Raw genomic sequence first — 116,199 nt, 5'->3', positions numbered from 1 at the left:
AACATGAGGCAGGAAATTGTCCGATTCTGCTGCCTTTTTACGTATTCTGAAGTTGCTAATATCCACTTTGGAACGAGGCTGACGTCCATGCAGCAAAAAAGCTGGAGAAAGACCTGTCACTGAATGTGGTGTGACCCTATACGACCCAAGAAATTGTGTAATGCTTTTCGAAGCATCCTTGCCTTCCAGTCTGGCTACCTATAAATGTTCTTTGAGAACTCTGTTAAACCGTTCAATCTGGCCGTTAGCCTGAGGGTAATAATTCGACGAGAACACGTGGCGGATACCTTTTTCCTTTAGATACTCTTGCATTTGTTTGGAGACAAACTGGGGTCCATTATCCGTCACTAAAACCTCAGGGAGCCCTTCCCGACTGAAAGAAGAGTCCAACAACTTAATGACATCCTCAGTTGAAATGGAATTTGTGCCCAGAACCTCAGGCCACTTAGAGTAGTAATCGACTAGTGTAACAAGAAATCGGGGGTACGACACATCTAACGGACCGACGATGTCCATTCCCAACTTTTGCCAAGGCCCTTCAGGCCATTCCACTGGCTGCAACGGAGCTACATGAGGCTTAGCAGACTTGTCTGCCAGCTGACAAACGTGACAATGCTTTACATGTTCTTCAACATCGCGATCCATTTGAGGCCACCAGTAACGTTCCCGGAGAAGTTGCTTCGTTCGTACTATTCCTTGATGATTTTCATGTGCTAACTCGAGAAATGTAGGTACCAGTACACAAGGAATGACTACACGGTCATCACGCATGAGTAATCCGTCCACAACAGAAAGTTCATCCCTTACATGAAAGTAATCAGTTAAATCACTGTGTACCTTTTTCTTACCAGGCCAACCCTTTGACACATACTCTGCTACCTTCTGCAACGTCACATCGGCCTTCGTTGCCAGCTGCACGGTTTCTTTATCGACTACTGATGTTACCAGCGACACTATCTCTTCTTCCTGAAGTTCCTGACCGGTCTGAATGGGTAATCTTGACAGAGCATCAGCCACCAGATTTTCTGACCCTTTGCAATACTCGATGTCAAAATTGTAGTACAGCAGACGCGCTGACCACCGTGAAATTCTTAAAGGTCTCCGACCTGAGTCTCCTGCGGCTAACAAAGCAACTACAGCCTGATGGTCAGTTCTAAGTGTGAACCGTCTGCCCCAAAGAAAAATGTGCCACTTTTCGCACGCGAACAAACAAGCCAGCGCTTCGCGCTCTCCCACAGAGTATTTTCTCTCAGTCTCCGACAAAGTTCTAGATGCAAAGGCTATGGTTTCAAGCCGAGAACCATACCGCTGCTGTAGTACCGCGCCAATTCCCACATCAGATGCGTCGGTAGTTACTACTACAGGCAAGTCAGGATTAAAGACCTTCACGACAGGAGAACAAGTGAGGTACGCTTTCAACTGATCAAAACTGCGCTGAGCATCATCAGACCAACAAAACGTCTGACCCTTCCTGAGCATGAGGCGAAGCGGTTCAACTATCTCTGCATAGTTCTTTATGAACTTAGCATAGTATCCTGCAAGACCTAAAAATGATTGCAGTGACTTTATGTCCGTAGGAGCGGGAGCATGAACTATAGCTTTTACTTTGCTCTCCAAAGGTGAGATGCCCTCAGCCGAAATCTTGTGACCCAAAAAATCAAGTTCCTTGACCGAAAAAAGACATTTGTCGTTCAACTTCATGCCACTGTTTGCTATACATGTTAAGACTTCAACCAGGCTCGCGTCATGCTCAGCTTGAGTCTTTCCCCACACAAGAATATCATCAAGATAGCAAACAACATTTTTGCAATTTTTTAAGATCTGAGACATCATTTTTTGAAAAACCGCAGGCGCCGACGCCAGACCAAAACACACCCTCTTAAACCTGAATGAACCTTCATGAGTCACGAAAGTAGTTAAGTCCCTACTGCCCTCTTCCAGCAACAACTGATGATAAGCCGACGCCAAGTCAAGCTTAGAAAAACAAACAGCACCATGAAACATCTGCAACAGCTCTTCAACATGCGGTAAAGGATACCCATCAATGATAATTGCCTTATTCGGTTCCCGGAGGTCCACACACAGCCGAATGTCCCCGTTCTTTTTCCGGACGACGACGAGTGGCGAAACCCACTCCGAGGCGTCGACACGCTCAATGACATCATTGTCCTCGAGGCGTCGCAGCTCGCTGGACACTGGATCACGGAGAGCAAGAGGCAATCTTCGTAGCTTAGATGCAACTGGAGTCACACCTGGCCGCCGTTGGATCTTATGCGAGACGTCCTTGACAAGACCCAACTCGCCGTTGAAGAGATGTTCGAAACCCGGGGGCACGTTCACGGGACACTGCACTGCACACACCGATGCTAGTCGACACGTAAGAGACGCACCGTCGATCTGAATGCCCAGTTGCTGGATGGCGTCGAGCCCCAAAAGAGATGTCCCTTTGTCGGTGACGTAGAATGTGACGGAGCAAGACCGTTGCAAGACTTGAACAGGAGCTTGGAATGAGCCGCGGATGCCGATATGTTGTTTGGAAAAATTCCACAAGTTGACGGAAGCCTTGGACAGCGCATGCTGTTTACTGAAGTGACGCTTGAAATCTTCGACAGTCATCAACGACACGGATGCTCCGGTATCGACTAAGAGTTGCATGGTCACTCCGCTGACTTCGGCTTGAACGACTAAGTCCTTTCTTGGAGGATTGTTGACGCTGACTTCAGCTTGGACGACTAAGTCCTTTCTAGAAGAAGTGCTGACTGTTAAGACGGAAGATCTTGCGGGTGCGTTGATCTCCGTGGATGCTGGATGCTCTACAGGTTCCGGTGTCGAAGCGGATCCCGTAGCTTCCTTCGAAGAAACTCGATGCACTGGTGCCGGCTTACGGCACATCGATGCGAAATGTCCCCACTTATTACAAGAGTTGCAGCGCCGATTTCGGGCTGGACAATTTTGAAATGCTGAATTATGCCATTTATTTCCGCATCGTTCGCACAACTGAAGCTTGCCTGCCAACTTCTGCTGAACTGTACCGCGGAACTCTACAGCTGACTGCGGATGGAAACGTCCATCTTGGAGGCCACCATCTTGCCTTCCCGAACCCGGTGGAATGACGTCACGGCCTCCCCGGCTGGCCAGGCCATCTTGAATTCCTGTGCCGCCATCTTGAGCGCGCCGGCCTCCCCGGCGGCCCATGCCATCTTGATTCTCCACGCCGCCATCTTGAGCGCGGCGGCTTCCCCGACTGTCATCTTCCGCGACGCCACCTTCTCCTCGTCGACCTACTGCTTGTACTTGATGCGAACCGAAGGCTTGGTTCGCCAACGACAAAGATTCAAAACTCCGACCAATCTCTTCAGCTTTCTCCAAAGACAACCTTTCGCCATGTGCGAGCAGCTTTTCTCTAACCTGGGGGTTAGACGTTCCATGTATGATTTGATCTCGGACGCGCTCCGCGTACGTCAGCCCGAACTTGCAACGTACGGCTTTCTCCTTTAGAGCGGTCACGTATTCTAAAAAACTTTCCCCCCGAAATTGACGACGGCTTGTGAACTCATGACGTTCAACAAGCGTATTTGTGGACGCAGCGAAGAGCCGGTCCAGCTGCTCCAAAAGTTGGTCGAATTTCGAAATGGCCGGAGCCGAGGATGCGGTCACACTATAGTCGGTCGCGGAGTCGGTCACGATAGGGCTGGTTACATTAGCGTCGGTCACGTTACTGGCGGCGTCCCTCCTTGCTTCGTCCTGCTCCGCCTCAGCAAAATACCTTCGTTGCCCCTCCCTACCCAAAACACTGACGAGCGCCGACGCGCGTCGTCCGTCATTCCAGTCGCTGCCGCCAGCCGCCTCGAGATGGGCCTGAAACAATTTTTTCCAGTTATGCCACGGAATCGGAGGCGGCCCCGGCAATTCGAGGAAAACGGGCAGGTTATCGAAGAGGCCCATGCTGCCAAGCAGGAAGGAGAGAGATGCAGGAGCAGAAGCAGAAGAACGAAGTAGGGCGAGGCCTAAACGACGGTTCGACAAGCGTCAGCACAAAGAACGCTAGGCCTCGCGACGCCAGACGCGCCGGACAGTCACACTCGAGCGAGGTCAAACGCACTCACGTTTTCATTCTGCCGGACCCGTCGACGACGTCGTCGCAGCAGAAGACGCTCGGCGGCGACGGGAGCGAAGGCTCAGCGCGCCGGGCCCACGCACAAGCCCACGACACAACACTATTGTCTTCGTTAAGTAAACGATTCTATTCTATTCTAACTATACGAGGGTCCGAGTATCGCCCAGAGATCTTGTGTAGCAGCCCAGTTTCCGCGAGAAACACTAGCATTTAGTGAGGCGAAAGCTCTTGGAGGAGTGCTGGCACGGCAAAATGACGCAGTATAGATGGAACGACAGGTGTAAGATGGAACGACAGTTTTTCCCGTGTCTTCCTGTTAGGGCACACGCACATCCCCGTTTTGACTTCTTAAAGAGACCTGGCAGTGTGTACATGTCAGGGCTTTCGCCTTCGCTCTGTAAGGCGATAGATAAGGACACCTGGCTATTCTTGGCTTTTGCTACCCAACGTCACCAAAGCGACAATTTTATTTCAGGATTTGCGTCTAAAGATTACTCGTACGAATTTAGAGAAACAACTTTCAGGACGTTTAACACCAAGACCCTTCACGAGGTTAATGAACATCACGTGGCTATATCTCTTGTGTGCATAAAGTTATACAAGAGCATGTAAAGGCTACTAATACAAATGCACATAAACAAATTACAGCATTTTTAGAAATTTGGCTATTCTAAATGGGAAATCATTGGACGTGACAGCTGACTACTTTTCTTCTACCACGACCCATTTAGTACGAGCCTCGTCGTCCAGTAGAGCCCCGCAGCGGACAGACAGACAGACAAATAACTTTGTTAAAGTTCCTGAGGGACTATCCTGATTGGCCTCTAAGGGTCTTCATCAGGTAGTCGATGGCCACACCCACGCAGGAGGTGAGAAACCTGAACCAAGAACATTCCACCGATTTGAAGACGCGTTTTTTGGTGTTATCAGTAATTCCGTCCAGCCATATTTTGGTTACACTGAGTTAATTGAGTGGCTTGTACGTATAAGCTCATAACGTTTTTCTTTTAACCTGTCAGGTGGCTCAGTGGTTATAAGGCGTGCTTCTGAGCGCAAGAACGCGTGCTTGATCCCGACCTTCATGTTTCAGATGTTCACGTGGCCTTCTCCCAGTATGCCAATGGGGAGGCGTCGTCTTTGACTTAAAGCGGCACGGGAGCTTGCTTGTAGTCTCTTTTTCGGTATGTCGATTTCTGCTCTCTTCCACCTCCTTTTTCCACCTGTACGGAACGAAAAATCCGACCAACGAGAGCCAAACAGCTTCTCTCTACTCGCTGTTACGGCAATAACGGAACTGCTTGAAAAAATTATTGCGACAGAACGACTGACTTAAGTGCACTCAAACTTTGCGCGAAGGTCGCATTTTGTGGTCTTTCCTTTTCTGTGAGAATACACTCAGCCATATATGTATTGCTGCCACATATTTTGGGGGGATTCTAAGAAAAAAAGTTTTCATCTATGGGCTCAAAATAACCATTTTCTCGAGCTTTTTTACAACTACCTGCACGGGGCAAATATCTGTCGCGCTAGCTTTTTTTCTTTAGGTGGAAATTGTTTTTATGCCATGCTAAGAAACGGAGGCACTGTTGCCAAATTGAAACAAAATAGACCATACATCCAGGTCTTTTTAAAAGATTTCAGTGCCAGGGATTCACTAGTTTAGAAAATGAAAAAAAAGCGTAAAGGCAGTGGGAATTCGGGAAACACGCGATCCCGACTCGGTGCGCGGCGAGCGCTACGAGACCCGCGCGGCTCTTCGACGAGGGCACGGAAACCTTGCGTAATAGTATGGAAACTACAGGAAGGTTCGCTTGCGCCTCGTGAGGTGGTGCCACCGCCTCGGCGTGCTTGGAAACCCGGAGCTCGAGAGTCGCTTCGGCGGCGAGGCGGTGTGGCGAGTATAGTGAACTAGAGTTCAACTTCACTATAGTGGCGAGCGGAGACTTCAGCACAGTGTTGCCAACTGTAGGGTTTTCGCCCTACATGTAGGGCGTTTTTGGAATTTTTTCTCGTTGTAGGGCCATATGGGCGTTCAGCCATGCTTCAGCCCGGCGTAGGGCGTTTTGCGTTTTCTTGTTGGTCTTTCAATTCTAAGCCAAAAGCCGCGAAAGTATGAAAAATTATGCCGGGTTGTCATAGAAACTTTGGTCGCTGTATAGAGTTTCTGCAGCTCGATCCGCAGACAAGGAGCTATAAAAATTTGCACTTATCACTGAACGACAGAGCGTAAGCGGCATGTGTACGGGGAGGGAAGACGTTTGTAACTTTCACAGAAGGCATTTTTTTTTCACCTGAACTGCTGAAGATTAGTGCAGTGTATTGCAGATTAGTACAGAGGGTTACTGGAGTTGCCAGTTAGTAAAGAAATGAAGATATGCCACACTGCTTGCACAAGTGCAGCCAGTACAAGTGCAAAAAATACCAGTAATACTATTTGTAGCAAGCAGTAGAGTTTCAGCATAGTGGAACGAGTGACTATCGGCACAGAGCTGCCGACTGGTATAGACCCTTTGCAAAATGGCCAAATTGTTGGCAGAAAAGCAGCAAGCCACTCTGGCAACACTGTGCACCCGCTGCGCCGCCATTAGAAAGGAAGCAAAAAGGCTGCGAGCACAGCGTTTCAATGGAGTAGCTACCGTTCACCGTCCACGTAATTGCATACGCGTTCCGCGAAGTGGTGTTTCCCACTGCAGGATGGGAAAATAACTTTGCCGCCCTTCCTTCGATAGAAGAGCGGCATATTCAGGATTTTTATTCTTCGATGTCGACCACTGAAAGGTCCTACGAGTACGAGCGATCATACGTCAGCGTTACGTTACGTCCTACGTTGCGCCATCGTCAGTGTTGACAAACAGCAGCAAGCAAAGGTAGGATTTGTTGCTAATAAAGAATAGCCTTAGTGCTGCCTCCTTGTTTGGTTGTCGAGTTTTAATTGTGTTTAATCGATGCGCCCTTGCCCCGTGGTAGCGGTGGCTAGCCGCTAGGAACGGGCCATGAAGGGTCCGTCTCTGCTGAGCGCTCACTTTGCGTATGTTCAAACTTTCAAAACTATTCGCGAAAATGACCAAAGCATGCATAATGAGACTGATTTTGATGTCTCTTTTAGAGGTCATGTTTGCGATTCACCGCCTCTGTACTTGCGGCGCTTAATTTTTCCGTCGGTGAATGCGGTGCTAATGCGGGAGTGATAGGTCGCACGCGTGCGTTAGCAGCGAGCAGAGGCAGTCGACCTTGAGAGGAACTCAGAGGAAGGAACAAACACAGAAGAAATAGGAGAAAAGATGGGCACGTCTCGCCTCGCCCCAGACGAGCCGTTGTGCAGCGGGTAGGTAAGCGGAAGCGATTTGACCAGCGTTAATCATCGAAAGGTAGCGCAAAACACCACTCTAGGAGAAAAATATGACTACGGCGATGGGGCAACAGACTCATGCGGCAACAGACTCGTGAAGCCGTGGGCGAAACCGTGCAACCGCAACGGCGTTGCTACGACCTGCTTCCTTTCTAATGGCGGCGTCGCGTTCACCACCAGTGTTACCACCGCTGAATTCTCAGTGTTGACCGCCTTTTTGCAAAGGGTCTATACATTGTATAATAATACGGAACTCTACATACTTGTTGCTTGTATGGCTGCAACGATGGCGTCAAGCAATTCGTGACTGCCTGTCGTTAGCGTGAGATAGAGGTCACGAAAGATTCGGAAGCCGATGGCGAACAGATAAAAAATTCAGAGCGCTTCCATTCTGCGAAGAAAGAATGCCAACAAAGCTGGGGGCAGTTCAAAAAGCGGGAAAAGCAAAACACGCGTGTTTGTATTTTGCGATTGCGTATACCTCCTAGTTAACTATCTGAATGAAACATGGAAAGGCTCCAGTTTTATTGAGCGGAAAAACTCGGGTATATATGTCTGTTTTTCTTCCGAGGGAGCGTTTGTAGTGAAAGCAGATGGGCATTTCCAAATATTTAGAACTTTGTGTTCATGAAACTCCGAAATCATAAACTACGTGAGTACAAAAATTATTTACAAGTTGGAGCATTCTGAGGGTTGCCTGAACGGCTGATTGACACATAATTTGTTTCTGGAGGTATACAGTTGTAATGAAACCATGGTTACAGCAGTTTTCTGTAACCATTCTAACAGAACGGTTCTGGATCGGTGAGCGCCGGAGTAGAACGACTGCAACCGCTCAAGCAAAGTGGGACCCGTCGAAGACGAAGACGGGAGCGCTAGAGGGGTTTTGGGAATAAACCCAAAGAGTTGGCGTCGATTGCCTTTGGCTCTTGCCTGGCTCCCACGCCGGCGCCGTTGACACGGCAGCCGCGTGTAGAGGATCGTCTGAGTCAGACCTACACCACGAGGCTTGTAGCAGCACCTTGTACGTATAACAACAACAAAAAAATAAACGCATTTTTCATCACCACCAGGAAACGTGTGGTTGGTGAAACGGAAGATCGCCGTAAGAATGCTCGCGATTATCAGAATTTCTGTACAATTTTTCAAGCGCGAGAAATAGACACGCTGTGCGGCGGGCATTGGCCATGCTTGTGAATGACCGCCAGGGCTTGCTATAACTGTCATCATTGACCAGCACGGTCGTTAGACATAAGATATAAGCAGCATTTGCACACGCTTAAATTGCGTAAGCAGCTGCTTGCTTTGGGTAATTCCTTTCGGGGCATAGATTTAATTTCCGGAGCTTCCTCCCCGTTCCTAGGTCAGGCTACCATAGCCACGGCCTCCTTTACTAATCAAGGGTATATAGCGGTTTCTGGGAGGTTTAATACGTGCTGTTCTCAATATTTTACGAATATATACGTTAAGGCCTACCTTGATTAATGTTCAAATATCCACAGTCGAACCTCGTTATAAAATGGTAGTATCGGGCGGGTAAATTATTCCGTTATGTCCGATATTCGTTGTAAGAGTACAGGCAGAAATCGGCTCGAACGAATCTGGAATCTGGCTTGCGCAAAAATCCTAGATCCGGAAAAGCCTTATTCGAAGCTTCCAACCCACTATGAACGAGGTAATTCTAACCTGTCTTCTTGCGGCATTTCAAACTAAATGACCTGGAACACGAGTACTTGAAATGACAGAGAACAAAGTTAGTTTGATCAAACTGGCCTGCGTTATTATTTGTTTCAAGAAGGCTATGATCTTCATCCGGTGGCTTTTCTACAGTGTCCACGCAGAAAAGGGCATTTTCTATTCCTGCAGTTTCGGACGTCGGGAGTTTTTCCTACAGTAGCCCCTCAGCCTCCTGGACACGGCGTCCGCACTATTATCGGTGGTTCACTTTTACTGTCGTCATCGCTCTCGCTGCTGCTGTTTTTTCTTGGGGAGATCCACAATTTAAAGAAAATGGTTGTGTTATCTTTCAAATTTATGGTTTTTCTTTTTTAATGCAAGTTTTCGAGTTTTGAACCTCGCGCGATTCGTTACGGCCAATATTGCGCACGGCTCTTGTGGTTTCGGTTTCGGCTTCGTTATAAAAATAATGATGGACACTGAAATGAAGCACAACCAACCAAAGTTTGTATGTATTTCATAATAACTGATGATAATAATGTTAAACTGTATAACGGAGTCAACGCTAGAACGCACAAGGGCGCCCACCAAGGCATGGTAGTGCTTCTCGGTAGAGTGAACTAGAATACTCTAGTTCACTCTACTCTCAGTAGTATTAACTCTATGACTCTCGGTGTGCTAGGCATCGCTGACGCTGGTCGCGCCAATGACTCTGGTGTATATTTTGAGAACATCGAAGGAATCGTTTCTGTTGCCGTGCATAGAGGGCAACACGTTACTAGGGTGTCTCTAGCCCATGCTCTAGCCATACCTACAGAAGAACGGAATATTGCCGTTATTCCTTCCAAGCCGTTTCCTGCAACATTTCCTTTCAGGAAATAAAAAGGGTGAAACGGGTGTGAGAGGAGGTTGGGCCATAATCAGCTTAGCCTGAAAACTAGTTATAAGCACTGCGTATCTAAAAAAAGGAGACTATCTTTGCTTTGGCTGTGGCAATTTAATGGCCAAGAATTAAATTGCTACTGTTTGATCAGTCCAGTGATGTGAGTTGTGCGTTTTGGGGAACTGTATGATCTCGGGTTATAACCGGCAATAAAACGAGGGGTTATGGGACAAAGATTCGAAACGCGTATTTCCAGCTGATATCCAGACGCAAGGTGCACACATAGACTATGGGTGCACAGACTGCGTCTACAAGCCGAAACCGAAACCTACAGGCTTAGCTCTCGTGAGATCTCGTTTTCTCTCGTTGTATTCGAGATTAGCGGCGAGGAGGACCCGCCCATGGGAGCAAGAGCAGGCAAGAGCACTTTCCTCTGCAATGGCTTGGCCGTGTTAGGGTTACGCAGAAACAGGTTCATTCCGGGATAATCCAGCAATAGCGTACCGCCGCGCAATTAAATTCCATTCATATCGCCGCCGCGTTTTCCTGGAGCCGTGCCAGGTGTTTCCGATGGCACAGACGCTGGGGAGGACTGCGATGAAGATGTGACTACACCGCTAGCTCGGGTGAGTGTTTTTGTTTAGTTTGTGATATCGTCGGCCTTCAAGAACAAATTCCCGGTGCGATTTGGAAGCCGAAATGAATGGGGCGACCTTTTCCGCGTCGTTGGGGAACGCAGTGAGTCATCATGCGGTGGCGCCTGCGGGCCAGACTCCGATGCGTTTGTGTGTGTTATAACGCGAGCGCCTGTGCGGCTTCCGCGCGTAGCTAGAGAAGTTGGTTCGATGCTGTGTCCTATCGATTTTCGCGTGGGTCTCCGTTCCTCTTGACCCTCGTTTTCTTCTCGCAATTATTGACGACATCCAGCTTTTGTTGGTGAGATGCGATCACTTCCACCTTCCAGCCAATGTCAGTACTTATCGGAGTCATTTCCTGTGCAGCAGCACAAATGTCGTTTTTAAGACAGCTGTAGGCGTTCACGAACACGAACACAGTTGGATTGCGCGTACGCGGCGGTAACAATTGTCAGTTGTGTTCTTTCAAACGTGTTTTAGCCTATAATTCGTGTGATTTAATACCGCGTAGCTTCTCTATCGATCGCTGCAGGTTGAATGCTGGCTGACTCAGTCGCCAGACAATTTTCCTGATCGCCGTCTTTCCTCCATTTGTCCCTGTCTTGCCTGTGTCGTCTCAGGCGGCTGCCTGCTGTGCTGGCTTCGACCGCAAAACAATCATAAGCAAATGTTCTGCCAGATTGTTTACACGGCTTGCGAAGCGTATGGGCGATGCGACTGTTATTGCCGATGTTAAGTCTGCACGATGAATTCTTGCGAAGCATGTTTCCTTTTGCTATCACTGCGGCTGATTCCAGCTGTATCGGTCTATTGTTATCCCTGGGGCGTAGCGAAACGAGACCCCTGTTTTAGATTTGGTCTTAGTGCTTTCATTGTCCATAGCAAGAGTGTGCGACTAGCTTTGACAGCGCATGAATGCCACAAGGTACTCAGTGCGAGCATACTGTACTGCAAGTGTCTTAACAGCGTTTTTTAAACGGTATTTGGAGGCTTTTGTAGTGCCACTCTCCTTAGGTATGCTGTACGGTGTGTTTATATCATGACATGTCAGGTACTTTGTTACTTTTCGCAAACTAACCTGGATTTTTTTCTTAATTGTAAGGAATCGTTTTCAGCTGTGTATCACACGGTCCTCTTTATTGTCCTATGTTTTTGAAGGCTATCAACAGTATAAAAGTTGTATTGCTGCAGTATTGCTTTACGCTGGATGTTTCATAAAGGTGATGTTTTATCTCAGGGGGCTTTATCCTGACACAGTTGGAGCATTAAGAAAGCCATAACTAGCCAATTACACCCTGCTAACGTCGTCGGACAGGAAAAACACGGGAAGAAAATTTGTTTAGCATTAATGTCCTCTAGCACCACATAAACTTGCGTTCAGCAAAGAAAGATTAAATAGTCTCTGCAATTCCATCATTGTTTATCTAATCATTTTCTTATTGCCCGCCTTTTTTGTCTAATTATTTCTTTTGTTTCACTAAGGTAAATGTGAATGGTAGAGCTCAAGCGGGGAAAGTGCCGTTTGGTTAGCACGGTAGCAGACAACGCGCTTCAAACTTTTTCATCTGCAGCGCCGCACACTGACATATTCCAGCAACACTTTTCATGGCTGTGGGGCATCCTTTTCTCGGTAAACTCGATCGAGGTGCTTCACACTCTGACAGACCATCATTGCTCGGCAATGCTCTTTTATGGCTTTTGTCGCCGAGCGCCCCTGACCTCAGCAAGCCTCGTACTCCCGTAAAGCGAATCTTCAAGGTTAAGGCATATAGTACGCTTGCGTAGGAAGTCATAATCGTGCACAGAGGAGGAGGTAGATGTTCACGTTTTTTTGCCTAATAATCTGAAGCAATAAAAACATTGCAAAAGCAATTCCATCAGTGACCATGTCAACGCTGTGTTTGTGCTGTATTCAGCATTTGACTTCTTTGGCTGTTACCACAGAGCTTAAACTTATTACTCTGAATAACAGTTACCATATTTAGTCAAGTCTGCCATTGAGCTGACACCACTGCATGATGGTGATGATTATAGGCAGCTATACAGCAGCTTAGGTTTGTACCCGATGGAAGCAAAATGTAGAAACACGTGTTCACAGTGTTTGGATGACATAGTTTAACCGAGAATGCCCTTTTATGGTGCAGCACAGGCCAGATATCTTGGACATGTTATATGGTAGTTGCTTGTAGACCACATTACTCAGTGCTCTCAGTACCCACTAGGGCCTTCTAAATGATGATAATCGATAGGCTCGCCACTTGTCTCATGCAGTGTGTAGGAGTCTCAATAGGAGTCTCATGCAGTGTGTAACAGAGCTTGTAACAAGTGGGCATCACCAGTGTTTCCACTCCTATGGACTTATATGAAAATCAGCAAAATGTTTTTACAGTATATTGAAATCTGTAAATAACTTCACAGCTGTGTGTATTTTAATGCTTTCAGAGAAACAATTAATGTGTTGGTTTTCTTCTACAAAGCCAGATTCCTTTCACATCGTAAACAGTTACAGTTCTGGTGATGCTGCTTCAGACCAATTTTTTTTTTCTTTAGTTGCTTCCAATTGCAGAGGTTCAATTGTTTCTTGTGTACATGAAGGAGTGGCTCCCGCAGGATTTCTCCTACTGCAAAATCTCGAACCTCAGGCCAACGTTGGCAACTAAAAACGAAGAGTTCCTCCACAACATGCAAACAAAAGTTGAACCACGGCATTTTTCCCTTGATTGTTTGTTAAAAACTTGGGGAAGGCACGGATTGGTGTGCCCCCTCCCCCAGAGGGACGTTCACAAATGAATGGTTGGGGGGTGCCTCTTTGACAGATGAATCTCTTGGATGCATGGGGGGTTTGCTCTCAGGCGTGGTTTGTTCCATGTCTGCCACCTGTGCACCTTCCTTCTGGAACACGTGCTTTGTTCCAGGAAACATCCACAGTGCCACACTCCGTTCACCAGTTTAGAGGCATGAGGGTCAGCATCCATTATCACATCAAGTGCATGCCATGCTTGCTTTGGGGAGGTGACTTTTGTGTCGCCAAAGGCTTGATCTAAATAGAACAAAACAGGCGGCAACTGTCTGGATGATGAATGATGCATTTTGTCGGAACTCGCGTTACTGGTTCAAAAGTCAATGGGGCTTGCTTGAACATTCATCATGTAGTTTTCTGTTCTTGCCGTTAGTAGAGCTTTATCATTTGTTGCTCCTTGTGGAAGAGGGAATATGAGCCTCCTTTCCCTGGAGAACTTATCTATGGTGTGAAATGTCTCATGTCTGAAAGTGCTTGCAGGTGAACCCCAGGTGCACTCAGCATGTGCTGTTTAAGGTAAATGTCAAAATTGCTGCATTGGGCCATTCGGAGTGTGAAAACGTTTATTTCTCTTTGAGGCATGATTTGGCTAGAGGCGTCATGTGGGTGTCGAATTTATCGATTTCGGAAGAGTGGTGCTTCATAAATGCATCATCTCGTGTTCTGCCATGGTAGAATATTGTTGCATAAGTGCTTTGTGCTGAACCCATTGCACTGAGTGGATTTGAATGCTTAGAAACACTTTGTGATCCTGCATACAGCTGTAAAATTAGGGATAGTACTATGTGCACTTGCAAGAAGCTCAGCAACTCTGCTCTACTGGAGAGGATAAAATTGCCTATTACTTAATTACATTTAACATTTAAAGTAACATGAGACCACAGTTTTGAATAAGTGGAGTTCCTTTTTTACTGAAGGTTGAAATTCATCACCCTGTTACACACCCTGTTAGCACACTCTGTGCCGGCGAATGCAAATCAGTGAACATTGGAGAAACGGGCAATCTGCAAAGAAGATTAACGCAGCACCGGAATGACGTAAACAAGCTATGCAAAAACAATTGCACTGGCGGAGCACTGTGAGAAAACGGGAGATGTGGTCTACTGGGATGAGGCGAAAGTTCTGACAACTGAGCACAATGTCTTCTCGATTGCTGCTCGAATCCCTCATCATTCATTCAGATGACGCCCGACACTATCAACAGAACGGACGGCAATCTGCACCATATCTATGCGAACTCATTGCGACGTCTAATGCCCAATATATAGCTTTGTTTTCCACGGCACGTGCTCATTGTGAACAAGGGGCACCGAAATGTCAAATGGCTTTTTTTTTTTTTAACACTTGGTCAGTCTCATGGTAAGGCATCATACTATGTGCATAGTAAAGTTTTTTTTCATCGTCACAGTAATGCTTTTCCACGACCAGACGGTATTCCGCCAAACACTGGACAATGCATACCCAGTTCTGACTGATAACTTTCACCAAGCTTTCCTGGCCCCCAAAAGACATGCTCTTGAGGTGCATGCAATGCAAAGAAAAGAGTAAAATTTTGTTGTGCCCAAAATCTGTGTGGCCAAGGAACAAGAATTAAGCCGAAAAGTAACTTTTTTTTATGTCATCGTCGTCGTCATCCTCATCATCATCAGCCTGCTCAGGTCCACTGCAGGACGAATGCCTCTCCCCTTGAGCTCCAACTGCTTCTGTCCTGTGCTGCTCGGCTCCACAGTTTACCCCCAAATTTCCTCATTTTGTCCCTCCGTCAGATTGCTGGCCTTCCCCTTCTTCTAGACCGATCTCTTGGTATCCACTCTGTTACCCCAATTGTCCACCGGTTGTCGGTTTGTCTCACCACATAACCAGCCCAACTCCAGCCCGTTGAGCCGACCTAAGTTTGCTTGCTAGTTGTTTAGTACGGCGCCAAGTCTCGGCTCCATACGTCATAACTGGCAGTGTGCACTAGGTGTAGATTTTTTTTTGAGTGACAGAGGTAGCTTACTTTTTATTATTTGGGAGTGCTTGCCAAGTGCACCCAACCCATACCTATTCTGCACCGGATTTCTCTCTCGTGGTTGAGGCCAGCACTACAGAGATTAGAGATAATGTACAGAGGTTAATTGCAATCTACAGATTTTTCTGGCTGGAAGGCTTGAGATATTCAACTATTTGGAAACTGCCTAATATGCAAATTTTTGCAGTGAAAATGTTATTCCTGGGCTCAGGCTTATATTCACCCATACACATGGTATGGACTCAAAATGACCCGGAAGTGCTGTTTGTAAGGACAAGAATTCATTTCTAAAGTAATTTCTCGCCCAGTGCCTGCTACAAGGAAGCAAATTTTATCGCAATGTAGGGAGTTAAGTGTGTATGTGCATATGCATGTGGTGGAAAAGCTAACCAACATATAATTGCCCTGAGCTTACTTTCGCGAGTATGTACACTAGCACATTTCAGTGAGCGTAAAAGGATTCGATAGTCAAGGTAGGAGCAGATGGGAGTCTGGGGAGAAGCCTTGGTCCTGCAGTGGACGTAAGTAGGCTCATTGCGATGATGATTTTTTACAAAAGGAGCATAAAATGAAGAAAGAAAAGAACAGCAGGAGGAAAGTACATTGCCGGCAGCTGGATATAAGTAACTGGCTTGTCGTTTTCCTTGGTTATCTTTGATCTTGTGCAATGTGTTCTTCCAGGCTGGTTCTTACTCTAGTCCTACGTGAAGTATTATAGTGAAGGAGACAAGGCCCTGAAATAGGTAGACACACACACATGTGCCACTTCCAGCAATTTACATCGAGAAATCCATTAGTGATCCCTGTGCTGGCTAATAAATGTCTCAGCATTGTTCCATAACCAGCTCGCCCAAACTACCACTTTGATCGCATAACCTGAACAGGCGTCACTGATTTTCAAAGCTAATGGCCTTGCAAGCCACTACGCCACTATTGCTGTTTTGTCCATTAAACATATGGTAGATAAGGAATCGCTGTTGTCTCCTAATAAGCAGTGCTTGGCTGAGTCGTATTATGAAGTGTGGCAGTGATAGTTGAAAACCTCTCGTGGGCTTAAAGGGGCCATGCAGACAAAATACAAGTTTGTTTTGTTCTAAAGATTTCGTCTTTTATAGCGCCCCCAGCGCTTGTCCAGCAGGAAACGATGCTCTATTCACTAAAAAATTAATCAATGTAAGTTCAAGTTTTGATTCTCCCGCCGAATCGTGTTTTGTGACATCTGCAATGATGTAACCAGGGCAGGCCTTAAAATGAACGTTAATGCGCTGTTCAGTCTGCAGCGTACTGCGGAGCGCCTTGTTTACCGTCAGTCCTCCTAGGTGGAGCCACCATACTGCATAGGACCACTGTGCGCTTTTGCTTTGTTTCTGACCACACCTGGCTTGTTTTTGTTACGGTAGGTAGTAAAATACCGATCAAGCGCCCCCACCCATGCAAGCGCCCCCCAAGCATTTTCCCGGAATTTAGAATTTCTGTACACGACCAAGCAAGCGCCCCCTCCCAGGCTTTTGGATGCCACAGTGTTCAAAGCCGATGCCGAATCCAATACAATCCAAGTCGTTGCTGCTACGAGAACGCGTTATTCTAGTTCACTATAGCGCATGGACGAAAGAAAAGGTTAGGAGAGGCCCTGACGTCACATTTCTGAAGCCGAGTCCCGCCATGACTTGAGCCCACGGAGCCCAGCACTCTATCCCATCATCCTTTGCTGTCTCCGGTTTGATTTGACTAACATGGCGTCGCCCTGCCCTCCCGCTTCGAAGCGAAAACAGTTTCGTCGCTAATTCCTCGGTGCGATGTCATCTTCTAAGCTGTTGATTTGGCCTTCAATTTGCCCATTCTAACCCTAACCCAAAGTTTCAATCGAAAGACGGCCTTCGTTTTTGAGATAGAAGGACGATTTTTCAGCTATTAAGCCTGGAAAAGTAGCGTTTGTCGTCGTCATAGCAACAGGCTGGCGGGATGGCGAACGCAGACGCCTCCGACGGCGACTGCGATGGTTTGCAAGCGTAACGAGGCAGCCACATACCAAGCGCCTTAAAAATTTGTCCGTTCTATTCGCCCAAATTTGGCCGCCGCAGTTGTAAACAAGTAAGCAACATTGTCCATGGGTTCAAGAAGACTTCCTCCACACTTTTTGCAATGCATTGGGATGCTAGGGGCCTCTCCTGAGTATTCTTTCCTTCATGCTATAGCGTTACCAGTCATCGCCGCCATTTTTTCGGGAGCGGTTGTCTTTGCTCACTATGCATTCGTACACGGTAAAAAGGAAGCTCGAAGTAGTGGACTGGCATCGGAAAAATGGCAGAAACGTGCACCTCACTTCTCGCGTGTTCAAATAGGACGGTAAAAGGATACGTGAGTGGGATAAGAACTACGAAGTTTTGCTGCAACAAAACTTCGTTGTCGCCGAGGACCCTCACGAGCTGCAGACCGAGGGCCTGAACCTTATTTTTGGATCGAATTCTGAAGAATCGTTTTGCGGATTGAACAGTGATTGAAGTGAATGTGAAAATTTACGTTTTTAGCATTGCCTAGAAGTGTCATGACTCATAAATAAACATTTTTCATAATGAAGGCTACAGTGCCTTTCTCGCGATCGCCGCCATTTTGTGCCGCCATCTTGAATTTGGGGCCCGATCCGAATAAGGGCCCCCTCCCTATCTCTAAGCCAATTATCTACAAGTTTTTTTTTTTGGGGGGGGGGGGCGCTTGCTCGGTATTTTACGGTATACTCGGTTACAACTCAAGAACGGCACCACCTCATGTAGTGTATCACTCCGCGATAGCGCCGGACCCGTGACGTTGTAGCGCGCACATTTTGAAAGGAGTTTGCTATGAATGCGTGATATCGTCTGTCTTTCTCACGCAGTTTGTTTGTCGTCACTGGAGTCGTTTATAAGCATATTAAGTCCCAAAAAACACGGGAACGGCTCACGCCATGTTCAAAATATTCCCAGTAACGCCCTACTTGCGCCGCGCGGAGAAACATCCGGTCACGGTGATAAGGCACAGCGGCAACTTCTGGTGCCGTTCTTAAGTTGTCACCGAGTATAGTAATTGTTCGTGAAACAGGTGTATGCCCGACAAACAGGTTCACGTAACAATGTTGCTTACGCCAATCGCCCAGTGTCGTGTGATAAAACCCCAAGGCGCCGGCTGCTGTGCAGCTAGAACAAGCATAGTGTGCACAGTACCTAACAGTATGCACTGGTACTTCCATGCTTACGTTGGTAACTTGCATTGTTTACCCCAACATTCTTACTGCTATAAAATGAGTATGCATTACATTTCAGTGAAAATAGCTCGTTCTTCAATCGTATAAGCCCTGCCTAACACCTAGGTATTGCCAGCCTCAGCCAATCACACAGCTGTGCATATTACGTCATAGGTTCTAGTGCAGGAAATGAGCTAGTGAGTCATGTGGCTGTTCCCTTTTTCCTAATTATATAGCTTATTTGGGTTAATTTTACATTAAAAGGGGTGTCAGTATGATTCTAACGAGGTAACCTTTCGAATGAACCAAACTTGAGTTTTGTCTTCGTGGCCCTTTAACATTTACTTGGCACAAATAAATTTGCCCGAGGATCAGGAGCGAGTGGGCTGGTTGATGCGTAATCAGAGCTTGAGGATAAAAGCAATTAGTCGGTGCAGTGGTTGCCACCTCGCTCTATGTCCTGTTTTTAGAGCCGTTTCCTTGTGTGCGAACTATTTGCTTGTATATCAACATCCAGGACTTCTCCACAAACGTGCATTCCGGTGCGCGTTCTTCCTTTCTTGAATTTATGCTGAGAGGAAAATTTAAAAAAGTTCAGTTGCAGCAATGAATTCGTCCTGCTTTTGAAGATGGCTAGCTCTCCAATGCTTATCATGAGGCAGGTACTAAACGCAGTTCAAGGTACTGTCACAATTTGGTGACGCGGATATTACTGCTACTTTGTGGCCACTGTCATAGTGGTGGCGTTAGGCACGGGTCTTTCAACGCCATAGAGCACCGTATTGGGGAAAAAAAGATCATTCTGTGAACAAGTTTTCTTATAATTCGTGCGCAGAAAGCTGTCTCGACTCAACTTGTTCCACAAAATTTATCACTTCAATCCACAACTAAAAAATGAACTCCTTTCCAGCCCGTCGTACTTATCATCGCGCGTTGATCACCCTTTCAAAGTAAACGTCCCTCACTGTAGTACTAATCTGTGCTTCCATTCCTTCATACCAAAAACATCAGATGAGTGGAACCGCCTGCCAACTTCAATAGCTACAATCACAGATGCGCGCGCATTTCGTTCGGCAGTTGAACGTCACTTGTGCATTGTATAATCAAGTTTTTTGAATTTTCTTACATAGTCTTTTTTTTCACAACTGTCTTTGTATAACTCCCCAGCTTTTGAGTTATATTTCCCTCCGCACCAAGTGTTTTTTTTTTTCTCGGTGTGTATGTACGTGTATGTGTATATGAATGTATATATATGCATATGTGTGTATGTATGTATATATATATATGTATATGTATAGTTTTTACCTCCTGTGATTTGTTTACTTTTTCGCTCTTGCCTTTAAGGCATCGCATCTATTCTTGCTTTGTATATTTTCCCCTTATTGTATATATATTTTTTCAATACCTTGTAAAAAAGAAACCCACTCCCTTCTGTAACGCCCCCTGGGCATTGAAGGTACCGAAATAAATAAATAAATAAATATCACAGCAGTAATAGTTGAAGCTAAGCAGTAACCATAATTTTATCGGTATCATTCAAATAGTTTTTTTTTGTGTGTGTGAACTCTGTAGAAACGAACTATATGTACAGGGAAATATATATTTGCTGAACTTTTGGTTTATAGAACAAATTTCCACGGAGAGAGCTCGCTCTGAAGGAACGTGTGCGCCACATCTCGTAGATTTTTCGTTTCTTCATAGCATAAAGAAGGAGGCTTCTGTTCCTTCTTTCGCCCGCTTTCGCCCATTCTCTATCTCTACCAATCTCTCTGGAATAGATCTAAAGCCGGAAATATGGGACCGAGCAGATTGGGGTGATCATGCCTCCGTATGTATACTTGCGCCATCCATTTTTCTGTCTCGGCGCTCCTGCGCGATATTCTAATTCGGCGCCACCGGTGGATAGTGCGGTCGGTTTTCGCTGGCTGCGGCGGGTTCGCGCTTGAGCGGTTACGTGCGCCGTGTCAAGGAGAATCTGGCCACTCGTCTATTCTGGTTGGAGGAAACGACACGCCGCTGTTATATTACGGGCCTCGCCGGCGCAACAGAAAGCGCTTCTTGTTCCTTCGCGTCAGCCGAGCGGCTGCTGCTGCATGCGGGCAAATTGCTACTCTGCTGCGACGCCCCGTGCACCGGGCCTGCCGGTGTCCCCTCGTGTTCGGATGGGCGAGACAAGTTGTACGCGCTGGCGGGACAGCTGGCCGGGACTCTGCGTGGCTTGCACTGTGGCCGCAAGAGTTTCGGCGGCGCCTGGGCGACGGCTGGTGTACGTCGGAATGGTTTTTGTCACCGGTCAGTCGTGAAGCCTACCTCCTTCGTTTATGCGCTACAACCTCGTTCTTATTCGCCTAGCCCTAGCTTGACGTGTCCACAAGGATGCACTTGGGCCTTGCTGTAGTCTTTGTTGATCCGCCGTATACTTGTGCGCGCTTTTATTTTTATTTTTTGTTCTTCCAGCTAGGTAGCGTCTGACAGCAGACTCCAGAATAACGCTTAGGTTTGACTTAAGTTGGCATATATGAGCGCGCCTGAGTGTGAGGGGTATTGACGTCTGGGGCAGCGCCTTATCTCCCTGGTGGCCGTACGAGGTAAGAGCTGGCGTTGTCCCCTATTCTAAATCTGTCTTCTGACGCGAGGAGCGCGATCGTGCTCATTGCCGTAGCAATTATTCACGCTTATAGCACATGTTCATTATTCATGCCGTGGCAGAGACGGCGAACAAGGATTTCCCTTCAGCCTCTGCAGCGCACAGAGACGCGTGGTGTCAGCCGATGTCACTCCCTCGTCACTCGGACGCCGTGAAGATTACTCCCCAACACTCTGCCCAGGTTCGGTTCTCTACCATCTGGGGGCTGCTGACCTGTGCAGCTTCTTACTTGGTTCACTTTTGCACCATAGGTGTAATCAGTTGGCCTAGGTTTGCGCTCTCTTTCGGCGAGAAGACGGCTTAGCGAGCATATTTGTTATGTGCGAAACGTATAGATGGTATTCACTGGAACGTTTAGCTCTCAATTTCTTCGCTTGGCAACACTGGAAACGGCCACGGACATGGCCGAAGCGCCACGGTCATGCGCGGGTTGTGCCACTGCGCCCGCACACCGCAGGAAAAAAAAAAAAACAAGAAAAAACGGCGTGCATCGTTTTCCCCGTTTCAACCCGACTCTCAGCGGTGGTGTCAACAGAGATGTTATTAATCGCACTGACATTGGAGTCGAGGCATCACTTTGCGGTCTGTGGGGTAGAGTTTGGAACGTCCAGCACACATCATGTGCTTAGCACGAACAAGTACTGCCATCCCGTGGAGCCCGACGTAACCAGTGACGGCGTACTCACATGGTTGCCTGCATGCGTGCCTCTCCAGTGAATACAACCCATCCCTTCAAAACATCGGAGGGATATTTCTTGTCGCTGTTTTTGAGCCTATTTCAAGTCTTTTGGTACGTTCAACGGCAAGAAACACCGCTGCGACAACAGTGCGTGGGAACTAGCGGGGCGTAGTTAAGGCACATCGATTTTCTTACTGCGGCGGCAAGTGTCTTGCGTGTCCGCAGTATATAATACAAAGGAAATTTCGCACCCATTTTCTTAATAGCCAATACATTAGCGCTTCGGGTATATTGCCTATGTTCTGTCGGAAGTGCGCACTTCATCTCGAGAGAACGCTTCATTATCAGAAGCCGTGACCGCTTCCGGCTTTCTCCATGGGATCGGCGTACGAAAAGTGCGTCGCGCGACATCAAAAACAAGCTGGCCACGCGCTCAAATTGCGTGGCGCGGTGGCTAGTCTGTTGAGCCACCTTTAACTTACACAGAGGAAACTTCCCAAAATCAAGACGCAGAAACAAGGCGCAGAAAGCTGCCCATATGTATACGCGCGATGGATAGCGGGGGAGGACCACAGTCTCATATAGACGCGTGTGTGGTCGGTTGTCCTGCAGCCATAAAAATTGTAGCGGTGCGTTCGCTTTTGCTGGGATGATCGTAACTATCGTTCTAGCTTAGCGGATCAAGTCATATCGCCATACGTATTGTCATAGGGCGGAAGGAAGGCAAATACCATATATTTACGCTACAATTCCACCCTAAACCAGGTCAAGAACTTCCGTAATGGAGGCGAGCCGAGATTGTCATCGTCGTCTTTTAGGAAGCAGCCCCACGATACATAGCCAGGGGTCTTCAAGTCACCTGACCGCCTTGTTACAATATTTCGTAAGCATGCGAAATTTCGCCAGACCTGAAAGTTGGAGATGTTTTTTAGTCACAGCTATTGATAGCGACGTTTGCCTTCGCATGCTTTAGAAGACCGTGCCGATCGCCCATGTCGTCCCAAGGACGCCGGTTCGATCCCGGACGCCGTGGCTGCTTTTGTGGTGCATGGAGGCGAAACGCGAAAACGCCCGCGTGTCGAGATTTCGGCGCACGTCGAAGATCCCCAGGTGGTCAGAATAAATCCGCAGCCCTCCATCCACCACGGCGCGCCTCATAAATAGCCCAGGTTTAATAATGAAGCCTCGGCGCATTAAACGCCCAAAGTTCTAATTTTTGGAAGAAATTGGCGAGCCTTTGCTTTTTCGAGTGCGTGCATTGGAAATCCCGTCCGCAGTCTCAGTCGGCTATCGGCTTCTGTGGAGGCAGTGTTGCAGCAGCATGGGTAGTGACTCTGCCGCTAGTAGTTGCAGCAGCATGGGTAGTGACTTCGCCGCTAGTAGCTGCTGTAGGTGTGGGCTCGTCAACGGCCGTAGCCAAACTTCCGCGTTCTTACCTAGTAACACTATCGGCAGCTCCTTTTATTTCTGAACGGTCACAAGGGTGGTAAACAAATGGACGCGACGCGCCTCATTGATCACAAACAAATTCAAGATCGTCGTGAATAGAATGCACAGTGGACGCTGCGTGTTTTTCACATGTCTCTCCCCCCCCCCCCCCCCCGGGCCGCAACTGGCGTGGCCGTTCATCCTCGCCTTGCGACGCGCGCATAAAGATTCAAGGCCGCCTCACAAAATGCGCGGCCTTTTGCACTTGTGATGTGAGGTCGTCGTAAAGTATTCGCCGATCAAGGAATACTTGAGGACTACGCGCATTAAGATCTCTCAGTGTAGGTGGACTTCTGTCTCGCGACTGTTTCCCAGTAGTGTCCCACTAGAAAGATTGACCCGATCACGTGAAACGGCTGTCCGATGTTCCCGTTTGTATGGGCTCGCGATGGCTGGGATTTCTGAGGACCAAACCTTCGCGCGTGTGTCGCGGGGATGGCCTTGCACTTGAAAAGGAAGCTTTCCTGATTTCGTCGTGCTGCACACAACTGAGGAGAAGCGCGACCTGGTGGCTTCTCAGCCGGCCTTATGGGACCGCGGCTGTCCCCGCGCCGGCTTTTGGCTGGTCGCCACACGAGCGACCTTTGAGGGCGCCACTCTTGGCCTGCCTACCTTCTCACGGAGGCGAAATCGGCCTTCGTTCCCCTGTGATGCTTGCGGATGGTGGCGGCAGTCCGTGGCGACGCCATTTTTTTTTTTTTTTACGTCGCCCATTACTGACCTTGTACCGTAGCACTTACGGTGAACAGCTCGCGCAGCCAGTTAGGAATCCAGGTGAGCGCGAGCTCACGCGACCTGTTAGCCAATCAGCGTGGAGGGTTTTGGTCACGCCGTTTTACTAGCTTCAGTCTCACAAGTACCCGAAAAACGCTTCCCGCTAAACTATAACGGTGGGTAGGAACGTAGGATCGCGGGCGGATGAACAGTGTCCAAAGGATTTTCCGAGCTTTTATATATATCTGTTCCGGAGTCCGCACAAAACGGCATGGCTAGGTGTCGCCCCAGGGCAGTGTATGTGTGTCGATGCGGCGCATCCCTGAGCCCGAATTCCGCGTTGGCTCCCACCGGTCGTGGACTACTTTCGAGCTCGCGTTAAGCCCGAGAGGAATCCCGGAGATATCCAAGCTTGCACGTGCAGGGCGCGGTGGCCAGCTGGGAAAAGGCCGCATGTATTTCTGCCTCGCGAAGCCTCCTTGTAACGTTTCCACGGGAACAAGGCTGAGCCTTATTGGCTGGAAGTCCGAGTCGCGGGAACTTTTTTTGTCGCATTTCTGCGACGAGCGGTGATGCGGCGGTGTTTGCAGCGACGTTCCGAAGTCGCTAAGTCGACTGCCGCGTCCGCCGGCGGCTCTGAGCGGCCATCCCAAATGTGGGGCGGCCTCCTCCTAGGAGTCCGCGCCATACGCGATGCAACAACAGGAGCGTGCACGTCCCCGACGACCCCGGAGAGCTGAGCCACAAGCAAAAGGGCAGGCGGGGACTTAATTGACTCCGGTGCACGCTAATGCATGGGAGCGTCGTGCAGGTGCGGCGCTTGTCTATCGTTGTGCGCAGCATTGGTTTGGCCTGCAGCCGTGGCTCCGCATTGTGCGCCTGCAGGTCCGACCGGGTCGCCGCGGCCGCTCCGGGGGATAAGCTGATTTGCGGCCAGCACAGCCGTAATAGGAGAGGCACCCAGGGAGCACCGGGAAGGCGGTGGCTTTCAGATGGCCAAGTACTTAATAGACGGGCCGCCGGAATCCGGCCAATCTCGTATATCTGGGATTGAGCCGCTGTTCGGCGAGCCCTGCGAAATTAGGTAGCTTTGCATTCATTTCACGAGCTTGTTTGCATGGTATAGGCATGTTTGGTGGTAAGATACTACCCGAACATTTTCCGGCCGTTTGATCGCTCCGCTGCTCAAAGTGTTTCTGGCTAGCGTTCCGTGCATTCTTTGTAAGTGCATGAACTCAGGTTTTGAATTTGGTGCAAAATCGTTGGGTTCTGTGCAAACGCTTGTGCGTCTCATCACTGCGATATACATTTTGAGTAGATTAGTTATGAATACGGACCATTTTCGAGATCTGCAAACCCGTTCGCCCCTGTGCGATCCGCGTCGGCCGATACGTTCCCCCCGCCCTCTCTCTGTCAGCGTCCCAGGAGCTTGCGTGTCTAGTTTCCTCCGGCTCGTCAGGGCGTCAAGACAAGTTGCCGTTCTGCACTTCAAACTTCACTATTCTTCTGTCGTCGTAATGGGGAGTCCCCGTACGTATAGTCCGGACACAAGCTTCGCATGGTCACCCACCTTTACAGAGGGGCACGGCTCGCGAATTGTTGTATTGATTTTTCTTGCTTCGTGGCCGAGTTTAAATAGAAGGAAGAAATAGCATAGAACTGCACTAGAGTGCGCACAACTCGAGGAAGGGGGGGATAATTTTCTTGCCAACGCGTAAGGTTGATCGAAAACGAACACGGTCGCTTGGAAAACGAACGGCTCAGGTGCCAAATGCGTGATGAGTTTCTTGACCCACTTGCGGTGGTGGCCCATCCGAGTCGATGGGCGATAGAAGTTGTCGGCCTTGGTTCCAAATAAGCGGGTGTTCGCGTGCATGGAACAAAATTGAGCCTTGTCTAGGATGGCGTGTACGCCTTGGTAAATACGCGCGTGTCACTCCGCAGAAGCCACCTGCCTCGCGTTCTGCCGTCCGAGGCACGCCCGGCTTTGTATCATAGCCGCGCTTCTGCAGGCGGCGTGTGTCACTTGCGAACGACGTGCCGCGACCTTGTGTCGCTACTCGTTGTTCAATAAGCGTTTCCTCCGACGCCCGATCGGGGCCGTCTGGGCGCATCAGTGGGCGGCGGTGGATAACGCCTGGTAGCCGTAATGCTGGCAGTCGTTGTCGCGAGCCAGGAACTGCGCTGGGCCGATCATCTGGAGCACGTCGGCCGGCATGCAGGCCGAATGTGTATGCGCGCCTACTTCGCGCGAAGGTCGACTCGTGGGAATCGCGTCGCTGTTCCGACCGGTCCTACTCTATATGCTAAGCGTATCCGGCGAACCCCCGGCGGGTGTTTCGTCGTCACTTTTTTAAGCCGATTACAACTCGTGAGCTGCAAAACAAAGAGAAAGAAACACCTCAGCAGCAGCAGTACTAACGAACCGGACATGTGTGCTATTGACATCTGTTCGCAAGTTCATACGTGTCGACTTTCAACGCAAAACTAGCGTGGCCACATTCCAAGCGAGAAATTTACTGCTGAGTATTGATTACAAATACGCCTTCGCAGTACCAGGTTTGACTCGTGCCAGCTGCCCGCCGGGCGTTTGGTTCCGCTCGGCGTTTCATGCTGTGGGGCGATAACTGGCAGCCAAGCGCGTCACGCGCCCATACGTGGAGTGTGAACAGTCCGTTGGCGCCACTTTTAAAACTCTTAACTGTTACGCTCAGAGACTCCCTAAAAGGGACGCGCAGAAATCGAGGCCCAAAAGATGCGAGCACGCTTTGAGGTGTTCAGGGTATACCCTGTGCTCAAACGGCGCTGCAGTAGTATAGGCAGCCTTGCAATTCGTAAAAATGGCGACGATACGTACTGTTGATTAGAATAGTCCTAACTCAATCTAGTGCGGCATATCTGGTTTCTTTTCTGCAGTTGCAAAATAGACGCGCTAATAATCCCTGCGTTCCCCAAATTTAAAAATGGAATTTTAAAGTTGTCGCCGCATTTGACTGTACAGTGCACATTTGGGTATGTTTTAGCCGGTTGGGTGATCAACATTGAGCAGGCTAGGTTGAGCAGGCTGTGTATGATTTTTTGATTGTGGGGTTTAACGCCCCAGCGCTACACGGGCGATGAAGCGCGCCGTTGTGGAGAGCTCCTGATCAACTTTGACCACCTGGGGATCTTGTTCGCTTTTCGCCTCCATCGGAAAAGCTGCCTCCGAGGGCGGGAATCGAACCCGCGTCCTTCGGCTCAGCAGCACAACGCCTTAGCCACAGAGCCACCGCGGTGGGTCAGGCCGGGGTTGGGAAAGATAAATTACAATAAATCACGTTCATGTGTCATCAATCAAGTAATAGAAAAATCCGCCGAGTACAGTAAACCCCTTTACTTGGAATTTATGAAAATGCTTTTGATTCAGTAAACACTGCTGCCGGGCTGAAAGCATTAAAAGACAAGGGAATAGAGGAAACCTACATAAGACTTCCAGACGACGTATATCAAGGATGTGCGGGCAGGATAATTCTTCACAAGCAAAGCGACAACTTCCCGATCCGAAACGGCGCTAGACAGGGAGATACCATCTCGCCAAAACTATTCACAGTATGTCTGGAGGGGGTATTGAATCAGGAAGCTTGACTGGAGAAAGCATAGGTTTACGGGTAAACTGGGACTACTGGAGCAAATTGAGTCCTGCTAAGTGGGTCTGCGGAATACCTCCAAAAAATGCTTCAGCTAGAACTACAATCAGAGAGCAAAGCAGCGGGGCAAAAGATAAATATGAATAAATCTAAATTCATGATGAATAAATATACCGAAAGCGCCCTCTTCGGGCTGTGCAGCGAAACGCTGGAACAGGTAGAAGAGTGCTTATCTCGGCCAGGTTATCAGAGCTGACCCCAATCACGAGGGAGAAATTAGGCGTGTTCTGGAGCGCTTTCGCCAAGCACTGGAAAAGTAAGGTATACCTCTATCACCCAGAAAGAGAACATACAAGCAATGCGTCCTGCCGGTGATGACATATGGAGTGGAAACTTGGCGCCTTACTAAACAACTAGAATGCAATTCTTGGATGTGCTCGACGGACCATGGAACGAAGGATGATCGGAGTAACACTTAGGGAGAGAAAACGAGCTTCCTGGATCAGGTAGAAAACTAGAGTAGATGATATCATAGTTCAGATAAAGAAAAAGAACGTTAAAGATTAAAGATCCCCAGGTGGTCAAAACTAATCCGGAACCCTCCACCGCGGCGCGCCTCATCGCCTGAGTAGCGTCGGCGCGTTAGACCCCATAATCAATCAATCAAATAAATAAAAGGAAATGGACTTGGGCAGACCATGTGGGGAGGCGAAAATGACAACCGGTGGGACCACCAGGCTAACAGAGTGGGACGGATCTAGAAGAAGGGGAAGGCTAATAACTCGACGGAGGGACGAAATAAGGAAATTCGGGGGCAAGGAATGGACTGGATCGCGAACAGCGCAGGACAGGAGTGGTTGGAGGTCAATGTCTCCCGGAGAGGCCTTCGTCCTGCATGGATTTTAGTAGGCTGCTGCTGCTGACAATGCTGCTGATGGTGATGGTGATCATGATATTCATAGTCAGCGCAAAGATGCTGAAAACAGCAGAATACTCGGACAACAGGGGAACTTCGTGTGCAGCGCCGAGAATGTACTGGTGCTGCCGTGATAACATCGAAGAAACGGTAGGCGTGCCTCAAAACGGCCCCTCTCATTAATTATAACCAAAATTCACGCCTTTTTTCGAAGGCTGACCCCTGGTATTCTGAATCCCTCCTCCACTCGAGGACCAACGGAGGAGATCCTTGAAATCGATTTCCCCATAAGCATTGCGGAATCCTCCCCTCAGCTGAGTGGAGAGAGCGGATGGAGTGGAGGAGGGACCCAGAGTACGGCGGCCCTTAATCACGTGGAGGTATGTTGCAAGCTGACAGGTTCGTGTTTGCATTCAGAGAGATCAGCTAGTTCCGTTCGTTTTTTCTTGTAAATATCCTGGCTTGCTTCGAGGCCGCTGGACCAGCGGCGTCGTCCCTGCTTTGTATGGGTCCGTGCCGTGGCCGCTGTTGCATTGACAACGGCTAATAAAACCACCGCGCTATGTCGACGTCCAGGTAAATTAGCGCACAGTGTCGCTGAGCGCAGTGTGTCGGGCACATGGCCGTTCGGCATACTGGCAAAGCGCGAGGCTTGGTAACCGGCTGTAGGTGGTGGGCTGTCCGCGTGTCGGCGGATGCACGTGCGGCAACGCGCGCGATCAAGCCGTCAGCGCGTCGTCGTCCCTGCCGCCGTGTCATGCGAGCCGGCCGGGGGCCCAAATTTAGATGCGGTCCTCTCGGGTGTATACATAGAGGAGGCGACGTTTTATTTTCGGGAGCTGGCCCTCCGGTAAACAAACCCCGCCTGTTTGGCGAACGTGCACACGTGTACGCATCGCCCCATTCACGGGCTTCCGGCACATTCGTCGCGTGGTACTTCTGCCAAATTCGGGCGCGGAGCCGTTGCTCCTTTCAGGCGCTGCAGAACCCCTGCGGTTCTGTAACTTGGCTTTGGACATCCGTGAAGCCGCTGGCGTCGTTTCTTGCTGCCTCTCTTACCAAAAATGAGCCGTCGTGAAAAAGTGTGTGGAAACAACACTTGGGCTATCGTAGATGGCTCGGGATCAGTCGGTTGTGGGCTGTTTGTGTTCGCTGCGGTCTGAGAGTGACTGGTAGTTTGCCTGCTATTGAACCTGCATAGCCTGATCCTGAGCAGTGCAACTCCAGGCGAGTGCGGTCTGAGAGTGACTGGTAGTTTGCCTGCTATTGAACCTGCATAGCCTGATCCTGAGCAGTGCAACTCCAGGCGAGAACACTGCAACCTAGGATGATCTACAAAGAGCACTTATCGCAGGTAGCATTCGAGACGACCGGAGCGTGCGAGGCGGGTTGGGTTGGAAATGGAAGGAAGCAGGCTGAGGGAAAAATCCGGCAATTTCTGTCCTCAGGACGTTGGCTTCAGTCGCGCGGCTTTCTACAAATTAACGAATAAAACGCCTCTGCTCACATCCTTGGGTTGTGGCGCCGGTTAGCGATGACCTACTCTTGGCAGTGAAGCTTACTTCGGGTGAACAGAACTCGGTCGTCGGGTTGGTTGGTGAGAAAAGCGACGGCGAAGCAGCGCTGGTATGTATACAGTCGAGATGAAAGCAAACGCTGACACAAAAGTGGGAACGCGACCACACATATTCCAACTTGCTACGTTGAAGAGTTACTTGCACATAAGGGGGCTGCACTTGTATAAGCGAGTCTTTCCATTGTGTCTGCTGTGCACACCTGGTCTATGCAATTTGTTCCTGTTTACGTGTAACCCTTCATTCTCCCACCCCACCCAGGCCGCTTGTGCCCTCTTTGGATTTTTTCTTGTTTTTACTACTACTACTAGTCTCGTTCGCGTCTTCATTTTGTGCTTCCTGCAGACAGACAAGGCGTACTGTTGGACGTGATTGTTTGCGGGCTTAAACACCACTTTATGGGTGTGCTAGATGGGTTTAGTATACAGTGGAACCCCGCCAATACGTTCCCCGGACTTACGGCGACCCGATTCTTACGACGGATCACCACGGTCCCGGCAAACTCCCCATAGAAACAATGCATTAAAAACCCCGATGATATGACACTCGAGTGCGCGCGTCCGCTTCATACGACGGACCCTGGCGCGGACAAACAGGCGCTTGTCCCATATTTTACGCCGCTTCGCCGCCTTGTCCTGGCATTCTTTATTCTTAACCCCCGTTTGGCGCTGCTTGATGTGCAAACGTCCGCATGCGCGTCAGACCACTTACTGAACAGACGCAAGCAAGCAGGCAGGTACTCGGGAGCAGGAGTTAACCTGCGATGGCCCCACGCGACAGCAGTACGCCATCGCGCCAGCCGCGAGAAGTCGAAGAATGTGGCAGGTGGACCGTGAGTTTGAAGCTGCCGTTGAGCCGCCGACGAACGCAAAAACACATACGACGCACTCCACGGCGATGACCGAACAGCCGCTTTCCCCGCCCGCTCGATCTAAGTTCCTTCTTTTCACTATGCTCGAAAACCCTATATCTTTGCTCTCTGCTTATCAGTGTCTTTCAAGGCCACGTTGTCCCTCGCTCTTTTCTTTGGTAGAGTGCCTCAATCCAGGCGCGTCCGCCGCGAAAGTGGAGCAAAATACAGGAGGCGATGGGTGGAAACATGTACCCGTTGGCACCGTTATTTTGGGTCTCTCGCTGGCCGCCGCAGCAAGTCACTCTACCAAGACCGCGCTATAATTTTCGCCGCAACACGGTTTACCCGCGAAGGTCGGATTATCTTATCTATTTCGCGTTGCTGGGTCTTGTGGGAAACGAAAACAGCTGTGTTGAGCACTATGACCCAATAGCGACGGCGCGGGGCCGTTCGAAGGGTGTCTCACCATGTACGGCAGTGCCGTTTTTTGTTCATCTCCGCCTTAGACTATTGTTCGTTTCGCTTGGCGTTGGCAGTTTCACACTTGTCTTTTCCCCTCTCAGTTTACTCGACCACGTCGGCCTTATATCGCTTAGCGCGCGGCGCTTGGCTGTCGGGCTAGCTGGACGCCGTAAAGGGGAGGGGGCACAACGTAGGCGTTGTTTTCTTTTAGACTTGGGATTCCAGCTAAAAGTACGCAAATATCGCGAGAACGCGCTAAATATAGTAGTTTAAAAAAGTTCTTAGCCTATCTGTTGCGTGAGGCCGTCTGCTAGGCGGGCATTTACACGCACCCCGGTCGTACGACACCCCGGTCATACGTCGCTTTCTCGCGGTACCTTGAAAGTCGTATTATCGGGGTTCCACTGTATTAGGTGGGCGTAGACTCTAGAACAGTGAACTTAAAGGGACACTGAAGTGATTTGTAAACATTGCGGGATTACTAGCGCAAATTGTAGTCCGGAGTCCACAGGCCACGTTTCGACTACTCTGAGTGCGTTTACGCGAATTTATTTAGTAGAAAAATCCATTCGAAAATGCTGTCTTCTCTGAATCCTCGCCCATTTTTTGTGGCGTTTTCGTGTGATGTCAGGAGATGACTTGTCTTGACCGCGCTACTGCACGGCTCGCGGACCTTCCGACAGAGTCGGGATTGATTGACTGATTGTAGTGTTTAACGCGCCGACGCAGTGCAGGCGATAAGGTGCGCCGTATGGAGGGCTCCGGATTAATTTCGACCACCTGGGGATCTTTAACGTGCGCCGAAATCTCGTACACACGGGCGTTTTTGCTTTTCGCCTCCATCAGAAAAGCGGCCGGGAATCGAACCTGCAACCTCGTGCTCAGCAGCGCAACGCCTTAGCCACTGAGCCACCGAGGCGGGTAGTGTCATGATCGGCCCCGCGTTTATGGTAAAGCGTTTAGTCCGCCGGCCGCCGACGGGTCGTCGCAATTCGTTCGCCCAGTTGAAACTAAGCAACGACACGTTTGTGAATGTAAGAATTTGCCTTTCTTTACTTTGTTAGTTTGTACACTGTATCAAGCTCCAAGTCCAGGTCGCTCCATACAAGCGCTGCACATGCGACGCTTCGCTGACTGGTACGCTAGTAGGAAAATCTAAGGCCACTTGAAGGCGGGTGAAATCAGCGAAGCCAATGTAGGTACTACGGAAATAAAATCAACTAAAACTTTTACCGTGCAGCGTAAAACTAGGGAGCAGGAAGCACTTTTTTTTGCGCTGGGTGAAAAGCACAGCGGTCAGCATCACGACTACGCATCTGCGAACGCTTTTCCGTGTAAGAAATTCAATTGCTAGGCGTGAGATATTGTGGAAATTTGGGGGACGCTTACTGTACGAGCGCTATACAACAAATAGTCACCTAAGGTGCTTAAAACGCTAAAACTAAATAAAAGTATAAACTGGTTATACATTATATACCTATATTGCCGTCGTTGACAGCGCTGGCCCGTGGCCGAGTGGTCTCGAGCGCTAGGTATGATATTTTGCAGGTCGCAAGTTCGAATCCCCGAGGGTTTTTTTTTTTTTTTTGTAAGCTGATTTTTTTCCGTTTTCAGCCGATGTTTTCTATTGTGAGTTTGCCATTTTTTGGCCGTAACATTCACTTCTCCACGAGCGAGTTCGCAGAACGCGCGCAGACTGACACTGACGCGCTAGCGAGCTCTCGTTGGCGTGTTGTTGACATAAGCACCGACTGCTTGCGGGCAGTGGGCACAGGCCAGAATCAGCAGACCCTTGGCCTGGTGCGAACACGCTTTTTACGATACAGGCATGAGTGAGGCAAGCTCCAAATAGGGGGGAAAAGCCCATGGCATTTGAGCGTCTGCGGGGACGCGGAGGGCGTTCATCCACTGCGTAGGCCTTGGCTATAGTGATTGCTACGATTCCAAGCCGTCCTGGGAGGCTTATCTTGGGTATTTTACAGCCGACAACATGGCAGAAGCGCGGTATGATGGTTACTGAGATATCAAGAATGCCCATCAGATAACATGGGATGTCAAGCATGTTGTTTTACAGAACCGAAACCGAAACTTGTTTGAATGCTAATCTTGGGCATCGTCCAATCACGGTGCACCTCCTCCTGTCCTCCCGTCGTCAGCGTTTAGTTGGTGCGGCCGCCGCAGTCCGCGCATGGTAGTTTTTCTTCTTTCGAGCTTTATAAAATAATTACCGGCTTGTCAACCGGATAAACGATAAGTGTGTTAATTTGAGCCAGTCTACGCAGTGCAAGCAAAAACGGGAGCTTGACAAATTCACTTCAGTGTCCCTTTAAGCATGATTGCCCAGGACCGACTGCAACTTTGCAACGATCACATCAACCACAACATCAACATCAATCACAAGCTACTTTGGTGAAGCCTCGTTTACAACTGTTCAGGTGAGGCCTGTTGTTCTGCAGCCTTACGATTAATGCGTTGCTCAGTTCAGGTGCTGTTAGCTGTTGCGTTACTCCTATAGGGGAGGTACTGCTTGGCCGGGTAGCGTGAAATAAATTGCCCGGACGCTCAGACGCGAAAGAGAGAAAAGGAGGAGTGCGAGTGGGAAAGGCGAAGGGCGCTTGGCTTTTCCGCCGTTGTGCACACTCCCTGCGTTCTGGGACCTGCCGGAGCCGCCGGAGCTGTGCCCTCTGCGCTAGCCTGTGCTCATTAGAGCCACTAGATCAAGCGTAGCTTATTTAGTGGCTCTAGTGCTCATGTTACGTGAAGTGTTTCAATCGGCATGTTGTATTTCGCTTTCTGCGACGGCCGCGCTGTGGATTGAACGCCTAATCATTCATATTCTAACGAAGTTACGAGTGCTTCAACCGTGCCTGTGTTGGATTTCGCGTTCTCAACAGGTGTTTCCCGCCGCTTATGCACTTACGTGAAGCACGCAAGCGTAGCTTATTTAGTGGCTCTAGTGCTCATGTTACGTGAAGTGTTTCAATCGGCATGTTGTATTTTGCTTTCTGCGACGGCCGCGCTGTGGATTGAACGCCTAATCATTCATATTCTAACGAAGTTAATTACGAGTGCTTCAACCGTGCCTGTGTTGGATTTCGCGTTCTCAACAGGTGTTTCCCGCCGCTTATGCACTTACGTGAAGCGGCAAGTGTTTGAATCAAGCCGGTCGTGGTTTGGGTCACGACAGCCGGTCGTGGTTTGGATACACAGTGTGCGCTACCGCATCCGCTCCTCATGCTCTTACGTGAAGTGCTTCAACCGTGCCTCTGTGCGTGATTACGCGTTCTCAGGCGTTGCCCGCTGCTGTAGATTTCGAAGTGCCTCAACCGTTCGCCAATCGCCGTGTATATGAACCGGTTGTTTCTCGAGCGTGTATCTAGATCTACACCATTCACCCTGTGGTGATCGACCGCCGCTGTAAAAGTTATAAAGTCAACCTTTAATTGTCAGGTGTTGCCCGCCGCTGTGGATTTCGAAGTGCCTCCTCAGCCGTTCGCAAATCGCCGCGTGGTTGGAACGGCTGTTTGTCAAACGTGGATCTGCACTGTTTACCCTACATGGAATCAGCTTAACCTTTGGCCCGAAAATTGCATTTTGTGCCCTGATTGTTTCTACGATAGTGCAGACCACGGGTGCAGACAACCGTGTTGCTTCAGATATATTTTTTTTCTAGCGTTCCGTGCTGACGAGACGGCAATTGGAACTCTCTAAAGTTTCGTCAGGCGGAGTGATAACTGGCCAGAGTCCTTCAGTGATTTACTATTGCTCTATTTCACGCCCTCGGCGGTTCGCGAATCGCCGCGTGGTTGGAACGGCTGTTTGTCAAACGTGGATCTGCACCGTTTACCCTACATCCCTACATGGAATCAGCCTAACCTTTGGCCCGAAAATTGCCCTGATTGTTTCTGCGATAGTGCAGACAACCGTGTTGCTTCAGATATATTTTTTTTCTAGCGTTCCGTGGTGACGAGACGGCAATTGGAACTCCCTAAAATTTCGTCAGGCGGAATGATATCTGGCCAGAGTCCTTCAGTGATTTACTATTGCTCACATGCGTTGCCTCCATCAGGCAGGATGACCTTTAATTGTGTTATTCAGTAAAGCTTGGGTGTTGGGCTAGTTGGTATGAAGACATGAGGAAAAGCAGAGCGCTGAAGTTTAAAAGACGACCACAGAATAAAGGAGCAAACGAATCACACCAAGCGTTTCGTTTGTCCCTTTATTCTCTGGTCGTCTTGTAAACTTCAGCGCTCTACGTTTCCTCATGTCTTCATTGTGGCCTTTGGTGTGTGCTTCCGTTGCTAAATGTGTTGTCCGGTGCTTAATCAAATTTCGCCCCCCGTTTTCTTTGGCTACAGCCACGGTAGCCATTGTTTTCACCTGTCGTGCAGTTCACATGGTGAGAGCAGAATTGCTTAAAAATGCTCACTTCTGGAAGCATATTTGGGAAACTGGTCATTATAATGCAATAGTCATCAAATCAAAGGCTATGTGACAAACTTGCTAACACCCACGCTTTGCAATCGGTCTGCTGTACGCTGAATTTGCGCACGAGACACTCTTTTAAGAGTGAAGTGTACATGCATGTGTTGCTGCAGGCCAGCTAACAGTGCTGAACTGGCTGTAAAAGTTGGTCTGCCAGAAAAACCACAATTTTTCAAAGCCTTTTCTTTTATTCATCGAACTGGCTTTTTCTCTTTCGCTTTTTGGAAACATATCAGGGTACGTCACAAAGCGCCCAGAGCAAGCCAAGCCCGACTATTCAGTTGTTACCGCCTTCTTAAAAACTTTTCTGATTGCCCTTTACTTTTCAAAGTTACATTCTGTCATTCTGTTACATTCTGTTACATTCTACCTAATGCTACCTTGGTGTGGCGGCGTACAGCAAAATAGGCCACCCAGCCCCATCTCTTTGCTGGCAGGGCATTATGACATCGGCAAAGCTTCCCTAGGAACGCCCGCAGTGGCACCACCTAGGAAAAGCTGCTACGCGAACATGCCTGCGCCATTGATCAAAGCATTTTACAGCCGTCTTGTTTCCTGCTGATTGTGCTCATAATCCCCTGCTGTCACTAGCTGCTTTATCTGTATGCGCTAAGTCACTAGCTAGGCACAGTACTGCAGTCTCTAGTGCACCCACATGCATGCATTTTTGTGGCTGTGCTTGTAGGCAAGGCAAAACATTCTGATGAAATCGACACTGCAACAAAGTGTGGGATGAGGCATCATATTTTATGTTTGCTAGATGAGGTTTTTGTCTTTTAAGAAGCACAAGACCAGGAAAAGTTCTTGCACACATTCATATCCCTGCATCAGTGTTTGCTTCTGAAGAACGCTTCGACTAGTTCCACCAGTCGTGTCTTGACATCCGCAATTAGTAATGTCACAAGTTGTCGTGCAGAACAATATATGGGGCAGCCGTGCCTGTTTTCACGCCACTTTGGGAATTTTCATGCACTAATAAAGTACTGCTGCTGCAAGTGGCATATTATTTGTATTCACAACACTGTAATTACTGATGCTGGCCAACTTGCTTTTGCACTTTAGTGTCTCTTTAGGCGTCTGTATTGTACCGTAAATCCATTAGGTCACTCCTGGGCAGATGTGCTGAACTATGCTCCTGTGCTATGTCGCTTTTGCATCCCAATATATTTACTTCCTCTTTCTCTCTTTTTAAGCATAGCAGCAACCCTTGAGGTGCAAAAAGTGTCGAAACATGAAAAAGTTCAGTGTAGTTCTTCGTGCTTGAAATGAGTGAGCTACATTCTGCGCATATTACACCTTGTGGCATTTCTGCTGCCCACAGGCCTGAAAGAAGGACACGACAAGTGCTTGACTTGCAACAAAGTTTATTTGTTTGCACCACAAAGATATGCAAGTACAAAACATCAAAAGCAAGAATCACAAGCAGGAGCCTGCGTCCTAGCCTTAAAAAGGTGGCACTATGCGAACCATAAAAAAAACTTCAGTCATATGCATACTCCTATCACTCAGTACATTCACATTAACAACTTCAGCAATTGTAGCAGCACCCACACAAACAAAGCACAGCAACATCTCTCACTAAGTGCATTGGCAAAAAAATTCACCTACAGAGTCTGTACAGATGATTAACAAGCAAAGCTGTGACATACAGTTGCTGTTTTATGTGTGATGCGTGGCCTACCCATTGAGCTGTGCTTCACAGAGTAGCTTGCTGCATGTGCGCTCTGCTGCGAGAGACGCCTTAATGTTCCCTTTGATGTGGCATTCCCAAGTAGCACTGTCGGTAGGTGTGAGAGTGTAACTGCGTCATCTATAAACCTATAAGCCAATCTCTGTCTTTGTCGAGAGTTCGACGGAATGCCATCTGGTCAGGTAAAGGCATTTGTATAAATGTTGCAACAAAATTGACGTTTCGGGATCCGTATGGATCCCTTGTTCATAATGGATTGATGGCTTAGCAGCAGGCTCCTAAGTAGCGTTGAGCGCATGACGTAATGTACGGGAGTACACATGGTTTAGAGTGCCAGATGATCTGTTGATTGTGTTGCTTGTTGTCTGAATTATTAGCGATTCAAGATTGAGCCTCGTTGCGAAATTCTTTCCCGGCGACCACTACATAATTCAGTCACAAATCTCCCATCAAAGAGCGAGCAGCCAAAAAATTGGCACTGCGTGCATAACAAATTGGAAGAACTTCCGAGAAACCACCCCCGCTGATCGGATAACAGTCTCGAGGAATGGACTACCAAGCTCATTCAAGAGGCAAGAAAACACGCCAAGGAACTTTCCCTTACGCAGGATAACCCAGCCATCGATGCCCATCTCCTCCACCTCTGGGACGCCCGTAGAGGGCTAATCAGGCGGTGGAAAAAGAACAAGACGAACCGCAAGCTGAAGATCCGCATTGCGGAAATTACGGCAGAAGCTGAAGTGTACGCCCGTGAGCTGAGCCAGCACAACTGGACGCAGTTCTGCAACAAGCTGCAAGGAACGCTGGGAACCCGCCGCACATGGTACCTGCTCCGTTCCCTTATGGGCCCCGGTGAATATAAGGCGGTCGCAGCAGACCAGCTTCGCCGATTAATCCACAATTACCCGGGCACAGAAGACTTGTTGGACGAACTTATTAAGCAAGCCTTGGCGCCCCCACCTCACGTCCAACCCACCCAGGCACCTGACTACACAGGCGATCCGAATCCCAAAATGGACGAGCCGTTCTCCATTGCTGAAATCGAGGCGGCAGCGTACAACCTCACCCGAAACACCACTCCGGGTCGAGACAAAATCCCTAACAAATTATTGCGAAACCTCGACCATGCCGTCCTAGAAAATCTTCCAGTCTACATCAATGAGTGCTGGCTGGCGGGTTTCTTGCCCCCACAGTGGAAACACGCAGACGTCACTTTCATCCCCAAGCCCGGCAAACCCTTGAACTCCAAGAATCTGAGGCCTATTTCTCTGACCTCATGTGTCGGCAAATTGTTTGAACACCTGGTTTACAACCGGCTCTCGCCCCACGTTGAAGACAACGGCTACTTCCCTGACACGATGTACGGCTTCCGCCCACATCTGTCAACCCAAGACATACTACTTCAGCTTAAGGAGGAAGTGCTGGACGACTTTAATAGCCACAGCAAGCGGTCCATCTTGGCCCTTGACATTAAGGGGGCATTCGACAACGTTTCTCACCAAGCCATCCTTCAAGGCCTCGCATCTACAAACTGTGGCGAGCGCACATTCCAATACTTTGTCTCCTTTCTAACCCAGCACACAGCAACAGTGGGCATCGGGCACCGTCGATCCGACGCATTTAAAACCCTGCCAAAGGGCACTCCGCAGGGGTTGGTAGTATTATTCAACCTCATAATGAAAGACTTGCCACCCCTACTAAAAGCCATCCCGAATCTTCGCCACGCAATATACGCGGACGACCTAACGCTCTGGGTCCCCACTGGATCTCTGGGCGACCAGCAAGATGCACTTCAAGCAGCCATTCAGGTCACCCAACAATACCTGAAAGCCCGAGGACTCGATTGTGCCCCCGAAAAATCTGCCCTTCTAACCCTGTGCAAAAGAACATATAAGAAGCGTCCAGATCCCATACCAGATCCAGAACTTACCATTAATGAGCAACGCGTCCCCAATGTCCCACTCCTACGCATATTAGGCCTCACCATACCAAAAGATGGCTCAGGCGCTCAGACTATCCTTCCCTTGCAACGGACTCTTGACCAGCTCATTCACCTCATCCGCAGGATCTCCCATCAGCGACTTGGGCTACAAGAAGCTGACACCCTGCGCATCATTCACGCCCTCCTTATTAGCCAGGTTACGCCACCGTATTTGGCCCTGAAACCCGCAGAGAAAGAAAAGCTAAACATCGCCATACGCCAGGCCCACGAGGCCGCCCTTGGACTGCCTCCAAAAATAGCAACAGGAAAACTTCTACAGCTCGCATCCATAATACATGGGAGGAACTGGAAGAAGCTCATCGCATCTCCCAATTCACGCGACTTAAGCTCACGCCAACCGGCAGGGCTACACTTACCCGGCTCGGCTACAGGCCTCCCCCAATATGCGAACAGAGGCAACGCATCCCTCTAACCATCCGACAGTACATCACAATCGCACCCATTCCCAGAAATATGCACCCCATCTATAACAAGGCACGCCGAGAAGCCCGGATACGAGCCCTTAGAAAACGCTTCCCCAACTCTCCCTGTACTCGTTACACGGATGCCTCTCCATACCACCAACAACCGGAACATGCCGTGAGTGTCACCGGAGCCAACAGTGCAGAACTGACGGCCGCTACAGTACACACGACATCTATTGAGGCAGCAGAAGGACTTGCCATCGCTCTAGCCGCCACCACTGGAAACGACTACTTCACTATAATCCGCCTGCCGCAACTTCCTGCTAGGTCGAATAACACCCACGGCCTTAAAAATTCTGCAAAGTGTGCACCAGCTCCCGGAAATGCACATCATCTGGACCCCCGGACATGAGTCCTTCGAGGGGAACGAGGCGGCACACGCCGCTGCCCGCGTTCATACACACCGGGCCGTTTCTCAAGAAGGCGAAGTCACGCAGCCCCTTCGCTCTCCCAAGCCCGCTACTCTGAATTCATACGCGGACATCCTCGCCCATTACCGCCACGAACGACGACGCTTCCCGCCACCACATCCCCATTTATCCAGAGCACAGGCGACTGCCTTTCCTCTGTGCCATGTACCCCACCCTCTACTACTCAACGTGTAATTTCTGTCACCAACCAGGCACCCTGTACCACATGGTATGGGAGTGTCAGAAAACCCCATCTCTTACCCCAAATCCTCACCCAACGTACGAGCAGTGGGCGGACCAGCTGGCCAGCTCCGACCTCTCAGTCCAGCGTATCCTGGTGGAGAGGGCTAGGGCAGCCAGCGCGGACCAGGGCTTCCCGGACTACAGGAGGCCCCCCACCTGGCGGGCACCTGAAGCTCGTCTTAATAAAGTTTATCCACTCCACTCCGTGGCTATGATGCGCGCGTGGTCCCACTCTATCTTGTGGCCTATCTTCTCGGCATGCTCTGCAAGTGCATTCGTCACGGTGTGGCCCTTGGTGACGTCATTTTTGTGCTGTTTAAGACGCCGGCAAAAATTTCCGCTTTCACCAATGTATACCGATTCGCAGTCGGCGCATGGGATTTTGTAGACCACACCAGGGAAACGTTGCCGAGGGAGGATCCTTTATGTTAAGCAAGTCACCCTTGAGCTTGCTTGCTTGCACATGCGCGATCTGCACACCACGTTTTCTGAAGACACGAGCAAGGGCTCCACTTCCAGGCAGTTCCTCTACAAGGACATGACATTAGTGTATCGCACGCCGTTCAATGTCACTGAGCTCTGCACCTTGCTACGGTTTTGCCTGTCTAACACTTGCTTCTCGCACAAAAGCGAATTCTACAGGCAAGTTTTCAGTACTGCTATGGGAGCATCTATTTCAGTCACGACTGCAAATATTACAATGGAAGCAATTTAAAACAAGCCATTGGAATTATTTTAGCCGATACCCAAGGTGTTCCTGAGATACTTCGATGACTGCTTCTGCGGTAAGGTGTACACCAGACAAACCAGCCGATGCGTAAATGACCGCCTCAGGGAACATGATCTTTCCATAAAGAATGGCACCGGGTCGCATTTGCCTCATCACTGCCGCGAGTGTGGCAAAGGATGCCTTCCGAGACCGACAAAGACAATCATTATCGGAAAGAGTCGTGACACCGTGGCGCAAGAACTGCGCGAAGCGTATTTTATCCAAAAAAAAAAAACAGCGCAGGCTGTATCAGTGAAGCATCGCTATCCCTGTTTTCGAAGGAGTACCGGATCCTAGACAACATGCGATAAAAAGGTGTGATTGTTGTCTTCAGCTGTGGCTATTTTGTTTTTATAGTATCTTTTTCAGATCTATTATCCTTTGTGTATGTTTGTGCATTTGTAGACAAGCTACTTATATCGCTGTCTTTCCTTGGAATAAATCAGTTGTTAGTAGCGCATCTGTCTCGTCGTTCTTCGTTTTTTCTGTCCTCGTTTGTAGCGCTCGATTTTCCTTAAGCAATGAACCAACTAGCCCAACAGCATATTTTACTAAAAAAGCGGACCCTGATTTACAACGCTACTTGCCCGTACGATTTCGAAAAGGAGCTTTTGTTATAGCCGACGCTTCAGCTATCACGTCTCTTTGAAGGGAACAAACCGCACGCGGGCTGCGATCGATCACTATTTTTACCATACATTATGTGCAAACAGCTTCGTGAATATCAACCCAGTATTTTTTGCCTTGCTGCCCATCGGGAAACGAATTATAAAACGGATCTAAAACGATAAGCCAGCTTCCACAGCTAAATGATGCACTAAAGCACGAAAACATTTCCTATCTGCCCCTGTTTTCTACTTTAACCAGAGACAGGTGCTGCTGAAAACATTTTACTTTCAAATAAACTAAATCTAACACTCAAAGTAAATACTTCACTTGGGAATTGAACTTTTAAAAATCTAGTCTATTATTTAGGAAAGGAGAAGTTTCGTTAGTTTTCGCACTTGACGAAGACGACGGCCGATATTTGTGCTGATGTATTTGTTACTTAGAGAAAGGCTGATTTTGGCTCACTTAGCGAGTGAGTCAAAAGTCACACAAGCGTTTATAGCCGCGTGTACAACAACTCTATTTAGGTCGTCAAACTTTTGAAAAGGTCTAAAGGATAGAGGTGGCGTTGGGCCAGCCCAAATATGGCCCATATTGGACGCGGGATGCAAGCGGCCAAAAAGTTATAAAATATCTTTTTTTTTCTGTGGTAAATGCAATAGGAATGACAACTGTAAGGCATGTGCTCATTTCGCGCTATTTTTATCTTTGAGTAAAAATTTTATTTTTAAGTAAAAAGAGGTTTGCTAACACCAAGACATTCGCAAGCGCGTGAATAGTTTGTAGGCTTCTCATCTTTCTTTCTTTTTTTTTTACATTGAAAAAAAAAAAATGGTGGATACGCCTGCCTATGCGGTTAGTTTAAACATGTGATGGCGACGGCGGTACAGCGCGCTGGTGTAGCAGAGAAACCCCGGGCGAGCACATCCCTGCACCTGGCGGAGCGCCCTGCAAGTCGCCGGAGAAATGCGAGCTTCACGGGACAGGTTCCCCAACCTCCGTCACAGGCAGCTCGAAACTTGTTTCGGCAACTCTCCACCAGGTGCAAACGTCGTCTGCATGGAGCTACTTTGAACGATGGTACCTAGTGTGCAGTGTGCTTGCGAAGCTCAGGATTTTGCCAAGGTGATTTTAAGAGCTTAGACTGCTTATTTGGACAAAGAAAAATTTGAGTGCAGTTGGCCTTTACTGCCGAGACATGTGCATTTAAAAATATTGGAGTTGATTTCCCGTGAGTTTTCACTATTCATTTACGACTTGTAGTGCCATTCACACACCTCCGGAGAAAACATAACCCTAAATGAAGAGGCCCACACAAGGGGCACCCTATTAGGTGCCTTCTGTCCCTTCTGTAGTCCGAGAGCTTTGGCGTGCGGCACCCCATCTCTGACGCTGAGGTTCAGGGCGTGAGGACCGCTTGACCTTCTTGCTAGCCGAGCTCTTGGCCAGCAGGCACTCTACCTGGTCCCCGGTTGACCCCAGGGCGACGCCTGGCAATGCTTGTGGGCTGGACCTTGACGGTACAGCCGCACCTCCGGGCGCTGGTGAAGCCTGCCTTCATGGGCAGGCTCCTTCCTGGGGCCCCTTTCTGATCTTGTGCATCTGCCGCAGCAGCTGCTGAAGGGCAGTGGCATAATATGGGTTGCCAGCAGCTAGGGAAGGCTGGCGCCACCACTCCTCGTAGATCTTCTGCAGCTCCGCAGTGTCCTACGAAAAATTTGTTCAGGATATACCACAGATTTACTCAAAATTTGTTGCATCTCCTATCTTTACTATTGTCTTCTTTGCACTGCTGAAGTAATAAGGGTGTTCCGTAGGTATTCAACTATGGGCCTACCGGGAAACCCATTAGGGCAGAAAAATGTTCACAGAACTCACCTTCCCCTGCCAAGCTTAGATAACCAGTTTGGACCAGAGAATACTACGCAGGTATTTACAGATTAGTTTCACAAACATTAATGCATTCATTGAACTAAAATAAAACACAAGAAAAAGCTTTGTTTAGTGCCATGTTCAGTTACATAATAATGACTGATTGATTGATTGACTGCGAGGTTTAAAGGGGCCCTGAAAGGCATTTTGAGCACACTAAATGAACTAGCGCAACCGTTAGATTGGGTCGTCAACGTCCTCTGTGCCAAGTATTACTCTTTTACGCGCAGCGGAAAGCTCACACTTTTGTTGCAAAGTTTGTGGTTTTTTTTTCACCCTTCCCTTCGTGTTTTTGGACGCCGCCATCTTCACATGTCTACATCATCGATTCCCATATGTTCGTCATGAGCTAGACATCCTGCTATTGGGCGGCTTTTTCACGCACTTCCGGCAAAGAGATGAGTCGTCTGCTCAGCGTCGGCTCGCCGGCTGATCTGCCAGCGGAGTGCCGGAGTGCTTGGGCATTTTACGACAAACGAAACAAGTGTAAAACAAACGCTTAACCGTTTGTATTGAATGCAACACGGCCATAACACGACGTGGATATTCTGTTACCTGAGTACGTTCCATAAAGAAAGCGTTGAAGCCCCGTGGCGCTTCTTTCGTGCAATCGCAGAGAACGCCCTGAGCCGAATGCCCGGGTTTGACGCATACATTTTATTCAACTTCAAAACAATCCAGAGATGTGTTTCTAACGAACACAACGTCACAACATGCGTTCCAAGTCTGAACCACGATTGACAGAGGATGGGTTGCCTCCTGCCCGTCGTAAATTCGGTACTCACCTCGCGCGCGCTTTGCGGGGACGAACAGCAAGTCACTTAACTCTGGCGCACAAGCCGATGGCTTTTAGCCACGCACACTGCACATACCCCATGCGAGGTTGAGTCGTACGTCGCTCGAGAAAGATAATCCAGACCATGGGAAGCACTATCCACCCGCAGAAGCACAACGTCGCATTTCATCGCGAAACAAAGGCGTCCGTGACACACACCACCGCCTCCTGTAATGCCAAACGCATCTCGCACTTCCCAATGGGAGTGAGTGGTACGCCTGCAGTGCCCACATGTCGCGAAGTGGGGCCCCAAGCTGAACCGGGATCACGCAACCGTAACTGACTTCTGGAGCGGTTTGTGCCTTGTTGCCAAGGCAACCGATGTTTGAGATTGTCAAAGAAATGGCGCTCGCTCCAGCGCTAGAAAGCTCAGAGCCGCGGCGAAGCATGTTTTGCCAACGTTGCCACTCTCCACCACGCGTCGCCCCAAGCTGAACTGGTCACATGATTGAAGCGTTTTGTGCACGCGTTCTGTATCGGTTTAATATGACTTTTTCACATGCCGCCGGCAGGAATTACCACCGCCGCAAAATAAGACCCGGCACCAGCGGGGCCACATCTGATACGGCAACTTTTTCTTCCTCCATGGATACGGTGCTTTTTGGATAAACAGTGCGCGGTGCATCAAGGGAACGAGCGCACGACCCTCCCCGTGCGACTGCAAGTTCGCCGCCGATAAAAAGTCATGTGCCGCCAGCAACGTACACCGCGAAAGGGCAAGGCCAGGCCGCCGCATACATGCGGCCAGATTTTTCGTTCGCTTTTCCAGCCTTGAGCGGCGTGCGGGATTCATGGTGTCAACAAAGCTTGCCCATAGCAGACGACAGTCTGAGCTGCGCAACAGCGGAAGTACGTCACCGCTGCGGAGCGCAGCATCATGGGAGGCAAGGCTCGCGCGGCGTCAACAGCGGAGAGTAGTCGAAAGGAGGAGGAAACGCGGAGCGACGATAATGCGCGGTTTTTTATTTACGATTTCTCAGCTAATACTAATCGCTTTAACAAAATTCTTGCGGGAGGAGATTGCAAATACATTGCTTTATTTGGGTACATGTACATCCATGCATCGGCGGAAGGTATTTCAGGACCCCTTTAAAGTACCGAAACTACACCTTGCTTATGAGGCGCGCTGTAGTGGAGACAGCTGGGGTTTAATTTTGGTCACCTAGGAACAGCTAGGAAGAGTTAACGTGCGCCGAAATCTCGACACACAGACGCTTTCACTTTTCACTTCTATCAGGAAAATTGCTACCGCAGCCGGTATCGAACCCATGTCCTTGGGCTCAGCAGCACAACACCATAGCCACGTTAGTCTCACAGAACCCAAGCAACGCCTCTTCAAAATCCCAGGGTTCCTCAAAGCCTTACTTGAGAGCCCCTGACCTAGCGCTTTCGCAAGGCACCTTTTTATTCACAGGGCCTTAGTGGCATACAAGGACTATTCAGCGAAACACACAGAAAAAGATTAAGACCAGAATGTAAAATTTTACATCTCAAAAACTTGCACTGTGCAACTGACTATGTATCTAATGGTATGAGATTGGATCCTGGCAGAGTCTGTTTAACACTTCTTCTTTTAAGCTGGGCTGAAGACTGTCCCACCTGGTGGGGGCCCCTAACACCAGCACAGTGCTGTTTAATGAAAGTTTATTCCTCCTCCTCTTAGCACCCTCCCTATGTCAGAAAGGGCCTCAGAAGACATACGACAGCCAGCATACAAAATTTCACACTAGCTGTGACATATGAATACTACTTCATTCTTGCTCCCCTTTACATGCATTGGAAAAACTTGTTCGTCTTGCTTCTGCTATGATGCTACACAGTCATGTTGGATTGCCTTAATTTTTGGAGTGTCTTTTTTGGCATCCTGTAGCCTTCTTCTACTTAGCTCCTGCAATTGTACCTGTGTAAAAATAAATTTTACTACAGGAGACCCCTGAAAAAATGCATGCACGTGGTTATAAAATAGGTAGCTCTTTCCAAAAGTGGAGTGTGTTGCTGAGAAACAGATCTTGTTCAGGTGTCTAGTTGCTACCTAGGTGTCCAGTAACTGGAGTAAGGGTCACAATTATTAGGCTTTGCTAAAATAAATGCACGAGCACAAGCCACACCTCAACACCTCACGTTGGTGACTGCTTCCAGTTGAGCCCTGGGCCTCCAGCTGTGGCTCGGTATCCATAGGCAGCTGCTGCTGTTCAGGCTCTGCTGCCACCGGTTGGCCTTGCCCTGTGGGTGTGCTGGTGCTGGCTTCTTGGGAGTTGTCCTGTGTTTGCTTTCCCAGTCAAGCTTCCTGAATGTCCCCTCCAGACATGCTGTAAACAGTTAGGAATAGTGAAAACTGACTGTGAATCAGATCGAATATTCTCAAATACGAATAGTAGAAACCAACTGCGAATTACATATATTCGAATGTAAATGGCAAAAGATTACTGCAAATGAATTATTTTCAAATGTGAATAGTGAAAATTCACTTCACATTGAATTTGATTCAAATTGCGCATTGCTCCCACGCCAGGCTGCTGTTAGCTGTGCCACGTATAAAGATGTATTATGAGCTGCACTGTTGTGGCGAATACCACACGCCCATTTATTCCTTCTAAGTGGAACAAAAATAGTAGAGCGAAGGTATGTACTGAGACATATGAACGTCTGGGCCATAATTTAAAAGTAGTTTTACAAGCACAGGCTTTCAGTCAGGCTGTGCCATCTTCATTAGGACAGGTGCATCAGACAAGTCTAGTTAAGTGCGCCGTGGCTGTGCATGTGCTCATCGCTGCCTTTCTCCCGAATTAGAGAATTCAACACTGCAGAACAGAGTTTCTGCGATACCTTTCCGTCTACACTGCATGATAGCTTGCTTGAAGCTGAAAATTAAACTGAGAGAGATACCATGTTTGCATAAACGTTGGCACAGGTCACATAAAAGTAGCAATATATGGAGTGTGCTGGGGTACATAGCTACTTACAATGTTCAACGTGATTTGGTGCTCTTCTGTCCAGCTTAGTGAGGGGGCTCACTCCTTCGTCGCCATACTGCCCTCTCCGCCACCCGCAGAACCAGTGGTAGACGGTGCTGACTGGGGGATTTACAGCGCTGCTAGCGAGCAGGCCCTCACCGTCCTCCTGCCTTGCCAGCTTCGTTTTATGAGGAGCTAGTGCGGCTGCTGGGGTCGTATCATCTTGAAAGTAGCGGAAGAATGCGGCACTTTTGTCCGATGTGGGTTTTAGAAGGCGAAGCCCATCGGCGCAGTCGAGCCCGTGGTTGAGCACCTCATGCAGCTTGATGACAGCAGTCGGCGAGACTGGCCAGTTGAGGAATGGGTCGTTCTGCTGAGTTGCTTTTGTGACTTCCTAATTTTGACATCTACAAATGCTTAGCAGTAGTAGAATGCTTTCCGGCAGTTTCGTTCAAGCTTCTGTGCTGACACCTTCACTCCTTGTGGAACACAAACCTGTAAAAAGAGAATATCACAAATTATCTCAATTCTCAAAATATTATTTAAAGCTTGATATACAATGACTAACCTGCAATATATTTTTTTACTTAAATTACAATTTTATGAAACACAAACGTGTTAAACGGTAATATTATGAATTATTTTAGTTGTGAGAATATTATTGAGAACCAGATATGCAATCTGTAACCTGCAAATGTTTTTTTTACTTCAATTACCCACTTCATCTGACAATTTTCACAATCAGACAACTAAGAAATGCTGAAGTTCCAAGGTGATGCGCATACTGTATTAAAGATGTGCCTCCAAGTCATGTTCTGATCTACTTCGCGGAATAAGAAATTGTACAGGTTTAGCACTCGCCTCTCACTTAATTTTCCCATGTATGAAAAATGGCGTTTTTAGAAAATTTGTGTTGGTACCAAGCAAAAAAAAAAAAAAAAATCTTGCTCACTCGCTCACGAAATCGAAGCGGAACAGTTGCATGTTATGCTCTTGCATATAACACAATTCTCTCCAAAATAGGACAGTTATATGCTTCCCACATTTCGGTTACGTTTAAATCCACTGAACACGTAATAACACGACACGTTTAAAGCCTCTTTTAAAGCATTTTCAGTTGGTCTTTTTTTTTCCTCCTCAGCAAGGGGTGCCCCTTTATAGACCGAAGGGGGCAGGAGATAATTGGCTAAAAATCATTCATCTGTGAAAATGTTAAAAGCATGACACACATGCTTGACTCTTTTTGCTCGGACCATACTATGAAGCGTTATTTGTTTGTGAATTAGAATTACATCACATCTGATATTGTTTAATCTTACGTAAGGAAAAATAAATGAATTTGAACATGAAGTGAAATGCGGATTGTTTTTGCACGGGTGCTTCAAATCGTGGTCAAAAAATCCCAGCCCAACTCAATGTAATGTAATTTAAGCTATATGTTCTTTCACCTCGGCCAAGAGAACATAAAACGACGAAGTTCAGCTGTTCTTCCCTTTGAAATTGAGCGTGAAAGACGGCGGCATCGATGATTGACCCGTGGCGTTGTTCAGCGTGACGGAAGCAAGTGTGATCAGTAGTAACCAAATTTTTAAGCCACCGCTACTGTAATAAATGCGTAGCAAAAAAAAAAAAAAAAAAAAAAAAACTCGCTGGTGTAGCTTCGCAACTGCAACTGATCAGTCTGTCTTGATTTTACCAGGTCGGGTAGGGGGGTGATTTGGCAACGCCTCCGAGGACCTTGCCACAATAAATAAAGACACTGCCGAAGAGCATCTATGGTACCTCGTTGGGTTGGGGGCTCCCAGTCGACGATCCACGACGCACGGTTGCCTCGCCGTAGTAGTCAGCCATGCGTACGCATCCCCGCACGAAGCACGTCCACGTTATCGACGCTGGCTTTGCAGTCTAACTCGAAAGGTTGGTCGCGCCCGCGCATGTCACAACGGCTGAAGAAATTAACTGCTACTTCGCCGTCGAACTAGAAAAAACCGTAAAATTGCAGCAAACTCTACGCCACTGAAGCTGCTGGTGCCGTGAACGTAAGGTCCCAGGGTGAACGAGCCCTAAACAAGAGCAGAGGAGTGCGGAGTACGTTTACTGCTTTGTTCGCACGCCGGCAGAACCAGCCTAAACATCAAATAGCAGGGAAGGAGTGCGGAGTACGTTTGGTGCTTTGTTCGAACTTCGCACACCGCAACGTTTTTATGGCGCAAGGTTTGTTTTGCATTCAACAGGTGGCGCACCGCAAACGCGCAATTTTTAAATTGTAAGCCGCGGCATTCGCGCTCACGTCTCCGGCTACGGATGAGATTTCTTTTTCTTGGAATGCATTTTTAGCATTTCTGCGCGATATCACGTTACTGTGATCGCCTACAGCATCAGCAACCATGCTTAAAATAAGACATATTCCCGCTGCATTTTTTATTCAGTGACAAAAAAGTAAATTCTCAACAAGAAAAGTGGGGGGAGGGTTCATTATGAGAGTAAATACAGTAGCTCTCATTTTAAGCACAAAAAACTACACTGAACTTTTTCATGTTTCGACACTTTTTGCACCTCAAAAATTGCTGCTATGCTTAAAAAGAGAATGAGGAAGTACATCTACTGGGATAGATAGATAGAACTTTATTCGAGCCCTTGAGGTCACTGGATGAAGAAGCGACATAGCACAGGAGCATAGTTCAGTACATCTGCCCAGGAGGGACCTAATGGTTTTACGGTACACTATAGACGCCTAAAGAGACACTAAAGTGCAAAAGCAAGTTGACCAGCATCGGTAATTGCAGTGTTGTGAATACAAATAATATGCGACTTGCAGCAGCAGTACTTTATTAGTGCATGAAAATTCGCAAAGCGTCCTGAAAACAGGCACGGCTGCCCTGTACATTGTTCTGCAGACAACTTGTGGCATCACAGCAAGACAAGACTGGTGGAACTAGTCGAAGTGTTCTTCTGAAGCAAACACTGATGCAGGGTTATGCAAGTTTAAAATGAGTGTGTGCAAGAACTTTTCCTGGTTATGAGCATTTTAAAAGACACAAACATCAGCCAGTAAACATAAAATATGATGCCTCATCCCAGGCTTTCTTGCAATGTCGATTTCGTGGGAATGTTTTGCCTCGCCTAGAAACACAGCCAAAAATAAATGCATGTGGGTGCACTAGAGGCTGTAGTACTGTACCTAGCTAGTGACATATAGATAAAGCAGCCAGTGGAAACAGGAAAATTAGCACAATCAACACGAAGCAGGACGGCTTTCAAATGCTTTGATCAATGGTGCATGCATATTCAGCAGCTTTTCCTAGGTGAGTAGCGCCTGCAGGCGTTTCTGGGGAAACATGGTCAAGTAGCGCGGTAAAGATGGGACAAAAGTAGAGACCACACTGGACTAGCGCTAGACATCAACTGAAATTTTTACTACACACATCTAAAGATATACAGGAAGGGCGCATGCGTGAACATGCTCAAAGCACAAAGAAAAAAGACAAGGTCAAGTGGTGCATTTTGTTACGCACGTGGCAAGTTCGCATCCAGATAATCTATTTCTTTTTTTGATGAACTAATAGATGCCGTGCTTACACACTTTTCACCGGCTTTCATGATGCACCACGCTTCAAAGAATTCACGGCTGGCTTGGTCCTTAAAACAGCACAATGTTACTGTCTTCTCGTAAATTGGAACACATTGTGGAACGCACCGGCAGCGGCGGCAATGGTCAGCTAAATGGCCCCCCGCGCGAGCGCTTGAACAGCTGTACGGTGCTCCCACAGCCTGTCATTTATGCACCTACCATGCAGTCTGCCCAATATAGCATTTTCCACCAGATAGAGGCACTTCGTATACAACACCTTGTTTGCAACCAACAAACAGCGTGGCATGCCTCTTCTTCGGTTACCCTTCTTCTCGCCATTCACAGCAGAGCACATTCGTGCTAGTTTTTCTGGAGAACACAACGTCGGCACCACATTTCCCCGCCACCTTTTTAAGGCGGTTGGAGAAATTGTGCACGTAAGGGACGACTACAGGCCTCATTTCTTTGCGAGGTTCATCTCGCCCTTGACGCCGTGCCCCTGACTTGACGTCACGCAATAGGCTTTCAACCACTGCTGCTATTACTTCCCGAGGGAAGCCGGCATCTTTCAAACGTGCAACTTGGTGCTGAACACTATCGGCGACTTGGTGCTGACAAGACTTCTCGAGGGCACCGCGAAGACAGCTAACGCCAATACCCCTTTTCACTATCTTCGAATGCGCTGAACGATAATCCAAAATTGCCTTTTTTGACCGTGGCTGATACGCCCAACACGCGTGTTCCACAGAAATTAAAACACACATCGAGGAACTGCAAGGACCCATCATTTGGTAATTCATGAGTGAATTCCAAGCCGTCAGAGCACTCCAGAAATGTTTTCTTAACTGTCTTGACTAAAAGGTTTACTTCTTCTGGCTTCACCGACCTAGTAACAATCATGTAATCATCGACATATCTAAATATCTTTGCTGTCTTAGCCGTGTCAATATATGCCTCAATGCTGCAGCGCCAGACAAACGTCTTCAAATTTTCCTTCTTCCCACACACCATATCCGACTGGAATAATCTGCCTGTATCTGTTGTCTGCAGCATTGATGGGATTGAACATATTGAAAATTGAGGCAGTATGTTTTTACAAGTTACTGTATTTTACCCTGTGTTGTCGGTTTGTTTATATTTGAGTGATTCCTGCTTGGGTCCTGTGTGGGGCCTGCAGTATGTCATAAATAAATAAGCTGGTCCGCAGCAACACATGCAATGTACACTTAACTCTTAAGCCAAATACAGCCACCATAGCACATTGTTTTCACCTGTTTTGCAATTCACACAGTGAGAGCAGAACTGCTTAAATATGCTCCTTCTGGAAGCGTCTTTTGGGAAACTGGTCATTAGGAATGCAATAGTCATCACTTCAAAGGCTCTGTGACAAGCTTAATAACACCCACGCTTTGCAATTGGTCAGCTGTACACTGAATTTGCACACCAGACACTTTCCTAAGCGGTCGCCAGCGACAAAGAAAAAGGGGGGTGGGGGGTCACAAGAGATTTGAACCCTGGAACAACACATTTAGCAACGGAAGCGCACACCAAAGGGTCATCCTGTCTGGAGGAAATCGTCCGAGCAGTAGTAAATCATTGAAGGACTCAGGCCAGTTATCATTGCGCCTGCCGAAACTTTAGCGAGTTACAACTGCCGTTTCGTTAGTGCACGGAACGCTAGTGAAGAAAAAAAAAAGTACGAAAGCAACATGGTCGTTTGCGCTATCACAGAAAAACATCCGGGCACAAAATGCAATTTCCGGGCCAAAGGTTGAGCCGATCACATGTAGGGTGAACGGTAGATCTACGTTTGAGAAACAGCCGCTCCAACTAGGCGGCGACTGGCGAACGGTTGAGGCACTTCGAAATCTACAGCGCCGGCCAACACCCGAGAACGCGAAATCACGCACAGAGGCACGGTTGAAGCACTTCACGTAAGAGCATGAGGAGAGGATACAGTAGAGCGCACACTGCGTATCCAAACAGTTGCCGCTTCGCGTAAGAGAACGCGAAATATCCAACACAGGCACGGTTGAAGCACTCGTAACTTCGCTAGAATACGAAGGATTAAGCGTTAAATCCAAAGCGCGGCCGTCGCAGAGAGCGAAATAAAACACGCCGATTGATACACTTGTCGCTTCACGAAAGTGCCCGAGCAGAGGCTAGCGCAGAGCGCACACTTCTCCGGCGATATTCAACGCCGGCAGGGCGGTCCCAGAGCGCGGGGAGTGTGCACAACGGCGGAAAAGCCAAGCGCCCTTCGCCTTTCCCACTCGCACTCCTCCTTTTCTCTCTTTCGCGTCTGAGCGTCCGGGCAATTTATTTCACGCGGCCGGGTAATGGTACAAAGTAAATTTCTGGAGCTGTCTATGTAGATTTCCTTTCGGGAAAATTTTCAAATTTGAAATAGACATTTTCTCTTTCCTGATAAATGTAGTTAACAAAGCCAGACGAGTTATAAGTGAGCGATACTAGTGAATTTTACTCGTTCGATCGTAGCGAAAGACTTCATTGCAAAGAGAACCAGAGGCAAACTTCAGTCAATTCGTGTTAAAAGTGGCTATTTTCCTGTTTACAACACTCATAAACTAATCCTTTTGTGCCTATAGTCGCTGCGCGCTGTTCTGTTTAGGTCACTCGATTTCGTCGCGCTCACCTGGGCGCTTAAAGCAGGCACCCATTGTTGTACCACTTGTGTGTCCGCGGCTTGTAAGAGCAACCTAATTCTGAAAAACGTTTCCTAATGAGTGGCACGGCTGCTTATACGTGCGGCTGGTCGATCGTCCGTGCACCGTTCAGATATCCCCCGATTCTAGTCTAGCTAACGCGGAGAGAACTCCATCGCGCTCTCGGTGAGCTGTCGCTCGTCTTCGGAAGTGGTATAAGAGCAGTGTCCCTCGTGGTGGTCCCGTTGCAAACGTCGCTCCTCACACCAGTGGAGAAGAGACGACGCCACTGTCTCGCCGCACGTAATCTCAAATGGCGCCACTTCCTTCGCCACCGAAACCCGGTCTGTTGTTAGCCACGTATACCTAAGGTCAGTGCTCACAAGGACGCCAAGGGCTTCCGTCCTGGCGGTCATCGTCCGCCGCTTCGGTGCACGGCTTTGAACGTGGCTATTGACATGGTTCAGCATCGCATATATGGGAATCGGAGTTAAGAAAGATAGAGGGAACAGGATGGAAGGTGGTTTGCGCGCACTCGTACGCACGGAAACGCACGCAGTTTTCCCCCAGTCGCTGCCGTGAAGAGCAGATGGCACACGAAGTTATCCATATGTACTATGAGGAGCTGGATTGACTGGTCATCCCGTTGAATAGCACATATGTCTCCTCATAGAGCGCCTACTCGGGAGGAGTGGTGTCGCTGCTAGATCCGCGCCTTTCGTAAGGGATGAGGGATAGTGGTGACCATGATAACGGCGGCACTGACGTGAAGTTGGCGTACCCTGATAAATTCCTGCATGGGGTGACCAGGCACGCGTCGTATTCCGTGATGAAGATTCCCGCTGGCCCAATCATAGCATTCGGCACGGAGGCGCAGAATCATATCGAGCAGTTGAGCATTGGAAGGTTCTCGTCGTCCGAGCCAGAAAGGGCAAATGGATAATAGCCTCGGAGTTTTCTCACTTCCTGGAGCGCGTACACTTATACCCTTCTACGGCGCAAATGAGTCCAAGTGGAACACAAACGGAGCGACAGGAGCACGCCGTTGTTGTCTGTGGGCGCCCGCTGTTCTTCCTTTTTTCTGGCCAGGTGCACCGTCTTCCTGTTTCGCCCTCTCCGCCCCTAAAGGGCCGCTTTCTCGCATGCGCGGGCGAGCGTTGTTGCTGCACAGATCGCGCCTAACTCGAAAGAATCGCCAGCCGGTGTGCGTGTGCATAGCGCTGCTGTGGCGCTGTCCTAAAACGCGGGCCCACGCTTGCCCCAGTTTGCCGCGGCGGCGGCGGCGGGCCGGACTTAGTTGCTGCGAAAGCCTGTTCCTCTCAGCCGCCGCTGCAGCAGGATGTGCGTCGCTTCTTCGGCGGCAAATCGGACGTCCCACGCCGTCGTGCCCGTTCCGCCTGTGCGCTGCGTGTGGCGGCTCGTATTTGCTGCGAGTCGAGGTGCGCGCTTGCTCCCTGCGGCTGGGCTTTTATCGTTGTGGCCTGTCGGCCGTCGATGGACGATGGCTGATTTGTCAAAGCTGACTTGTCAACGGCGCGTGAGCGGATAATTTTGCGGGGCGTCGCCCGACTGGGAGCTTTCGGTTGCGTTGGCGCCTTGCGGCAGCGGCGGTGGGTGACAGCTCGGGATTAGATCGCGGGACGGTGCTGTGTGCGGGTCACGTACGTAATTTTAACCGCGGGAAATGCATTTGTTTCATGCTGTGAATGGGTATACATAGGTGAAATTTTTCCAATTATATATATATATAACACAGAAATAAGGGTTGGCAGTCAAGAAAACCTCGGAAAGCAAAGGGGAGGTTGTGGTAGGTCATTGAAACAGATAAAGAATTTGGAAAGAAAGAAAGAAAGCGGAGAAAAAATGCCCGCCAGGTGGGATCCGAACCCACGACCTCCAGAATACCGGTCTGGTGCGATAACCACTACGTTACCGGCGGGGTGATTTCCCCCCACCGCTTTCTGGTGTATTTATGTCAATGTAATTTTTTCCTGTGCTTGGGGGTGGTAGCCAGCGCCACTCCGACTTCTCGGGGGGAAGGCGACCTTCTTTTTAATCCCCGCGCCGTGACTTAAATACCCCATAAATACCCCAGAAAGCGAGGGGGGGGGGGGGGAATCGCCCCACCGGTAGCGTAGTGGTTATCGCACCAGACCGGTATTCTGGAGGTCATGGGTTCGGATCCCACCTGGCGGGCATTTTTTCTCCGCTTTCTTTTTTTCTTTCCAAATTCTTTATCTGTTTCAATGACCTACCACAACCTCCCATTTGCTTTCCGAGGTTTTCTTGACTGCCAACCCTTATCTCTTTCCGCCGAATGCCGTCCACCGCAGTAATTCTACGCCTGTTGCCAACGGAAGCCTTAACCAAGGCTACTCAGTTTAATAATTTTTTCCAAACAGTATTTACCGTCGACAATAACATTATCCCAGATAATGTGACCACACAGTGCATAGGTGAGGTACCAGGTGAACTTTCCATAACGGAAGCAGGAATTCTGTCTCTATTACTCAGTCTCGATACAAAAACATCCAGTGGTCCTGACAATATTCCAAACGCCTTTCTCAGAAGGTATGCTGAATGTGTTTCTAGATACTTACTCTTGATTTTTACAAAATCGTTACAAACATGCGAAGTCCCACAAGAGTGAAAAATTGCTAAAATAATTCCAATACACAAGTCTGGTGATGCTTCAAATCCTTCTAACTTTCGTCCGATTTCGCTGACTTGTTCAGCAGGCAAAATCTTAGAGCATTTAATACTAAAACACATCGTAACTTCCGTTGAAAACCATTCACTAATTGACCCTAACCAACACGGATTTAGGAGCGGATTGTCGACAGTAACTCAGTTAGTAGAGACTGTACATGACCTAGCCCTAACGATTGATAAGCGTGGTCAGGTCGACATTGTATTCTTGGATCTATCGAAAGCCTTCGACCGCGTTTCGCACCAAAAACTAGTTTATAAGTTGCAAAGCATTTTCGGGCACGGCGTTCTAACCAAATGGCTAAAAGACTATTTGTCCGGACGTAAGCAGTTCGTTCACTTCGAAGGCCAATCATCACAATGTGTTGACGTCTTATCTGGTGTGCCTCAGGGCACAGTTCTGGCTCCTATTCTTTTCTTTCTTTTCATCAACGACATAGCAAAAAATATAGAAGCAACAGTGCGCATGTTCGCAGACGATTGTATCATCTACAAAGAAATACACACCGTGAATGATCAGTTAGTTTTGAACAATGCTCTCAAAAAAATTGACAAGTGATGTTAGGACTGGTAGATGACGATAAATGTAGAAAAAACTGTTTGCATGACTGTCACGAGAAAGAAAAACCCTTTATTTTTTCCGTACCAAATTCACCAAAGTGTACTACAAAGGGTCAATGAACACAAACACTTAGGTATCATTCTTTCTTCTGATCTCAAATGGAACAAGCATGTGTCATACATTTCAACTAAATCCCTCTCAGCGCTTCTTTCCCTCAAACGGTCCCTCCGATACGCTTCGGCAAAAACCAAGCTACTTGCATACACGTCACTCGTTCGATCTATCATCGAATATGGCGTCATATGCTGGTTCCCACATACCAAGTGTGCAATAGCAAAGTTAGAGGGTGTGCAAAGAAGAGCAGCCAGATTCATCTATAACAAATACCGCCGTCGTGATTCACCAACTGAACTGTTAAGATTAGCTGGGCTCCCAACAATCAGCGACCGCGCAAGGTACCTTCGAATGAAATTCCTGTTTCTTCTCCAGAGCAATTCTCTAAAAATAGACAAAAACCGGTTCCTAACACGTTCCGATACACGGAATTTTAGAACAAAACACAATAAACAATTACTCGAATACAGATTTCACAACGACACCTTCAGGTATTCCTTTTTTCCGCAGGCCATCAGAGAATGGAATATGTTACCCCAAGAACTTGTTGATTGTACGTCCCGTGACTCTTTTCTGTCCGGATTGTCTAATTATTACTTTGTTACTACGTAATATTGTACGCTTGTTTTTCGCTTTTGAATTTGCTTCGCGAGAAAATGTCGCATTGTGTATGTCGCAGCATGGGCCTTATCGTTATGATTGCTTCAATCAAGGCAAATGCCTCTTGCTACTCTTGTTGAAAAATGTCTGAATGTTCATGCACGTTTTTGATCTTTCACTACTGTACCCTTTCCTGCCAAAGCCTTTGTTAGGCTAGCAGTATGTACAAAATAAATAAATAAATAATTTTCTTCTGGTGAGTTTCATAGGCAGTCACAGCCTGCCCAAATAAACTCCGTTCACTACTATCCTTCGGTCCTCTCAAACAAGCAAGAGATAAGATATACGACACTGTTGTTTCCGTGTTATTTTGACAAGTGAACGTTCAGTGAGAAAATACTTTGTCCCGATAACAGTGACGTCGATTTTGTCGTAACATCGAACAATTAATCTAGACATTAGGGAGAACGGACGAAGCAGTGGCGACTCCCTTGCAACTTTCCGAAAACTTTTCTATGACGTCACAGAATGTCGTTTGTGCGACCAAAGCCACCGCTGGGAAACATGATTGCGCGATTGCAGTGGGGCCTGTGGTTCCGTTTGATCGTATCACTTGAATGCTAACGTGTAGTTAACACAGTGGTGGCCACGTCTTTAGCGTCGCTGCTGGCGTTGTGTAGCGGGAAATTCAGAATTTTGTCGAGAATACTTGAATTTTTTGGCATAAGAAACTTGTTTCGCCCCTGGAATGGAGCTGAGTGAGTTATTACCAAAGGCGGGTACTTCAAAATTGAACGAAGTCGTTGTAAGGGCTCCAGGCGCCAGCGACGCTGCAAAGTCGAACGCGTGGGAAGCGGCGGTTTCCTGAAGGGCGCATGAAGGGCTTTATGGCAGCCAGTTTGCTAAGAGCGAACGGCCTTTGGATCATACCGCCTGCGTGGAGACGAATTGTCTTGAGCCGCAGTTGGGCTGTGACGTTGTTTTGAACGGCGTGTTGCAAAGCACAGTACGAGCGTGGGAAAGCGTGGGTCGGATGCTCGATTCACTTTCCGTGGACGCGGCGGCGGTTGCTTCGGGGGCTGCCTGCGCGCGCGTTTAGCCAGAGGGACGGTTGTAAAACCAAGTGGCCCGACGCGCTTCTGATCAACGTTACTAGAATAAACTTATTCTAGTAACGTTGCTTCTAATAACGGGATAGCAAGGGGCTGTCAACTGTGCTTTGACGGCGGCCGGTTTGGGGCGGTATTTCGGTCTTTGTTGGCCCGCGCGCACAGTAAGGAAGTGCGAAGATGTTTTGTTGGGAATGCGACGCCGCGGGGTCCGCGCGTCCCATATGTTTTCTGCCGAGGATCGCCTGTCAATGGCGGGGAGCCTCGAGGGCGCGCTGCGTTCGTTAAGAGGAATGGATACGGGTCACCCCGGGTTTGTAGTGTGGGTTCAGCTTTGGACAAGGCGTTATACGCGCAAAGTGCGGGCGTGGGAACGGGCAACGCAGACCCCGTGCGTAAAAGCTTGCCCCGGGCGCTCACGTGTTTTCGTGGGGTTCTCAGTGTGTGTTATACTCGATTTGGTCGCCTTTGATCTTCTCTTTTTTTATCTTGGGAGAGAAAAGAGAGAGAGAGAGAGAGAGAGAGAGAGAGAGAGAGAGAGAGAGAGAGAGAGAGAGAGAGAGAGAGAGAGAGAGAGAGAGAGAGAGAGAGAGAGAGAAGCGTTTGAGGGTTACGGGGGCGTTGCCCACCACGGTTTAGGCCCGGATTTGGTAATCCGTCCAATCAGGGCGCTAAGTGATACCGATTGGCCTGTTTATCGGGGGTGTAGCTAAGTAACCCATTAAAACCACGGGACGAGGTCTTGGGGTCGAATCCTCAGGGTTTTAATGTGCTATGCGCGGCCGGCGTATTGCCGGGATAGCCAGGTTCGGCTAGGGAGGATCTCACCACTTGGGTAGTCTTATGTCAGGGTCCGTCGCTGACGGGGGGTGCCGCGTGCACAAAGTTTTAGCTGACTGAAGACTCTCAGTTTATTTCTTACTTCGTTAGCTCTACCTTCAGTCTGTAAATATTCTGTATATGTCTTCCGTGTAAATATACAGTTTTAAAAACCCTCACCAACTATCGTCGTCGTGTCAACAGTGCCGCAACCATCAGGCACCAACGCAGATCATCATCATCTTCAACAACAACGAAAAAACCATCATTTACTGTCGTGTTTTGTCTGCATGGCTCCTTTAACGACGTATGCACCTGTCGAGGTTTCAGAACCATTCGTCACAGCACACACGTGCACGCACGCAAGCTAACAAGCGTTTCCGTAGAGGGTTCTGGCGCTGACCGTGGGTGGGTTGTTGCGAAGCAATTGACGGCGGTGTATAATTAAGTGGGTGATGCTCCGGTGCCTACGGTAACAGAGCCAACTCTCGGCGTGAGCTTTGCCGCATCTTTTTCGAGAACACGTGGATTTGTTCCTGTAGGCACGTGGCTTCACGTGCGTGTTTTGCAGCGCGCCGGCCGTTATTGTACACGCTGCAGCAGCTGCTTGTTTTCCGTAGTGACGGACGTCGAGGTTGCCGCGATCTGCTTGTCTAGCTGCGACGTTCGTTGCGTGCGTCACTGGGCGCAGCCGCTGTCTCGTCCCGTATTGTTCGTCAGAGCAAGACGGACGTTGCATTATAGTAGTTGGTTAGGGCATGTGGCACCATTTTCAGTGCCCTGTCCTGTGCGCCGCTTGCTAGGAGTGGTGGTGATTATCAATTGAAACCAAACTTGCAAGAAATTTTCAGTTGACATGCAAAGTGTTTTACTTGTATAATCATGTATAGTTTTCTGTGGTGGCGTAATTCGTATATTTTGCTTTTCTGCGGTTTTCCTTGTTTTCCAATCCAGTAATGCATTTCTGTAGTGGATCCGACCGGACACTAGCCGTTGGCTGTCGGTCCAAATACTTGTTAATTCCCAGAACCGTTCTGCCTCATGAAGATGATCGTCATGACCAGTCGTTTCACTAGCTGTCCAGGATGAATGTTAGCTTAGAACAATATAAGTTCTCTTGGGTGTTTTCACAAGTACACCCTTTAGTCATTAAGCTTCAGAACGGCCTCACGCCTATCGTAGACCTGAAGAAATGCGGAAATGTTTTGCAAATTCGAAAAAAACAAAAACAAATAGGACGAATTTGGTAGAAAATTGGGGCTGTCGGGCTAAGGAACTGGAGCGAACCCTACTTTATAACGAAGTACTTGTTCGGGACAGGAAGCTGGCTGTTTTGGAGCGATACTTCGATGAAACCGGGAATGATTTTTTTTCAGTGCACTGCCGGGGAGACGACGACACACTTCGAATAAAGCGAGCTTTCGATTAAAGGGATTTCGTTACAACGAGCGTCTACTGTACTTTGACCCGCGGTGGCTAAGGCGTTGTGATGCCGAGTCCAAGGCCGTGAGTTCGGTCCCGGCCACGATGGCTGCTTTTCTGATGGAGAACAACGAAGGCGCCCGTGCGTCGAGATTTCGGCGCGCGTTAAGATCCCCCCGGTGGTCGAAATTAATACGGAGTTCCCCAGTACGGCGCGCTTCATAGCCCAGGAGTAGCTTCGGAGCGTTAAGCCTCCAAAATCAATTATTCTGTGACGACGTCAGCGGTGGTTTTGCTTGTGTTTTTCGTTTGCAATAGTCCCTCTGCGTTAACCCACATAGCATACGTGTAGTTGACCAGTTGTCCTTCTGGTGTGATTGCCGAGACATTTGCATCCGAGTCCATCCGGGAATGCCGTCGTGGAAATGCAGATGGGCGTAATAGAAGCGGCAGTGTAGGTGTGTGTGCGCGCGCGCGCACAGACGCACGAGGGGGGAAGCCTGTGGCGCCATCTCAGGGCCGAGCTCCGCGGACGAGGTTCAACCCAGTAACGTTGGTTCAACCCGTGGAGCCGGCCGAGCGTCGCCGGGGTGGGCGGAAGACGGGGCTCCGGCCTGCTGACGTCACGCTGCCGTCAAGGGGAGCGGTCGGCTCGCGGTACGCAGCGGAGCCTCCTGGCCCCGTCCTCCTCCGGCAAAACAAGAGCGCCGGATGATGCGCCGGGAGGAGCGAAGGAGGAGAAGCAAACACAGCTGAAAGAGCACCGCAACGGTGGAGAGGGGGGAGAGGATCGCCCCCGTTTTCTCAGCCTCCCCGCCCCCTCCTCCTCCTCCTCCTCCGAAGGAGCAGCAGAGGCGCCGCACATTCGCGAATATCAGGGCCGGCGCTCGATGCGCGGTTTCTCCGGAGTGTCTTCACGTTTTGTCGACGTTTAGACATCTTTCTGTCATTATTTCCTCTCATCATAACCGTCCGGACTCCGTACGCCCACGCATCGCTGCCGGTTTCGGCGAAGAGGAGCCGACGCAGGAGCCGTTCGTTGCCGCATCTAGAGCGGCCGCCGCGCCAGCGTGGAATATGTGTGGCCCGGATGGTGCGTCTCGCGGGATTTGACGAGTGGTGCATGCGCGTGTCGCCGGCGACGACGGCGTGGTTTCCTCGCGGCTTTGTCGGCTCGTGCTTGCCTTGACGAGTGGTGTGGTGTTCGTCGTCGCCCGCGGTGATGCCGCCGCCGGGAGAAAAGGCCTAGCGCCACCATGAAAGGCGAGCGCTGCTGCGGCGCAGTGGAGAAGCCGCGGCTCGCGCCAACTGTCAGGCCGAACGACAACGCCGGCGTCGCTGTCGCTGCTGACAGTCTGTTCTTCGGTGAGTTAAATTAGGGCCGCTTGTCCGCCGGGTCACTGTTTGGCCGCCCTGCCTGGCGCAGCGCGCGTGGAAAGCGACTGACCTACCCCCGCGGTAATTTCATGTTGACGTCGTGCGCGGTCGAAGGAGCGGCCTGACCGCGACCTTCGTCTCTACCCTGTGCTAAATATTCGCTCGACTCGGTCGCGTTCCCGGCACCGCAGAACGGTTCCAAAAGTGCATCGCGTGTGTTTACCTGCATACCGCGCTGACAGACATCGTGACGTCACCTCATTTGCAGTGGTAGGGCACACCCGCCAGGAAGGCTACTGCCTTCCAGCAGATCTTTTTCCCGTGACGCAAGCATCGACGCTGAGCACGCTTCTGTAGGCCTCGCGGCGTCCGGAAAGGAAGCAGCTGAGGGAGAAATCGTTTATAGGCGCGGCATTGTTGGTCTGCGCGGGATGTCAGCGAACCCATTGCGATGACGGAGCGGCGCCCACAAGCACGATTGTGCGATTCCAGGCTTCCGCCGAGCCTTCGCCCGACCGCTGCAATCCTTTCATGCGTTGCGGATATGGTCATCCTTCGCGCGCCACGGGACTGCGCGGTCGTTCTCCGTACAAGGAATCCAAATGGTGTGATTGTGCCGGTATAGATCGACGCACAAAGCAAAGCAACAAGAGGCTCACGTGGAGGGAAGTGTTGGCCATAGGCTGCGTGCTTGGCGACAGACTCGGCCTCAATTTTTTTTTCCCATGAATTAGACAGACCTCACCAAGGCATTGTTCTTTTTTAAAGGGCGAAGGCCTTTAGAGGGCTTACCAAACGCGAGAAGTGGCGGTGATCGTCGTCGTCATCGCGAATTGTGCCGAAATGGCCGCCGCTGTAAAGAGAAAATCGGGAAACGAAAGAACATGGTGGGTTTGCGTGGATTTGAACCCGGGCCGCAAGAGCAGAGACAGCGGGTGTGCCAACCACAGCGTCATGGTTTGGCGTCCTGGCAGAATAAAACAAAAATTAGCCTGAAGCGTGGAAGGTGCACGTGACGGCACGTGAGTAGAACAGGTGCCCACGGAGGAGACTGTGGGGAGGGAAGCTGCCGTGTCGGCCAGTCTGCCTGTTGAGGTAATTCTCGTCAAAAGGCGAAGAAACGGAAGCAGGGAGAGCGAGACACAAACACGATGTAGCAGTAAACAACTCTTTGATCATCCCTGGCCTTCGCCTTCAAAGCACGTATTTCGTGGAACTCTTTTGTCGTAAGCGCTATCACAAGTTATCGTTTCTTCGAGTAAGTTATCTTTTGAGCGAAATAACTGGATATTTGCGCCGGCGGCCTCTTCCCGCACGAACTGTGAGGTTCTCCCGGAGTGTCAGCCTCCTGGCTACCTCTGCAGTGAGAATATCAACTTATAAGTTACAATTGTCTGGCTTCGCGTGGCCAAGGGCCGTGAAAGAATTCTGGCGTCAGTAGAAACCACAGAGTGCGCGTCTACCCAACTATCTACCCATTCACTTCCACGCCCTCTGCATGCGTTTCCTGTAGACGAGTTGAGTTACTGTTTTGTAGCCGAGTTCCACTCCGAGTTGACGATGTGAACTTTTTTGCTGCGCACGTGGGCACTGCTCGTTCCGCCCACTCATAACTTTCCAGCGAAGTTGCTCTTCTCTTGCCTTCCTTCCGTTTCGCTCTCGCCCTTTCTTAATCTCGCCGAGAGGAAGGGAAGCCTGACGAGGCTAGAGAGAGTAAAAGGGAAATAGAAAATGGCGCCCCCGGTGCGGTGCACTCGTTTCCAAAATTGCTAGGGTTCCGGCGTTTTGGTCACCCTTGCGCGTACGGGGCGGGCTTGTATCGAGCGGCACACAGCAGCGGCAGCTCTTCCGTTTGTTTTCCTTCGCTTTTGTCGTCCCCGCTTTCTGCGGGTGCCCGCGTGGTAGCGGGGGGGATGTTGATGCGGATTCTGACCACGTCCGCCTCTCTTGTCCTTGGCCGCACGAAGCTGCCAGGCTTCGTCCCCATACGCGCGGGTGTCACATCCGGCCTGCGGTTATGCTCTTAAGTGGCGGATCATTTCTCCCGCCAGCAGCGGACAGCGGGGAGGTATTGCGTCACATCCCGTCGCGACATCAGCTGAAACGATGTTTTTTCTGAGACCGGTGTTTCGGGTTTACTAGAGGTTATTATGGTCGTCTGAGCCCGACGTGTCTGGTTATTGGTGTTGATAATGGTACAATTTATGATTAACTGGTGTAACAATAGCGAAAAAATGGCCGCGTACTTTCTTGTTCGCCTGCAAATTGCACATGACGGCGTGAATGCGCTGGTATAGGTTATCTGTGAGAGTGTAGAGAGCGTACACAATGAAACTTCTCAACTGATAAAATTCGTCAATGCGTAGTTCTAGCCCCAACACTGGGCCACGCAGATGGACGATGGCTAATAAACTCCAAGCACGTTCCACGTCTCCGAGGGCTGGCACGTTTGAAGCCTGAATTGTGGCAGCCAGCTGTTGGCGTCATGCCCAATGTTTACGTTAAAATCTTTCGTGACGGCCCTGGGTAACACTAGATCAGGTTCACTAGATGCGTAACACAGAGTCACAGGATCAAGCGTAGCTTATTTTTTAGTGGCTCTATGTAACACTACACGGAGGTAGATGCGTTCGGTGCCCACGTGTGCGAAGGCGGCGGCCCGCGTCATTGACCACCCGCGAGAAACCTCGGAGCCGCTTCTGAATGGACGGCGTGAGGCCGATTTGGAGAGCCGTCGAGGGTCACAGCGACCACTTCGATAGAAGGTCGCTCACGGTGATCAGGGGTCGCCTGCGTCGTGGCCGCAACCCTGTCTTGCGTGCGTGTTTAGCGGGTACGAGACGTCCCGCGTATACTTTGTGCACACTACGCTAATAGATGACCAGATTACGCTACGTCTTGAATTTCGCCGTATCGTTATATGCTCTCGAACCCGACGCTCATGACTACGCCTACCGTAAGGGCGTACGCTAAGGAAAGCTGTGCAACATATACTTAAACCGTTACGCCAGAATAACCGTTTGGCAGATGGAATCGCAAACCAACAAACAAACAAACAAAAAAAAAAAAACTGGCGCAGCTTGCACTAGTGGCCCAAAGCTGGAGAAACAGCAGAGCTGGCGGCCCCTCTCCCTCCGTCGGAGACCCGGCTGTTGCACCTCACACGGATTTCTGAACTTGCCGCTGGAAGTTCTCCATGACTGGCAGGCGCGGATCGTTTTGTCCGCAGGCTTTCACATCTCTCCCGAAGTGGACCGTGTTAGCACGCGCTAGAACCTGCGGCAACCGGCTTCGTGAACAGCGCGAGCTCGGCGTCTGTGCTTCCCACTTCAGGCGCAAATGTACGTGAGCTTGTTAGCAGAAGAGCACGCGAGAGACTACGCCACGAACGCCGGGGCGGCCGGGCAGTGTTCTCCAATGTCGAGATGACCGACGCCTGGCGCTCTTCACGAGGCGCACGCTCACGGGCACTCGGTATTCAGCATTTTTCCTTGGTATTTTTTTTTTTCTGGTGACGCTGAATGGTGAACTGACAGCCTAAATGGCTCTGCTGTTAAAAACTAGTGGTAGCGTAACTGATTAAGGTCTTCGCTTTCTAAATGTTGAAAACACGTGGGTATTATTGCAGCAATTTATGCTGCTTGCGCTTTCTCTGATCTGTAGGAGACAGGCACTGACCGAACTGCTTCAGGTTAATATGCATTGTGCAGGGTACGAAATACTTGCGAAAAAGGAAGAGCGAAGGGTGAAAAATGGAGGGCACACACGTCTGTCAGCGTGGGCGTTTTTATTTCGCTTTTTTCTTCGCTTTTTTTTTTTTGCGTGTGCGCTTTGCTATTTTTTTTTTTAGCTTGTGGCACATAGTGCGTTTCCGAGACCTAACTTCACTCATCACCACCTTCTCGCGGGCTTATTCTTTCATTGCCGCCCATTTTACTTTTTTTTTTCTATCGAGTCATTATACCGACAAGCCTAACATTCCGTCCGCTTGTAGTTAATTACTTATATAGGTACCTCTACAATGACTATGCCTGGCGCACGCGTTTCGTCGGGCGAAAATAACTTCGCTAAGCTTCGCATCTTGGGTTAACTTGTGAGGGCTTTCAAATATTCGAATCCAGATTAACTTACAATTTGCCACACTTTGCACGCTTTTCCTTCTGCCTTCACGCTTTCTCTGCCAACAAAATCCCGGGCCATCTCCATTAACGTGAAACCTTGGGAGGGGCGAAGCATGGAAGGCGTTTTTAAAAACGCCCACGGAGATGAAACCGTTAGGTGGTAGAGGTATACAGCTTTGCTGCAAAAGTATCGTGTCTTTCAAGCACGAAGCGTTTTAGCGCGAGGCGTTGGAAAACTATAGCGTCCGGGTGTGTTCTTTTAGTGCGTTTACGTTTCTGGCGCGAGGCGTTGGAAAACGAGTGTCCCGGTGCTTTAGTACCGTGACTACATGAAACGACGACAGGAGACGCCGAAATCCCGAGCCTCTAAGGGGCTTCGCCCATAAAAGTAGGGGCTGTGCTAATTGCTGTAGAAAACAGTTCTATACCGCTGGCCCCAATGCAGCTATTTTAAACATATCACGTAAAAGCTTGCCACCAGGGTATATTCTGTTAGCATTCAACGTGTAGTTTAGCTTCGTACGATTAAGCGTTCTTGGTCGCAGTATAAAAAAAGTTTCCATCCGTCCGTAGTAAAACGCTTACGTTTCCTCGTAGTTTCATGCACAGCAGGGAAGCACGGGCCAGCTGCAGGCAGACAGTAGTCAGATGATTCATATCTCGGTCTTGTTTGGCCCATGCCATTAATTGGCGGCAGGTCTTCATGCACAGTCAGTGAGTGCAGCCTACCTGCTGACGTTCCATGGTGGGAGCTTCTTGGTTAATTGTTTGCCAGTACACGTGGGAAGGGACAGAGAAAGTGAGAAAAAGTGCGAGGGTGCACCCATTTGGTCGATCAGGGACCAGCCGTTCAGCAGCGGCCGCGGTTCGCTAAACGGGTAAGATCGGACAAAGAACCGTTCGAAAGGCTGGCCCTTGATACCGCACATGCACACCGTCCGCGGAACGCGGCAAATTAAAAATTCCCTCACTGAACGTAGTCTGCATAATTGTGTGAATATACGCTTCGCATCGGCCATTGCTTCACCGTTTCTTAATTGTTTGTTTGTTTATTTAGGGACGTATATAGGCAGGGTAGATTTAATGTTCCATGCTAGCTGCATTAGCAAGTAATGGTGGACTCCGTCAGTGATGGGTGTAAGGAATACCAGTTCATACCCTGTGATTCGGTGGGTAGGAATGAAAATTCAGTGAAGACACGTGTGCCGCGGAAATCCGTGTGATAAGTGTTTTCGTACCTTGCAGAAATGGGCAATCTATCTATGCTCCCACGGTTTAAGTAGGACGAATTAAATGAACATTACAGCCGGCTTCATGTGGCAGGACTGCAAGTACGGTGCTTCTAACGGTGTCGTCCCGCAACCTCAGTATGCAGCCTGAAATTGCGCCCTCAGGAACGCCTCGGTTTAGGTGCGGAGTACCTTAGCCCTTTCAGTCACCGTGTCTTCATATGGAGACGCGACTTTCTTCGCCGTTTTCCTCGTGAAAACGCAAATAGTTCATGCTGCTAAGTTCGGAACCTACGGAAGTGAAAGGTAGCACCATGTGATGTGGAATGGCGGAACCGCATTCATAAACCTCGTTTCAAAATGGACGCCACCAAGTTTTGTGGGAGCTCCGGTGTGTTGCCGTCCTGAGTTCTCTTTTGCCGCGGCGTAAATCATTTATAAAGGCTAAAAACACCTCTTTCATGCGCAGAAATTATTATTTCAACCCCTTGTTTGTAAAATGCCTCAGGATATTTATTATTTTTTATAGGGAAAAGCAGGATTGAGTAATGGTGCCCTCCGTATGAGGACGCGACGCCATTTGTGCAATAAGTATTGTAGAGAGACTGAACTTTTTTTTCTTACCTCTAGGCACTTGACACTGCTAAACCTCCAAGTGTGGAATTTTTCTGCAGTGAATATAATAATTCGTGACTGAAAGGGTTAGGACCGCACAATGTCCGTCCGCGTCCGTGCGCATAGCATTTACAATCGCAAAAAATCAGACAGGGTTCGAGCCTGTGTCAGGTCTACTTCTTTTTTTACTGTGTCTTTTTCTGTGTCTTTCTGTGTCGAGCCTGTGTCTTTTTCTACTTTCGTCCCTGTTTTGTGAGCGCTTCCACCTTCAAGATGAACAGCGACCAACTAGCCCAATTGTCCGTTCTACTGCAGTACATTAGTGTCAGTCGTCTTACCCATTGGGCTACGACCGTGAGCTAGTACCCTAGAGTAAAACAGCTTGCTCCCTCGCCTGTAACGGTGCGGAGTACCTTAGGACCTCCCAATGTCCGTCCGCGTCCATCCGTACGCACACCGCCATCAAGCGAAAATCAAGCGAAATTCGATTTGAGCCGTGAGTTGCAGTTTCATTTAGCGAATAATCCAGGTGCAACTCACGGCTCAACTAGAATGACGGTCGCGGCGCAAATCGGATGTCACTTGGGGCGCAACTTGGATGTCATTTCGAGTCCCCGTACTCCGCACCCTCGCCATCATCCACGGAGTGGAGATGCTTTTTAAATGGCGCCAGACCGAGGTTGCCACCTCTATCCAAGTTGTTTATAACGTTATATATATATATTGATCGATGTTCAAAGGTAAAGCGAACTTTCGTTACAACAAACAGCCCGGGACAGTAAACTTCGTTATAATAGATACTTCGTTAAAAGCGGGTATCATTTATTCTTCATGCACTGCAGTTGAGATCGGGAAAAACTCCGAGTAAAGCGAGAACTTTGAACAAAGCGGTTTCGTTATAACGGAGGTTTACTGTACATGCCTCGCGCAGTCATACGCTTTTCTGAGCATGTTCAGGTTTGTCAGTTGCAATGAATATTAGGTAGTTTTTTTTAACGTCTGCATTTGTTACACGAAAGTGTTTTATTCCCGGATGCACCATGATTTCACTGACGTCATATCATTCACGGAAATGACGCCAGTACAACGAAGCAAGCGGCCTGTAAAGGGTGCACCCCTGCACACAGGGTCTTCTTGCGGGGGAGCAACCTTTATAACAAAAGAGTTCGTTATACTTGGGGCTGTTCGTTTTCGGGTTTTATGTTTTAACACCAAAGTGTTTTATGCCGGGATACACCAAGATTTCACTGACGTTATATCGGTCACGGAAATGATTCCAGCACACCTTTGCCAAAGCGACCCGTCAGCAGGACGTCGCTCGCCAAGCACACCCACAAGACAACCGCCGACCCGCAAATCATGCTCAGCTGCAGACTTCGCTGCACATTTCATTTTCGTATTTTACGATTCCTATGACAGAGGAATCAACTACAGTTTTTCTTTTATTGCGCGTGCTCACAATTATCTTACAACACGTTCATTTATTGTTGGTTCCAGCGGTGCTTAGTAGGGGGCAGGAAAGGGCGGCAGGCGTTTGCCGAGCTTACGCGCTCGGTGTTTTTTTTTTGTGTTCGGTAAAGGTGCTCGGTTTTTGGCATCTGCGGAGTTCGTGCGTGTGTAATTATTTGTTTATATATCCATCGTCTTCGTCCATCGAACGTTCGATAGGCTTTATGTGAGGGAGTGGCATCGTTCGCAGCGCATACCACTGTCGTGTTCCCTTCATAAAGGGTCCCTGATTGTGTGACGATTCAGAGTTTTACGCCACGAGGCCGAAAAAAAAAACCATGAGAATGGTGATGCTGAAGCGACTTGTGGATCTAATTACCGTGTTGGATTAAAAAATTGAATGCATAGGCCTTGTTCCCGTGTTTGTTCGTCAGATCTACACGCATTTTTAAATGAGAAAACAGCGTTCCAAAGTACAATTTCCCTCGCCAGCCTCTGCGGTTGTTTGCTGGCGTTGGATTGACGACCCCAGTGGCAAGACCGGCCGGTTAAATTTAGCAGGTTGCTGGCTTGCTTCCCCCCGAAAAACATGCGCCCCCGCACAGACAAGAAGTGAGTGGTAACCCTGAAGCGGGTATGAGTGAAGAATCGACTGCTGCGATAGCGTGCAAGCACATTACACGTGTGTGACGTCATTAGGGTAGTTGCTGCGTAGGCCGCGAGGGGCGCGGGGTGTTTTCTCTGGGCTCTTAACCCGCTAAAGAGCCAGATAACTACATGGCGTGCCATTAACTGTCACTCGTTGCTACTCCACAAATATTGGCTTGCTGAAAAGCAAAAGCGAGACGGTAGTTTGGAAATCAGTATACTTGACAGTTGAGTTTTCCAGCTTCGAAAACGTTGTCCCCCTTTTTTTATTTTACATTAGCTTTAATCATGTCGTAGCTTGACTGGAAGAGGTTTTGTCCCCCACCTTTTTGCGCAATGTAGCCGCAAATAAGGTATCGATAAATTCGAAACTCGAAACCTGAAAAATTCGAAACTTCGCAGCCGCTGCTCCAACCGTGTACGTAATGACGTCCCCCTAACCTGCTGTGGATTTCTATGCTATCACGTCCATCGAAATTTCTATTTTCATTTTATTTGTAATTAGTAAGAACTTTTTTTTTTTTTTCGCGCGCAGGTTGTACACGTTAAAAATGCTGGCAATGCGCTAAATTTAGCTCTGCGGACTCGTCGGAGCGCCGCCGGCAGCAGCAAATTGACGGAGAGAATGTTGCGACAGTTTCTAGTTGGGGCCTGCGCAGTCTAGACTAATCTTTGCAACGGAATTCGACAATGCTTAGTTCCGAATGAAGCAATGGCAAACAGTTTGAGAAAGCGCTGCAGAGAATCTCAGACGATGCGTAACGGGTATAGCTGTACAGGCGCGTCTAAACGTAGGAGGGGAGCTTCGCATGAGGTGCAGCGCACAGGTATTTTTCTTGTCGACATGTTGTTCTGAATATCATTATTCTAACAGACAGGATTGGGCAACGCTTCGGTCGCGGCGACGAGGGACAAGAACGAACGATAAAACAGACGGCGCTGCGTAGTGCAGTGCATACATCAGCGCTCTGCATGTCTCGATTTTATCGCTCGTCCTTCAGGTTTTTTTTTTTTTGTCGTCCTAATTGTTGTCCAAAATTCTGCCTTATGCTAACTATGTACTTCAAGACGTCAAGTTTGGCTCGATACAACAAATGGCACACTAAGTTTGAACGGTATACGCTGGAAACACACAATTAAACTGGCACACTTTGATGTGATAACATTGGTGGCGGTGTTCAGAAATGGTTGCACAGTTAATCTGCCGCCTGAACTGCATTTTTTTCTAATTTCGAAACACACCTTGTTTTATGACAAATACGAACATTGACGGTGTTACTCCGCTACCAACTGAGTACTTGGGGGAGGGGGGGACCGAAAGAGGTGTTCCTCCCAGTGGCGCCGTGCCCAGTTGAGCTTAACGAGAGCAAACAAATTGTCACTACAGAATTGCCTATTCGGGCAAGCCTTCTTTGCTTTTCACGCACGAAATCATATCCGACGACATCATGCAGGTTTCGCGCGCCGTATGGGATTCTGTCCGACCAAATCTCACTCCTGCCTTCACTATCCATAAGTAGGTCATCGCGGCCCCCCGTCGTTCAGTACAGTTAACTCCATTAATTCACTCTTGCAGCGTCCCGCATTCAGGCGCGCTCTTACTGTCGCGACCGACTTGTTATCGCACTGCACTGGCTGGCTAACCGCGCGCGCGAATTAGTTTCGGCTGCAGGCTCTCATCGTTAATTTGAATGCCGGTTAGTATAAAATTGTTTTCGGCGCACGAACAAGCGTTTACGGCGGCTGTCTTCTGAGAAGGACAAGAGCCTCATGCTGAAGAGTTATGGGCGATTTTGTTGCATTTTAATTTCCCCTGCTACTTGTTGCGTAGTTGGAACACGCCTTTACCCTGCATCGCCGTCCAAAGCTCTGGTTTCCTCCTCGGTAAACGGGTATAACTCCTAGTAATTAATGCAAAACCAGCACCCATGACGCATAGGTGAGCGCGTCGACGTGCTGTAAGTCTCGCTCGTTCCTAGTCGCCACGCTAGCTCGTTTCAAAGCGCGGAAGCATCGAAGGCCTGTTAGTTTCGCCGACCCATCAACCTGGAACTGCTTGTGGTAGCGACATGCGTTGTGGGAATTCTTCGCGTACGTTTGCTTCTTCAAGTAGCGGTGGTTGCGGTCGAATGTGTTGCCGAATAACGAGGCCCGTGTGCTGATCAAGCGCAAGCCAGACGGCCCGTGCAAGGAACGAGTCTGTCGACCGTCTCGGCGCTTGTCGTTAGCCATGCATGAGATCGCGCTTGCGTGCTGCACCCAGCGGGGACTTTGTTGTTCTTCGTCTCGTCTCCAGCTGTCCCCGTTCCCTCAGCGCGGCGGGATGTCGCCTGTCGCTGGGCTGCTTCCGGTGTTGGGACGTCCCGTGGCCGCGCCCATCGCCTCGTGCGCTAACTCTTCTTTCTTGGCTCCCTCTAGTGCCTGAGATTTCTTCGGCCCCCTCTTCCTCGGCTGTGAGCGAGCGCCGTTATTCTGAGCAGCCGCGGTTGCTGTGGTTTCTGCGAAGGCGCCGGTTATTCTGAGCTCGGCATTCTCTCGCGGCCTTCTCCGCCATTTTGCCTTCTGCTCTACTGCGGTGCCTTTCTCTGTGCTCGATCGGCGCGTGGCCCTGAAATATACCCGGACAGCGGTGCTCACAACAAGGAAAAAGTGGGATGCTGCTCTTCTGCGAGCTCCCATTTTTGCCCTTCGCTCTGCAATGCCACGGTTAGCGCTGTCTTTATTCTCTAATTCCGCGGTCCTTCTGACACGTCAGCCCTCTCCTTCGCTTTTGCTGATCCGTTTTGGTCCCTCGTGAAGCGTGCTGCGCCTTGCCGGTTCAGTTAACCTAGAACCACTAAAAGTGTGGCTCTAAGTTGACCTATCGTTACCTGGCGTACGTCTTACGTCATTTGCATTTTACCTATGCTTGTTGTGAAGGTGCTGTAGTCACTGTGTGTGCCTTTTCTGGCGACTTGCTTGTACTGCTGTCATTTTGGTGCGCATTTGTTGAACCCGACTCGCGACACGCGCTCACCTCTTCACTTGCCTCCGAACTTCTTGCGTTTGTTTAGTTCCGTTCCATCGACGTGCTCCGATTGTGCGTGAACGCGTCCGTTTGCTGCAGAGGCTTTTCCCAGGATGCGTATACCTTTTCCGGCCGTCCGGTTGATAAACACTGCGTTGCTGTGCCATTTCAAGCTCGTCGTCATGCGACTGGCAAGCGTGTCCATAGGACCTCCTCCGTGTTTTATGGCGTGCGTGCGAAGATAAGGCGTCGCTCGGCACCTCGTCTGTCACGCCGTGGTGCTGATTGCGGTGCATATTGTTTGCCCGGCCTCTATTTGCCTTTCTCGTGTATTTCCCGCGGAAGTTCGGCGGCCCCTATCTGGAAAACTTCCTCTCGGCATTTATGGCCGTCGCAACGAATGCTCGCCGATGCCGAGTCGCGTGAGAATAGGAGGCACGTCAGCGCCGCAGCATGTTCCTCGGCGGCGTGCGCTGACGCACGTTGGGGCCCCATCTTAGGGCGCTGCCAGCCATGCATGTCGGCGTACGCACACGACTCTCTAACACGCGCGACCATCGCGCTCCTGCTGCTGCTGCTGCTGCCGCCTTGCCGCTTCCATCGCCGTCGCGTGTGCCTTGGTGCAGCGGGCACGCTTCTTGGGGATCGCGAAGGATAACTGCGCCGCGACACCGGCGGGTTAAAAATTCAGACGATGTCCGTGCAGAGGAGGGAAGGCTCGGTGCCAAGTCTCTCCGTTGGCACTCGGGCGTCTTTCTCGCGGAGGGAGCGTTCCCGCCGAGCCTGTGCTTCGTTTGGCGATGCTCAACTTAAAGGGACCCTGCAACACCTTTTCCCACTTTTTTTGAAATCTTAAATGCTTGCGGAACGTAGTCACCGAACACACCCAGCACTTAGATTATGGGGTCGCCAAGTACCTCAGTCAAAAATTACTGCTCTATGCCCGTCAGGTAATTTGGAAACTCACTCAAAGGATTTTTCTGCCTTTCCCGGTCTTGACGTTCTTCGACGCCCGAATTAGGTCACTGAGGCCATGTAGCGGCTGTTGGCCGGATTTCCTTCAGTTGCAGCAATGAACACTTTTCTATAGCAACTTTAAAAATTAAGTCACAAAAACAAAGCAGAAACGGAATTCGTATCTGGTGCGACGAGCAAATCGCGCAGTGCAGCTCCGTGCTGGTGATAACGGTAGCTTTCGCAGTGCTTCCAAACGCGAAGGAAAGAGTGAAAGTGTTTATCAAAAGTGTTGCAGGGTCCCTTTAAAGCGTTATCGGGGACTTTCTCCAGAAGCGTGCGCGCGTGTCCAACGGGGAGCTTCGACGACTGCTCTGATTGGAGCACTCAGCTGAGCCGCCGCATACCTGTTTTGTTTCAAATTTTTCCCGGCGTGGGTTGTGTTTTCGCTCATCTCGTGGGCGTCTTTTGATATGACAGGCGCGAGTGCAACGGCGGTTGCTGCAGGAGGCCCGTGTACAGTTTCTGTGTTCGAATCACTGGCCTCGTCGGACACGCACACTCGTACGAGGACAGCTTTCCGCACGCCTGTCCTCGGCAGCGCCGTATACGAAAGGGTCGGGAGTTCGTGTAGGCGGCCTCCTCGGCCCTCCAGGAGATGCGCACAAGGGGTCGCGTATTGTGCTGCGCCTGCATGCCGCGGAACGGATTAGGCTCCGCGCCGTTGTGTCCGAGGACGCCGACTTCGTGAATCCCGTGACCGTCGCCCGCGCGAGGCCGCGTCATTTTACGCGGTCCCTTCCTTCCATGTCGGCGCCGTAGTACTTGTGTAAGCGTTTGGTCGGCTGGTCGAGACACTGGCGTCCTGTTACCGCACGCGTAGCGATTAGTTGACCGCAGCTGAAGCTAATTGGCCACAACTGAGGGACTCGTAGTGGAAGGTGGAAATGATATGCTAAACCTGAAGGGTGAGAGCACGAGTGTAGCACTTTTGTTAACGTCTGTGGATAGCGAAGATATAACACACGGGCTACGCATGCGTGAAGAGGTCACCAGGAAAGCAAATACCAATCGCATTACTTTCGTTGCTCGTGTAACGAGCAACGAAAGCAACGCTTTGTTCTGTTCTGAAAGTTCTGTTGCGTGCACGGAAGCTGTCGTCTCGTGTGGTCATGGATGACCTTGAAGTGGCTATGGTATTTAGAAAACGGGCGTATTTTCGCACGATTTTCGATAGCTATGGAGTCTGGAAACAGCAACCCGTTTCACCCGTCGAGTCGTCGTGATCGGCGTTTCGGGCGAGCAAGCCCCAGGGTTGAAGAGTGTATACGATTGGCCGTCATGCAGTCGAATCCTCGCCCTGCCTTTGCTGGGCTGCGCACATAAACGACTTCGCGGTTGATCAAGAACGTTACGACAGTCGAGAAGACCTGCGGGAATGTACGACTGCAGTTGATTGCGTCGTTACCCTGAAGCCTGCGGTTCCGGGCAAACGCGGGAAAGTGTCAGCTGCTGAAACAGCTTTGCGCCGTTGCAGATACAGACAACGAGATATAAATACAAAGAGTGGCAACAGACGGCTATCGCGGTCCGTGCGCGCATTTGTCGCAATCTTGTGCGCTCTGCTGGAGGTCTGGCCGGAAATTGAACAGGCAGACCGAGAGAGGGAGGTGCGTACAGACCAGTGCTAGCCAGCCGCACCTTCTGTTCGACGTCCAGCAACGCGTTTGATTATCGGGCACGCCCCCTGGTTCCGGGTTTAATTAATTGGAACGCGACGGAAGCGGACAGGCTGCTTGATTGTGTGGATGGTAGGCAGCTGAGAGCTGCACTGGCTGCCGCAACTGAGCTGTAGCGCTCGCTGGCACACCTGCGTGTCGCGGGCGCTCAAAAGCGCGGCCGGTTCGATATCCTTCGCGTGGAGCCTCCGGGAAGGCGCGCCCTTGTAAATTATGGCGCTCCGCCGCGGGAGGGCTGACGGCGGGTGTTCAAAGCGTTGGGCCCCTCCTGGCGGGGGGTTTGGGTGCTGGTGGAGAGCCTTTTCACCCGCGGCCTGAAGCTGCGTGCCACGGCGGACGGGCAAACCAGAAAGAGACGCGTCTAAGCGGGGAGGGTGCAATGAACCCCTCCGCTGCGGCTGTTCTGTCTCTGCGCGCCGCGGGCACCGCCCCGGCGAACGTCAACCGGCGTGCGTGCGTTCGCTGCGTCGGCGTACCGGCTCGAGGGAACCGGGCCACAGGCTTTAAGAAATGCAAATAGGGGAAGGAGGGCGCCGAATGCGGACCGGAGCGTGTGTACATTTGCAAGGGGCGACATTTTTTTAGCGCTCTGGTCCCATTTTTTTTTTCAACAGTAAATAACGTTACATTTGAAGGAGCTTTTTGACTTTTAAATTTGTTAAAGCACAAAAATAACAAAGACGATACGCAAGAAAGAAGAGTCTGTACAATCGCGATCCTGTCTCTCCTATCCTGTAGTGCTTGTCCTGTCAAGTTTTGTTCATCCAAGCGTCATGTAATTAATCCATACGCCATGTAATTTAATCCAGGTGCCAATAAATTTAACCCGAGTGCCAACCAATTTAATCCCTGCGCCAGCTAAATTAATCCAGCTATCAGAAGTGTTCAGGAGTGTTTTGTGCGAAATTAGGCGCAGCTTTGCCGACTTTGTTGGCGTGGCATGGTGGAAACGTGGTGTTTCTTAATTCATTATGTGCAAAATATCATATTCGCGCAGCTTAATGCACATTTACTAACACGCGCAGACCAGGAGAGCGGTGTCGTTTGATCCGTTGGTGCCATGCGCTGATCGTCTGCGAGATCGTCAGAAGTATAGTGAACTAGAATACTATAGTCAGACGTATCGTCTGCTCGCGTATTGTTACGCGAGCAGACGACACTTCTGTCGAGAGCAGGCGGTATTTCTGATGATCTCGAGATCGTCAGATGTATCGTCAGCCCGCGTATTGTTACGCGAGCAGACGACACTTCTGTCGAGAGCAGGCGATATTTCTGACGATCTCGCATACGATAATAAAATAATGCGTGATGCAGCAGAAAAGCATTCATTAATTGAGCATCAGATTGCTGAGGGCATTTAACTAATGTGTTTTTATCAAAGGAGCGTCTGAAGGCATTGTTACGCGAAGAGCAAGCGATACTTTGGACGTTTGTTATCGATGGCGCTCTCGCAGACGATCAGCTCACACACAGCACGCGGCACCCAGAGTTACTGGATATAGAGTAACTCTGCGCGGCACCAACGGTCTGCGCGTGTTTGTAAATTTGCATTAAGCTCCGCGCATATGATATTTTGCACATAATGTATCAAGAAACACCACGTTTTCAAAAACCACACCATGCCAACAAAGTCCGCAAAGCTGTTCCTAATTTCGCACAAAACACTCCTGAACATTCTTCTGGTAGCTGGAATACTTTAGTTGACGAAGGGATTAAATTGGTTGGCGTTTGGATTAAATTGTATGGCGATTGGATTAAATTGAGCGGGAAAACCTGTATATTTAGAACTCGACTTCTTGAATTATCGGTAAATTCGCCATGCTTCTTTGCGTAAAAAACGTATGCAGTCAATGACTTTTGCACGTATAGCTCGACGGCATGCATTGTAATTTGACGCTTAGCTTACAAAGACCACTACCAAGCTATCAGATATGGCCCATAAAAGATATAAAAACACTTCTCATGTATTATAAAAATTAGGAGCTGAGGCTGACAAGAAAAACACATTTATTGATGTTAAAATTGGCGTCAACACTACAAGGCGATCAAACAACGTTGATGGAAAAGCGAGCAAAAAGGAGTGTTAAGCTAAGAAACATCGCAAAATATTTTTTTGCCGATCTATTTATTCCTTTCAATCTCTTTTAGTTACATAGTTGAGCTCTTGCTTCACTGCAAGCTTTGTTGTGTTATCACCTTCCCGGCCGTCGTCACCGCCGCCACGCTTCGTCTGCTGCTATGTTAAAAGTTTATGGCGTGACCATAGAAAGAGACGGCCGTGACCATCGATCGTTTGTATGACGCGGCAAGGACAGCGAAACGCTACGCCTGGTAAAGGCAGAGCGCATGCTGGTGCTGCCGATTTACTCATTCGTCAAGCTCGAACTCAACCAGCGCACTAATAAATAAAACAGCTAGTTTTCGTTATTTTTCTCTTGAATTCGATCGTGTGATCCACCAGCGTGCTCATTTGAGAATTCGCGGGCAGCACTGTGGAGGCGGCATTGTTGTCAACAGTCCGCGGGCCTTGCGGTTCCACCTGCCCAGAGGGGAGACAGAGATGTCCTTTCAAGGCCCCCTTCAAGGGGAGTCTCAGTGGGAGGAGATTGTTGACAACAATGAGGCCTCTACAGTGCTGCACGCAGCTTCTGAAAAGTGCTTTGGGTTTGCAATGGCGCTCTGTTACTCCAAACAAATAATTGCTGTGTTATTGCTGAACGTTAAAACAAGATACGGGCGGTTTTTTTATGCTCAATTCTTGCTGACTTGTAAACAGTCAGAACCATTATTTTTTTCGCAAAAAAAAAAAAAAAAAAACCGCGCATCATTCGAAACTGCGCCTGTTGCAAAAAAAGCGAGAAAAATAGGCAAACTTTAGAACAGGTGCCAGTAAACGTCACGAAACGTCAAAATGACGAAATCACACACAGCTTCTTCTTCAGCCAGAAGCACGTGGCAAAAATTAAAGCCAATCAGACAAGCTTTCAGTGAATCCATTATTTCACGGGGTTGAGAATAGGGCCCCTGAACCATTTTTTTTTTTTACTTTAAAGAAGGCGCTCCATCAGTGCTCCACCGCAGCTCGTTGATGTCAAACTACGTTGATGTCAAGTTTATTCTGGCGCGCGTCGACACGTCGGCTGGCGCGCCTTTCAGGCGGTGAAGCCGCCATTAAAGGGGTGGGCTGTCGGAAAAGCCTTGGCAACAGTGAACGAGAAGGAAAATGTCAGGGCACTGGATTTTTTTTTATTATTATTCGCCGGAATGCTAAAAAAATGTCCTGAAGATTGTAAAGATCCTTTATGCAAATTACACTTCAGATCGGTTATGAAATTTGCCGAAGAAACCGTTCTAAATTGAGCAAATTCAAAACCAAGCCGCCCGTTTCGTCTCCGGAAAATAAATACAACGAATTTCAGTGCGACACGAACGAAGGAAACATTGGAATGGGGACACCTACAATGCCGCCGCGGACAAATCCGCCTGAAATTTTATCGTTCACTTTACCATTCCACTGCAGGCTTGAGACGAGAACAGTACATGCCCGAACCTCATTATAAACCGGGACGTTTAGATCATGAGTTGAAGGTCCGGGAATTTGCCTGTAAAACTGATGCGTTTAAAACTTTTTTCCCTCGAACTACCAGGGTCTAGAACCCTCCACCTCGCCACGTATTGTTAGTGTTCAGATCAATGATTGCTTCTTTTTCGTGGTGACGCGTCGCAAAAATCACATATTTTATTTATTTATTTAAAATACCTTACAGGGGATTGAGTAAGGGGGGTAACAAAGGAAATAGTTACATATCATTCATCACAAAATCACGAGTTAAAAAAATCATCAGAACAACTTATGACGACAAGGGTCGCAATACACGTGCAAGTTCAAAAACGATAACAAGAAAAGGAAAAGTCAGTATCATATCGCACACACGTAAACTACGCACAAACATTGCAAGTATATTGAACGCTAACACGCTAGTAGGTCAACAGGAGAACAACCAAAGACACCCAAATGTGCGCAGATGCAGTGCACCAATCAGTTTCTGCAGTCTCGAGTGGAGATCAGTGGTCTCGAGTATGCACAACGGAAAGATAACAGGAAAAAACGCAGAACATACTCGCGCGCGTAAAGAGACATTTCCAGTATGAAATGTTCGTACTCAGGCCCAAAGTGCGACACTGGCACTGGCGTGTATGTGTGTGATTTAAGCCCAATGTTCTGTTTTCTGATTTCGGTGTTGTTTCAACGGCTGCAGAACCTGTGTTGCCTTACCCATTACTACCCCTCGCACGCACGCACACGCATACACTTGCCTCTGGAGCTGTGGGTATTGCGTAAATAAACAAACAAATAAATCATCCACCCTTCGCCTTTGTCGGCCGCAGTCTCCGACCCTTTGCCTTCTCCGTTCCACACATCCCCAGCGTGTTGCGCTTGCAGCGAATATTCTGTTTCCGGACGTCCGCTTCAATCAGCGCGCGGCGGTTTTACGGCTTGGCCGACGCGAGGAGCGCCGTTTTTCTCTTTTTTGCGGGCGACGACGGCCCGGGGAGAGAGCTCGTTGCCGTTAGCGACTTGCTTTTGTTTCGCCGACGCGTCGGCCGCGCTCTTGTACGCGGCTCGGTCGGCTGGATGACGTGGCCGAAGCCAGTATCGGAAATGAGATCGCGCCTCCCGCGCTCACCACGCCGGCCGCGGTACATGTACGCGGATTGGCCCCGGGGCTTCCTTCGGCTGGGCTCCTCTTGGGTGTTGCCGCTCCTTCTTTGTGTGGCATTGAGCTTGGCTTCCCGTCGACCCTTTCGAGATCGGTGTACCGATGGACCTTGAATTGGGGCCTGTTATCTGGAGGAAAAGCAACGCGCCCACGTAAGAACCTTGCTGCGTCGTCGTCCGGATTCATTAGCCGTGCGCGCGTTATTAAAAAAAGAAATGTCTACGCTTCTGTCTGTGTAGGTGCTCAAGAGCCGTTCTAAATGTTGGGGTGTATTAGTTCTGCTTTTGGTCAGTTACCGTGTGCGTGCGTGTAACTAATGGGCAGGTGGAACGATTCTGGCTGATGGGGAAGCAGTGTGTGACATAATTACTGGTGCAGGGAAGGGTTATAAAAAGATGGTCTGAAAATGAGCACCCCTGTCGGCGGACAGCCCCTGCATCCTTTCAAGTGAGAAAAAAAAAACACGCCAGAAAAAGAAAGAAAAAACATGTAGGGCGTTGACAAATTTGTTCTGCTCACTACATTGGCGAAGTATGGACCCCAAGTATTCTGGGATAATAAAAGGTGCCAGTTAGCTATTGTTCAACTGTTCAGTTGGTGCACTTACGAGTTCTCTATCAACCCTTGGTAGCCATTGCATCCCATTTTTTCACCATTCAAAGCAGCGTATTTCTTGTTGTGAGAGGCTTGTGGATAGCAATGTGAGGGGGATGGCAAAATGAGCATATCATGTAAGCACACACAAAAAAAATACATGACTTCTCCAAAAAATATGCTGTACAAATTCCAGTAATGTTCCTACGTTTTTAAAGTTTGCCATTTTGAATTTTTAGATTATAATATTATATTGCAATGTTTGCCTCGGATCTCAAGTAATCGGGAACTAACCTCTCGATCGTTGCCCAATTGCACAAGGATGTCAATTCATACCCATAATAAGGCTTCGCATAGGCATGACTAGACACACTGCCCTTGAAGAGAGGTGGCTTGAGGTGGGAAACCATGAAACACCCGCTTCCTGGCAAACAGTGACGTCACAGAAACAAGAAATAGCGCTCTTGGAAGATGCTTTTTGTTTTCATGAGTGAATTAATTTTTTTCTCCTTGATTTACCCCTGGAAAAACCAAGGAATCGATTGATACAAGCAGACCAACTTTGAATGCATCTCTGGGCACCTGTAATTCTCCTACGCAGGTGTGCTTCCACCCCAGATAATTTTGGCTGCAGCAAGAAGCCTGCTTATCTCAAAACTTCGAACAGAGGCTTGGTGTAGCGGCCGGCAGTCTGACTTTGGGGTCAAATGTACTCGTATGCAGACTGTGGCTGGCTGTTCATTTTAGTGGGCTAAAATTCTCCTTCCCACTCCACAAACATGTGATGCCAATGCAAAACGAGCTTATGCGAACAAAACATCTTAAAATCAATTTACAAAGGCCCACCCAATGTCCTCCAGCACGTGTCCTACTTGCCTAACAGGTTTTGTTTGGCAGATTTTAGTTCAAGCTCGTTAGCACGCAACAGCTTGTGCTGTCTCTTGACTATAACAAGCTGAGCTGGCATTTTCTAGCCCTGTTGTGATCAGTGGGTAATTGGCACCAATGTTGCTAACCCTTTCACTGCCGTATTTTTTGAAGGCTGGTACTGACTGTTTGCAGGGTTTTTTTTTGTTGCCGTTTTTCTTCAGTTTTGTTTGGTGAAAATTTTAGGCTCCTAGCTAATGCACTATGATGACCTGCAGCCTACTTGTAAATACTTTATTCAGTATTGCCATATTCAACAAGAATGTTGTGGGCAATACAAACAAATTAACACTTAAAGAATTACAAAAATAATTACCTAGTAATTGAGCTGTCTAGGTGCTTGGAAAACATTTTAGTTAGAGTTTCTTCAAAACAACGCACCACTCAAAGTGGCATCTCACAGTTAACATGCAGACAGTGAGACCCCCTTCACTGCTTTTGTTGCATCTGACTCTTCCTGGCCAATGCAGCAGCTGTAAGCTGATAGGCTGAAGTGGTGCGGATGAAGAAATATGGGCTTCTCTGTAATGTCTAAAATGCACTTGAAAGAATCTACGCATTTATGTGAATTTTCAGTAAATGTTGCGACACGTCTGCAATACTTTTTTTTACACAAGTTGTTTGGGTCCCTCGGGGCAGGGAGTTCAATAAAGAGGCAACACGTGTAAGGTAAACTCGAGTGTGGCAAGGAGTGCGCGTGTGGGGTTGCCCGAGTGTTATTTTGGGTGTGGCAGTGAAAGCGTTGATGGATTTTTTCATCTGCTTGTTAGGCAGGTTAAAAATGAACTCTGCCATGTCCTCACAAATGTGCGCAGAGTTGGTTACACTGACCCGCCGCAGTTGCTCGGTGGCTAGGGCATTCTCCTGCCCAGCCCAACTATGTGGGGTTTACACTTTTCAGATAGAGGCGAAAAGCAGGAAATGACCATGTGTCAAGCTTTCAGCACACACTAAAGATCGTCAGGTGGTCAAAATTAATCCGGAGCCCTTCACTGCGGCATGTCTCGTAGCCCAGGAACCGCTTCGGCCTGTGAAAGCCCATAACTGGTGCTACTTGCTTGGCCCCTTTTTCCTTGCTTGGTGCACCCTGTGTAGGCGAGCCATGCGTGGAGCAGTGGTGGGTGGGTGACGCTAACGGTGCGTTCCTCCCCTCTGCTGCTGCTGCTGCAGGAGGAGCGGGGGCCCTGTCAGGCATGATGGAGGCCGGCCTGGCTCAGCAACAGCAGTACGTCCTGGGCCTGTCCCAGCTCAACTACAACAACAACAACCACAATGGGGGCCCCAAGCGGCAGGGCAAGGAGGGGCCCCCTCCGGCCAGCACGACGTCCTCGTGCACCGACTCGGTGCTGCTGCAGGACGCTGGGGACGAGCTCCAGTGGTGCGCCGACTACCCTTTCAACAGGTGCGGCCGCCACTGCTCCCTCCTCCAAGGTGGCTCTGTCAGGTTCGACAGCGAAACTTGGTTAGCATGCATGAGGGTAGCTTTGCACGCACTGAACGGGGACACAACGAAAAAGAGAGACGCCGACCAGCACTAGTCTCTGCTTCTCTGTGTGTCTGTCTTTCATTGAGCCTCGTTTGGTGTTGGCAAAGCTACCCTCATTAATGCTAACCAACCAGCCTGCGCTTCCGTGTTATTTCAGAAACTTCGGGTCGATTCCTGCACCGGGGGAGCGGGAACTTCCTGTTGATGAACGTCAGGAGCACACCGTTATCCCTCCCTCTTGAAGAGACTCGGCCTACCTGTCTGCCTGCTTATGACCCCAGAAAAGATGCAACGGGAAGGAGGCAGGAGGAGGCACGAGAAACACTGTTGTCTTGCTTTACCTCTGCCCCTGTTGCCCATAATTGCTGCTCTATGCTGTGCCACCCTCGTACAGGGAACTTGACCATGCTTGAAAATCCTCTCGAATTCAAATTTATTTTTAGATTGTGATTTTAAGAAAGAATGTGAATTCGGTCAGAGGAAATATTCTTCACTACAGTGCTGACCAGGAAAATGGGGAAATAAATAACAATGTGTTCTCTGCACTAGGACGGGTTCTCTATTTTCTGTTGTCCATAAATTGCTACCCTTGGAAGCATCTCGCTGCCTTGAAAAAATGTAGCAATGCCTCAAGTGAAGATACAAGTGGCCACAAAACAACACAGACCGAGTGAATGGTGCGCACGAGCTATTGGTGCAGCACCTTCTGGCCCAGCGTCGATGTCGAGATAGCTGAGCACACATGCGTGTCCTTTGCTAGTCAACCATGTTAATTTTCTGGCTTTTGGCAGATGCACTTCGTTTCTTTTGGAAGTGTCACTCGGCGGCACCTGACGTGGCAGGACAAATGAATGGCACAAGTCCTGGCAACAGTTGGCGTGCGCTGAAGCCGTGTGATGGCCCTATTCAGCTCCGAGATATATTCATGACGGGCTTTCTTAAAGGAGCCATGAAGACAAAACACAAGTTTGGTTCATTCAAAAGATTGCCTTGTTAGAATCATACTGACAGCACTTTTAACGTCAACTTCGCTCAAATAAGCTGTATAGTTAGGAAAATAGGGAAAGGCCATGTCACCCACTCGCTCATTTCCCGCAACAGAACCTGTGATGTCATACCAGCCAGCTCTGCGACTGGCAGAGGCCGGCAAAAGCAAACGCAAATTAGGCATAGCTTATAAGCTTGCCAAACAAGCTATTTGCACTTTAATGTACGGCACATTCTTTTTAAAGCAGTAAGAATGGTGGGAATGACAGTGGAAGTTACGAAAGCACACAAAAACATAGAAGTACCGATGCGTGCTGCTGTTGGTACTGCGCGCACTATGCTTGGTTCAGTTGCACAGGACTGCAGGGCTTTGGGGTAGTTTTAGATGACACTGGCCGATTGACGCTAGCAACGGTGTCTTACGTGACCATATTTGTCGAGCAAGCACTCTGTTTCACGAAACGGTTATTTTCTCCCTGAACAAATACAAGCAAGGTTCAAATACGATCGAAAACACACCAGAGGCAGAAAAGGGCTTGCCACAGTATGGTGGCGCCATCTAGGTTCACTAACGGTAAACAAGGCTTTCCAATCGGCTGCAGAACGTTCGGTTCCTGTGATGTCATCAAAATTTCAACCTAAATTGATTAATTTCTTAGGGAATAAAACATCGTTTTCATCTGGAGAAGTGCTGGGGTCCTATAAAACACTAAATCTTTCGAATAAAACAAACTGGTATTTTGTCTTCATGGCTCCTTTAATGTGTACGGCATTTTTTGCCAAGTACTCCAAGCACCAGCCACTGCATGGTTCGTTAAGTTAATGCATTTATTTGTTATAATAGTGTAAATAGAGATTGTGGAACACGAAAAAAAAAACAGAAATAAGAAATAAAGAACATTATAAAAACAAACTAACAAAACCAAAAATGTCTCTCGTACAAACAACCATCACACGATGAAGACGGAACTAAAAAAGCCAGGAAAAAGCAAACCTAAATGTGAATAGCAAAATCCTAAAAAACCCACCAACCGTAGAATGCCCTGCATTTGTACCAAAAGACGTAATTGCCAGTTAACACTTCTAATTGTTATAATAATGTAAATATACATGATTTGAAATGCTTAAGGGGGAAGACTGGTCTTGGAGCTATTTTTTTTATTTACCAACCAATTTTAGTAAAACTACACGGCATTATAGAGTTTTTTGTGCTGTTTTCAAATCTGCCATTAGATTTTTTGTAAGTTGATTATATTTTGAGTTAATGATTAATTGCCATTATTTTGGGTCACAGTTACTAAATAACCACTCTATACAGAATGGCAATTACCACGTGGCTAGGCAGACAAATGTCTAAAGAATACAACATAGGAAAAACTTTTTTGATTCAGCTATTTTTGGTTGTTTTACAATACAATGAACTTTGCTTCTCCCGCGCTCTGCCAGAAATGGCTCGCGGGTGGTCTTAATTGAACACAATAATAATTTTCCAAAGCCTCCATTTCAAAAATTTGTTTCCTACATTGTATTCTCCACACATTTCGGTATCAGAAGCAAAAAGAATTGCAGTTGTACCTGCTCTGGGTGCCAAGATATCCGAGGACGAAATTCTAGCTTTGCAGTGCAAGAAAAGGGCCATTTCACCATTGAATTCTGCGCTAACTGAGCTGTAGAGTGCACTTTTAAATGCTATTATAATATAATAACAACAAAATATCGTGCCTTTTGATGAGGAAATTTACAGACTGAGAAAAATGGCCGTGGAGGCCCGGAAATGCCATTTTTCAGAAAACGCTTTCTTTTTACCGTTTTTCGGCCCCAAAGACCCAACTGCCTCCTTAAGCTGTAGAGAAGCTGCACAAGAATGGTTGAGGTTAGCTGCCTATTCGTCACATGCATACTGACCAGGAACCGCTCAATCATGCATGAAGCTTTATCAGCAATTTGCTCCAACGTCAATCTACTGTGGAGCCAAGAAAACGATAACCGATCTCCTGATGCATGTATTATTTCAAGGCCGACCACGAATCATTACAAGGCTTCAACACATGCCACAGGCTGCTGCCCATTGCAAAGATTAGTGCTGCTCGCTTGGCGTGCCGCGCAAGGCGCCACTGAGTCCCACATTCAAGAGAAACGAGGTGCTGCCACCGGAACTAAGAAAATTGACATGCAGTGACTGGCTAGTGAAGGACCCACTATCTCACTGAGTTATCTGTCGAGCTGATAGTTTTCATGCACCACTCACTTAGGCCCACTCCTTACGCTTAGTGCCGAGCTGTGTGTGTGCCCTAGAGTGAGGAGCACGAGAGTGAGGAGCACGAGGGTGTGTTTCGTGAAGGCGAGTGGAGGCACTCACGGGGCTCTGTATTGCCTCCCCCTCCTCGTTCCCTCGCAGGGAGTTTCAGCGGCATCTGTGCTCCTCGTCGCTCACGTCGTCCGGGCGGCTGATGCGCCGCAGCATCCTGTCGGTCTCCGGGGATGCCTGCGTGATGGGGGACGACGGCGGAGGCCTGGGGGGTGTGGACCTCTCCTATGAGGACCTCTCCAAGAACTTTGACGCCAATCTGGCCGAGATCGACATGGAGACCTTCCGCTCGGAGGACATCCACGCCATCCTGACGCTGCCCGCCCTCTACGGGGGCGACTTCCAGTCGGCCAGTCGGGGAGAGCAGTGCGCTTCTGTGTCGGGCTCCTTCCTGGAAGCACTGCCGCTGGACGCTTCCTCGGTGCAGTGAGTACACGACCAGCCCCTGACTGCTTTTTTGGCACCCTTTAGCACGCAGTGGCACTGGGAGCACATGAAGTATGTTTGCTGAGAGGACGGCAGCCAATGAACAACAGGCACTGATGGACAAGCATGAATCGCGCTTGAAAAAAGATGGCGTTGAAAGTAAAAAGAGGGAAGCTGTCGCATGTCATAAGAGCACAGTGGCCTGCACTTTTCAATGCGCTGCTGTTTCTCTTAGCTTTGCAGTTTCTTCATAATAGATGCCGAGATAAGTTACCCTATCATTTCAAAATCAGTATACAGTCTGTGTAAATACATGCAGTCATTATACAGAGCGGATTTGGCAACAACAGACTACCTTCCAGTTGCAACAGACAATATTTGTTGGTTTGTTTGGTCCCCATTCATTTTAAGTGGAATCCACTCCGCCCATAACGGACCCGGCTATAGCAGACTGTCGGCCACATCAGGCTGAATTTCAGGCAGAAATGGTTTTGACTGAATTTGAATAGCAGCAACTTTTGTGGTGCCCAGACGCCTTCACTACAAAAGAGTTGCAAAACTCCGCTTCAGAATCCGGGCGGCGCAGGCCCCCCTGCTTTGTTGAAGCAGAGGGGCAAGCATACTGTCGCACCCCCAAGGGGCAAAAACTGAACTTTCCTAAACTATTATTATTCAAAATTTCTGTAAAATAAAGCTTGCTTTTTAAATTGGAAGACATTAATTGGGTGAGATTTACTTGTTTTTTGTGGCTTTTCTTTTTATATCTTACGACAGCAGCCGTAACCACTTGAGTACTACTTCAACTTTCTGCCGACAGGCGACAGGCTAGTCACCTTGCCCCATGCTTGCCTTGGCGCAGGGGGGCAACCAAAGACCGGCTTTTGATACATGGGGCCTATGGAAAGGTTTGCAACCTGTATATATCCAGTAACACTGGTGGTGCCGGCACCCGCTATGCTTTTTGTTAACTTAATTAAGCTTTTCTTAAGCTTAACTTATGCTTTTGTTTTAAGAGTGTTGGACCTCTGGGTCCTCCAGCTGCGGCACTACCGTCAAGCATCCCATACAGATTGTACCCTTTGGAAGCCACCTAGCGTCATCTGTCGGCAGGGGAGACTTGGGACTTCCTTTTCCTCACCGGCATTCTTGCAGCTTGAGACGAAGATTCGCGGTCGTGCTGACAACCTTGTCGCGGTATCTTCCAGTGTCTATCGTCTCGCTGTCCACCAGGTCATCTGGAGTCTCATCAGAGATCGCCTTGTCCAACTTCTCTATCTAGCCATAAAATGCGCTGATTCGCTCTAGCAGTACACTCACCACACCTGCTGTCGCCTCTCGATTTCCTCTTATGTGGCCTTCGGCTTACGCTAGAAGGCCATCAAGTTGCGCTCGTAGGCTGCCTTGTCATCAAAGCTGTCATTCCATTTGGTTGCACGCAGCTGAGAACTCGCCAAGATTGCAGGCACCGCAATTTTTCTGCGGCTCCGTGCGTTGATGGGCTTGGAGTCGTCTAGGAGTCCCGGGTTCTCGGCACCATGTGTTGGACCTCTGGGTCCTCCAGCTGCGGCGGAATGCTCAGAAGGCGGAGAGCCACGTTTTGATGGGATGGAGCTTTAATGGAATCTATTAGAAAATGCAGGCACGAGCTGGCGCAGCCGCGAGAGCATGCAACAGCTCGTGAGGCACATAATGAAAATGATGATTGACGTCGTCTGCTGCCGGTGAGGAAAAGGAAGTCCCAACAAAACGTATTGTTTTGATATGCTTTTGTTAAGCGTAACTTAATTACCGCTTTTGCCTTTCGAAACTTTTTGGTTCCAAATGCATTTCAAGAACCAAAATGAAAACGAAAATGCTGAAAATGGCGCCTTTTCGCTAACTTGGTGTTCACTTCCGCACTCAAAATTGTTGAGAGGGTACTAGCTGGGATACTGTATTGGACGGCCATGGTGCCTATTTGCATGTCTTGAAAAGTGACAGGGTTTCATTTTCTGGCACCAGAATTCATCACAGACGAACCAACACCACAGGTAGCAGTGGAGACGCGCAACTACACGCCGACAGGCAGGCCTGGCACCTCAAGTTCGACACCGCAGTGTCGAACCGACACTGCACTCGGTCGCTTGCGGTGGGGGCGAAAAAAAGTGAAATCTAGCTACCTTGCGACGTGATGTCACGCTACACAAGCAAAACCTCAAGAGGGTGCTGCGTTAGCCCGGATGGCACTAGCCGCTCCATTCATCATCATCGTCATGACTTTTTTTTTTTTTTTCAGCGATTCTAGACGTTGTTGTAGCTGCTGGCTCCTTAAAGTAGGGCTAGTATTTGATAAGTTAGAGTATTTGCAAGCCGATTTTTCAGTAAAAGCAGAAAACAGAGACTGGTCAGCTTAACGAGTTCGTTACAACAGGGTTGACCGCCGCAACGCCTTCGTTACGTAGAGGTTGCAAACACATGGGCTTCAATGGGGGGTGGAAATGAGGAATTTAAAAACTGCGTTAAATCCAAGAATTTGTTACATAGAGGTTTACTATTACATACAGGTTTAACTGTATACACATTTTCACTGGGGATGTAGAACAGTTCCTGATTATGGTTGAATAAATACTTAGAATCGTAGACATCAACTGACATCAACAGCAGGTGAACAAAACACATCGCTGTGTAGCGTGTGTTTTCTGCTGCATTTCTGTTGACTTTCTCTTGTTGTCTCGTCCATTCACGTGGCTCCATCCTGACAATTGCTTGCTGTCCGTTGTCGTTTCAGCGACAGCAAGGTGGAGAGCCCGGGGCAGGAGGAGGACTCTGGCGAGATGTCCATCTGCCGGGACGAGCCGCTCTTCTCGCCCATCAAGGAGTGCGGGCCCCCGCTGCTGGCCCGAGGGGGCAGCGGCTGTGGCAGCCAGGGCGGGCCCGCCGGGGGAGTTGGGGGGGCTGGGGGTGTCGGGGGCGGCACCCTGTCGACGGACAGCCTGGACGTGAGCTCGTTTGAGGAGCACGACCTGGTGCTCACGTGCCAGGCCAACAAGGACAACTACACCATTGCCTTCCAGCAGAGCGGCACACACTTCTCCGACGACCTCTCCGAGGGAAGCCTGCCGCCCCCACTGGACCAGCTGAGCCACCTTGGAGGAGGCAGCACGGGCAGCACCGGGACCCCCGCGGTGAGTGCACCTGCTTGGGCGCTGTACCCGTGGCTCTTTGTTTGTGGGCTTTGTAATTTTCCTGGGTTTGGGGTATTAAAACAGCTGCTACTTTGAAAGTGTCAGATCGGGCTTCCGGAAATCGCTCATACATTAGTATCTTTTGAGACCCGCAAAGCTTTGACACGGGTGAAGCGTAAAGCACACCAAAGCATTGGTAGCAGTGCACTATCCAGGTTTTCGAACTCGGAACAGGTTTTAAAACACTTCCCCAGACCTTTGTCCTGTTTTTTTTCCCCCAGTTGCCTTACTTCCATGCCATATCCAATAGGCTTCTTATGTCCCTGAACATGAGAAGAATTCAGTGAATTAAAGAGTTGGGCAAGTTGGTTACTGACTAATGAACTCATCTGCTAGTGAAACCGCATAAGTGAAGCTGGTCAGTGGAACCGTGAGCACTCTGTCGGTGTTCTTGCGTGTAGTAATGCACACCAAGTGTCGTAAATTTGAGCTTGAATTCATCCACCCAACCAGCTGAATCTTTGACGAAGGTGGGCATGTTATTAATGTGGTGCACTCTACACCCGTTACAATGGACCCTCTTAATCCGAAAAAAATATCCACTGCATCTCAATTATGCAGTATCCGAACAGGAGGGAGGGGTATTATATGAGCGTAAAGTGGGAACTATGACCTGTATTGCGTATACATGCTACAGACAATTTGTTCTTTCTACATGCCTGCAGCATCTTTGCATAGCGTTCATGCGGGGGAGAATAATCGCCTGATGCTGTTTTTGAAGGTTAGCCCCTGCAATTGGAAAAGGCCTAGTGTAGAGACGCACGTTAAGCTGTGAAAATAAAGCAACAATGTAACTAGGAGCAATTGCTTAACCAGCTATACAAATCAGTCATGGCCAGCAGAATTAGGCGGTCTCTTTTCAAACCCTTCGTGATGAGGCAGGTTTACTTAAAACTGTTCGTGAGACAATTCGGATCGCTGCCTGACGTTATTCCAAGGCAGCTTCCGCATTTTTAATTATCCTTGTTGGGTCAGTAAAACAGCTGATAACGAATAATGTGATGCAGGACAGCTGCGAAATCGGAAGCTAGACCAGTAGGACACCGCGGCACATAGCACAGCGGCACATAGCACACAATGGATGGGAACCATCCCCCTGCTTGAGGCGATTCTTACATTTTTCATCAAATGTAGCGAAAACGATGCATGCCTGCTAACAATTAATGCCGAACTTCACTAAGCTTGAGTTTCTTACTACATAAACTGTGACGAGGGCAGACTCGACCTCTGGGTGCACCCCTTCACGTATTTGAAAGTGCTGTTCTTCAATTCCACCGGAGTCGCCTTTTTTGGCAGCGTCCTTGTTCTTGATGGTCGAGCGGACCGTCTGCTTAGACAAGCCCATACTTCTATTGGTGTCAGCCTGTTTTCCACCATGTTCGACAGTGTTAATTATGCTTGGCTTATCTGACAGTGAAATCAGCTACCCTGCCCTCTGATTACACAGACACAGACACACACACACAAAAAGGCCACCGGCACTGGCTTGGTTTGGCTGCAGTAACGACTCGTTCTACGTTGCCAACAATGTTGCCAGACATAGTAGTTTACTCGCCAAAAAGACGAAGAAAAAGCATATCAGGTGCTGGCTAGTCTGCTAGTTGGGAAAGTCTGCTATTAACATGCAGTCAAAACAATTTTCGCCCAAAATTTAGTCTGTTGTAGCCAATCGTCTGCTATAGCCGGGTCCGTTATGAGCGGAGTGGATTTCACTTACAATGCATTGGAGAAAGGGTCTGTTGTAATCGGAAGTCCGTTGTTACCGGATCTGTTGTAACGAGCATGGACTTTACATGCTGCTATTCTGCCGTTTTTCCTCAGGGATTGTAAGCACTACTCGAAGCCAGGATCTGGCATTTGTGCTTATTGCCCCTTCATAACTACCGTCAGCTGTATCGTGCCTGTTCCGAGCCCCAAACTGCAGTGTCTGCCTATTTTTATTCTGGCTGTAAAATTAGGGAAGTTATAGAAATGTTTTTAACTTTCATTGCGGTGGAAAAATGGCTGATTTTGAGTGCTTCCACAAAACGTTTTTTTTTTCTCTTGAGTTACTGGATACATTTATCAGTGCTATGCATGAAATTTCAGCGTATAGATTGCTCTTTCAAACACATATCAGCAGTTCTGTGAAAGGCACAAATATTTACTGTTTATTGGTCTAATAAAATGAAAAAATGCACAAAAAAGTATACACAATATACATATAGGTGATTGTACTTAGCCTAAAAATCATTTTACGAATTTTGAGATATACAAGTTGTTTCATTGTTCCTAAGCTATAATTCAGTATATACATCAAAGCTGTGCACCAAGTTCTGGATTTTTGTAAGCCCACCAACATAGCGGCCCTGACAGCTGTGCCGCTATGCGAAGCCGCTCGAGAGGGAGTCGGTCTCTCAAAAATATGCATCCAAGCATACCTGTTTGTGTTGTCACACAAAATCCTTATCACTTAAGTGGTAAAAAAACAAAAAGATTGATCGCTCTTGAGAAGTGGCGCGCGTTGCTCGGTAGCGCTAATACGGCATGAGTGCCAGGCTATCTTGAAGTTGATAACACGATGTGGTGCGGTGCATTTGGCAAAATATCCCCAATTGCCATTGCCCCAGATGCTACACATGAAAGTAAAACCACGGTCGTCAGGTAGGAAACACATTTTGCTTATAACTACAGTGCAAAATCAAAATCGAACCTTACCCCCAGCACCTGTCGAAGTCTGGGGTTGTTGAATGGGAGCGTCTTCATCAGAACTAAAATCTGATGAACCTACATCGTTGCTGGAGTCATTACTGCTGCTGGGGTAAGAAAAATCAGCAGCTACAGCTGCCGAAGTCCTTGCCATAGCTGTCCACTTTTGCAGAGTGCGTTGTGAAGTGGGCACGATTTGCGCGCAACTCGCCACTATTGTGGGTTTAAATTTTACTGCCGACGCTGTCTCCGCATGCGAAATACGCCAAATGCCATTAGTTGTCTGCAAGGTGCTGTTTTTAGCTTTAGTGGGACGATTGAAAAATTGAACTTCGTGTCTGATGGCCTATCGCATCGTAATAAAAGATTTAAGTGCAACCTGCCACCGTTTTGTGCACGCCCCAGCCCGCGTGCGGCGGTGGCGGCGGCCCTGGGTCCATGGCGCGGTCCGAGCTGTCCTTCACCACCTGGCACCGGCTGAGGTCTTCTGGTGTGCGTCTCAAGCCGGAAGCCGAGACGGGCAAGAGCCAGAGCCTCCCCAACCTTCTGCGACGGTCGGCAGCCTTGGCTGGGCGCATGGATGTGGCGGGAAGCTGCCTGCCCCTTTACACACTGCAGGTGCGGATCCGGTGTTGTTGTTTGCTGCATGCCTGGTTGCTCCCAGCATGTGTGGCGCATGAGTCAGGGACCCAAATGGGTGAACTTTGATCAATTGTTTGATTGATAGTCTTCTGTGTGGGGAATCGATGCTTGCTGTTTTGTGGCTGTTGTAGCTGATTGCTTAGCCGGTGTTTTTCACTACTGAGTGCAAGGTTGTAGGTGTGCATTTCCTCGCCGTGGCTGCCGTTTACGGCAGCCTTGTGTTGTTTGGCACACCATAAAGATTCTCAGGTCATCAAAACTTGCAAGTTTAATTGTTTTATGTTACGTAGTTGAAGCATGTAAAATTAGACGAGGCTACAACACAGGCTATACCCTTAACTAGTAGGTAGCGTCGTAACCATTAAGCGACACAAGATAAAAACTTGTAGTTTCTATTTTTTTAGCAAAGGTTGCTAGACATGTTTGGTGAATATCCACTTTGAGAAGGTATGCTTGTTTTGGCATTAGCTGGGTCATTTAGCTCTGTTATTTTTGTTTTCTGCTAGTCTTCGTGCTTGCTGGGGTGTTACGTATACTGGGAATGACGTTTTTTTATTCACGAGCTTAGTATTTCGCAGATCCAGGCAAATCTGAAGTCTTGGAATATTTTTCATCTACTAAACTTCACACTACAAAGGGCATGGGAAACAAAAACATTATGTTAGACAAAATGTCTGTAAGTTGAGGGCTAAGAATTTAATCGGGTGTTTGAACATTTCAGTGCTGTCATCATAACTGAAGTGGCCCAGGCAGACATTTGTTCCAAAACAAAAATTCAAAATTATGCACTTCTCCACAGGGGAGTTTTGCAACGGTTTTGGGAAGTGGGGCTGTAAAAATTAGATTTTTTGTGTGTGGGCCATTTACAAACATGGCTGAAGCACTCAACTTTTAAACTTCAATTATAGCGACTTCTAAAAACAGTGGCGCAGTGCTGCCATAGTGTTTCAAGACAGTGACGTGCGTGAACTTTCATTTGTGCCAGGCATCCACTCACGGCGCGGCTGGCGCACCCGACACCCGGTCGGTGTCCCTGCTGCGGCTGTTCATGCGAAGCAAAGCCGGCAGTGGCGGCTCGCTGTCGAGCAGCCACTCGGAGAACTCGGACTCGGTGAGCAGCCCGCAGCGGGAGGGAGCCCAGCAGCTGCAGTCGTCCAGCGAGGACTCGAGCGGCTCCATGGACTCCAAGAGCGACAGCAGCGAGGAGCCGCTGAAGCCCGTGGGGGAGCCGCTGGTGCGGAAGGTCTTGCGAGCCAGCACCAACATTGGCGTGGAGGCCAACAACAACAACGTGGACGCGACGGCTGCCAACGACAATGAACGGCTGAGGATGGCCACGTCCGAGAGCGAGGAGGAGACGTCGGCGTCGCAGTGCTTCGAGGACAGCCTCGTGGAGGCGGCCCAGCCACGGATGAAGCCCGCCAACGCCAGAAGCCCCATTCACGAGGAAGAGGAGCCGTTTGAGTCGAGTGGGGACGAAACCATGAAGGACAGCCGCGATCTGCTCAGCAGCGAAGGAGGCACGTCGTCCGACAACGGGGGTGGTGTCGTTGAGCGGAGGAACAATGATCTGAACTCGTCGCTGCGCTGTGCCAAAGCGGGCGCCCTCCTGGGCCCCGTGGGCAAGGAGAGGATAAAGAACGTCTTCACAACGGGCAACAAGAACAGCAGCGCTGTTGTCGCGGAAACAGAGGACCACCAGTCAAGCCGCAGCACTCAGACGAAACGCTTCAACTGCAGCGACGGTTCGGGGTCTGGCTCGACCAGGAAGGTGGTCTCGGACAGCAGCGGAAGCGGCGAGGAAGGCCGCAATGCCCGCTCGTCTAGTCTCCTGTCGAGTGGTTACGTAAGCCGGCAGAACTCTGTGGACCAAATTCATCGGCAGACGTTCCTCTTGAGTGCGGGCGGGAACCGGAGAAAGCAGCCGCCCACGGCGATTGCTCGAATGCGGCACTCGAGCACGCAAGTGCCAGTGCACATACGAGACCGTGGCATTCAGACCAGCGTGGAAGGCGCAGTGGCAGAAAACTCCAATTGGTTGTACACTGTAGACGACACATCCATGGCCACCTCTGGTCAGCGCAGCTTCAACATGACTGTGTGCCCACAGGGGCCGAGTGAAGGGGACGAAGGAAGTGAGCCGAAGCGATCTATTTATGTCTGCTACCCAAACTACTCTCTCCCAGATCTCAGCTTCCTGAAGGAGTTGGCAGCTGCCGAGGACAAGCCCGACTTGGTGCTCCGTCCCACGCAGCACCAGATGCCACAGCCTGGCGCGCCGGAAGCGGGCGAGGGAGCGGTGCCAAACACATCCCCGGCCCCACACCGGCGAACCCACAGCAGTGAGCCGCACTGGCGGAGGCCGCGATCATGCAATGACTTCGAGGACCTCTCCAGGCGCAATCTCAGTCACATCCAGGACTGGGACTCCCTGAGCGTGCTTCTGCCGGCCGAAGTCAAGGCCATGGTTTCGCACATCCGCCACGCAGCTCCCTCAAACCCTACAGCTGTGCCAGACTCGCGGCAGCGAGGGATTCTGAGGAAGGTCACTGACGAGGCCAATGTCCGACCGAGGAGCCAGTGTGACAACCTGGCGCCCGCCACTGACAAGGCTGCGGGTGTCGGCTCGATGGAGTTCTCCAACCGCCGGCACTCACTACAGGACTACAGGCGGCTCCTAAAGGGTCTCCCTGACATGGAAGGGCTGCTGCCGCCCTGTGCCAACCTCGCCTACAGTGCTGGCGGACTGCAGCGTGACCCCTTGCCCCTGTCTCGGACAAACTCGGAAGGGTCGTGGAGGCGCAACGGAGGCCGGAACGCAAGACGTGCGACGCTGGCAGCCACGTGTTCATCCTGCCGGGCCAAGAAGGCTGTCAGCTTCAGTGAAGACCTGAACGTTCACACCAACGACGCACGGCCAATGAGGGGCGCCTTCTGCAAGTGCACGTGCGGCTCAAGTCCCACAACAACCTATGGTAAGTGCCGTTCATCGCTGGTGTTCCATAGTGGCCATATTTTTCTTGGTTTCCTTTAGATGGGGCGTTAAACACGACACTGTTTCATGCGATTATGACAGAACCATGTATGAGGATCCTTTAGCTTATTATAACATAGGTAGCACATCTACTGTAGGAATCGATAATGGAGTTCAACCATCTGTAGTCCACTTTCTGAGCTCACTTTTATTGTTCAGAAAATTCAAGCTCCTCCTTGCAGTGCTGAACCTTGTGGAGGAATTTGGGGAACCCTTCCCTATGAACATTAATGAGCCTCTTGGTGCTGCCAGTATCGCCTGTATTTTTGCAAGCAGTCTTGGGAATTCTTCAAAATACTGTAGACTCGCGATAATTCAAACTAGGATAATTGATACTTTCAGTTCATTCAAACAGATTTCAAAATTTTGGTTGGCCCACTGTGTTTCAATGCATTTTAAAGCTGTGTAATTCAAACTACTCCATTGCGTAAATTCCGTTAATTCATACTATTTGCTTGTCCTTGCCAGAAAATATGCTGCACTTGCCGCTTCTAGATTATAGGTTGACCCCCTTACCTTGTAGCCGAAAAATGCAAAACAATAATTAGGTGCACATCATCGTTTTATTGAGGCTATAACTTTTGTCGTCTCAGATTACTTGTTAGGGTTATCTGAAATGTCGTCGGACAACTTCTTCTCGCTGGCTATCGCCCACACAGCAAGTCATCCTCGGTGCAGTCCAGGGAATGGCTTATGCAGCACTTCTTCAACACCCACAAGACCACGCCATCGTGAAGCGAGCCCAAAGCATGGGACACTTGTGTGCAGACCGTAGCGAGAGCCAGTCTGTGCCGGTGGCCAGCAAGCATCTTGGGATATCCATTCGCAGAGACGTCGCACAACGCTCGCGGACAAAGGTCGCCACTTTGCACAGAGCAGCGCCCATGAAATGAGGTCTTCCGAGCGTTGCATACCCAGAGCTGCGCTTTTTCAGCTAACGCCAGTAGCGTACACTTCTTTTGGTGACACCGAACTGGCGCAAGGCAGACACGTCGTTTGCTTTGGAAAATCTTCAACTTTTCTTTTAAATGCCACGGTGAACTGGCACCAAGTGCCTAAACTCATTTTGAGCAAGAAGAAAATAGCACGCACACATTCACTGACAGCAAGAGAAGCAACAAAACAAAGGAGGCGGCGTGTTCGATTGATGGTGGTGGCGCTGGTGCCTTTGCGATGGGGATGGGCTCGATGGCTGCTTAGTTGCGATGACTAGAATTATGTCAGTGACCACTATTAGGTCAAGGGGTGACTTCTCGGCAAATTTTTCGGTAAAATATCTCGACCTATACAGTCAAACCCAGTTATATCGAACTTGTAAAAAAACACCTATCAGTTTAATATAGGGGATAATTTGATATAAGCAAGCTACGGAAGTGGACACCAGAAAAGCGCGTAGCATTCATAAAAACAATTTATTGACGAAACTGCCTTACTTTCGCACGAATAGTCTTATATCCTCTGCTTGAAGTACCTCGCTGCCTGAGACAGTATGTACTTCTCCACACTGCCTAAAGGGTTGGAGCAGCTGATGCTGCAATCTTCACATTTGCCAAGAAGCACCAGATTAGTGCGAGTGCACCAATCACTTCGGAGGCTGTGGGCATAGGATCGTGGTTGCTTTTCTCGTTGCGCCCACTTTCACTTGTGCTCAGTGCGATGTCTGCAATGTAGTCTTCTAAACTCTCCCATGGTTGTGACACCATCATCCACACTCACGAACTTGCTGAGTGTTGTTTCGGCAACGGCGTCCAGAAATTCCGACAGCTCGCTCCACACTTCGGAAACACCGGCGGTGGCTTCGTTGTACTCCCCATTATTTTTGCTCATTCGCAGCACACACAAGCCGGCAGATTTGAAGCAATTTCGGATGGTTTCTTTAGTAACATCTGTCCAGAACCTACTTTGACAAGGTGTTCTTGGGAATCTCGTACCTGATCCTGATGGGGACGTCCGACTCGATTTACGATTGCCAGCTGTATGGCGAAAGGCAAATTTGGCCACTTTGCGATTAGCTAGAGCCACTAAATAAGCCATTATATAGTGACACTAGCGCTAGCCACCACAGCTCCACTTCCGGAAAAGCCCACAAAGCGCGGACGACGCAAACAGAACGAACAACAACAAAAAAAAAGCATGGTGGGCCGGAATCATTGTTTGATGACCCGCCCTAAATGCATGCCGACAGTCATGCAGTCATGATAGGGGGAGCGAGGTGAGGAAGGGGAAAGCCGCCCGCTGCCCATAAGCGCCCGGGCTAATCCACTTGATGGGGTGTGCCGGCGGAATTTTTCTTTTCCACCCCGAGGGAAAGCCAACCTGGGGGGGGGCACTTCAGCGGCGTTTGGTGTTCCATATATTGGTTGGTGCTGGTATTTTTGTTCGATATAAGTATATTTCTGGCTATATATTCTCATTGTAAATGTACCGTGCCCAGAAATAGTTCGAAGTAAAGGATAATTTGATGTAAACGGGTTTGATGTTGTCGGGTTCGACTGTATTCTGCTTTATACAGTACCTGCATGTGCATGTCAAAGCGAAACTGCATGTGCCAACAACCACGAAAATGACACGCTTGACCCGAGGCCGACTCCGCACGCACCCCTTTCTTTCGAGTTCTGTATGAATGTTGTCTTATCAAATATGTGGGAATCTTTTATAAGAACACAATTTGGTGTGCTGCCCCGAGTCATATCTGTGAGAACTTCAAACTTCTAATAATCGAACAAAATCCTCGGGTCCCTTCGAGTTTGAATTACCGCGACTCTACTGTGTCCTTTTTGAACTTAGTGGCACTTCTCGTGGTTGTGTTGGTAGGGTGGAATTCCAGTTGCTGCCTAGCCACAGCTCAGGGTGGAGGGTTGACGAAGGCACTGGCGGGGGTCTCAGAGTAGAGCTTCTGCCCGCTGGTAAACTCCTTACACTGCCGGCGCCACTGCTTCTCTTGCAAATGTGCTAATGCTCTCATCCTTATGGAGGGGTCAAGGTTGCACGGTCATTGCACGGTCGATGCAGTTAACTTCCGCAGCCATACCCTATCCAGCCCCCTGCACTTGTAAATGTCTACACGCATACCTGCCAACTCTCCCGAATCGTCCGGGAGACTCCCGAATTTTGACCTAATCTCCCGATTCTACGAAAGCTATGTCGAATCTCTCGAAAAGTGGCCGCCACAGTAGAAGCGTTTTTTTTTTTTTTAATCACGCGCGTAGGTCAGTCTTTCCTGCTGCGACAGTTGTGGTGCTGCGGGAGGGCACTCACCACTACACTTCTAGTTTATTGTAACCTTACGGTAGAGTACCGCTAAGTATATTTTAGGCACTATAGACTGCTATAGAGTACCGCACATCTGGGGGAAGGCCGGCCGCGAGACATGCTCGCCACCGTACCGAAAGAAGGCGTGGGAAATGGTACCACAACTTTCGCGTCTGTCTGTCGTAGCTGACGTTCCACGCATAGTTCTGGCACGAAGCGTTGATGCGAGTACTTCAAGAGTGTCTGCAATAATGCGGCGTGTTGTCAACTTGAAATTTGTCGCAACATCGGCCACTTCGGATGGCCAACTGCCAATGGAGATCGGTTGGTCCAGTGGTAGGGGGCATGCGCGCCACGGCGGCGGCGCCGATCGAGGCAGTCGTGGCCGCGCGTGCGGATATCTGTTGCGAGCGACCTCCGCAAGGATCGCTAGCTACCACCACTGAAAACAGGTCTTTCATGAACGGGGCAGGCAAGCAGGCATCTTGCTATAAGAGTTGTTTAGAGCACGACCGGGTTTGGAGGAAGTGCAAGCGCATTTTGTACACTAAGCCTACGCCACCTGCCTAGGCATCAGTTGCATGTTTTCCCAAGTTCAGTTTTAAAGGAGCCATGAAGAGAAAATGCAAGTTGGTTTTATTCGAAAGCTTTCGTGTTTTATGGTGCCCCCAGCGCTTGTCCGGATACAAACGATGCTTTATTCACTGAGAAATTGAACAATTGAGGTTAAAATTTTGATTTTCCCGCTAAATCGTTTGTTTTCAGGCTCTGCAATGACATCACAGGAACCGACCGCTCTGCAGCCTAGAGTACCTTCATTCACGCATCCGCCGTACAGGGTAGAGACACGTATACGCTGGCGCCGCCATTTTGGGTCGCTCACTCGCCGCCGAAGCAAGTCATTGTGTCAAAACCGCGCTAAAATTATCACCGCAACGCGGTTTACTGAAGAAGTTTGAATCATATTGTCTGTTTCGCGTTGCTAGGTCTCGTGGGAAATGAAAAGAACAACGCGTTGAGCACGTTGGCCCAATTGCGGCGGCACGGGACCGTTCAAAGGTTGTCTCCACCCTGTACAGCGGTGTTGGTTTGTTCCCACGTTTCTTTACGTTACCCGAACCTAGATGGCGCCACCATACCGTGGCAAGCGTTTGGTTTGTTTTTGCCCGTATTTAAACCTGGCTTGTTTTTGTTCTGGGGGAAAATATTCGTTCCCCGAAACAGTGCTCACTCGACAAATGTGGTCACGTAAAACACCGTTGCTTGCGTCAATCGGCCAGTGTCGTCTGAGACAACCCCAAGCCCCGTAGTGCTGTGCAGCTAAACCAAGTATGCTGTGCGCAGTACGAACAGCAGTACGCATCAGTACTTCTATGTTTACATGTGCTTTCGTAACTTCCACTGTTTGTCCCATCATTCTTATTGCTTTGTAAAGAATGTGCCCTAAATTTAAGCGCAAATCGCTCGTTCGGCTAGTTTGTAAGCTCTACCTAATTTGCGTCTGCTTCTGCTGGCCTCCGCCAATCGCAGAGCTGACTCGAATGACATCATTGGTTCTGTTGCGGGAAATGAGCTGGTGGGTCGCATGGCCATTCCCTTTTTTCCTAATTATGTAGCTTATTTGAGCGAAGTTTACGTTAAAAGTGGTGTCAGTATGATTCTAACGAGGCAATCTTTTGAATTAACCAAACTTGTGTTTTCTCTTCATGTCTCCTTTAAGACCGATGGCGCTGTCAAAAGCAAAGAAGTACTTGCAAGTATTTCTGGACTCATACACAGCTGAGTTTTCGTGCTTCGTGACTTCGTGAAAAGAACAAAGCAGTTCAAAATAAACATCCTTACCCTTTTCTGATGTCAATCTCCAGTCTCAATGATTTGCGAAACAAATAATCCCCTTTTCTACCCCCCCCCCCCCTTCCCCCCTTCCCCCTTCCTTCTGATGCGGTCTCCCGAATTTTCATGTTGCTAGGTTGGCAGGTATGTACACGCCAGTTTTGCCCGGTCGATGCAGGATCCCTGGAGAGGCCCTCACAGAAGATGACGCTTCTCTTTGGCGGAAGTCAGGATGACCAGCTGATCCCCCACGAGTTTGCCGTGTCGCCCAAGGGCCTCTCGCCCTCCTGGGGCCTCTCGCCCTTGTCCAGGAGCCAAAGGGAGCACGTCGAGCTCAAGAGAGGTGGGTGCGGTGCTTGCAGCCGGGCAGCTGTTGGGACAGCATTTGAGCCCTGGGCATGTTGTCCTCTCGCGCGCAGGTCTCCTGGACAGCACAATGCGGTCTGCAAAGCAGGTCCTCGACTGCTACACAACCGAAAAGGAGTCCCAGGTTTGTAAGCACGCCTTGTGTCTCGTGTGATCCTGCTTCTTCTTCTTTTTTTCTTTTTTTTCTCTCTCTCTCCTGTGCGCTCGGGATCAGAACTCCCTTTTTTGTTAGAGACAGTTCTGTCTCTCTCTCTTTTGTACTCTGTCTTTTGTAAGAGAGGGTCCCTTCGATTATCATTCTTGGACTACCCATGGACTCATTGAGAAGCAGTTGGGCATTCGTTTTTTACGTACATCTCTCTCTATGGCGTGGAGAATCCTCGGACTAGCCACGTACTCTCCAAGGTGACTGTAACTCCAAGAGCTCCAGTGGTGAGGTGCACCGTGAACAAATATGCATTTTCAGGCCGCCCTCTGGGGTAGCTCAGTGGCTAAGGCATTGTCCTGCTGAGCTCAAGGACATAAGTTTGATTACCCGGCCGTGGGAGTAATTTTTCTGGTGGGGGCAGAAAATGAAAGCACCTGAGCATCAAAATTTCGCCGCACATTAACAATCCCAAGGTTTTCTATATTAATCCCGAACTCTCCACTATGACATGCCTCATAGCTTGGGTGCAACTCCGGGGTGCAAAAGCCCTTGTTTGAAAAATTTTGACATGCTTCGACGAGAAGTGGACAATTTGAATAAGCCTTAGGTCTGGCTGACAGCAGAAAGCTATGGCAAACACAGGGCCTCTGTCGTTTTGTTATGCTCTTCACAGTAAACACCATCGAACTAGCGTAATTTACTTATGATGCGTGAATATTTGTGCTTTTGAATATCGAAGTGAATAATACTGTTTTTAATTGACACTCAGTTAGACTTTGTTTTAACCACTGTGTCGAACCGGTTCGGTTACAGTTCAGGTAAATTAATTTTCTTCCGGTTCAGTTCTGGTTCGATCAAATCGTGCGCTGAGCAGGTTTGCAAAGCATTTCACAAGCTTGAACTAATTTGTGCACTGGTTCTCTTCGTTACTTGGCAGTGCCTTTAGGACGCATAATACCCTGCGTAAATTCTTAATTTGACTATTTCTCGTGGTTATTGTTTCCAATGAGTAGTTGTGACTGTATAATTGTACTCTTGATTGATTCTGAGGTTTAGCGTGTCGAGGCTACACAGGCAATGAGGTGCGCCGTAGTGGAGGGCTCCAGATTAATTTTGACCACCTGGGGATCTTTAACGTGTGTCGAAATCTCGACCACACGGGAATTTTCGCTTTTCGCCTCCATCAGAAAAGCAACCGACAAGGGTGGGAATCGAACCCGCGTCCTTGTGCTCAGCAGCACAACGCCATAGCCACTGAGCCACCGTGGCGGGTCCGAGTGCTCTCTCTCATTGTCTATATGTAACCTCAGTTTTTATAAATAATGAAGTAATTTTAATTTTAATTTTAATTTCTAAAGAATTTAAAATTTTTCCCGAATAAGTCTTTTATTCGAGCCACAACCAAAAACCAACAGACGAGTGCTGTTCTGTATGTTTCTTCTTCCTGCGTGCTCGTTTTCCCGCACATTGCTCACCAAGCGGCCTGTGTGCACCCCGCCCGGTGAATGCAGCCTGCCCTGGGAGGCGGTCCCGAGCCGTGCCTGTCGGAAGGCAGTGCGTGCGGCCGCCTGGCGATCGAGTTCCTCGTGCCCGCCCTGCGAGAGCTGCTCTCGGACGGGCTGCTTCCGCACGTGCGGGGAGTCTTTGGCCGCCTGCCCAACTCGCTCTGGCACCTGGCACACTCCCTCAGCCAGTCAAGTGAGCGCGCTTTTGCTCCTCTACCTGTGGTCTGCACCTCGCAGTATCTCTGGCTGCACAAGAGTCACACTCCCTTTCCTCACCATGCCAATCTTATCGCCAGTCTCATCTAAAAGATCAGGGAAGCTTGCACTCACGCGCAAGACTTGAATGGCGAAGCTGTTGCAGGTTATCATTGACAGACATATAGGTGTATGCATTGAAGAGGTCGTCGTCTTCTTCGCGGCGAGTGGTGGATTCCAAGTCATCCTCAGCATTGTGAACTTCCACCTGCTCTTCATCATCGACTCGAGGCAGCAGGGGCGGGCTCTGCAAGCCATCTCGGGAAGGATTGGTGCACTCATCGACATCTCCAATTATCCGTAATGGCTTCTGGAGAATGTGGCGGCCACTTTGTGACCTCTCCCAACCAGGGTGTCTTATCATCTTTAGCATAGTGCTCCTTTTTTTTCTGTTTTTTTTTTTGTTTTGCTTTTTTACACACGGTAGCGCTTGATGATGGCACTGGGGTGTGTTTTTTTTTTTTTTGCTGAAGCCACTGTGCAAGCGGAGGACGCTCGACGGTAGCTGCGCGGCATGTGCTCACAAGCACTCGGCAATTTTTTTCTTGGGTTTCTTTTTTTTGTTGTTGTTGTTGTTGTTGTTCAACGGCAAACTTAAGGCCAGTAACAACAGCTCCGCTGTTTTAAAGAGGGGATGGAGCGAGCACAAAATACAACAAACGAGGTAGACGGGACGAGTGCTTGAACAACCAGTGGCCTGTCCTGCCTCTGTCTTGTCCATTGTCTGGACCTGTGCTCTTCTACATTTCTCAGACTTGCAGTGACTTTCCCAAGGTTCTTAAAGTGGCCATGGAAACAAAATACGAGTTTTTTTTATTTGAAAAGTTTTGTGTTTATAGTGCCCCCAGCACTTGTCCCGTAGCAAATGATGCCGTAATCACTGAGAAATTAATCGATTTAGGTTAAAGTTTTGATTCTCCTGCCAAATCGTGTGTTTGTGTGACGTCTGCACTGAAGTCATAACGGCGCATATTGAAACAAAGTTCCACTGCGTCTATCGGCTCTGCAGCCTTGCTTACCGTCAGTCCTTCCAGATGGTGCTACGATACACAGCCACGAACCGTTGCCCGTCGTTGCTTTGTTGTTCACCATACTTACACCTGGCTGGTTTATCTTAGGGTAGAAAGTAATCGTTTTGCGAAACATGGGGCATGCTCGACAAACAGGGTCACGTAAGACAACGTCACTTATGCCAATCGGCCAGTGTCATGTAAAACAAGCATAATGCGCACAGTACCAACAGCAGTGCACATCAGTACTTCTATGTTTGTGTATTTTCGTAACTTTCGTTGTTTACTGCACCATTCTTAGTGCTGTAAAATGAATATGCATTACATTTTGGGGCAAAAAGCTCATTCGGCAAGCTCATAAGCCTTGCCTAATCTGCGTGGTTAGCCTCAGCCAATCATGGAGCCGGGCACATATGACATCATAGGTTCTGTTGCGGAAAATGAGCTAGTGGGTCGCATGGCCATTCCCTTTTTTCCTCGTCATATAGCTTATTTGAGCGAAGTATGCATTAAAAGTGGTGTCAGTATGATTCTAACGGGGCAACCTTTCGAATGAACCAAACTTATGTTTTGTCTGCATGGCCCCTTTAACCGCTCATTTCCTGTCTCACTTCAGATTGTAAGGCAGCGTGTCTCCTGTCTAAATGGAAGCAAAGTCATCCGTCTTTGCAAACAAGCAGGTGATGTTAGTCACGGTCTTGAGGATATTTTTGTTATTTTTTAACTTATGTGCCTGATATTTACACATTAAGTGTATTTTAACATCCTGAGCCCGCATATGCAGTCGGTTTTCATCTATCTGGAGTAAGTTCGGAGTTGTGCAACATGTTATGCCATTGCATTCTGGGCAATTTTTTCATTATCTACCTATGAAATACTCCCATACTTTTTATCCCTTTCCGCTCTAGGGCCAGGAAGTGCAACTATACCACTGCAGAAATTTTAGCGTTGTTTCTGAAATTGCTGTAAACTTATTAAACGTCAGGTTGTCAATTGCCAAAGTTTTTGCAAAACAAACTACATAAAAAAATGTGCTATCAAAAAGATATCCTATGTTTTTGTGGTTTTATTGCACTGTTCAGTTCACAAGCCTTCAAATGCAGCAAAAACGATACAAATCTGACCAGTACATCCCAAGATATTGTACCCGACAGTTGACCTCGCCGGAAAAAAGTTGGTCCCGAGAAAACAAGGCACGAAGTTTGGAAACATATGTGAAAATATGGTCATTTAGGCAACTTCAGAGGGCGACAGCTTTGTAAATACTTATGGTACAGCTTAGTATTTTGCAGGTGCATTCTTTGGGGCCTGTAGTCTGCAAGTAAAATTATTACAGAAAAAGAATTTTTGGGCAAATTTTTGGTCCCCAAGACCAGTGTCCCCCCTTAAACGTTACAGTTGACTGTTCCTTGACTGGTTGCGTGTGTGGTGGCCGTCGTTGGCCCCGTCCTCATGCTGTCTGGGTGCCCGTTTTTCTGTCCCTCGTTTCAGAGGAGGGACGCAAGGAAGTCCAGGAACTGGTCGAGTACATTGAGCAGGCAGATACTGCCTTTCACGGTGACAAGGAAAAGTTTGGCGCCTGCCTGCTGGGTCTGCTGAAGTGAGTGCTCCTGGAATGTCGCAGCAACTGAAATCTGAGAACGTGGCACAAAGAATGTGCGCACAGCCGGCAGCAAGACAAGAACCGAGTTTATCCCTGTCTTTCGGGCATCAGCTTTGTCCCCTTCATGTTTAGAACAGCTAGGGGTAGGTTTTATTATGAGGTTTTAATGCACCGACGCAACACAGGCGATGAGGCGCGCTGTTGGGGAGAGCTCGGGATTACTTTTGACTATCTGGGGATCTTTAATGTGCGCCGAAATTTTGAACACACAAGCGTTATCACTTTCCGCCTCCATCAGAAAAGCCGCCGCCGTGGCCTGGAATCGAACTTGTGTCCTTGGGCTCAGCAGCACAACGCCTTAGCCACTGAGCCACCACAGCGAATCAGGAGCAGGTTTAGTTGGTGCACGTTGTATTCTGGGGTGGCAGGGAAGCGGGCTTTATATGAGATGTGGCACCATAGGCCGTAAACATCTAGTGGAAACGCAGTAGTAGTAGGTGAAGCAGCTGTTGCGGCAGGTATTCGGGGCCTCTAGGGTGCAACTGAGCTAACTGTTTGAACACTTGGTGCTTCAACTAGATTGTAGAATGGTACACTGGGACATCTATGTAAGTCTGGTCCACTTATAACAATGTTCAAGGCCCAGGAAATCCCATCGTTATAATCGATAAGTGTTATAAACAGGTTACGAAATGAAATTATGAAACGGAGCTCAAAACATTTTATTCGCGTGCAAGCAAGGTCGTATTACTACTTATTTGCTGAAAAGAAGCCATAGTCGGTCAGCTTTGTTTGCTGCACGAGAAGCTGGCACACGTCTTTTCCGAGAACATCTATAAATGCTTCACCTAGCTGAGCGAAAGCAGCGAAAGGCCCTTGGCAGAAAGGGACTGCACCACGCGTTGGGCCTCCTGCGAAGACACTACCTGAGTAGGCTGTGCAACCACCTCGTCAGGGTCATCACTGTCACCACTGACCGCTGTCTGCAGCACGCATCCGCGCAATGATAGCCTCTTCCATAAGGTCACCCCTGCATCCCTTCCGCGGAAAAACGGGTCAAATTCAAATTCAACTGTGCTGCTGAGCACAGGGATGTAGGTTCGATTCCCGGCCGCGGCAGCCACTTTTCTGATGGAGGGGAAAAGCAAAATCACATGCGTGTACAAGATTTCGGCACACGTAAAGATCCCTAGGTGCTCAAAATCAATCCAGAGCCCTCCACTACGGTGCGCCTAATTGCATGCGTTGCGTCAGTGTGTTAAACCCTACAATCAATTAATTAATCACATTCAAAGTGGCGCGCTTGTGACACAATATCAACTAGCGAACACACGACATGAGCCAGCGAGCGGGTGTGGAGATAGGTCCAAAGCGGCGCCACCGAGAGGGGGGTTCGGAAGCAAAACTGCTTTCCTTCTCCCCTAGCTTCCTCGTAAGCGCGCTGTCGACTCGTTTTCTGAGGGGTGGAAGGGGTGCAAGGCATATTGCGGCTTGCGGTGCATGCTGGCAGGGTGGTAGGCGCAGAGAGCCGGTGGCAGCTCGCATTTTCGGTGTGGACTGTAACCGGATTCAATTGTTGTATCCGATACCACGGCACTGGAGCATTGTAATAAGCAATTCATTTTACCATGGAATGCATGCAAAAGTGGACCGTTCCATAGTTGCTCATCGTTGTATCCGATATATTGTTATAAACGGTATATAAGTGGACTCAACTGTACTACAGTTGCCTCGTAAAGCATGGATGTTTTACTGCTCTTCTATGTTCTACTGCTGGCATCCTGTAGAGCACTATATCGACCGCACCGCAGCGCATTTGCCTTGCTCGCCCATTTTGGTTGGTGCATTGAAAGTGGCTCCTCCTGCCCGTCCTTCCCCGTAGCCTGGGCTGCCTGGACACGTGGTTCCTGACGCTGCTGTCGAGCCCGCAGATCCTGCAGAAGCACTACCAGACGTCGGCGGCCTTTGTGCCCCTGCTCTCGCATCCCAGCCTGTTCTTCCTGCGCGAAGAGCTGGCCTGCAGCTTGCGCTCCCTCTCCGAGCTCCCCTTTGGCTTCAGCCTGAGCTTCGCCCTGGGTGGCGAAGCGCAGAGCCTGAAGGCCAAGCCCGCTTCCGCTGCCTGCTCCCGCAAGGCCGCTACCCCCCTGCTGCCGCGTTCCCCCACCAGCTGCTCCCCGTGCACGCCCAGCGACGAGAACGGCCTGTACGACGACAGCGACGACCTCCGCACGGTCACCTGCCAGAGCCTGGTGGACTCGTCATCGCTCGAGGAGACCCTGGACAACTCGTCGCGTGTGCTTGAACTCCAGAAGAAGCTCAAAGGCAGCACCGCAGTGGCGAGCACTGGCTCCACACCAACCAAGGCCATCTACCCTGCCATGCAGAAGGGTGAGGGGGCACTGCAGGTGCAACACATGCTGCTTCACCATGGGAATGGTGCCTCTCTTTATTGTCGGCTAGGCTATTTCTTTGTGAGCTATGCTGGGGCGGCAATGTAGTTGCAAGTTGTGCCGGTATATCCGGTTCCAGAAGAAGCTGTGCCTTGGCATGGGAAACATGATATCGGTCAATATTTTGCACATCACAAAGAGTGTCCGACCCAGAGCTTCACATGGTAAAAGTACACGTGTTCTGTTCATTAGAATATTTTGTAGGCTCAGAAGGGCATCTGCTTGCCGCATTTGCAAAAGTTGTGGTACTCCGGCAAGATGATACAGCAAGATTTTAGAGGCTTTTTTATGATGAGCATAAAGTTGCGCTACTTGTGCGAACAGTTCATATATATTTACTCACGCATGGTCACACTTTTCCGGGGGAAAATGTTGATAGAGTATTCATGGGTGCACAAAAATTAACATAAATAGGTAGTTATTCAGTAATCAGAGAAGTAATCCCTAAACAGTTGTTACCTCTGTAACGAAAGCACCTGTTCACTTTGTATATGGATTAGCACTTTGCCATCTATTGGCCGACTCAAAGTGTTGACAAACTCACATCGTGATAGTTGTTGTTTTTATGACCTGGCCCTCACTGTCACGGAGGGATGGCTATTTTTCACTGTCGTAAGGAAAAACATGCTTCTTGTAAGAGCGTGTGAGCAGGGAAGATTGACACGTGGTTGTTCCTTGGGGGGCAAGGGATCGAGGGATGGTGGACAGTGGCATCCAGTGGGTGAAGGATTGGGACCGTGACCCTTCTCAACAGGGGCCAGTGGTGTGCCACACGCTCGCCGTGCTAATGCGAGGAAACTTGAGGGGAGTGTGCGCCTGCGTGTGTGTGTGAATACCACGCCCGTCATCTGTCGCCATGTTTCACGCTCTTATTCCCTCCTTTGGAAGAGGGATTGAGCCCCGTCTTTTCCTCCTGCGTGCAGTGCAAGGAAATGCGGAGGAGATGCAACGTTTCCGCCAGCTGCGTAATCACTGGGAACAGATGTCCCATGCATCACCCAGTTTGACGGAGGCGGCCTGTGCCGTCACCACCGCCCCTTCCGCCAAGCCCACCTCGCCGACCAAGCTGCCGTCGCCCACAAAGACGGCAAGTTGCCCTACTTTCCTGCTTGGCAGCCTGCCATCTTCCTGTTGTGCACTCGGCAGTGCTGGGTTTGCTCGATTGGGGTGCCCTGTTTCGCGCTGCTGCTGGCCTTTCCTAGAACTAGAATGGGGTTCCAATTGTGTAGCTCCAAAAAGTGTGCTTTGGAGATTTTTTTTTTTTTTTTTTTTGTTATTATTGAAAAAAAACTTCCACAGCAATTCAGAGAATTGTCCGCTAATGTGTAGCATTTTTATGCCGCTTGTCTTGAGTGTGAGTGCTTTACAGCCAAATTTTTTGGTTTTTTAAAATTTTGTTCGACCAGTTATCTCAATTTACGCTGTTATAATTATCACAGGTGGAACTTCTGCGATATCTGCCTTTTCGTGGAAATACAGGGCGTTACTTAGTCCGGCCTTGCTCGGCAAAGAATGCTACACATTAAAGAAAGATTCGTGGGGATCATTGCAGATTGACTCGTGTTGCCAGTTCTCATTAGTTTGGTTCTGTCGTTCGGGGGTTACGTAAGGCATGAAGCGATGGTTTGTACATTGTGAAATTTCAGCTCAAATCAAATATGAATTGAATTGTGCCAAACAGAATATGAATACTTGGTAGAATTGTGTCTATTTTGTATCTAGGGAAATTTTAAAACAGGAATGCAAACTTAAAAATGTCTCACCATTGCTCATTTGTTTTTGTGCTTGAGCTGAAATGCACAAATAAAGGGGAAAAGAGGTTGCTGGAAATGGTGCCCCCATGCCATACCGAGTGCCAGTTTCGTTCTTCAAACATCCATAAGGCCACACACACAAACGGCTTAGAAATGCTTTGCATTTGAAAATACAAGTTTAAACAGACAAACTGTGTGTATGTGATTTCTCTGATATAAGGCCAATGGTTACCTGGCTTACTTATAATAATTAGTCGCGTGCTATAACAGCTGCTCCTAATGCAGCTACACGCCATCGCTTGGCCTCGTTTGCACGTTCGAGCTGTTTGTTTGGCATCTCCTTGTTTGCTGTTTACGTGCCCCATGAATGTATGGGGTGCCAACTTGCCAAAAGTGATTCGGCCACCACTGACATTGTTCCAATGCCTGCACGCAGATTCGGAAGCCGGTTGTGACAAGTGGGGCAAGCACCGCGGCCAAGAAGAACGTGACGGCCGCTGACAACAGACGCCTGACACCCGGCCGCAACGGCACTCCTGGCTCACGAACCCCGAGCCCTAATATCTCGGCCGGCGGGCGGCCGCAGCAGCAACAGCAGCAGCAACGCCGGTCTTTGATACCAGTGCACCGGGGATGGAAGAAGCCCGCCGCCCGCCAGGGAACTTCAGAGACCGCAAAGTGAAACAACACCAAAAAAGGTGCTCCGAGTTTCCCCCCTTTTAGTGTGGCACAGAGTATTAGATGAAGGACTATTTTCTCAAGTCCAGAAATGGGTATTGGAAGGGCAATATAGCTCAAGGGGTCTAGCTTACAGTCTGAGCTCTCTCTCTCTCTCTCTCTCTCTCTCTCTCTCTCTCTTTCTCTCAGAGAGAGACAGAGAGCTCAGCCTCTAAGCTAGACCCCTATATATATATTTATAGGGGTCTATATATGCACGCACACACATGCACGCACAGAGAGAGAGAGAGAGAGAGAGAGAACGGTGCCCCAGCTGCGCGGGTCAACCAAAAAACTCCACTAAAAGGGGACCAGGAATACCCGCATTATATCCGGTCCCACACTATAAGCAGTTTTGTTACGAATGGCCTACACTGTACTTCATTGCACATGCAGCAAAGGTAAAAACATCTGGAAAAAGCATCGTGCGTTGGCAGCAGAACAATAAATGCGATGTCATCAACCTGCAAGCATGAAGTTTTGGCCTACTTATTAGCTGCTGCAGCCAAAGTTTTTTGCTTCATATTATAGAATAAAATGGTGCTTCTGCTACAGCGCACAGTTTCTCCCAAGCACTGAACTTTCAGTGCTCGCAGTAGTGGAGGTTGATCTTGCATTCAGAAGTCGACTGGACTGCATGTTACCGAGACAGGCATCTCGAGCCAACAGCCAACCTGTGTGCGCCTTGCAGGGTCAAGAACAGGGAAGCCTACCAAGCTTTTCCAACCTCCACCAGGCCACTACCAAGCAGCACGGCCTTCAAGTTCAGCTTCATCAGATGCGTAGCGTCTAAGAACACTTCAGGCTCGGTTCCTTGTTTCCCGGTTATTCTGTAGCGTGTTGCGCTGTGTCACTTCTGTTTTATGCTCATGGCTCCGGGCTGCTGTGGAAATGTTGTCCAACAGGAACCCCCCGTTAAATGAGCACTTATTTTAAATCCCTCCTTTTTAATGTGTGAAATTATTCTCGCTTCTCTTCGTGGCAAGCTTGAACAAGGTTGGTGTGTGGTATGTGCACAGATATTTTTATAGAATTAACAGGAGCCGTCTCTTCGTTCTTTTTTCCTTATACTGTGAAGTGAGGTTACATACCACACGTTAGGCTTGTTCACGGCTTGCTGTCACTTGGAAATTCATTCTTTATTTGAATAATTCTGCATGAATGGCACTACCACGTGGAACTGCATGGTTGTGGTAAAGACATCAGCTCCAGTGGACGTTGGAGTTGGAGGCTTTGCAGCTACAATTATTGTCAGCAGTTTTAAACTCTTTCGCTGTTTAGCTTTAGTTTACTTTTCTTGTTTTCGGGGGGTAAAAAATTTGACCTCGCGTGCTTCATGCGCGGAGAGAGACAGAGATGTCAGCACCGTAACACCCGTGACAAGATGAAGTTACATGGCTTTTGTGTATAGCAGTGGGTGAGCAGAAAGCAAATAGGTGGCTTTTTTTTTTTTTTTTAATTTTACCTGCACTTTTGAAAGTTGTCATACTTGTTATTGATTCTCGCAATGCTTGCTGTGTCCTGTCGTCAAAGGCATGGTGTGTTCTTCCCCGTGTGTGTACGTCGTCTAGTCATGGGCATCAGGCCAGTCCCCTTTTTTAATTTTTGCCCCTGGATGGCAGCAAACATAGGTGGGCTGTTCCTGCTGCTTGATGCTTTGTGTTTTGTTTTGTTAGTGTTTTTTTTACTGCGTCTTCCATTTTTTGTTGGTCATTTCACAAACATTGCAATATGGGGGTGTGCGGCGCTCTGTTTACTGTGCCCGAATCAGCTAGTTGCCAAATTTGTTACATTTGTAGGGCAGGCTTGTGTTAGTTGTTGATGGACTGTGTACTCCACTGACTTTACTCCGTGCGGCATTGGAACGATTAATTTGGCCTTTTCATCAAATGTGCTCGGATCGTGCTTGTACTGCAGGGTGCATTCACTTATTCAACAGGGAAAGCCATAGGCATGGTAGCTTTGTTCAGCTTTAGTACTCTTTCTAAGTTTGAAATTATTATGCAAAGCTTTACTTTTTAAAACAGAATAAAAACAATTGGGCAGAGAATTACATTCTCTTACTAGTAGCTGCAACCTGGAATGTTCTTCTTTCTTTTTCCGGCAATTTCATTGTATTCCGTTAGCGGTGGCCTGCCGGTGTTATTTCTTGCCTTCTTTCCAGATTAGTCGTCGTTTAGCTCAGAACTTGTCTAGTGTGCATTGGAACCAGTGCTGAGGGTTTCCAGGTGTCTTGTCGTTTTGTACCCAGGGTTTGGAAAGGAGCTTGCATTGTTGCCTCTTGCAGGGAGTCTGCTTCTTGGCAAGCCTCACGAGATGCCCTTTGAAGGCACCTGTTTGAGAAAAGCGCGAAGATATACCTGTGCCTGAAATTACTTCTACCGCTCTAGTAATGTTTTTGCTGTTGCCAATATTTTCATTCATTTTTGTTATTATTATTAGTGCAATGCCTTTTAGTTGAATGTAGTGGAAGACACAATACTTTCTTTGTTGATTTTTTAAGCGTGCTAACTTCAGTCGCCTATTTACTGTTCACATATTCTAATAACGTTTCCCTGAGCTCGTGCTTACCTAGGTTCAGAGTTTCAGAGCTGTTCGTGTTATTTATGGATATTTTTTCTGCGGACATATCCCTTTACGTTGGGAAAGCTATTTCGTTATGTGAGCTTCGGAGTGTAAGGAAGCATGGACGCCGTGTGCGTTCTGTAAATACATCGTAAGCAAATGATGTCGCACTGTGTGCACGTATGGAATCATACACGAGGGTTAAGCTTTGGATGGGCTTAGGAAAAGTACATTCCTAAACTATGATATTCAACTTTTTCGTGATGTAGACGTAGCTGTTCTCCTGTGCAATGTATATTGAAAGGTGACACGCCTCTTGTATTTGAAAGGTCACCCATGAACTTCCAACATTGTATGTTACCGGTGTAAAATACTCTATAGCTCTAAGCAGGTTCCCCCTTAACCTTATGCATGAGTTTAACTCTGTTGATTTCCTTGTGCTGTAATCAGTTCTAGTTAGAGATACACACCGGCTGTTTGTTGCACAAATTATTTCCCTTTGTAACAAAAACGTGTACGATGGAATAAAGTGTCAATGCCAAAAAGAGAACCTTCTTCTGTGGCTGTTGCTAACTGTACATGCAACCTGGAAGTTAGTGCAATGTAGCCTTTTTTGAGAACCAGCAATGTTGCCAACACTTGTGTGGATGAATGCCCCTAAACGGGCTCACATGAGTTGCATGCGAAAGACAATTTTGTGCAGGCATTAAGGACATTTGTGCATAGGCAAGGTACCCCGATGCTAGTATCGTGCACAGCAACACAACTGCACTAGGTTTGAACCGTCTACAAGGCAGAAGAATTCCAACTGCAGATCTACACTGTCATCATGAGTTGTAATGAAATGGTGAGTGAAGGTCAGTTGTTGCTGATGGCAAACGGGGCACAGGGGAGAACGTTGTGGGACAGTGGAACTGTATTCTGTAGCGTTGCTGAGGTTTTAAAGAATTGA

The 116,199-nt window shown here is 48.8% G+C and overlaps 2 protein-coding genes across 5 annotated transcripts; one reads left to right on the top strand and one right to left on the bottom strand.

Annotated features, from left to right (window-relative positions):
• The first annotated feature begins 10,403 nt into the window (after positions 1–10,403).
• On the top strand, positions 10,404–115,797 carry LOC144178215 (uncharacterized). Of its 4 annotated transcripts, none has more exons than XM_077705898.1 (14): positions 10,404–10,652; positions 84,165–84,396; positions 87,866–88,201; positions 90,969–91,365; positions 94,519–94,731; positions 95,741–97,730; positions 103,053–103,217; positions 103,294–103,364; positions 104,900–105,086; positions 107,650–107,758; positions 109,644–110,149; positions 111,135–111,298; positions 112,402–112,663; positions 113,374–115,797. In XM_077705898.1, the coding sequence occupies exons 2-13, from the start codon at positions 84,188–84,190 to the stop codon at positions 112,645–112,647; spliced, it is 4,593 nt and encodes a 1,530-aa protein (XP_077562024.1). In that variant the 5' UTR covers positions 10,404–10,652; positions 84,165–84,187; the 3' UTR covers positions 112,648–112,663; positions 113,374–115,797. The 4 variants fall into 4 exon arrangements, with proteins under 4 accessions (XP_077562024.1, XP_077562022.1, XP_077562023.1 ...); XM_077705896.1 differs by lacking the exon at positions 10,404–10,652 and adding an exon at positions 62,456–62,978; XM_077705897.1 differs by lacking the exon at positions 10,404–10,652 and adding an exon at positions 73,609–73,758.
• Positions 38,317–54,694, bottom strand: LOC144179302 (uncharacterized). The gene is made up of 4 exons (XM_077707599.1): positions 54,662–54,694; positions 48,051–48,435; positions 47,209–47,396; positions 38,317–44,027 (listed from the first exon to the last, which is right to left on the bottom strand). The coding sequence occupies exons 1-4, from the start codon at positions 54,692–54,694 to the stop codon at positions 43,878–43,880; spliced, it is 756 nt and encodes a 251-aa protein (XP_077563725.1). The 3' UTR covers positions 38,317–43,877.
• Positions 115,798–116,199: the final 402 nt, after the last annotated feature.

Source organism: Haemaphysalis longicornis, unplaced genomic scaffold (genome assembly GCF_048455015.1).
Source record: "Haemaphysalis longicornis isolate Haplotype H1 unplaced genomic scaffold, Haemaphysalis longicornis Haplotype H1 scaffold_4, whole genome shotgun sequence".
Lineage (NCBI taxonomy): Eukaryota > Metazoa > Arthropoda > Arachnida > Ixodida > Ixodidae > Haemaphysalis > Haemaphysalis longicornis.
The sequence above is the reverse complement of the archived record's forward strand: the minus strand, read 5'-3'. Positions and strand labels throughout refer to the sequence as shown.

Coding starts and splice junctions, on each gene's coding strand:
- LOC144179302 (XM_077707599.1), bottom strand. CDS start 54,694: ATGACCGCCAGGACGGAAGCCCTTGGCGTCCTT. Junction 48,436..54,661: donor CGGAAGCCCTTGGCGTCCTT/GTGAGCACTGAC, acceptor TGTCAAAATTAG/GAAGTCACAAAAGCAACTCA. Junction 44,028..47,208: donor AACTGGAAGCAGTCACCAAC/GTGAGGTGTTGA, acceptor AATTTTTCGTAG/GACACTGCGGAGCTGCAGAA.
- LOC144178215 (XM_077705896.1), top strand. CDS start 62,870: ATGAAAGGCGAGCGCTGCTGCGGCGCAGTGGAGAAGCCGCGGCTCGCG. Junction 62,979..84,164: donor TGCTGACAGTCTGTTCTTCG/GTGAGTTAAATT, acceptor CTGCTGCTGCAG/GAGGAGCGGGGGCCCTGTCA. Junction 103,218..103,293: donor GCACGTCGAGCTCAAGAGAG/GTGGGTGCGGTG, acceptor TCTCGCGCGCAG/GTCTCCTGGACAGCACAATG.